Source organism: Gossypium hirsutum, chromosome A05, assembly GCF_007990345.1.
Source record: "Gossypium hirsutum isolate 1008001.06 chromosome A05, Gossypium_hirsutum_v2.1, whole genome shotgun sequence".
NCBI lineage: Eukaryota > Viridiplantae > Streptophyta > Magnoliopsida > Malvales > Malvaceae > Gossypium > Gossypium hirsutum.
The window spans coordinates 88,928,965-89,073,143 of record NC_053428.1 but is presented as its reverse complement, the minus strand read 5'-3'; the positions used below and the strand labels follow the sequence as shown (position 1 = coordinate 89,073,143).

At 35.5% G+C, this 144,179-nt stretch overlaps 1 protein-coding gene and 1 non-coding gene across 2 annotated transcripts; both read left to right on the top strand.

Moving 5' to 3' along the window:
* The first annotated feature begins 30,213 nt into the window (after window positions 1-30,213).
* Window positions 30,214-88,988, top strand: LOC107960494 (PTI1-like tyrosine-protein kinase At3g15890). The gene is made up of 5 exons (XM_041112014.1): window positions 30,214-30,319; window positions 31,040-31,399; window positions 33,383-33,480; window positions 87,616-87,872; window positions 88,304-88,988. Exons 1-5 carry the CDS (start codon window positions 30,214-30,216, stop codon window positions 88,986-88,988), a joined length of 1,506 nt encoding a protein of 501 aa, XP_040967948.1.
* Window positions 88,989-101,575: 12,587 nt separating this feature from the next.
* On the top strand, window positions 101,576-101,682 carry LOC121229904 (small nucleolar RNA R71). Its single transcript, XR_005927857.1, has one exon. It is a non-coding gene; the product is annotated as a small nucleolar RNA R71 (small nucleolar RNA).
* The last annotated feature ends 42,497 nt before the right edge of the window (window positions 101,683-144,179 follow it).

The window sequence follows — 144,179 nt, the reverse complement described above, 5'->3', positions numbered from 1 at the left end:
TCTCTCAGCACTATTAATATTAATGTAATCCACCATTAATATGCAGTATCCTTTAGAAGTAACACAACACCTTTAACACATTCCACTGGCATATAAAATAGTTCATCAAAAACTCAAATTGTATTCTCAAGCCAAAACTCAGCTCTTTTAGGATAATCATCAACTGTAGCTCTAAACTCTCCAACCCCATACTTTCGAATTTTATCAACAAGTGGTCTACTCATATGTAAAGGTTCCAAACCTTGAGGAGCTACGAGAACCGGTTGGGGAACAGAAGGGGCAGAGGTTGTTGAGTAGCTGGGTACGTTTGAACAAACTCCGTGAACCATTCATTCATCATTTGGAAGAAGGCTTCTTTAGCCTCTGCTCCCTGGCTACCCGATACGAGTCTAGATCCAGATGGCGATGTCCCTTGAGTGGGAGCTGGCACATTACTTTCAACCTCATCAACTACAACTCGATTGGGATCCATTTACCATATGCAAACACATTTTAAAATGTCAAAAGTCATCATACTATCATAGTTTATATATGGCATGTATAGCTAAACTCTCACGTACGCTACGTTAGTCCTAGAATCAACTAAACCGTAACTCTTATACCAACAAATGTAACACCCCTTACTCGTATTCAACACTGAAATAGGGTTGCGGAGTATTACCAAACTTACAACTTAAACAATCATCCAATTCAAATCAAAAATCATCAACCAAATGGAATTCTAATCAAACAAAATCACCTTGTCTCTATTACAAGCCTACAAGGCCCTAAACATAATTTGGAAGTGCTTTGGGACTAAACTGATAGCTTAAGAAATTTTTACGTAACTTAGAAAATTTTCAAAACTACAGGGGTCACACGCCCATGTGCCCCGACCGTGTCTCTCACAGGCCAACAGACACGCCCATGTCTCAAGCCGTATGGACATTCGAAATGGGATCACATGGCTGTATCCCAGCCCGTGTCCAACCCCGTGTAACTCTCTAACTACCTCACACTACCAAACCACACGCCCGTATATCTAGTCCGTGTATTACTCAAAATGTCCACACATGCCTGTGTGCCAGGCCGTGTGCTAAGCCGTGTGAAGACTGGAGGGTATACTGACTTGTGCCACACGGCCATTCACATGCCCGTGTGTTAGGCTGTGTGGCACATACTAACTTGGTTTCTAAATCCACACCAAGGGACACACGGAAATGCAACATAACCGTGTGTCACACACGGCTAAGAAACACGCCTGTGGCTCTACCCGTGTGGACAAAAATAGGCTATTTACCAAACCAATTTGCTACCCAAATTTGCATGTACCTACTCAACCCAAATGGTACAAATTCATAGGATAAATGAACATCCAACTTAACCACAATCAAGGCTAAATCATATAATTTCCAATACTAGCAACCAACATGCTTATAAAATCATGTTTTACATATTCAACACATACCAAAAAACACATATACAAATCAACTAACTAACATTTCCCAAACATACATCATTTTGCACCAATTCACAATCACAATTCATTTCTAATATCAACCATTTAACAACCATATTACCTATCACAAGCAATTATGAACTCATTAACAAATAGTATTAACACATGTATATATATACATATCACCATCTTAGACAAAATAAGCCAACTCTCATGGCTAAACAGATAACCAAACTTAATATCTACAAGCCAACACAAATGGCCAAAATATATATACCAAAAAGACCAAGTCTCTATACATGCCATATACTTAAAATACCAAAGTTCATAGGTACCAAGTGATAGGTGGATAGTGTGAAGCGATCTCCGACAATCCCTGAATCCGAGCTAGCTTGATAACACTATAAAACACGATAAAACAAACAAAGTAAGCTATAAAGCTTGGTTAGCTCGTATAAAATAAACTCAATTCAATCTTAAGAATATAATTCAAAAATTTGAATATATCAACATTAGCATACATTAACTAGCAAACCTTTATATACACAATTATGACATTAATCACATTCTTCACACGTGATATCCCAAATTACGGCCTAAACGGAATAGTGGTTTCAAGACCACAAATCTGAGATAGAAATAATTATTTTATAATTATTTTGAGGTCTATGATATGATTGCATGATTGTGTGAAAATTTCGTGAAGAAATTCTATGCATAAAGTGCTTAATTTGAAGTTAGGGACTAAATTGAATAAGTTGCAAAACTTGCATTCTAGAAGTTTCTAGTATGAAATTGCTTTAAAATATTAATTAGGAGGTCTTAAATAGAATTTAACCAATTTCTAAGTTTATGGACAAAAATTGGACATGGATGAAATTTTTGAAAGTTTAGTAAGGAAGGGCATTTTGGTCATTTGGATATTAAATGAAATAAAATGGGAAAAATAACAAAGAAATGATCATCTTCTCCATATGTTGCTGTCAAATTTTGCTCTCCACCATAGCTAGGGTTTCAACACTTTTAAGCCTTGATTGTAAGTTATTTCTATGCTCGTATTTAATGATTTTTATGTTTTTAGAATCCCAGTAGCTCGATTTAGCTTATGCTAGCAATAATTCAACCTAGGGTTCATATTTGGAAAAATACCCATAGGTGAAATTTGTGTATTTTGATGTTTTATGATAGAATATGAGGTTTTAAATTATGCTAGACAACTTGTACTGCTCGGTTTTAAGTGAAAACGAGTAAAATGGCGTAATTGGTAAAAATACCTAATATTCATAAGTAGATGTTAGAGTGTGAATTTGATGTTGCCATAGAAGGGAAAAATGATCAGCATGTCATCAAACATAAGAAAATCGGATGAGGTTTAATTTACGAGCCTTAGGGCAAAAGTCCAAATATGTGAAAGTTTAGGGGCAAAATGGTAATTTTGCCAAAGTTCGTATTAGGGGCTGTTTTGATGAATGAATGTATTAAATAAATTAATTTGGCATTATAGATCAAGAGAAACAAGATTCAAGTCGTGATCGAGGGAAAAATAAAGTTTACGAGGAATAGGCTCGATTGAACCTTAGGAATATAATCGGATATTTGGGCATTCGAACTCGTTGAGTTGAGTCTAAGTTCACTTATGGATGCGAACGTTCGAACTCGTTGAGTTGAGTCCGAGCTCGTGAGATGTAACTAGGCATCCGAGCACGTTGAGTTGAGTCTGAGTTCACTTATGGATGCGAATGTCCGAACTTATTAAGTTGAGTTCGAGTTCATGAGATGTAAATAGGCATCCGAGCTCGTTGAGTTGAGTCCGAGTTCGCTTATGGGTGGGTTACATGGTAGCTTGGCTACATATGTGGCACTTATCTGCAAACTTTCCAAGTATCTGAGTTATATTTCGATGTGTTCAATGGGTAAAATTCTAGTGAAATGGAAGAATACTCAAGATGCAAGTGACATATTGGTAAGTGTTGTGGAATGGGTACTTTGGACAGGTATGTACTTAACTGTCGGGTTGAGACTTGATACGACAATAATAATGTAGTAAGACGATGAATGATGAATAGAAATGTGATATATGTTTTGGTGATATTATGCTAATGTTGGTTGGTATAATTGCTTTGTTAAGTTATTTGTTATTTGCATGTGAACTTACAAAGCATTTATGCTTACTCCTTCCCTTCCATTCCTTGTAGTTTTGACAAGTCGGTTTGGAGATCAGGATGGTCGGAGGCACGCTCACACTATTAACGGACCATCTCGATATGGTGGCTTGCATATTTTGGGAATATGACATGTATAGCATTATAATCCTTTTGTGTATATAATCTTATGATATAGCTCATGGATGGGATGTAAATGTTTGAGAATGATTAGCTATTGCAGTGGCTAATCGAGATTATATTTGATAACACGTATGCTTTATGTGCTAACTAATCTATGGAAATCTATAAAATGGTGAAATTGGCTATAAAACAGAATCACACAGCAGCAGTGATGTGAGTTTGAAAAATCACTAAAAATAGTAGAAATAGAATTAGATAATGAATAAAATATTTAATTGAATCTTAATGAATCTATTTTCATGTGGAAGAAACAAAATAGGTAAAAAAGTTGTATTTTATGAGACATTTACATTTTGGTGAAACAGGGTCAGAGCGATTTCTTGATCCCCTGTTCTGACTTTATAAATTCACTATATATTGTGTAAAAATAATTAGGACTCACATTTTATATGTATGGATTCCGTATTGAGTCTAGTTGTATGAGAAAGAAATGGTATAGTCATTGAAACTCTATACAGGGAGATATCTAATTCGTAATACACAAGGGTCAGAGTAGCCAAACCTTGAAACAGGGGATACTTTAACTAATAAACTGTACTAATTGGCCCAACAAAAAATTCTAGAAAAAAATTAGTAAGTATATATATGAGTCTAGTTTCAAGGAAAAATTAACGGAATTGGATTTTGAGTTTCGTAACTCGAGATATGAATTTTTTAGCGACATTGATGTAGTTAGCCAGCTTGTCTAGAAATTCTAAAATGAATTGTTTGAGCTGTTTAATTAATGAATTAAGTCCGTTAACATCTCGTGCTCGACTCCGGAGACGGTCTTGGGTACGGGGGCGTTACATTTGGTGGTATCAGAGCTATGGTTTAGTCGGTTCTCGGACTAACCTAGCATGTGTAAGAGTCTAGCTATACATGCCACGGATCCGTGATAGTGTGATGCCTCCCGACGCGTATGAGCACCGTCTTGTTTAGACAGAGGTACTCTCCAACTGAGCTGCACTGACCATGTTCAATGTGATGCGAAGGTGTTTGAATAAAATTACGATTATGATGAGTCTCGATTGAAAAAAGTATGAATAAAAGTTTATGATATATAGATGTGATAACACGTGAGATGAAAGTTCATGTTGTGATAAATATCCATACTTGCTTAATGCTCATGTGATGTAGTGCACTTGGCTTACTTGATAAGATGAACGGGATAACGAGAAATTCGTAGAGGTATGAGTAAAGGTTCCTAATATCATGATATGAATGAGAATGTCATTGCCTTGATTGAACGTTGAATGTTGATGAATGTCAATGATATTTTTTATGAGATAAATTATTATAATGAAATGAATTTATCTATGTTTGTTTAACCCTTATATGATGTCATGAGTATGATTTGTTCGAGTAGATGAATGGATAAGTCAAGCTATCTAGAAAACATAGGATGCATGTATAAGTATACTTGTCTAAATGGGATAACTAGAAAATTTGTGTAAACCAACATGAATGATGCATTGCCTGAATGAATGATATAATTTTGATGATGTTGTTATATGATGGAAATTGTGTCATATGTATATGTATGAGAAAGTCGAGTCAGAGGCCCTACAACCCCTCCCCCTTACCGAAGTGGAGCTTATAATGGAATTTCATGAGATTTGTACTGAATCAATTTCCGGCTGAGAAACCAAAGAGTTCAGTGCTAGAATAATTATAAATATGATTAGAGATTGAAGAATGAGTTGGTAAGTAAAGTCAAAGCTAGAAAAGTATCAGATTGGCATAAGGATTATTGGAGTTATGCACTGTTCCAGTTAGAGAAGAAATTTATATTGATAAATTGAATTACTAAGGTACAAGGTCGAGAAAAGTGCAAATCAAAATTTATTCAAAACTAGTCTTCTTTAGTGAAAAGTAATATGAAATTTGTGATGGCAGAAATAGTTGGGGAAATGATATCTGAAATGTGTAATATCTGAGTGTGACAGTTACGGCTGGATAGATTTTAATAGTTTCTTCTGAGATGTTCTATGTATTTATGCGTTCTCAGAAAAAAAATTTCTATGGCTGTTGATCTTTTGAAGAAATTCTTGTTATATGGGAATGTTTTCTAATCCTGGTGTTAGATGGATGCATTGGTAGTCCGACTGGTTTATAATTTGTATTACTGTATTTCCTCGGGCATTTTATTACATTTCGTCTGATAAGAATTGATGAGAGGATATGTATGATATTATGATACTGTTTCTTCTACTTAATGCTCCATTTGATATATATGTATGGGAAGATACATTGTTCTTGTTATATTTGATTCCAGTGGGATTAAATGATGTTTTCTTCTGGACTTCTTTTCTTTGAGGAATTTTCGAGATCTTCTATATTTTCCTATGAGTTTGGTTTTCAATTTTTCGGCATAGTATCGTATCTTGGGTTTCTTTATTTTGGATTTCTTTATTCTGGGTTTCTCTATCTTGAATTTCTTTATTCGGTTTTCTTGTTATCTTTATTCCGTAATTTGTCAATTATGACTCATGTTCGAAGTGCGTACTTTAGCTCGTGATAATCATGTCAAGTATGACTATACTTCTAATTTGATTTGGGTAATATGGTGATTTTAGTATTGGGATTTTTCTAATTTTCGTGTAAGGTTTGACAATAGTAAAGGCATAAGTGATAAAAGTTCGAGTTTCAATCGGTATGGTGGACTACTTCGCTCAAGTAAGTCAATTATAGTTAATGTTTTCAATTGAGATATTTTGGTTACTTGAGCTAATGCAATTGAGATGGTTTTGATTAACGTAAGGAATGAATAGTAAAGGATGGCATGATGAATTGTTTTGTAACTAGAAGAAAGGATTACTTGAAATGTCATTCACTGGTGATTAAGATCGACTCGAGTGTTCAATCTGTATGAATTGTAATGTGATTCAAGACAATAAGGTAATGTAATAGTTTAGAGCATTCGATGCCATGGAAAATTAGAGTTGTTAATGGGGTTAAAGCCGAGCATCAGGATCTACCAGAGTTATCTCTGCCAGTATTGATATTAGGATGAAAATGAGAAAGGATTATTTTCGAGGCTATATTAGAATTATTTCCGTAGCGGAAAGAGGAAAATGTGATAGTGAGTAGTAAACTAAAAGAGTACAGTAAGGATCAACTTCTGATGTTGAATTTCAGATTGGATCTGATTCATGGTATTATTATTCCGAGGCTTATACAGAAAGAATCGTATGAAGCTTATAGTGAAAATTTGCCTATTCATTCAGAGAGTAATGACATGTACTGTAATTTGATTCAGATGTTATTGGATTGTGATTTATCGATGATGAAAATTTGTATGATTATTTTGGAAGAGTGCAGGTCCCTTTGATTGTTGGATTTCTGGGAATTCTAGTCTCCATTAACCAAATTAAGATCTGGTTTTATGTCAAGATGACAAGGGAAACTGAGAATAGTTGAAAATTTAAGAACAATTGAGAGATGAGTCCGTAAGCTTTCAGAATATATGAGAAATTAAAGAGATATATTGGAGGCACTACCTGAGTGAAAGTTCTTCAGCACCGAATATGAAATTGAGGAATCTAAGTGAAGACCATTTTTCCGGTAAGATTTTCGGGGACAAAAATCCCTAAAGGGGGGAGAGTTGTGATATCCCGAATTACGGCCTAAACGGAATAGTGGTTTTCAGACCACAAATCTAAGACAAAAATAATTATTTTATAATTATTTTGAGGTCTATGATATGATTGCATGATTGTGTAAAAATTTCGTGAAGAAATTCTATGCATAAAGTGTTTAATTTGAAGTTAGGGACTAAATTGAATAAGTTGTAAAACTTGCATTCTAGAAGTTTCTAGTATGAAATTGCTTTGAAATATTAATTAGGATGTCTTAAATAGCAATTTGACCAATTTCTAAGTTTATGGACAAAAATTGGACATGGATGGAATTTTTGAAAGTTTAGTAAGGAAGGGCATTTTGGTCATTTGGATATTAAATGAAATAAAATGGGAAAAATAACAAAAAAATGATCATCTTCTCCATAAGTTGCTGTAAAATTTTGCTCTCCACCATAGCTAGGGTTTCAACACTTTTAAGCCTTGATTGTAAGTGATTTTTATGCCCGTTTTTAATGATTTTTATGTTTTTGGAATTCCAGTAGCTCGATTTAGCTTATGCTAGCAATAATTCAACCTAGGGTTCATATTTGGAAAAATACCCATAGGTGAAATTTGTGTATTTTGGTGTTTTATGATAGAATATGAGATTATAAATTATGCTAGACAACTTGTACTGCTCGGTTTTAAGTGAAAACGAGTAAAATGGCATAATCGGTAAAAATACCTATATTCATAAGTAGATGTTAGAGTGTGAATTTGATGTTGCCATAGAAGGGAAAAATGATCAGCATGTCATAAAACATAAGAAAATAGGATGAGGTTTAATTTACGAGCCTTGGGACAAAAGTGCAAATATGTGAAAGTTTAGAGGCAAAATGGTAATTTTGCCAAAGTTCGTATTAGGGGCTGTTTTGATGAATGAATGTATTAAATAAATTAATTTGGCATTATAGATCAAGAGAAACAAGATTCAAGCCGTGATCGAGGGAAAAATAAAGTTTACGAGGAATAGGCTCGATTGCTAAAATTTTGTATCGAGGTAAGTTCATGTGTAAATAAGGTAACATAATTTTTATTTTAAGTGATTTAATGTTATTTATATGACATGATACTTATTATCATGAAATATGATGTTTTGTGAATTACTATTTGGTGATATGCAAATTATGTGAACAATTTAATAAGTATGAGATGTTAGCAACTATTGATTTCTATATTCCGAAGAAGGCGATCGAAATGTGTAATTGAAAAGAATCTCATTGAACCTTAGGAATATATTTGGATATTTGGGCATCAGTCTGAGTTCACTTATGGATGCGAACGTCCGAACTCGTTGACTTGAGTCCGAGTTCGTGAGATGTAACTAGGCATCCGAGCTCGTTGAGTTGAGTCCGAGTTCACTTATGGATGCGAACGTCCGAACTCGTTGAGTTGAGTCTGAGTTCATGAGATGTAACTAGGCATCCGAGCTCGTTGAGTTGAGTCCGAGTTCGCTTATGGGTGGGTTACATGGTATCTTGGCTACATATGTGGCACTTATGTGCAAACTTTCCAAGTATCCGAGTTATATTTCGATGTGTTCAACGGGTAAAATTCTAGTGAAATGGAAGAATACTCAAGATGCAAGTGACGTATTGGTAAGTGTTGTGGAATGGGCACTTTGGACAGGTATGTACTTAACCGTCGGGTTGAGACTTGATACGACAACAATAATGTAGTAAGACGATGAATGATGAATAGAAATGTGATATATGTTTTGGTGATATTATGCTAATGTTGTTGGTATAATTGCTTTGTTAAGTTATTTGTTATTTGCATGTGAACTTACTAAGCATTTATGCTTACTCCTTCCCTTCCATTCCTTGTAGTTTTGACAAGTTGGTTTGGAGATTAGGACGGTCGGAGGCACGCTCACACTATCAACGGACCATCTCGGTATGGTGGCTTGCATATTTTGGGAATATGGCATGTATAGCATATAATCCTTTTGTGTACATAATATTATGATATAGCTCATGGATGGCATGTAAATGTTTGAGAATGATTAGCTATTGCAGTGGCTAATCGAGATTATATTTGATAACACGTATGCTTTATGTGCTAACTAATCTATGGAAATCCATAAAATGGTGAAATTGGCTATAAAACAGAATCACACAGTAGCAGTGACGTGAATTTGAAAAATCACTAAAAATAGTAGAAATAGAATTAGATAATGAATAAAATATTAAATTTAATATTAATGAATCTATTTTCATGTGGAAGAAACAAAATAGGTAAAAAAGTTGTATTTTATGAGATATTTATGTTTCGGTGAAACAGAGTCAGAGCAATTTCTGGATCCCCTTTTTTGAATTTATAAATTCACCATAAATTGTGTAAAACTAATTAGGACTCACATTTTATATGTATGGATTCATTGTTGAGTTTAGTTTTAGGAGAAAGAAACGGTATAGTCATTGAAACTCTGTACAGGGAGATATCTGATTCGTAATACACAGGGATCAGAGTAGCCGAACCTTGAAACAGGGGATACTTTAACTAATAAACTTTACTAATTGGCCCAACCAAAAATTATAGAAAAAAATTATTAAGTATACATATGAGTCTAGTTTCATGGAAAATTTACAGAATTGGATTTCGAGTTTCGTAACTCGAGATATGAAATTTTTAGCGATTGTGACGCAGTTAGCCAGCTTGTCTTGAAATTCTAAAATAAATTGTTTGAGCTGTTTAATTAATGAATTAAGTCCATTAACATCTCGTGCTCGACTCCGGCGACGGTCTCGGGTATGGGGGCGTTACATCACAAGTTTCATCGAACCAAAGCTTATACATGTCATGTACATACCTGTACCATCTCATATCATTCTCATACTTAGTTAGATCTTTCGTTTACCCGTTGAACCATTCGAAATAGAAGTCGGATACTCAACAATCTTGCACACAAAGTACCTATACCATGGCCCGAAGCAAATCAAGGTAGCTTATATCCGAAATACTTATATAGTGGCCCAAGCCAAATTAGCTGATATTCATAGCTTGAAGCTAAATCGGTATAACTCGCACCCAAAGTGCTAATATCATGGCTCGAAGCCAACTCAATATATCTCCTAATGACATGTCACTAGTATCCTAAACTATTCCTAAGGTTTAACCGGGATTTTGAGTGTCGAATCATCGTTGAATCACTATCAAACATATCCATAGTCTTGTATTCACAATTTATGTAATACCAAAGCATATGAAATACATTTGTATTAAAACTTATAATATACAGACTTACCTCGGATGTAAAAACGACTAAATTTGTTGATTAATTGAGAACTTTGTTTTTCCCTCGATCTAGAACTGAGTTCACTTTTCTTGATCCATACGTAATCAAAATTAACTTATTTAATCATCTCTCTATTCAATTTAGTCCAAAATTCACTTTAAAGCATTTTTACACATTTGCCCCTAATATTTTCATCTTTTATAATTTAGTCCTTATTTCATTAAAACACAATTTCATGGAATTTAACCACAACCCATACTAGCTGAATTACAAATAAGTCCCTAGCAGCCCATATTTCTCATTTATTTCACATTTTAACCTCTAAGTTTCCACATTTCACGATTTAATCCCTAATTTGCATTTTTACCAAAAAGCATTTTATAAAACTTGTATAATTCACAACCAACATTCATAATCTATTATCAAACATCAAAATACACATGTATTCATCAATGGAATCATTCAAAAATCTTCAAATTTTTCAAATTAGTCCCTGGGCTAGCTAGACCTAGCTGCAACTATGTCAAAAATGTAGAAATCATTAAAAATGGAACAAAATACATACCTAATTAAAGGAAAATAGCTTGCCAAAAATTCAAGCCCTAAAATGGCTTTTCTTCTTGATAGAATCGACTAAGGAAGATGATAATGAACTAATTTTTTGTTTTCTTTTATTTAATTAACCTTTAATAACTAAAATTACAAAAATAACCTTAATTAACATTAATTATTTCAAATTTACAAAGCCACTATCATCCAATATTATAATAATGGTATAATTACAACTTAATCACCTTAACTTTAAGGTTCTATAGCTATTAGACACTTTTAACTAATAGAACAGCACTATTGCACTTTACGCGATTTAGTCATTTTTACTGAATTGAGCATTCAAACGTTAAAATTTCTAAACAAAACTTTCACAAAATCATATATTCATGTTGTAGACATTAAAATAATAATAAAATAAATATTTTGACCTCAAATTTTTGGTCTTGAAATCACTATTCTAATTTGACTAAAAACGGGTTGTTACAAGGTGCTTTTGGATGATTGTATAGCATCATTATACGTTTGAGGTTCAGCCTCTAGCATAGAGGTTAGAAAATTCAATCCAAAATATTTTTCTACCCTTGCGCATTTAATCCTTATTGGCTCTATCTCAGTTTTAGCCCCGTCAAGACTATTTTCATCTATAGTTTCTAAAGTTTTTTTTACTAAACTTGAATAAACTTTTCTAGCTTTATAAGGGAAGATATTTTCAAAGAATGAAGCATTCTTTGATTCCAATATGGTATTATTGTGTCAGGATTTTTCGATTCATACACAAGAAACCTATATGCATTGCTATGATTTGCATAGCTAATAAAAATACAATCCACCATTTTAGGACCTATTTTCATTTGCTTTGGTAACAGAGCCATTACCTTTGCAAGACACTCCCACACTTTCAAGTAGTTGTAGGAAGGTTTTCTACCTTTCCATAACTCATACGTTGTCCCTTTTTGCAACACCCCCTTATCGGTGTCCAATGCTAAGACGGATACGGGGCATTACCGAATTAAAGTGTAAACGTACACACAAAACCGAGCCATAAAATTTCTTTAAATACAAATTTGTACATACATATGCAAATTATCACTTTTAAGGGCCTACAAAGCCCAAAACATACATAGGGGGTGGTTTGGGACAAATCGTGAACTTTAGAAAATTTTTCATAAAACAGGGTCACATGCCCGTGTAGACATAAGGACATGCCCATGTGCCCTTGAAGGTCCCATGTCTCCAAGCCGTGTAACTCTCTGTTTATGATGTCAACATCAATTTAAGATCATACGGCCAAGTCACACACCCGTGTGCTAGGTCGTGTGGTGAATTAAATTTTCGCATTTAAGGTGCAGACTTCACACGGCCTAGGCACACGCCCATGTCTTAAAGTCATGTTCCCCACACGGCTGAGACACACGGCCTGTCTCTTCCCGTGTGTTTACTACCATGCATACTGACTTGTAAAACTAGGGTGTAGGGGACACATGGCCAGACCACATGCCAATGGGGCTGACCGTGTCACACATGGCCTAGATACATGCCCGTGCGTTTACCTGTGTAGACAACTTTGAGGCTATTTTCCAAGCCCTCTTGTCACCCTCAAAAAATCATACACGCACTCATATGTCAATGGTGATCATCATGGCATAAATAGGCTACTTAGGCTTCCATAGCTTTAACTCATGCATGATAAATTTATGTCAAGTATACATAATTGGGACTCCATGACTTGCTAGGTTCATTCAATCCATTTCTTTACCTTTATTCATATTATAACCATGTCAATTGACATCCTTTATCCATCAAGCATAAATTCCACATTTTATCATCCATTGTTAACAACCAATTTGGCACACACCACAAGAATAGTAACACATTTCATGCATGTATCAATATTTAGGGATTTCAACCCAATAATCAACATGAGCCATATTTCATGGCCATATACAAAATGAAATAATGTACCAACATGGGCCATCATTTTGGTTAACAAATATGACACATATAATGTAACGCCCCAAAAATCTCAAAATCCAAAAATCACGATTTCCCAAATTTTCTTTATTTTCAATTTTGATAAAAATTGTGTTTAATATCCTTATCCAAGCGATAATTTTAGTAGGTCTTAGCTAAGGTTGAGTTCGAATTAAAGGGTAGAAGAAATTATAATTTAATTATTAAAAGAATTAGGGCTGAAAAATAGGTGGGGTTTTGAATAAATGAAGAAACAATTGGACACAAAAGGAGCCTGTGGTAGAGTGGCTAAGTGACGCCACATAAGGTGTAGTGAGGTGGCGTTAGTAGCTAGAAAGGGGGTCCAAGGTTCAAATCCTAGCTCAGTATTTTTAGAGTTTAATTTTTTCCTTATAGAAGGATAGAAGTGGGGTGAAGATGGACTCCGAGGGGAGTGTTCAGAAGAGAAAATTAAGGAAAGCATCAAGAGGTTATCAGGGAGAAAAACGAGGAGATGAAAAGTGAGGAGTAAGTGGAGCTGAATTGGGAACTTGGGCTTGAAGAATTCGGCTATAGGGCTATAAATAGGTGCTAAATGGGAGGGTTGAAAAGCTAATGACGAATTTCCCTTCACTTTGTGCCAGAAACCCTTTTCTCTAAAAAGCCAAAAACCCTTTTTTTTTCTTTTCTTTCTTTGTGCCGAATTCTTATCCCTCCTCTACTCAATATTTTCTTTGATTTAGCTGATTATTCTTTCTCTCTTCTTTGGTGCCGAGTAATGAATTGTTTCCATTCAAATCTCTAAGAGGCGAATACCCTTGGTGCTGCCACTACTCTTCCACCCAGTCGATTCTAATGTAAGTGTTTGCTCTCCCAATCAATTTTTGATAAGTATCGAGTATTCGGTCCCTCACTTCTTTCTAATCAACTTTGGTAAGGAATTAGTGTCAGATCTCGATTTTGGATTCCTACCGATTTGCTCTTCAGATTTGAGATATACGCGTGTTTAGTGATCAAAGTAAAATCTAGTAAAGGCTTGGCGTTCAGGTAAGGTTAAGGTGAGATTCCAGCTTTTGGTAAAGTAATCGATAAGTACGTGTGATTAATATTTGAGTGATATAGATTGTAGGTTTGGGCTAAGGAGATCGCATCACGCTTGCTTACCAGGTGTGTACATACACTGCACACACATTATGTATCGGCAAAAGCCGAAATGCCGAAAAGCTGAAATGCCGAAAAGCTGAAACTTTGGCTACGGTAGTCTTGTGAGTGCGCGAACACTCATAAGGGGGAGATTGATAGGTTACCTGAGGCCCACGGGCGATTCCGTGGACTTGGGTTGTGATTTGGCCATATAGGCCAGAATGGGCTAAATGGGCCCGATAGGCTATTGGGCCCATAATAGGCAAAAACTGAATGTTGATGCTATGTGATAGGAACTTGTATGTGAGTATGAATATGAATGTGATTGGGTCTAACGGGCCATATAAATGTGATTTGGGCGTAATGGGCCATATACAGGTGATTTGGGCCTAATGGGCCATATGAATATGATTAGGCTTAGTGGGCTAGATACAGGTATGTGAAATTGTTTGGGCTTTGTAAGGGGTTATAGGCTTAGTATATGATATCCATATAAGACTTAATTAATATATTGCGACCGTGGACAGGTCAAAGGGGTTAAAGTATAGCAACAGGTATATGCATGTCTAGGATTGGATCTAGGGAAAGCTTGGTACTTAAGCGGTCTTAATGACCCACCTTCTCTTCTCTGGAATCCTACCTGGTGCATAGTATTCACTAATCTTAGCTCCCGGGACTTGTTAACGAGCCAAGGTACGTGAAAACCATAATTAAAGAAAGATTACCGAAATGCCCCTAAGGGCAAAAAATGACCAATTACCCCTAGGTGCTGAATGTAAGTTTTATGGATGTGACATGCATACATATGATATTCTGCTTAGGTTGCATATGGGTGGGAATTTATGGAACGGAGGAAGTATATGAGGATCGCATGGTTACTTGACAATCGTGGATCCACCAATGGCTTTTAAAGCCTAATATGTAAATGAAGGTAGTTCCGCAACCGGGCTACCATGGTGTGTGGGTTGGGTGGGTCGATATTTATATCCCCACATGATGTGACGGGGGACGGAGCTGGTGTGTAGCGAATGGATAATTTGAATGGGATTGCATTGCATGATTGATGAATGATGTTTTTTTATTTTGAGTGCTTGTTTTTGCCTAGGGTTGTACACACTGAGTTTACGAAAACTCACCCCCTCTTTTATTTTATTTTCAGGTGATGCTCAGTAGAAGGTTCGATGTTTGGAAGGACTCTGGGTGGCCATCTAGCAAGATGTTTTGGACTTAGGTTTTTTTTTAGCATTTAAGTTTTTATTTCTTTTTAATTATGTTTCAGACCAGATTGTAATAAGGTTTTCATTATGTTATTATTACTTGAATTATTGTTATTAATTTTCACTGTAATTACAAGAAGTTGAACATGGGTTTTCTAAATTATAGTGTGTTTCTACGTTTCTGCAATTAAATTCTTAAATATTAAGTTTTCTTAAATCAAATGTTTTAAACAAGGTTTTCGCAACTGAAAGGTTTTTTTTCCTAAAAGTTAATCAGGGATTCTTTCAATTTGAGAAGGGTTTTCAATGGAAACACGGTTTTCTCTAAAACACTTCAATGTGACACACCAGATTCGGTCATAGCGTCTAGGCTAGGTTTGGGGCGTTACATATAACAAAATACTAAGTACCCTATACATGCCATACTCAAATGTATCAAGTCAAATATACCCCAAAACATTTGTTGACAGTGTGACTTGAGCTCCGACATCCACGATCCCCGAGCTGGCTTGGCGATGCTGAAAGAAAAAGGAAAAGAAAAAGGGGTAAGCATAAAGCTTAGTAAGTTGTATGTAAATAATAAACAACATAAGTCATAAGATTCATGGATTAAACATGCTATCAATTACCACCAAATTATCATGCTACACATAATGAACATAGTGAGGATTGACAATCAATGTCCTTGAACATCCTACTTTTCTTCTCTTTCAAAGTCATGCTTAATTTCCCATCATGAATCTATTTCAATACTCATGAGATTTACGTACATACCTGAACCATTCATTCTTACTCATGATACTCCACTCTTTAACCATAATCTTGAATGGCCCGTTCAACCACCCGGAATGCTAAAGGACGTCCAGAATCATCATGCATCAAATAGAGTGCCAAAGCCATGTCCCAGACATGGTCTGTAACATTTTGAATTAGGGCCTAGTCGAAATAGTGATTTCGAGACCACAAATCTGACATAAGAAAGTTTATTTTTAATATATTTTTATGGTCTACAATTTCACGGGACGATTTCGTAAAAATTTCGTTTGAAAATTTCGATGTTTGGGTACTCAATTTGGTCAAAAGGACTAAATTGTAAAAAGTGAAAAACTTGAGTTCTACATGTTAGTGGTGTAAAATTGTTATGAAATTTTAAATTGGAGGTCCTTAAATTGTAATTAGACCATTGGTTAATTTTTGGACAAAACTGGACATGAAATGGGTGAAATAGAATATTTTTAAGTTAGGGGCATTTTGAATCTAATAATTAAAAGAATTAAAAAGGGAAAAAAAGCCAAAATTTCTCATCTTCTTCCCTATCCAGCCGAATCTACCATGGAAGCCATGGCTAGGGTTTGGTTCAAGCTTCCAAGCTCATTTATAAGTGAACCCGAGCCTCGTTTTTAATGTTCTTTACATTTTTAAAGTCTCGGTAACTCGATTTACCTATTTCTACCATTATTTTGAGCTAGGGTTCAAGTTTAACAATTTACCCATGAGTGTTACACTGGTATTTTGAGGTTTAATGGTAGATTATGCATGTTTATGGTTAAAGGAATGACCTTTACTAAGTGATTTTCAATGAAAACGTTCGAAAGGACCATTTTGTAAAAGTTACAAAATTGATCATAAAAGGGTGATTTAGTGGAAATTAGGGGCTGCTATAGTTATGAAAATGATTTGGCTAGGCTTAAAATGCAAGGAAATTGAATAAAAAATCACTTTACGAGCTTAGGGGCAAAAGTGTAATTTTGACAAAGTTTAGGGGCAAAAACATAATTTTCCCAAAATATGATTTTTGGATCATTTAAATAATGTGACTAATAATTTGAGTAAATGTGATCTTATAGATAAAGGAAAACGAGGATTGGACCTAGATCGGGTGAAAAATGGAAAATCGACGGTTAGGTTCTTTTTTGCTATTTTGGTACCGAGGTAAGTTCCTATGATTTCATAAGCATGTTATTCATGTTATTGTGTGTTTATTGGACATTGGAAAATTGATGTAACAAGAGATTACATTGAAACGAGCAAGTTTGTATGTAAATAATTCATTATTATGTTATTATGAAATTAATGCTTTGATATGGTATAAAATGTATACTTGTGTATGTATGAGTTGTTAGGCTTGGTTATGTGACTGATAATACTTGATGAGTTACGAGGTGATGAAAACCCCAATTGGACCTTTGGAAATACTTAGGATATGGGTATTGAAACACCATTGTGATGTGTGCTAGTGTAAGACCATATCTAGGATATGGCATCAGCATCAGTGTGAGGACCTATGTAAGACCATGTCTGGGACATGGCATTGGCACCCTATCATGTGAGCAAGATTTCCCGAACATCCATTGGTGTTCCAAGTGGTTCAACAGGTAGTTCAAAGCTTGTGATGGAAACGAGAAAGTAAGTGTATGAACTGGTTAGAAAGGTACAACTATGAACTTGAAGCTCAAGTGCTTTTACTATCATGAAAATGATGAATGCACCTCTGGGAAGGACACAAATAAGTAAGTTATGTATATGAGAATGAAATGGTGATGACCTTGTGAGTTTGGGTCTATGATTATGATGTACAAATATGCATTAGTACCACGAAGGTGAAATGGTTTGTAAAAGCATTATAAGTATAATTACTATTAGATTGCACTGAAACAGTTTGGACAGCAGCAGTAGTCTGACTTTGAAAATCCACCAAAAATCATGAAAGTCAAATTAAATATGGAATTAAATCTTATTGAGTCTAGTTTCAGATAAAGGAAACAGTATAAGCAAAGGAATCTCATATTATGAGATATTTGAAATTTTGTGAGATTGAGTTAGAATGAATTTGGAATCCCCTATTTTGACTTGGGAAAATAACTAGAAATTGTAAAAAAATATTTACGAGTTATAATTTATATGTTAAAATCCTTAATGAGTCTATTTTCAATAGAAATAGACGGGAACTTCACTCGAGTTCTGTGCTATGAGATAATTAGTGATGAGGGGTAGAAACTGTCAGATAGCGAAATAGGGGAGACTTTAAGGAATAAACTATACTTATCAGCTAGACCAAAAATTCTAAAAATTTTATGGTAAAAAGGTATGTGAGTCTAGTTTTAGGGAAAATTAGCAGATCTAAATTTGGAGTTTTGTAGCTCCAGATATAAATAAATTGGTAACTATGACTCGAGAAAATAGCATGACCAAAATATAAGCAAAAGTGTAATTATAGTTGTATTACTTTGAGAAGCATGCTGGCATATTGCTTATTATTTTTCATTCGAGCTTACTAAGCGTAAAGCTTACTCCTTCATTTCCATTTCTTTTAGTGATGTCAGGTCGGCTTGGGGTTGGAGACCGTTAGAGGTAGCACCACACTATCATCGGAGTGTTAGCATGTATAAGTTAAGCGTACACAAGTGAGTGACATGTATAGGGATTTGGTTTTTATGTTAGATGTTATTATGATTAGCCAAATATATTGGCTTATATTGATTCATTGTCTATAGCCATGAGATGTGGCTTATAATGGTTATGGCTTGTAAGCTTATTTATCCATGCTTTGTGTTAATACTTCATGATGTGATTATGCGAATTAATAGGAATAGGTAGTGTATGGCACATGTACATGATGAATGCTTTAGGACCATTCGGGGTGGTCATGGCTATGAAATAAATGCGTAAATTGCCATTAAGTTGTTAATGATTGAATGTGGACATTTGAAGAATAAGTAGAGATTAATTACTGGGTAATATGTTATGGTTGGTTGTTAAAAACGTGCCTTAGTGAGGCATGCTAAATCATTAATTGATGCTATAATATGTGTCTTTAAAGTGGTTAATTTTATGAAAGATTAAGGCAACAAAAAGGCTTGGAAAATAGCCTAAGTGTTGGCCACATGGGCAGAGACATAGCTGTGTGAGGGACACAGTCTGGCCATGCGAGCATGTAGTATGGCTGTCTGACCTTACTTTGATAATGACGTCATAGTCAGAGAGTTACACAGCCTGATGACGCGGGCGTGTCAAGAGCACACGGGTGTGTCCCCTGGTTCACACGGGCGTGTGACTCTTTATTTGGGAAATTTTCCCAAACCTCTTTAAAGTTTTCAATTTAGTCTCGACCCTTTTTTGATGTATGTTTTAGGCCCTGTAGGCTCGTTCAAGGGACATCATTTATGTGTTTGAAAATTTTTAATTGTACGAAATTTTATGGCCCAATTTTATGAAATGGTGTACGTTTATGTTCGGTAACGCCTCAAACCCTGTGCCGACATCTGACAAGAGTAAAGGGTGTTACATTTAATGGTATCAGAGCTATGGTTTAGTAGGTTCTCGGACTAACCTAGTATGAATGAGAGTCTAGCTATACTTGCCACCAATCCGTGATAGTGTGATGTCTCTTGATTGAAATGAGAACCATCTTGTTTGGACAGAGTACTCTCCAACCGAGCTACACCAACCATGTTAAATGTTGTGCAAAGGCATTCAGGTAAAGTACAATCATGATAAGTCTGAGCTCAGAGAGTATAAGTGACAGTTTATGATATGTATGTGATAACATGTGAGACGAAAGTTATGTTGTGATGAATACTTATGCTTAGTTGATGTTCATATGATGATGTACACTTGGCTTACTTGATTAAGTAAATGTGATAAATGGAAATTCACAAAGGTATGAATAAAGGGTTCAAAATGGAATGATATTGGTAATATGTTACTGTCCTAATTGGATGTTGAATTTCGATGGATTAAAATGATTTCTTGAAAAAAAAGGGTATAATAATGTAAAATGGGATTCAGCCTGGACGTGTAATCTTGAGTTAAACTCTCTCGAGTAAATGTGATGGAATGGATTTATCTTGGACGGGTAATCCATTGATCTCAATATGGAATGGATTTAGCCCCGATGGGTAATCCATTGATTTCAGTATATAAAGGATTTAGCCCGGACGGATAATCCTGAGTTGAACTTTCTTTCGAGTAAATATGATAGAATGGATTTATCTCAGATGGGTAATCTATTGTTTTATATTGTAAAGGATTTAGCCAGGGACGGGTAATCTATCGATCTTTGTATATAAAGGATTTAGCCTGGATGGGTAATCCTAATTGACTAGATTTAGCCTGGATTGGCCATCCAGATTGGCTCTAAAGGAAATACTCTGTTATATTGAGGATTTAGCCTAGACTGGCAATCCGACAAAGCTTTATGGTACATGGTATAATGAGAAATTAGCCTAGACTAGCAACTCTATTGTATAAATTGTGACTCGAGAGAGTGTACCCAAAAGGTACTACTGGACATGAATTGACGGATGAGTAACGTATATAACCTGAGTATATTTCTTGGAAATCCATCGAAATTGTAATGTTCCAACGAGAGGCATCCTTGAAATGTAGAAAAGTGAAATGAGATAAAAAGATTATAATGTAATGAGCTTAACTATATTTAATCGATGATTCCACGATGTATAAGATTGAATTGCATGAACGACTGCATGCGATAGGTAACTTATTGAAAGTATTGATGGAATGAATATCCATGTAAGCTTGTTTGGGAAATTATAATGAGTACACTCATATAGCTTAAGTAAATGAGCTAAATTGATTGAATTGAGTCATATGGTTGTGATGGTATGTATATGATGATATGTAAAAGAAAAGTTTAGATTGTGACATATTTATCCATGTTTTGTTTGGCCCTCATATGAAATCATGTACATGACATGCTTGATTCAATGATATGATAGTGATAATATGACTATAAGGATAAAAGTTGTATGTATGAACATGTGTATGAGAGACGAATTAGGGATCTTACGACCCCACCCCCTTACCAGAGTGATGTTTTGTAAAGGATTTTATGAGATTTGTGCTAAAATAAGCTCACGAGTATGAGACCAAAAGAGTTCAACAATAGAATGATTGTAAATATGGTCAGAGTTTGAGAATGAGTTGATAAGTAAAGACAGAACTAGAAAGGTATTAGGTTGATTTAAAGATTATTCGGTTTACGAAATATCTTAATGAGAGAAGAAATTAACTTTGGTAAACGGACTAATTTAGACATGACGTCGAAAGAATATAGTAATCGGAAATCATTCCGAACTTACTTTCTTCAGTGAAAGGAATAATACGAGATTAGTGATGGCATAAATAGTTGAAGGAATAATATTTGAAAGGTAAGACATTGAGTGTAACAGTTATGGCTGAACAAATTTTGACAGTCTCTTTTGAGGTATTATATATGTGTAATAGTTCTTGAGATTGTTCCTATGGCCTTTACTCTTCTGATGAAACCTTTGTTTTATGGAAATGTTTTCTAATCATGATGTATAGACGAAAATATTGGAAGTTCGACTGGTATATATAATCAGTATTGCCCCATTTCCTTCTGACATTCTATTGCGTTTCATCTATTAAAACTTTATGAAAAAGTACACATGATGATATAACTCTATTTTTTCTAATTGATGTTCTATTCGATATGTATACATATGGGAAGGTATATCATTCTTGTTGTATTTACTTCCAGTGGGTTGGAAGGATGTATTCTTCCGGACTCCTTAATATAGATTTTTCTTGCCATATTTATTCCGTAAATTATTAATCATGGTTCGTACCTAAAGTGTATTCTTTTGCTTAAGAAGACTATGTCAATTGCGACTATGTTTCCAGTTTGATTATAACAACATGATGATTCCAGTATCTGGATTTCTTTTCTCGAGTAAGTTAATTAAAGTTAATGCCATCAGTCGGGATATTCTTGTTATTCTGAGTTAATGTATTTGAAGTCGTCTTTTGATTAGCAAGATAAGTGAAATTTGAATGATTACCTGTTGAGTGGTTTTATCGACTGGAAGAGAAGATTTCTTGAAATGTCATTTATTGATGATTAGGACTGGCTTGGTTGTTCAATCGGTAATCGGTTATTGTTTGGAGGATTAAATGAGATATTTATGTTCGGGAATAAGATTTAATTTCCTTACGGGTAAAGGACGAACAATTTGAATGAAAAGTATATAGTTCTTAGAAAGCTTTGATATAATTTAAGGTTGTTTTGAACGATAGAAATTTCCGTCTTACGGAAGTTGAAAAGTCTATTACTTGTTAGAAAGGTTTGGTCGGATGAGAATATTTTTAACCGAAGCCTTTGAACCGGTTTAGTCTGCATTGGGCGAAGGCTCCTTGACCTTCAGTGATGTATTATGAGACTATAAGGCAATATGATAGCTTAAAGTATCTGATGTTAAAGACAGATCTAAATTATGATAGCGTAGATGACTTGAATTAGTTATTGTATGATCTTTGAGCAAAGAAAAATGTAGTTACAAGTGCTTAGGTAGAAAATCCAGAGCTTATACAGTTAATTTGTGAGAAAACTCACAGGAGTGATGTATTGGTACTCGAGTTTGGAACTCGACATTTCTGATCCTTGTGTTTCGATACATGAATTGTTATCAGGATTTTTATTGTCTTTGAAGAGAAAGATATTTTGTGGCTTGTTGTTAAACATTTGATGAAATCTTCAAATCAATTCGGTATGTGTTGAATTCTTTCTTAACGGATCAATGGAATCATGTATCACTGAGATTGTCAGATTTCTTGGAAAGCTAGTCCTGGTTAATTGGATTGAGATCCGGATCTTATATCATGAGTTACTGGGAAAGCTAGGTAAGACCCTGGATCTTAATGAAGGCTAAAGTAGAAGTTCTTTAGAAATGATTATGAGATAGTAGAAGTTATGAGAAACTTAACCACTATTCTGGTAAGATTTTCGAGGACGAAAATCCCTAAAGGGGGAGAATTGTAACATCCCGAATTAGGGCCTAGTCAAAATAGTGGTTTTGGGACCACAAATTCGATGTAAGAAAGGTTTTTTAATATATTTTTATGGTTTACAATTTCACAGGATGATTTCGTGAAAATTTCGTTTGAAAATTTCGATGTTTGGGCACTCAATTTGGTCAAAAGGACTAAATTGTAAAAAGTGAAAAACTTGAGTTCTACATGTTAGAGGTGTAAAATTGTTATGAAATTTTAAATTGGAGGTCCTTAAATTGTAATTAGACCATTGGTTAATTTTTGGACAAAACTGGACATGAAATGGGTGAAATAGAATATTTTTAAGTTAGGGGCATTTTGAATCTAATAATTAAAAGAATTAAAAAGGGAAAAAAAGCCAAAATTTCTCATCTTCTTCCCTATCCAGCCGAATCTACCATGGAAGCCATGGCTACGGTTTGGTTCAAGCTTCCAAGCTCATTTATAAGTGAACCCGAGCCTCGTTTTTAATGTTCTTTACATTTTTGAAGTCCCCGTAATTCGATGAAAACGTCCGAAAGGTTCGTTTTGTAAAGGTTACAAAATTGATCATAAAAGGGTGATTTAGTGGAAATTGATCATAAAAGGCTTAAAATGCAAGGAAATTGAATAAAAAAATTTACTTTACGAGCCTAGGGTAAAAGTGTAATTTTGACTAAGTTTGGGGCCAAAAATATAATTTTTCCAAAATATAATTTTTGGATCACATTAAATAATGTGACTAATAATTAGACTAAATGTGATATTATAGATCTAGGAAAACAAGGATTGGACCTAGATCAGGTGAAAAATAGAAAATCGACAGTTAGGTTCCTTTTTGCTATTTTGGTGCCGAGGTAAGTCCCTACGATTTAAGAAGCATGTTATTCATGTTATTGTGTGTTTATTGGGCATGAAAAAATTGATGGAACAAGAGATTCCATTGAAACGAGTAAGTTTGTATGTAAATAATTCATTATTATGTTATTATGAAATTAATGCTTTTATATGGTATAAAATGTATACTTGCGTATGTATGAGTTGTTAGGCTTGGTTATGTGACTGATAATAACTGACGAGTTACGAGGTGATGAAAACCCCAATTGGACCTTTGGAAATACTTAGGATATGGGTATCGAAATACCATTGTGATGTGTGCTAGTGTAAGACCATATCTAGGATATGGCATCAGCATCAGTGTGAGGACCTATGTAAGACCATGTCTGGGACATGGCATTGGCACCCTATCATGTGAGCGAGATTTCCCAAACATCCATTGGTGTTCCAAGTGGTTCAACAGGTAGTTCAAAGCTTGTGATGGAAACGAGAAAGTAAGTGTATGAACTGGTTAGAAAGGTACAAATATGAACTTGAAGCTCAAGTGCTATTACTATCATGAAAATGATGAATGCACCTCTAGGAAGGACACAAATAAGTAAGTTATGTATATGAGAATGAAATGGTGATGCCCTTGTGATTTTGGGTCTATGATTATGATGTACAAATATGCATTAGTACCATGAAGGTGAAATGGTTTGTAAAAGCATTATAAGTATAATTACCATTATATTGCACTGAAACAATTTGGACAGCAGCAGTAGTCCAAATTTGAAAATCCACCAAAAATCATAGAAGTCAAATTAAATGCTGAATAAAATATGGAACTAAAGCTTATTGAATCTAGTTTCAGATAAAGGAAACAGTATAAGCAAAAGAATCTCATATTATGAGATATTTGAAATTTTGTGAGATAGAGTCAGAATGAATTTGGAATCCCCTATTTTGACTTAGGAAAATCACTAGAAATTGTAAAAAAATAGTTATGGGTTATAATTTAGATGCTTAAAATCGTTAATGAGTCTATTTTCAATCGAAATAGACGTTGGAGTTTCGTAGCTCCAGATACAAATAAATTAGTAACTATGGCTCGAGAAAATAGCATGACCAAAATATAAGCAAAAATGTAATTATAGTTGTATTACTTCGAGAAGCATGTTGGCATATTGCTTATTATTTTTCATGCGATCTTACTAAGCGTAAAGATTACTCCCTCCTTTCAATTTCTTTTAGTGTTGTCAGGTCGGCTTGGGGTTGGAGATCATTGGAGGTAGCATCACACTATCAAGATATCACCTTCGGAGTGTTAGCATGTATAAGTTAAGCGTACACAAGTGAGTGGCGTGTATAGGGATTTGGTTTTTATTTTAGATGTTGTTATGGTTAGCCAAATATATTGGCTTATATTGATTCATTGTCTATAGCCATGAGATGTGGCTTATAATGGTTATGGCTTGTAAGCTTATTTATCCATGCTATGTGTTAATACCTTGTGATGTGATTATACGAATTACTATGAATGGGTAGTGTATGGCACATGTACATGATGAATGCCTTAGGACCATTCGGGGTCGTTATGGCTATGAAATAAATGCGTAAATTGCCATTAAGTTGTTAATGATTGAATGTGGACATTTAAAGAATAAGTAGAGATTAGTTACTGGTAATATGTTATGGTTGGTTGTTAAAAATGTGCCTTAGTGAGGCATGCTAAATCATTAATTGATGCTATAATATGTGTCTTTAAAGTGATTAAGTTTATGAAAGATTAAGGCAACGTGTACGAGGATTTCAAAAATATAAAGAACATTAAAAATAGGGCTAGGATACACTTACTTTTAAGCTTGAAAATGAAAGAAACCCTAGCTATGGCTTCTTGTGATATTCGGCCAAGGAGAATGAAGATGAACACAATTTTTAACTATTTTTCCCTTTTTAATTCTTTTCTTAACCAATGGTCCAAAATTGCCAAATAAGGACTTTAAAATTTCAAATCTCATTACATTTAGGCCCCTTAATAACTAAAACACATGTTTTTCACTTATTGCAATTTAGTCCTAATAACTCAATTGAACACCTTATCGGTAAAATTTCTCATCGATATTTTCACATAGTTATTTAATCACAAGTAGACCTTAAAACTTTATTGATCTGAGTATTTCTACCTCGAATTTGTGGTTTCAAAACTACTATTCTATTTAGACCCTAATTTTGGATGTTACACTTTTCTTGCGGGGAACCTAATTTAAAAGGTAATTAGCTGATACAATAACTTCCCCCTACATGTTTTCTGATAACCCATAGCTTCCTAGCAATGCGTTTATCATTTCCTTTACAGTTCAACTTTTTCTGCTCGGCTCCCCATTTGATTGATGAGAGTATGGTGGTGTTACTTCTTAAATAATACCATGTTGCGCACAATATTCACCGAACGGTTCAACATATTCACCACCACGATCACTTCTCACCATCTTAATCTTTTTATTAAGTTGGTTTTCAACTTCTTACTTATAGAGAATAAATTTTTCTATAGCTTCATCTTTACTCTAAAGCAAATACATGTAGAAATATTTTGTGCTATTAATAATGAAGGTAATAAAATATTTATTCCCTTCTCTAGTTTGAACAAGCTTTAAGTCACAAACATCGTTATATATTAGATCAAGTGGTTTTGTGCTTCTTTCAATAGTTTGAAATGAAGACCTTGTTAACTTTGACTCAACACAAGTTTCACATTTATGTTTATAATCAATGTGAAATGAAGGAATGTGATCCAAATTAATTAATCTACGTAAAGTATCATAATTAACATGTTCGAGTCTGCCATGCCATAAATCAAATGGCTCAATCATATAAACAGAGGATGAAGCGACATTTTTATTCATTGTCTTTCTTTTACAAAGATTGCATTAAGTTTCCACATATTATTTAATACATATCCCCTTCCCACAAAAATTCCCCCATAGACAAAACTAGGTTCTAGGATTCAAACACCATCTTAAAGCCGTGTACACTAAGGAATGTCCCAGAAATAAGGTTCTTGCATATGTCGAGCACATACAACACATTTTGAAGCTCAAGTTCTTTGTCAGAAGTCATCTTCAAGACTACAGTACCCTTCCCCTTGATCTTTGAATTTGTAGCATTGCCCATATAGAGTTTCTCCCGATTTTCTCAAGGTTCCAACTCAGAAAAGGAGTCTTCATCACAGTAGATATGATGTGTGGCACCTGTATCAAACCACCCTTCTCTTGGATTTTAATCAACCATGTTGACTTCAGAAATAACAGCACATAAGTCCATATCTTCCACAGCATTGATGGGAGTTTTCGTTTTCTGTTAAGAAACAAAATCAAATTAGAAAATTATCAACTTTTGTTAGATAAAAAGAATCTAATAAAACCCGAAACAAAAGTTTATACGATCTAATAAAAAATACAATAAAACAATTCACTAAGTAAGTAACACTAAATCAGAGGTGGTGCACACTCAACATGCTTAAATACTAAGTCTTTCAAAGAACCAATCCTAGACATGCATTCTCATATTGTCTTTTTAATTCACCGTTGATAAATTTCTTTTTAATTCACAATTTAAAGCCACAACTAGGCCAAAAAATAAACAGAAAATTTCCTTTTGATTTTGTTAAACGGCGAAATTAAAATTCTGAAACAAAATCAAAATCAATTTTGTTAAACGACAAGATTAAATCCCAAAATAAAATTATGTAATTAAATCAAAATAAAGTCTGTTAAATGCCAGGAATAAATCTCGAAACAAAATTATTTGATTAAGTCTTCGTTTAGAAACAAATCAGTATCGAATAAAATCTTGTTAAATGGCGGGAATAAATCCCGAAATAGATTTTATTTAATTTAATTCTAATTTGGAAACAAAATTAAAATCGAATAAAATCTTGTTAAATGGCGGGAATAAATCTCGAAATAGATTTTGTTTAATTATAATTTCTAGTTTTGGAAATAAAATCAAAATGTAATAAAATCTGTTGAATGACGGGAATAAATAGTGAAACAAAATTATTTGATTAAGTCTTCGTTTGGAAACAAATCAATATTGAATAAAATCTTGTTAAACGGTGAGAATAAATGCCAAAATAGTTTTAATTTAATTTAATTCTAATTTGGAAACAAAATTAAAATCGAATAAAATCTTGTTAACCAGCAAGAATAAATCTCGAAACAAATTTTATTTAATTTTAATTTTTTTGTTTTGGCAACAAAATCAAAATGTAATAAAATCTGTTGAACTGTAGGAATAAATCCAGAAACAATTTGTTTTAACTTTAATTTCTCGTTAGGAAATAAAATAAAAAAAGGAATAAATTCCGTTGAACGATGGGACTAAATCCTGAAACATAATTTATTTTAATTTTAATACTTGTTTTGGAAATAAAATCAAAATTGGAATGAAATCCACTGAACAGCGAGAATAAATCCCGAAACAGATTTTATTCACTAAAAAAATTATTTCAATTTTTTTCCGCCTTGGTGTCTCATTTGATTTTTTTTTCAAAAATTTATTTTAATTTTTTTTTTCAAAATAGATTTGATTAATTGAGATGGCACTAAGTGTGTGGAATTATTATAGCTTCGGCTAACCTTAAAAGCACTAATTGTACGGATGATTAAAGCATTGGTGATCTTCAGAAATTTTAAAATATCCGAATATGAGGTGAGAATGAAAACGAATGAATACGAGAATGTTTAGGTATACCTATGTGGTAGATGGTATAATGCATAAAAAGTTTATTGAATTTGGTATAAACATATGGATGATGTTGGCATGGACTTGATGAATGAGTTGAGAATATATTACTTATGTGTCGATGTTTCATATTTTATGTACTGTTGATGTTTTTGGTACGAGCTTACTAAGCTTTTGCAAGCTTACTTTTATGTAATTTTGCATTATTTTATAGATATCGGCGCTACTGCAAGCTCGAGGTTCGTCAAGGATCGTCACCACACTATCAAATCACATTTTGGTACTTTTGAAAATGTATATTTTTAAAGTATGGCATGTATAGGCTAGTGGTTGTGGGATCATGTTTTGTGATGTATATACTTAGCCATGTGATTTGGCTAGTTGGTGTTTAAAGCCATAATTGATAATGGCTTATGGTATGTGATGTTAATATACAATTGTGGTATGTTATAGTAGGTAATTTTTGGTAAGTTTAGTTTGAGATTGAATGATGTATGGAAGGAAATGTTTTGGTATGATCTTATCTTATGTTGGCATGAATTGGTAAGGTTTATAAGTAGGAAAATGGTTGATATTGTTATGATATAAATGATGAATGTTTTGACATAAAATTGGCTGAAATGGTGATGCATATATGCTTGTTTCTTTGCTGGTAGGCTAACCCAAATTTGGGGTGGCAAATTGGCTATTCAAATGACCTATTTTTGTCTACACGGGCAGAGACACGACCGTATATCTCAGCTGTGTTCGACACATGGCTATGTTGCATGGACGTGTGTCCCCTGGGGTAGCATACAATTGTAAGTTAGGCCCGAACACGACCAAAGCATACGGGCGTGCAGCTAGCCGTGTGGTCCAATTTAGACTCAACCACGGCCAAGGCACAAGGGTGTGTCTTGTAGCCATGTGAGCAAGTCAGTAGCTGTCCCCTGTTTTGCCACGGCTTAGACACATGGGCGTGTCTAAGACCGTGTGAGGCACATGGCCTATTCACACGAGCGTGTGACCTTTTAAAAGTTGAAAATTTTTATAAGTTCTGAAACTTTCATAAATTATCGAATTGATCCTAAAAGCATGTTTTAAACTTCGTACGATCTTTTTAAGTTCACGTTGAATATGAATGATCTATGTTTACAGAAATGGAAGGATATTTGATATTTGATGGTTCTAGTCCGCGTTATGAGTCCAGTAATGCCTTTTAACCTATTCTGGTGAAGGTTACGGGTTAAGGGTGTTACGTTTAATTGGTATCAGAGTTATGGTTTAGTTAGTTCTCAGACTACCATAGTGTTTGTGAGTCTATCTATACATGCCATATTTGTGAACTACGATAGTGTGATGAATCCTGACATTGAAATGTGCTTTTATATAGCAAATGGATCCCGAAAGAGCCGTAGAAGACGATGTGGAAAGTAACGCGCCTGCTCCCGCGCAAGGGATGGTGCAAGCTGATTCCCGATCGGCTACGAGTAGCTGTGATGGTGAGGCTAAACAAGACTTCTATCAGATGATGAATGATTGGTTCATACATTATATTAGAACCAATTCAGCTGTACAACAACCTCCACCCCCGGTTAATCCTCCTCAAGCTCCTATTATGCCACCTGTGAATCAGGTTCAGTTAATTAAACCACCAGCCGATAAGATTAGAAAATATGGTGCTGAAGAGTTCTGACCTACATCGAGCGATGATGCTGAAAAAGCTGAGTTCTGGTTAGAGAATAAGATAAGAGTGTTTGATTAATTGTCTTTGAGTCTAGAAGAATGCATTAAATGTGTTGTTTCCCTTTTGAGAGATACAGCGTACCATTAGTGGAAGACTTTGACATATGTGGTTCCGAGTGAATGGGTTACTTGGGGTTTCTTTCAAATTGAATTTTAGAAGAAATATATCAGTTAGAGATTCATTGATCAGAAATGCAAAGAGTTTCTTGAGCTTAAACAAGGCCGTATGTCTATCACAGAATACGAGCGGGAATTTGTGAGGATGAGTCAGTATGCTCGAGAATGTGTATCTTCAGAAGTAATAATGTGCAAATGATTTGAAGATGGTTTGAACGAGGATATTCGTTTGTTAGGCGAGATTTTGGAAATCATAGAATTCGTTGTACTAGTGGAACGAGCATGTAAAGCTGAAGATCTTGGGAAAGAGAAAAGAAAAGCTGATTTTGAAGCTAAAGAGGTACGAAAAAGATCATCAGGTAAATCATTTCAATCTGGATCAAAGAAGTTTAGAGATGATAGCAGTCGTTCAAAGACTAGTGTGGGATATTCAAACAGAGATCGTGTTAGATCACAATTGAATTTCAAATCTACAGCTACGTCTGTTGCCAGTGTTGATAATGCAAAGAATGAAAAGCCTGAGTGTGATCAATGTGGAAGAGGACATTTCGGAGAATGTTGGGGAAAAAGTAATAACCGAGCTTGTAATAGTTATGGTTCAAGAAATCATTTTATAAAAGATTGCCTAGATTTAGCTAAAAAAGATAATGTCATGAATCTGAGGCAGAGTGGTATTGCTTCTCGTAGTAGACCTCCCAGAAATTCGAGAAATATAAGCGGTATTCAAAGAGGAACAAATGACACAACTATTAGATCTGAGGCTCGTGCACCTGCCAAAGCCTATGCTATCCGAGCTCGTGAGGAAGCTTCATCTCCAGATGTAATTACGGGTACATTTACTCTCTATGATACTTATGTGATTGCTTTGATAGATCCTGGATCAACACATTCGTATATATGCATGAACTTAGTGAACAATAAGACTTTGCCTGTAGAGTCTACTAAATTTGTAATTAGAGTTTCAAACCCCTTAGCCAAATGTGTTCTAGTTGATAAAGTATGTAAGAATTGTTCGTTAATGTTTCGAGTTTCAGTTAATCTGATGTTGTTACCTTTTGATGAATTTGATGTAATTCTGGGTATGGATTGGTTAACTTTGCATGATGCTGTGGTGAACTGCAAATGGAAAACTATGGATTTGAGATGCAAGAATAACGAAATAGTCAGAATTGAATCTAGTGATTTGAATGGATTGCATGCTGTAATATCTTCGATGAAAACTTTAAGTATTGTGAGAAAGGGTTTTGAAGCTTATTTTGCATATGCGATTGATTTGAGAGTGTCAGAAAAGAAAGTTGAATCAGTACCGGTTGTGTGTGAGTTCCCTAATGTATTTCCTAATGAACTTTAGGGATTACCTCCAGTTTGAGATGTAGAATTTGGTATTGAATTAGTACCTGGTACTACTCCAATTGTAATAGCTCCGTACAGAATGGCTCTGACCGAATTAAAAGAATTAAAGTCTCAGTTGCAAGAGTTGACTGATAGAGGATTTACCAGACTGAGTTTCTCACCTTGGGGTGCTCCGGTTCTATTTGTGAGAAAGAAAGATGGTACGAAGAGAATATGTGTCAATTATTGTCAGTTGAATAAAGTGACTATCAAGAATAAATATCCTCTACCTCGAGTTGATGATTTGTTTGATCAGTTGAAAGGAGCTACTGTGTTTTTGAAAATAGATTTGAGATCAAACTATTATCAGTTGCGAGTGAAAGAATTAGATATTCTGAAAACTGCTTTCAGAACGAGGTATGGCCACTATGAATTCTTAGTTATGCCTTTCGGATTGACTAAAGCACCTACTATCTTTATGGATTTGATGAATAGAATTTTCAGTCCGTATTTAGATCAATTTGTTGTTGTATTTATTGATGATATATTAATTTATTCACGTGATTAATCTGAACATGCCGAGGATTTGAGATTAGTGCTATAGATTTTTCAAGATAAGCAGTTGTATGCGAAATTTAGTAAATGTGAGTTCTGGTTACGAGAAGTTGGTTTCCTGGGTCATATTGTATTAGCATCTAGTATCCGAGTTGATCCAAGCAAAATTTCAGCTATTCTGGATTGGAAACCTCCAAGGAATGTCTCTGAAGTCCATAGTTTTCTAGGACTTGCTGGTTATTATAGAAGATTCGTGAAATGTTTTTCGATGATTGCGACTCAGTTGACAAAACTGCTACAGGATGATGTCAAGTTTGAGTGGTCTGAAAAGTGTCAAAACAACTTTGATCAGTTGAAAACCTTGTTGACTGAAGCTCCAGTATTGGTACAACCTGAATTGGGTAAAGAATTTGTAATCTACAGTGATGCTTCATTGATTGGTTTGGGATATGTTTTGATGCAAGAAGGCAAAGTCATTGCTTATGCTTCGAGACAGTTGAAATCGTATGAAAAGAACTATCCGATGCACGATCTTGAATTAGCTACGATTGTGTTTGCTCTAAAGATTTGGCGCCATTACTTGTTCGGTGAGAAGTGTCACATATACTCTGATCATAAGAGTTTGAAGTATTTGATGACTTAGAAAGATCTAAATCTGTGACAGAGAAGATGGTTAGAATTGCTAAAAGACTATGAAATTGTGATTGATTATCGTCCGAGAAAAGCAAATGTTGTTGCTGATTCCTTGAGTCAAAAATCGTTGCTTGCTTTACATGCGATGAATACTCATTTGGTTTTATCAAATAATGTTTCAGTTTTAGCTGAATTAAAAGCAAGACCTTTGTTCTTACAGCAGATTATTGAAGCTCAAAAGATTGATAATGAGATTTTAGCTAAACAAGCTCAGTGCGATGTAAAGTCTGATTCAGAATTCAGAGTTGACAAAGATGACTGTTTGAGATTTCGAGATTGAATTTGTGTTCCGAAAAATCCAAAATTAATTCAAATGATTCTGTGAAAAACTCACAGTAGTCGTTTATCTGTGCATCCGGGTAGTACGAAAATGTATAATGATCTAAAACAGCACTATTGGTGGTTCGGAATGAAAAGAGATATCTCTGAATTTGTTTCTAACTGTTTGATCTATCACAAGTTAAAGCGAAACATCAGGTACCACCGGGATTGTTACAACCAATTATGGCACCAGAGTGGAAATGGGATCGAGTGACCATGGACTTTGTTTCAGGATTGCCCTATCTCTGAGAAAGAAAGATGCAATTTGGATTGTGTTTGATCATTTGACGAAATCAGCTCATTTTATTCCGGTTCAATCTGATTACTCACTTGATAAATTAGTTGAGTTATATATTTTTGATATTGTGAGATTGCATGGTATGCCATTATCTATAGTGTCAGACAGAGATCCAAGATTCACATCACGATTCTGGAAGAAGTTGCAAGATGCTCTGGGTACTAAATTGCATTTTAGTACTACTTTTCATCCGCAAACTGATGGTCAATCTAAAAAATTATTCAGATACTCAAGGATATGTTGAGATGTTGCATTCTTGAGTTTCAAGGTACGTCGGAACAATATCTGCCCTTGATTGAATTCGGTTATAATAACAGTTTTCAGTCAAGCATTAAAATGGCACCCTACAAAGCTTTATATGGTCGCAAATGTCAAACATCTTTGTATTGGATTGAGCTCAGTGAAAATAAGTTTCACGGGGTTGATTTGATAAAAGAAACTGAACCAAATGTGAAAGTGATCCGAGATAGTTTGAAAGTAGCTTCCAATCGTCAGAAATCATATGCGGATTTGAAAAGAAAAGACATTGAGCTTAAGATCAGTGAAAAAGTGTTTTTGAAGGTATTTCTGTAGAAGAAAGTGCTTCAGTTTAGTAGAAAAGGCAAATTGAGTCCGAGGTTCATCGGGCCATATGAGATTATCGAGCGTATTGGGTCGGTAGCCTATAGATTGTTATTGCCACCAGAGTTAGAAAAGATTCATAATATGTTTCACATGTCAATGCTTCGACAATACAGATCTGATCCTTCACATGTGATTCCTCCGTCTGAGATAAAGATTCAGTCTGATATGACTTACGAAGAAAAGATAATCCGTATTTTAGCTCGCGAGGTTAAAGAGCTGTGAAATAAGAAAATTTCGTTAGTTAAAGTGATGTGGCATCGACACAATATTGAAGAGGCCACGTGGGAGCCTAAGATTCTATGAGACAGCAATATCCGAATCTATTTAACGGTAAGATTTTCGAGGACGAAAATCGCTAAGAGGGGAGAATTGTAACGGTCTAGTTTAGACCCTAGTCGAAATAGTGGTTTCGGGACCACAAATCTGAGTCAAAAAAATGTTTAAATATTATTTTTCATGCTTATTATATGTGAATTAGAATGTGTGAAAGTTTCGTATCAAAATTTGGTTATTTGTGTGGTCAATTTAATAAAAGGACCTAATCGCGTAAAATGTAAAAGTTGCCAGCAGTTTGTTAAAAGTGCCTATTTGACTTGGCTTATTAAATGAGAGGTCCTTATGTTGTTATTTGACCATTGAACTTATGAGTGGACATTAATCGCCTTGTTATTAATGTTTTAAATGAAATAAATGAAATGTGTGGATTGATATGAGAGTTATGAAACGTCTAGGCTTTTGTACAAGCAAATTATGTGTATTTTGTGATTTTGTGAATGAGGGACTAAAGTGTTGAAATGTGAAAATGCGAGGGCTAGTTTGCAAAATACCTAAATATGTTTCATGGATTGTTTTGAATGATTTAGTGAATAAAAGGGTTAATTTTGAATACATATAGATCAAGAAAAGAGGAATTCAGACTTAGACTGAGGGAAGTCAAAGGTTGTAGAGTAAACAGTTCAAGTTGACAATTCACATTACGAGGTAAGTTTGTACGTAAAACATGATGTTATAAGTATATTTTGCTGTTTTTATTATACGTAGATTGTATATATATTTTATTTGGATGAACAAGTTGATAAACCAACGGTATTTGGCACTAAGTGTGCGATTTAAACTAGCTTCGGCTATATGAGGCACTAAGTGTGTGATACCGAAATAGATTCTATTAATTGAGATGGCACTAAGTATGTGGAATTATTATAGCTTCAGCTAACCTTAAAAGCACTAAGTGTGCGGATGATTAAAGCATTGGTGATCTTCAGAAAATTTTAAAACATTCGAATATGAGGTGAGAATGAAAACGAATGAATACGGGAATGTTCAGGTAAGTATAATATCTATGTGGTAGATGGTATAATGCATAAAAATTTTATTGAATTTGGTATAAACATACGGATGATGTTGGCGTGGACTTGATGGATGAGTTGAGAATATATTACTTATGTGTTGATGTTTCATATTTTATGTACTGTTGATGTTTTTGGTACGAGCTTGCTAAGATTTTGCAAGCTTACTTTGTGTATGTTTGCATTATTTTATAGATATCGGCACTACAGCAAGCTCGGGGATCGTTAAGGATCGTCACCACACTATCGAATCTCATTTTGGTACTTTTGAAAATGTATATTTTTAAAATATGGCATGTATAGGCTAGTGGTTGTGGGATCATGTTTTGTGATGTATATACTTAGCCATGTGATTTGGCTAGTTGGTGTTTAAAGCCATAATTGGTAATGGCTTATGGTATGTGATGTTAATATGCAATTGTGGTATGTTATAGTAGGTAAGTTTTGGTAAGTTTAGTTTGAGATTGAATAATGTATGGAAGGAAATGTTTTGGTATGATCTTATCTTATGTTGGCATAAAATTTGTTGAATTGGTGATGCATGTATGCTTGTTTCTTTACTTGTAGGTTGACCCAAATTTGGGGAGGCAAATTGGTTATTCAAATGACCTATTTTTGTCCACACAGGCAGAGACATGGGCGTATGTCTCAGCCGTGTGCGACACACAGCTATGTTGCACGGTCATGTGTCCGCTGGGGTACCCTACAATTGTAAGTCAGAGCCTAACACGGCCAAAGCACATAGGCGTGTTGCTAGCTGTGTGGCCCAAGTCAGACTCGACCATGGCCAAGGCACATGGGCGTGTCTTGTAGCCATGTGAGCAAGTCAATAGCTGTGCCTTGTTTTGCCACGGCCTAGACACACGGGCGTATCTAAGACTATGTGAAGCACACGGCCTGTTCACACGGGCGTGTGACCTTTTAAAAGTTGAAAATTTTTATAAGTTCTGAAACTTTCATATGTTATTGAATTAATCCTGAAAGCATGTTTTAAACTTCGTACGATCATTTTAAGTTCATGTTGAATATGAATCATCTATGTTTATTGAAATGGAAGGATATTTGATATTTGTTGGTTCTAATCTGTGTTATGAGTCCGGTAATGCCTCTTAACCTATTCCGACGATGGTTACGGGTTAGGGGTGTTACACGTGTGCTTAGGTCGTGTCCTTTACATGGCTGTGACACACGACTGTGTCTCCGCCCATGTGCTTACTACTAGGCATTCTGTTTTACAACAATTAAGATGTAGGGGACACACGACTAGATTACATGCCCATGAGGCGGACTGTGTGTCACACACGACCTAGACACACGCTTGTTTGTCTACCCGTGTGGATAGAAACAATGCTATTTACCAAGCCATTTGCCGCCCTTATTCGCACATGCACTCATATCAATTCAAAGGCACAAAACATATCATACTTAGCCCATTAAAACATATTGACATCACATTCACAAGAGGGCATTAACACATGAATAAACTTGTAATCAACATAAACCATCATTCATGGCTATATACAATTAGAACAATAATCCATTATAGGCCAACACATTTGGCCATATCAATAATAACACATATAACCAAAATACCAAGTCCTTATACATGCAATAGACTCAAACTACTTGAATTCATTAATACCCGTAGTGATAGCTTGATAGTGTGATAGGATCTCCGGCGATCTCCAACCCGAGCTAGCTTATTAACCCTATAAGACACGGGAAGGGAAGGGGTGTAATATATAATATAGCTTAGTAAGTTAGCATGTAAATAATAAACAACCTCAACCATACAATTTACATAATATAAAGTCATACAAATGTCATTTAAGTCTCACAGTATAACTTATTCATTAATAACTTACCAAGTTTTTATCATAACTCAACAATAGAAACACAAATTATTATAATTTACCAAAATCTCATGGTTATAATTCTTATTCAGTCACAACTTTTTCTTTATCAACTTATAAGCATAATTTAACATATTCGGACATTAGCCCAACAACCAAAACCCTTTCGTTATAACATACTACAACAATTAACAAATCATTTCAAGCCACATAATAAACATGCTTATTAAATATGAGTATTTACATTTTGAGCATATACTTTAACATCTTTCAATTGTTCAAATCTCATAACATCCCATAATCATTTTAATAGGAAATTATGCCAATCCTTCCTCTTTCACATATTCGATGAATCACAATTCATGTGAATAAAACATGTTATATCATAACTCAATTTTGGCCCAAAAGCCAATCACTCAATTGCCAACCAAATTTACCATGTATTTCGTCTATCACAAATATAGACCAATAATCTCAAGACTTTCACAAAAATATTCTCATGGAATTCATGAACTCACCATATCTTAAAATCAATGCATATAACTTGTGTACATACATGTTCAGAATTTGTAACACTTACATGCTCTTTCTCTTCTTTCACATACCCATTTACTTTCCCGTTGAACCACTTGGAATACTAAAGGATACGTGGGAAATCTCATACACATAGTAAGATGCCAATGCCATATCCCAGATATGGTCTTACATGGGATCATAGATCGAAGCCGATAGCCCAGCTGTAACACCCCTTACCCGTATCAGATGCTGGGACAGGGTTTGAAGCGTTACCGGACTTAACATTCACAAACATGCAAAACCAGGCCATAAAATTTCATTTAAATTAAAAAAATTCAATCACATGCATAATGTCCCTTACACGAGCGTCCGAGGCTCTAAACATGAATTAAAGGTGGTTTGGGACTAAATCGAGAACTTTAAAAAGTTTTAGGGAAACTTAGAAAAATTTTCCAAAAATAGGGTCACACGCCCGTGTGTCTCCAACACGCCCATGTCCTCAGGTTGTGTAACTCTCTGTTTATAACATTAGCAAAACAAATTGAACCACACGGCCAAGCCACACGCCCATGTTCTAGGCCGCGTCCTCTACACGATTGAGACACATGGCTGTGTCTCTGCCCATGTGACTAGTACTTCGGCTATTTTCCAAACCTTCATGTTTCCCATAAACCCTTACAACCTTATACACATCAAACTCACAACTCATGGCATCATTTTAGTGATTAAACACCCTTTATAAGACACATTCAATAGTAGCTTGTCATTATACATATGTTCCACCTACTCATGATAAACTAGTCTAGCCCCATTATTACACATTCATTTGACCTTGTCATCTCATTAATCACTTATACCATTACACTATGGTTACTAACTTATACATCAAACATCCATGTTCAAGGCACTACCATCTTATTACTATATTACACGTTTAATTCATGGTCATGACCACCTCGATTGGTCATAAAACATTATTCAACACACATGACATATTACCCACCATGCATGGCAAACAAACATATTCATATCATCACATCATATGCATTAAAATGTGACATGATTAGCTAGACTTACAAACCATAATCAATATGAGCCACCTATCATGGCCATATACAATAGCTCGATAGGGCCAATACATTTAGCCAAATCATAATAACACATGTCATAGAACTAGGTCCCTATACATGTCACTCACTTGATATTTCTAACTTATGTATAAATACTCCAAAGGTATTGGCTTGATAGTGTGATGCTGCCTCCAATGATCACCAACCCCGAGCTGACCTGAGAACACTAAGGAATGGAAAGGATGGAGTAAGCTTTACTCTTAGTAAGCTCGCATGAAAAATAATAAACAATGTATTAACATGTTATTTTCAAATTATTTCTATTTATTCAAAATCCAATCAAGCTATTTTCTCGAGTTGCAGTGATTAAATTATTTATATCCAGAGCTATAGAACTCCAAATTAAGATACGTTAATTTTTTCTGAAACTAGATTCACATATATTCTTACCATAAAATTTTTATATTTTTTTGTCTAGCCAATAAGTACAGCTTATTATTCAAAGTCTCCCCTATTTCGCTATTTGACAGTTCCGACCCCTCTTCACTTAAAATTAATTATCTCTTCGTACAAGATTTGATAATGTTCACATTTGTTTCTTTTAAAATTATACTCATTAAGTATTTTTAGCATGTAAATTATAACCCATAATTATTTTTGTACAATTTTTAATGATTTTCCTAAATCAAAACAGGGGATTCTGAAATCATTCTGACTTTGTCTCACAAAAATTCAAATATCTCATAATATGAAATTCTTTTACTTACATCGTTTCCTTTGTCTGAAAATAGACTCAATAAGATTTTATTTCATAACTTATTCAACTTATTGTTCGATTTACACAATTTTTTGTGATTTTTCAAACTGCTGGTGTCTGAAATTATTTTATTACTAAATTTCACTCTTTCATGTTTTCTTTGTAGTAACTTTCACTATAACACTTACTCCATATCAATCTTACCAAAGTTCTATCACATATTAAGCAAGTCACTCATAAGTTTACACACACAAACCTTCACTTATTCATCACATAGTCATGTTCATATGTATTTTCACTTAGTAAATTCCCCGTTGAACTCATCGGAATAATAACAGATACCCGGTGGCCTATACATATTACCACCCTTGTGACCAAAGCTCTCTGGTATGCATAGTAGCCTGCACTTAGTACTACACATGTGACCTAACAATCTGGTACATGTAGTAGCTTGCACTTAGTACTACACACGTGACCTAACCATCTGATACACGTAGTAGCCTGCACTTAGTACTACCCACGTGATCGAAGCTATCGGGTACACATACTACCCTGCACTTAGTACTACACATGCGACCTAACAATCTGGTACACGTAGTATCCTGCACTTAGTACTACACACGTGACCTAAAACCATCTTAAACACATAGTAGCCTACACATAGTACTACACATGTGTTCTCACAACGGATCATTCGTATCTTTTCTATTCTGAAGGTCCAACCAGGAAATTCTTCACTTTTCAACATTTTACTAATTCATTCTTAGTCAATCTCGATTTGTAATTTACTTCAAATGATCATTCTATAGGTAGCTACATCTCATATAATAACAAAAGATAATAACATTAAAAAAAAGAATCGATATATTATTTACATACAAACTTACTCGTTCCAAAGAAATATCATGTTTCATCAAATTTCCATTATATTCAATCATCCAATCACATGTTACCAACATTTGAGCTATGGATTACTTCATGCTTACATCACATTCCCACACACAATATCATTAACATATAAATCAATACAACCATAGGAAAATAGATTTCAAGTGTAACAACAATAACATGAATATCATGCTTATTTAATCACATGAACTTACTTGTTGAAATCTCATCGAGTAAAACCATGTAGCAATTTACACAACTGATGTTGTAACAGCCCTATTTAGGGCCTAGTCAAAATAGTCGTCTCGGGACCACAAATCTAGAGTCAAATAAATTATTTTATTATTATTTTGGAGTCATTTCATGTTTAATATAGTGCATGAAAAATTTGGTGGAGAAATTTTAACATTTGTGAACCCAATTGCGAAAAGTGACTAAATCGCATAAAATACAAAAGTCCTAAATTGATAGCTAAAGGTGCCAAATAGCTAGAGAAGGAAAATTTGGGGTCTTTAAAGGGAAATTAGACCCTATTATGATAGCATAGCCGGCCATGAGAAAAAGATGAGACAATTTTCAAGGTTAGGTGGAATTGAGACTAAAAAGGAAATAAAATAAAGAAAGATGATATCATCCCTTTTCCATCTTCTTTCTCAACCAATTTTCAGCAATTTTTTGGGGGTTTTGAACTTTAAAATTTGCAGCAAATTATCATTCTTAGAAGCAAGTGATTTCCATGTCCTTTGTTGATGATTTTTGTATTTTTGAGACCCTTGAAGCATGAGCTTTCAAATGAGGGGTATATCTTGCAAAACGGTTGAAGGTCTAGGGTTTTACCATAAGAGAATTTAGGGTGTTTTCTGAAATTTTATGGAAAAATATGAGTCTTAGTTCTGTAATAGACAACTTTTGTGAAAGGTGTTACCATGAAAACACCTAAAGGGACTATTTTGCACAAGTTCTAAAATAGTTAATAAATGTGTGAAATAGAAAGAATTTGGAGTTTCTAGAAGAGTAAAAAGAGTTCATCTAGGATTAATATGCAAAGAAATTCAATTAAAATCGATTTTCGAGCATAGGGGTAAAATGGTTATTTTGCTAAAGTTTGGGGGCAAAATAGTCATTTTACCGAAGATGTTAATTTTTAATTGCTTAATTTTATTTAGTGATTAAATGAGTGTGTTTTTCTATTTTAGATCAAGAATTGTCAAATCTTAACCTAGACCAGGGAAAGCCAAGCAAATCGACTAAACCGATTAGTAATGTACGTTTTGTAATCCGAGGTAAGTTGTATGTAAATAATACAACTATATTGTTACCATATGTGTTTGAATTATTATTAAATTGATATAGCATGAATTCCTTGATTGTGGAATTGAGAATGTATATCAAAATTGAGATAGTAAGATTCCCGTTGGAACCTTACGAAGTAAGTCCGATATTCATGCCATGGTAGTTGGGTTACTTGCGTGAGCTAGCGTAAGACATGTCTGGGACATGCATCGGCCACATTATGAGAGCCAGTGTAAGACCATGTTTGGGACATGGCATCGGCATTAAGATGAGTGCTAGTGTAAGACATGTCTGGAACATGCATCGGCCTCGAGAAGTAAGCCAGTGTAAGACATGTTTGGGACATGCATCGGCTATGAGATGATAGTCAGTGTAAGACCATGTCTGGGATATGGCATCAAATTGAGATGTGAGCCAGTGTAAGACCGTGTCTGGGACATGGCATTGACACTTTACCCATGTTTGAGGTTTAATGAATATCCGGTAGTATTCTGAATGGTTCAACGGTGAAAGTTATATTCCTAAGCTAATAAAGAAAGTATAACCATGTTGTAAGTGGCACAGGCACCTAATTTGTATGTCTGAGATATGAGCTTATTGTATAACATGTGACTTGTATAGATGGTAATGAGTAAGTTATGTCTATGCCTACCTTGGTATTATGAGCATGTTGGTTATTGATATATTGTTGTTGTATATTTACTTATATGCAACTTACTAATCTTTTATGCTTACTCCATTTTCTTTCCATTTCCTTATAATGCCGCCTAACTACCTCAAGTATCACAAAAGTCAGAGATATCGATCACACTATCAACCGGAGTATTTGGTATAGTTGGATTTATATTTTTGAATATGGCATGTATAGGACTTAGACTTTATTATTTTGTGTCTTTGAGATTTGGCCAAATGTGTTAGCTTAGGTTGGAAACCCTTCATTTTGTATTAAGCATTGAATGATGGCTAACATCCATTTTGAGTTCATAAAAGATGCATTTTCATGGTTGAATGAATGTCTAATGTGGCTGATTTGGTCATATGAATTGTGCTTGTTTTGGTATTGGTTGGTATTTGTATGAACTAGGTATGTAAGGGTGGCAATGAGGCTTGGTAGATAGCCTTATATTGTCCATATGGGTAGACACACGGGCGTGTGTCTAGGTCATGTGTGACACACGGTCTGCCCTATGGGTGTGTAGTCTGGTCGTGTGTCCCCTGTATGTAAAACTTTCAAGTCAGTACGCATGGTAATAAATACACGGGCAGAGACACGGCCGTGTGTCTCAGCCGTGTGAAGGACATGGCCTAGCACACGAGCGTGTGCCTTGGCCGTGTGACATCTTGAGCATGCTGACGTCAGAAACAAAATGTCCATGTTTTTGCACACAGGCTAGGACATTGGAATGTTGTGGTTGTGTGAAGGACACGGGCCATTGACATGGGCGTGTGTCTGGCCGTATGAAAACCCCTGTAACTGTGAATTAGAAATCAATTCTACACAGGTGTGGGACACGGGCGTGTCCCAAAGCGCTTAGGCCGTATGAGCCACACGGGTCGTTAGCATGACCATGCCGAAATGGTCACACGGGCGTGTTACCCTTCCACACGGGCGTGTGCCCTGTTTTAGAGGCAATTTTTTTTAAGGTTGGTTTAAGGACCCAGAATGGTTCCGAATAGTTATCAACGATTGATTTAGGACTCGTAGGCCCATAATAAGAAAATTAAGGTAGAAATTGAAAATGTTTTAATTTGGACCGAGTTTTGGTAATTTGAGATTGGTGGTATACATGAGATCAAGTTAGGTAATGCCTTGTACCCCGCCCCGACATGGGTTAGAGGTATAGGGTGTTACACATGTAATAGTAATTTAACATCCATCACATTTTCCACATCATATTCATCATCCATAAATTCTTCTAATATATTAAATCATACATTTTATGACATAATAATAGATAATTACAATTCAAGCATGATATTGCATTATTATTACCATATGAACTTACCTCAGGACCAAAATAGTATAAGGAATCTAACCGTCGATTTTTCCTTTTTCACCCGATCTAGGTCCAATCCTAATTTTCCTTGATCTATAATATCATATTTAGACTAATAATTAGCCACATTATTTAATGTGATCCAAAAACCATATTTTGGAAAAATTACGTTTTTGCCCCTAAACTTTGTTGAAATTACACTTTTACCCCTAGGCTCGTAAAGTGATTTTTATTCACTTTTCTCACTCTATAGACCTAGCCGAACCATTTCATAACTATATCAAACTACAATTCTCATCAAAGCACCCTTGTATACCACTTTTACAACTTTTAGAAAATGGTCCTTCTAGACGTTTTCATCGAAAATCGCTTAGTAAAAGTCGTTTATTTAACACCCAACACTCATTTTCTACCATTAGACATCAAAATGCATGCATTTCATACATGGGTCAATTTTTAAACATGAACCCTAGCTCAAATTAATGGTAAAAATAGATAGATCTTGTTACGGGGATTGCAAAAACGTAAAAATCATTAAAAACGAGGCTAGAACAGACTTACAATCGAGCTTGGAAGCTTGAAAAACCCTATCCATGGTTTCTCTATGCAAGTTTCGGCCAAGAGGTTGAAGATGGAAAAAATTGACTTTTAATTTTGTTTTTAATTCATTTTAATAACTAAATGACCAAAATGCCCTTAATGTAAAACTTTGGAAACATGCCTAACCATGTCCATTTTTGTCCACGTAACTTAACCAATGGTCTAATTACCATATAAGGACCTCCAATTTAAAATTTCCTAACAATTGGACACCTCTAGCGCCTAGAACTCAACTTTTGCACTTTTTACGATTTAGTCCTTTTGACTAAATTGAGTGCCCAAACGTCAAAATTTTCGAACAAAATTTTCATGAAATCATTTTGTGAAATTTTAGACCATAAAAATATAATAAAAATAAAATTTTCCTCATCGGATCTGTGGCCCCGAAACCACTATTCTGACTAGGCCCAAAATCGGGATGTTACACCAGCTATGGTCTTACACGATGTCTCATATGTAACAGTCCGATTTAGACCCTAGTCAGAATAGTGATTTTGGGACCACAAATTCGAGTCTAAAAAAGTTTTTGATATTATTTTCTGTACTTATTATATGTGAATTGATATGTGTGGAAATCTGGTATGAAAATTCGAATGTTTGTGTGCTTCATTTTGAAAAAGGACCTAATCGCGTAAAATGTAAAAGTTGCATGCTATTTGTTAAAAGTACTTATTTGATTTGGCTTTATGATTGTGAGGTCCTTATGAGCTTATTTGACCATTGAATGAATTAAATAACATAAAAGGGCATTAGTTGGTGGAATTTTAATGAATTATAATAAGGTTAAATTGGTAAAAAGCATATTAATGTTATATTGGTTAAAACCAAAGTTAAAAATCATCTTATTTCTATCATCCTTGGCCGAAAATACAAGGAAAATAAAAGAGAAAAGAATAGCTAGGGTTTGGCACTTGCAAGCTTTGATCTAGGTATGTTTTTGTTTTGGTTTTTGATAATTTCTACGTTTTTGTAATCGTTGCTTTGTATACTATTGAGCCCATGCCTCAATTTTTGATTTTTATGATGATCTTGAAATGTGCCATGGATGAATTAATAAGCTTTATGTTGTTATAAGATGAAATATGAAAGTTTGATGTTGGGTTTGTATGTTCTGTCTTTGGATTTTTTTATGATTTTGAGTAAAATGGGCTAAATTGTGAAATTTGTAAAATGAGGAATTGAAATGTCAAATAAATGAAATGTGTGGACTTGAATAAGATTTATGAATATTCGGCCAAGCATGAGTATATGCAAATTATGTGTATTTTGTGATTTTGCCATTTAGGGACTAAAGTGTCGAAATGTGAAAATGTGAGGGCTAGTTTGAAAAATACCCTAAATGTATGTTTGTGGTTTGAATTGAATGACTTGGTGAATAAAAGGGTTAATTTTGAAAACATAGAGATTAATGAAAGAGGAATTCAGATTTAGACCGAGGAAAGTGGAAGGTTATAGAGTAAACAATCCGAGTCGGCAATTCCGAATATGAGGTAAGTTCTTACGTGATACATGATGTTACAAGAATATTTTTGATGCTTCGATTATACATAAATTGTGTATATATTTGATTATGGTTGAACACGATGATAAATCAACTGCAATTGGCACTGAAGTGTGTGATTCAAACTAGCTTCGGCTGTAAATAGCACTAAGTGTGAGAAATGGTATAGCTTCGGTTGTATGAGGCACTAAGTGTACGATACTGAAATAGCTTTGGTTAATTGAGATGGCATTAAGTGTGCGGAATCGTTCTAGCTTCGGCTAAATCTTAAAGCACTAAGTGTGCGGATGCTTAAAGCATGAATAATCCTTGGAAAGTCTTAAAATATTTGGACGAAAGGTGAGAATGAAAATTAATAAATACGGGAAGGTTCAGGTATGTACGATACCTATATGGTAGATGATATTATGTATATAAAGTTCGTGGATTGGTATAAACATATGAATTGTGTTGGCGTAGAATTGATAGATGAATTGAGAACTAATAAGTGTTTACGTGTTGATGTTTTATATATTATAAGTTGTTGATGATATTTAGTATGAGCTTACTAAGCTTTCGAAAGCTTACTTTATGTGTTTGCATTGTTTTATAGATATCAAAGCTACTGTGAGCTCGAGGATCGATGAAGATCGTCACCACACTATAAAATCTCATTTTGGTACCTTTTGAAATTGTATATAGTAAAGTATGGCATGTATAGGCTAGAAGTACTTTGGATAGGTTTTGTAATGTTTATACTTAGCCATGTGATATGGCTTGAAATGGTTGTGTTTATGTTTTTGATTTTGGTATATGAAATGTGATACAAGGTGATCTATTTGATGTGTTCATGAATGACTAAGAGAAATGGTAAGTTTGGCAAGTTTTGGTATGAGATTTGGTCATGAGTTTAGAGATTATGAAACCATATGTTTGATATGGTTTGGTCTTAAGTTTTGGCACAATTGGTTGAGTTTATGAGCATGTAAGTGGTTGATAAATTTATGGCATGAAAGATGTATGGTTTGGTATAAAAATTGGCTAAATTTTTTGTGTATATATGCTTGGTTTGGTGCTTGTAAGTTTGACCCAATTGGGGTGGCAAGTTGGCTATTCAAATGGCCTATTTTTGTCCACACTGGCAGAGACACGGGTATGTGTCTCAGCTGTGTGTGACACATGGTCATGTTACACAGCCATGTGCCCCCTGGGGTACCCTACGAATTAAAGTCAATATACCCTCAATTTTTGACATGGCCTAGACACACGGACATGTCTATTGGTCATGTGTGTCACACGGGCTGGCACACGGGCATGTCGTCACCCGTGTGGCCAAGTCAATAGCCTCTTTAATTTTGACATGGCCTGGCACACTGGTGTGTCTTGTGGCCGTCTGGACAAGTCAGTATGTATGCTCTGTTTCACCACGGCTTAGACATACAGGCGTGTCTAATGCCATGTGTGGCACACGGCCTGTTCACACGGGCGTGTGACCTTTGAAAAGTTGAAAATTTTTTAAGTTCTAAAACTTTCATATGTTATCGATTTGGTCCCGACTGCATGATTTAGACTTTGTATGCTCGTTTTAAATTCATATTGAATATGAATGACTTATATTATTGAAATGAGATAGTGTTTGATATATGATTGTTTTGAATTGAGTTACAAGTCCAGAAACGTCTCTTAACCTATTTCGACGATGGTTACGGGTTAGGGGTGTTACATTTTATTGGTATCAGAGCTATGGTTTAGTCTGTTCTAGGACTACTATAGCGTATGTGAGTCTAGCTATACATGTCATATTTATGAATTGCAATAGTGTGATGAATCCTGACATTGAAATGTGCTTTTATATAGCAAATAGATCCTGAACGAGCCATAGCGGATGATGTTGAAAGCAATGCGCTTGCTCCCTGTAACACCACTCGCCCAATCTAATACCGGGACATGGTTCGAGGTGTTACCTGACTTAACTCAATCAACTATACAAAATCGGGCGGTAAAATTTTGATAAATTTTAAAGCTTTTACTTTCATAAGCAATTAGTTCCTTGAAAGGGCTTACGAGGCCCAAAACATACATTCGAGACGATTTAGAGTTAATTGAGAATTTAAGAAAAACTTGGTGAAATTCATGCTTTAGGGTTCCACACACCCGTGTGACTCGGGACACGCCCACGTCCTCAGCCCGTGTGCGACACTGACTTTAGGGCACGGCCATGATAGACGCCCGTGTGGCCTACTCGTGGGTAATACTGACTTATAGACAAGGCTATGGTACACGCCCGTGTGACCTAACCATGAACAATACTGATTTTAAAGTTTAAGTGTAGAGGGACACACGGCCATAACACACACCCATTGGGGTGAGCCGTGTATCACACACGCCCGTGTGTCTTGCCCGTGTGCACAAACTAGGCTATCTTCCAAGCCATTTTGTTACCCAATTTGCACAACCTACACAAGATCTTTTCAATATGCTAATTCCATCCCAAAAGATATCAATTCATCCATAGAAGGAACATCATATACATTTTCCAAAATGAATAATAGCCATTATCTAGGCTTAATACAAAATGAAGGGCTTTTATCTTAAGCCAATATACGTAAACAATTCTCAATAATACAACTCCCTAGTCTAGCCCTATACATGCCATAATCAAAAATATAAATCCAACTATACCGAGTATTACGGCTGATAGTGTGATCGAATCTCTGACTTCAAGGGATCCTCGAGCAAAATGGCAGTATTGAAAGAAAAAGGGAAGGAAAGAGAGTAAGCATAAAACTTAGTAAGTTGCATATAAATATGTATACAACAACAAATTCACCATTTATCAATTATTCTCATAGCTCAAAGGTAAGTATAAACTGGACTTACTCATTACCATCAACTCAATTATATTTTCTAATCGAGCACATTACTCATGCCTACCAAATAGGTACCTGTAACACTTACAACATTATCATACTTTCCTTATTAAATCTCTTTTTTAAATCTTAAATTTGAACCTTTTGGAATACTACCGGATTTTGTATAAGCCTCAAACATGGGTTAAGTTGTCGCTGCCATGTCCCAGACATGGTCTTACGCTGGCTATCACCATCGAGGCCGATGCCATGTCCCAGACATGGTCTTACACTAGCTCTCGTGTATACGTGCTGATGCATGTCCCAGACATGTCTTACACTAGCACGAAACTTAACCAATGCATGTCCCAGACACGTCTTACACTAGCTATCATCATCGAGGCCGATGCATGTCCCAAACATGTCTTACACTAGCACTCATCTCTACGCCGATGCAATGTCCCAGACATGGTCTTACGCCGGCTATCATAATGTGGCTGAAGCATGTCCCAAGCACGTCAACAAGTTAAAGCTAAACATCAAGTGTCATCTGGTTTGTTACAACCAATTTTGGTCCCATGATGGGATAGGCTGACAATGGACTTTGTTTCGGTTTGCCCCTTATCTCAGAGAAAGAAAGATGCAATCTGGGTTGTAGTTGATCGATTGACGAAATCTACTCATTTTATTCTGGTTTGATTCCATTACTCGTTTGATAAATTAGCTGAGTTATACATTTCTGATATCGTGAGATTGCATGGTGTGCCATTGTCTATAGTGTCAGATAGAGATCCGAGATTCACATCATGATTCTGGAAGAAGTTGTAAGACGTTCTGGGTATGAAATTACATTTTAGTACTTCTTTTCACCCGCAAACGGACGGTCAATCCAAGTAGATTATTCAGATACTCAAGGATATGTTGAGATGTTGCATTCTTGAGTTTGAAGGTACGTAGGAACAGTATCTGCCTTTGATTGAATTCGCTTACAATAATAGCTTTCAATCAAGTATTAAATGGCGCCATATGAAGCTTTATATGGTCGCAAATTTTGTACACCTTTATATTGGACTAAACTCAGCAAAAATAAGATTCACGGAATTGATTTGATAAAAGAAACTGAACAGAAAGTAAAAGTGATTCGAGATAGCTTAAAAGTAGCTTCTAATCATCAGAAATCTTATGCGGATCTGAAAAGAAAAGATATTGAGTTTGAGATTAGCGACAAAGTGTTCTTGAAGGTGTCTTCGTGGAAGAAAATACATCGGTTCGATAGAAAAGGAAAATTGAGTCTGAGGTTCATTAGGCCGTATGATATTACTGAGCATATTGGGTCGGTAGCATATAGATTGTTTCTTCCACCAGAGTTAAAAAAGATTCATGATATGTTTCACATATCAATGCTTCGACGATACAGATCCGATATCCGATCCTTCGCATGTGATTCCTCTGTCTGAGATTGAAATTCAGTCAGATATGACTTATGAAGAAGAACCGATCTGTATCTTAGCTCACGAAGTTAAAGAACTACGAAATAAGAAAATTTCATTACTAAAAGTGTTGTGACATCGACACGCTATTGAAGAGGCCATGTCGGAGCCTAAAGATGTTATGAGACAACAATATCCGAATCTATTGAACGGTAAGATTTTCGGGGACGAAAATCCCTAAGGGGGAGAATTGTAACAGTCCGGTTTAGACCTTAGTCGGAATAGTGGTTTTGGGACCACAAATCAGTGTCAAAAAATATTTTGATATTATTTTCTGTACTTATTATATGTGAATTGATATGTGTGGAAATCTCGTATGAAAATTCAAATGTTTGTGTGCTTAATTTTGAAAAAGGACCTAATCCTGTAAAATGTAAAACCTACATGCTATTTGTTAAAAGTGCTTATTTGATTTGGCTTTATTATTGTGAGGTCCTTATGAGCTTATTTGACCATTGAATGAATTAAAGGACATAAAAGGGCATTAGTTGGTGGAATTTTAATGAATTATAATAAGGTTAAATTGGTAAAAAGCATATTAATGTTATATTAGTTAAAACCAAAGTTAAAAATCGTCTTATTTCTATCATCCTTGGCCGAAAATACAAGAAAAAGAAAAAAGAAAAGAATAGCTAGGGTTCGGCACTTGAAACATTTGATCTAGGTATGTTTTTGTTTTGGTTTTTGATAATTTCTACGTTTTTGTAATCGTTGCTTCATATACTACCGAGCCCATGCCTCAATTTTGGATTTTTATGATGATCTTGAAATGTGCCATGGATGAATTTATGAGCTTTATGTTGTTATAGATGAAATATGAAAGTTTGATGTTGGGTTTGTATGTTCTGTCCTTGGATTTTTGATGATTTTGAGTAAAATGGGCTAATTTGTGAAATTTGTAAATTGAGGAACTAAAATGAGAAATAAATAAAATGTTTGGACTTGAATAAGAACAATGAATATTCAGCCAAGCATGAGCATATGAAAATTATGTGTATTTTGTGATTTTGTGAATTAAGGACTAAAGTGTCAAACTGTGACAATGTGAGGGCTAGTTTGCAAAATGCCTTAAATGTATGTTTGTGGATTGAATTGAATGACTTGGTGAATAAAAGGGTTAATTTTGAATACATATAGACCAAGAAAAGAGAAATTCAGATTTAGATCGAGGAAAGTCAAAGGTTATAGAGTAAACAACTCGAGTCAGCAATTTTAAATACGAGGTAAGTTGTACGTGATACATGTTGTTACAAGTATATTTTTGATGCTTTGCTTATACATAAATTGTGTATATATTTGATTACAGTTGAATACGATGATAAATCAACTGCAATTGGCACTAAGTGTGCGATTCAAAATAGCTTAGGCTATAAATAGCACTAAGTGTGCGATACCGAGATAGCTTCGGTTAATTGAGATGGCACTAAGTGTGCGGAATCGTTCTAACTTCGGCTAAACCTTAAAGCACTAAGTGTGCAGATGCTTAAAGCATGAATAATCTTTGGAAAGTCTTAAAATATCTGGAGGAGAGGTGAGAATGAAAATGAATAAATAAGGGAAGGTTCAAGTATGTACGATAACTATGTGGTAGATGATATTATGTATATGAAGTTCATGGATTGGTATAAGCATATGAATTATGTTGGCATAGAATTGATAGATGAATTGAGAACTGATAAGTGTTTATGTGTTGATGTTTTATATTCTATAAGCTGTTGATGATATTTAGTATGAGCTTATTAAGCTTTTGAAAGCTTACTTTCTGTGTTTGCATTTTTTTATAGATATCGAAGCTGCTGTGAGCTCGGGGATTGTCGAGGATCGTCTCCACACTATCGAATCTCATTTTGGTACCTTTTGAAATTGTATTTAGTAAAGTATGACATGTATAGGCTAGAAGTACTTTGGATAGGTTTTGTCATGTTTATATTTAGCCATGTGGTATGGCTTGATATGGTTGTGTTTATGTTTTTTATTTTGGTATATGAAACGTGAAGCAAGATGATCTATTTGATGTGTTCATGAATGGCTAAGAGAAATGGTAAGTTTGGCAAGTTTTGGTATGAGATTTGGTCATGAGTTTAGAGATTATGAAACCATATGTTTGATATGATTTGGTCTTATGTTTTGGCACAATTGAGTTGAGTTTATGAGCATGTAAATGGCTGATAATGTTATGGCATGAATGATGTATGGTTTGGTACAGAAATTGGCTGAATTTGTTGCATATATATGCTTGGTTTGGTGCTTGTAAGTTTGACCCAATTGGGATGGCATGCTGGCTATTCAAATGGCCTATTTTTATCCACATGGGCAGAGACACAGGCGTGTGTCTTAGCCTTATGTGACACACGGTCACGTTACATGGCCGTGTGTCCCCTGGGGTACCCTACAAATTAAAGTCAGTGTACCCTCTAGTTTGGACACCGCCTAGACACACGGGCGTGTCTATGGGTCGTGTGTGTCACACGGGCTGGCACACGGACGTGTGGTCGACCGTGTGGCCAAGTCAAGAGCCTCCTTAATTTTCACACGGCCTAGCACACGGGTGTGTCTTGTGGGCGTGTGGACAAGTCAGTATTTATGCTCTGTTTCGCCACGGCTTAGACACACGTGCGTGTCTAATGCCGTGTGAGGCACACGGCCTGTTCATACGGGCTTGTGACCTTTGAAAGGTTGACAATTTTTCTAAGTTCTGAAACTTTCATATGTTATCGATTTGGTCCCGAATGCATGATATAGACTTTGTATGCTCGTTTGAAACTTTCATATGTTATCGATATGTTCCCGAATGCATGTTGGCTATCGATTTGAAACTTTCATATTGAATATGAATGACTTATATTATTGAAATGAGATATTATTTGATATATGACTGTTCTAAATTGAGTTTCAAGTTGGTAACGCCTCTTAACCTATTCCGGCGATGGTTACGAGTTAGGGGTGTTACATCATATCGATGACATGTCCTAGACATGGTCTTACACGAAATCACATATCGACACCAATGCCATGTCCCAGACATGCTCTTACATGGGATCACATATCGATGCCAATGCCATGTCCCAGACATGGTCTTACATGGGATCAAATCTCGATGCCAATTACATATTCCGGACATGGTCTTACATGGGATTACACATAACCCTAATGTCATGACATTTGTATCCTATCTATTCTTAAGGTTCAACCGAGATTTCGAGGTATCAATTCTTCGTCGAATCGTCATCGAGTCATAATTAATCAAATCCATAGAGATAAATATACCTTTCATGCAATATTAAAACATTAGGTACATAATAACATAATGTTGAATTATTTATACACGAACTTACCTCGGGTGTGACAACGGTGAAAAAGACCTATTTGTCCAACATTTATTTTTCCTCCGATCTACACTCTAACTTCATTTTTCTTGATCTATAATATCAAATTTAGCTCACTTATTAGTCACATTATTTAATGTGACCCAAAAATTACATTATGGAAAAATTACATTTTTACCCCTAAAATTTTACATATTTACACTTTTGTCCCTAGGCTCGTAAAATGAAATTTATTCAATTTCTTTAACCGAAACCTAGCTGAATCATTTTTATAACTATAACAGCCCACAATTTCCATTAAAACACACTTTTACTACATATTTTATAACTTTTATAATTTAGTCCTTTTTAGTATTTTCACCGAAAATCACTTAGTAAAAGTTGTTTCTCTAACCATAAACATGCATAATCTACCATTAAACATCAAAACTCAAATAAATGGTAGAAATAGGTAGATCTTGTTATGAGGATTTCAAAAACGTAAAAATCATTAAAAACGGGGCTAGAACGACTTACAATAGAGCTTGGAAGCTTGGAAAACCCTAGCCATGGTTTCTTCATGTAAAATTCGGCCAAGGAAGAGGATGGACAAGAAATTTTGGCTTTTATTTTGTATTGTAAGTCATTTAATTACTAAATGACCAAAATGCCCCTAACTTAAAAATATTCTATTTCACCTATTTCATGTCCATTTTTGTCCAACAAATTATCCAATGGTCTAATTACCATTTAATGACATCCATTTAATGACATCCAACTCAAGTTTTGCACTTTTTACAATTTAGTCCTTTTGACTAAATTGAGTGCCTAAACGTCAAAATTTTCGAACGAAATTTTCACAAAAGAAATCCATAGAATTGTAGACCATAAAAATATAATAAAAATGAATTTTACTATGTCAGATTTGTGGTCCCGAAACCACTATTCTGACTAGGCCCAAAATTAGGCTGTTACAATGAGAAAATAAATTTTTGTTATAATTATTATATCATTTATTAACCATTTACCATTTTAACCTTAAAATTAATTCAAATTTTCATTTATGCCAAACCATTAACATCCACTAACATAGAAATGGTATATTTATCACTTAAGGACCTTTACTTTAATGTTCTATAGCTATTTGACAATTTTTACTAATAGAACACAAGTTTTACGCTTTACGCGATTTAGTCCTTTTTACCGAATTAAGCATTCAAACATTAAAATTTCTTTACAAAAATTTCACACAATAATTCTATCATGCTGTAAACTTTAATAAAATAGTAAAATAAATATTTTAACCTCGAATTTGTGGTCCCAAAACCACTGTTCTAATTTGACTCAAAAATGGGCTGTTACAATTAATGCATGTTTTAGGTTGATAAAACGATAAGGTTTGGAAGGTATTTATGATAAAATGTACAATTGTGCATATATATATGCTTATATGACTGGTTAAGTTGTATTCTTTGAATTTGGTTATGATGATGTCAAATGGCATATTGGTTAGTTATTATTAGGGTGTGTTATATCATGGTTTGGATTAGCTTATGAAACATTTTAGGCAAGATATAATGTACTTAAACTTGTGTTTTAGTAATGGGCATAGATTTGGAAAATGAACATTTTAGGCTAGATATCATTTGAAAAATGAGCATTTTGATGTTACACAGTTTGTCACAAGGTTGGTATACACAACCGTGTGCCACTAGTAATTTAGGTGGAAGATGTTTGAAACAGCTTCAGTCTCTGACATGGCCTACCCACACGGCCATGTGAATGTTTGCAAAGTTTTACAATTAGGTCCACATATCCACAGTTACTTACATGGCCTCGCGATACAGCCTTGTGACCATGCATTACATAACATCAACCTTGTACACCATTGGAGTACACGATTGTGTGGTTCATCTCTACATATCCTTAGCCTATCACACGGCCTAGCCATACGACCGTATGACCCTTGTTTTGTTTTTTTACAAAACTTTTCTTAAATGTTTTGAATGAGTCCCTACTTAGTTCTGAATTGTTTTTAAATCAATCATAAGCTCGATTTAAGCATGGTCTTGCATATATAACATGTTTAACTAAATGTTTTAATAAGTTTTGAATTGAAATAGCATGATTCTATTCTGTTATTTACTGTAGCAACCTATAACCCTAATATGGTGATGGAGACGAGTGAGAGGTGTTACAAAACCTAATAGAAATGGTAAAAGACTACTAGAATAGTATTTATGAAAGCCAATAAAGTATATGGATGGTAACCCAACAAGAAACAATTATAGGAGATAATGTGCTAGTGGTGACTGGTGTATAGGAAAACGAAAGAAGGTTTATCCAAGTACCGCAAATAAGGACCAGTGATTAATAATCTCTAGAGGGTGTTCTGGGAAACCTTATATGCTAATCATTGATTAAAATTACGTTTGTTAGTTGATAAAGAAAAGAGGGAGTAGTTAGAGTCCATTGACATATAAGGTTACCAAAAAGAGAAATATCGAGTGACAAGTGTGTCTATCAAGACTATTCCTCTTTAGGGGGAAACTATTGTGAAATTATCAACCAAATAGCTAGTTTTGTAAGGAATAGGCACATAAGAGAAATCGTGAGCTCAGATGGTCACTTAGATGATAGTCTACTAGGAATCGTAGGCCAAAGTAGTCTACAACAAACAAATAGGTTTCACCCTAAAAACAAAGATACCATATTTAGGGTGGAGCATATCAGAGTAATCCAAACAAGTATTCAACTAGAGCGTAGGTAAAAATAGAAAAAAATGAACCAAGTTATGATCGCAAATGCACATGGTCATTTCTAGTAGACCTTATGAGTAGATAGGCCTCATGTAATATCCCGAATTAGGGCCTAATCGGAATAGTGGTTTCGTGACCATAAATTCGAGATAGAAATAATTATTTTATAATTATTTTTAGGTTTATGATATGATTGCATGATTGTGTGAAAATTTCGTGATGAAATTCTATGCCTAAAGTGCTTAAATTGAAAGTAGGGACTAAATCGAATAAGTTGCAAAACTTGCATTCTAGAAGTTTTTAGTATGAAATTGTTTTGGAATATTAATGAGGAGGTCTTAAATAGCAATTTGACCAATTTTAAGTTCATGGACAAATTTAGGACATGGAAGGAATTTTTGGAAAGTTTAGTAGTAAGGGTATTTTGGTCATTTAGTTATTAAAATGAATTAAAAACAAAATTAAAAGCCAATTTTTGTCCATCTTCTTCATTAGGCCAAATTTCAAGGGTTCTCCATAGCTAGGGTTTGTTTCAAGCTTCCAAGCTCCATAGTAAGTGATTCCAAGCCCCGTTTTTAATGATTTTTACGATTTTGAGATCCCGGTAACTCGATAAAGCTTATGTTAGCAATAATTTAACCTAGGGTTTATATTTGGAAAAATACCCATAGGTGAAATTTGTGTATTTTGATGTTTTATGATAGAATATGAAGTTTTAAATTATGTTAGACAACTTGTACTACTCGATTTTAAGCAAAAACGAGTACAAAGGCTTAATCGGTAAAAATACCTAATAGTCACAAGTACATGTTAGAGTGAGAATTTGATGTTTCCATAGAAGAGAAAAGTGATCAGCATGTTGTAAAACATAAGAATAAGGAATAAATTTTAATCCCGAGCCTAGGGGCAAAAATGTAAATATGCAAAAGTTTAGGGGTAAAGTTGTAATTTTGCCAAAATTTGAGTTAAGGATTAATTTGATAATGTGAGTATTAAATAAGCTAAATGTGTTATTTTAGATCAAGAAAGACGTGGAATCGACCTCAATCGAGGAAAAGAAAAGATTGTGGACTAAATTGCAAAATCTTTGTATTTTGGTACCAAGGTAAGTTCATGTGTAAATAATGTATCATAATGGTTATTTTTAAGTTATTGATGTTAATTATATGTTATGCTAAATTTTATTATGAAATGTATGCTTTGTGGTTAATTTCAAATAATATGTAAATTATGTGAACTACTTGTTAAATATAATTGTTACCGAGTATTGATTTCGGCATTCTACGGAAGACGGCAAGGATAAGTGTTCGAGGAAAAATCCCGTTTGAACCTTAGGAATAGATTAGGATACAAGTGACATGTCACTAGGATGATTGAGCATCCGAACTCGTTGAGTTGAGTCCGAGTTCACTTATGGATGCGAATGTCCGAACTCGTTGAGTTGAGTCCGAGTTCGTGAGATGTAACTAGGCATCCGAACTCGTTGAGTTGAGTCCGAGTTCACTTATGGATGCGAACGCCTGAGCTCGTTGAGTTGAGTCCGAGTTCGCTTATGGGCGGGTTACATGATTGCTTGATTGCATATATGGCACTTATGTGCAAGTTATCCATGTATCCGAATTATATTCCGATGTGTTCAACGGGTAAAGTTCTACTCAATGGAGGAATATTCGAGATGTAAAGAGAAGTATTGGTGAGTGATGTGAAATGGTTATTGTGGACAGGTATGTATTTAACCCTCGGGTTGAGTATTGATACAACCACGATAAGGTAATAAGAAGATGAAAAATGATTAAAAATGTGATATGTGTTTTAGTGATACATGTTAATGTTGATTGGTATGACTGTTTGTTATGTTACTTATTATTTGCATATGAACTTACTAAGCATTTATGCTTACTCCCTCATTCTTACACATTGTAGTTTTCGACAAGCCAGCTCAGGAGTCGGGATAGGTCGAAGGCTCAGTCACACTATCCGGAAGACTTTTGGTAATGGCTTGTAAATTTAAGTATGGCATGTATAGCAATATACTTTTTTGTGTAAATGATCTTATGGTATGGTGATGGAATGGTTGAGGAAATGCTTGATAATGATAAATTATGAAAATATTTAGTTTAGATTATATTTGATGTTAAGGAAAATTATTAAGATACTTAGTGCATAAAAACTCATAAAAGGGATGAAATTTGCCATAAACAGAATACTGCAGCAACACTGATGCGAGTTTAAAAATTTACTAAAAATCATAGAAATTGAACTTGGTGATGGAATACATATCAAATTGAATCTTATTATGTCTAGTTTCATATGAAACAAATGAAACGGGTAAAGGAATTATATGCTACAAGATATTTGAATTTTAGTGAAACAGGGTCATAGCAGTTTCTGAATCCCCTGTTCCAACTTTAGAAATTCACCATAAATTGTAAAGATATAATTAGGTAGTGTATTTTATATTCTCAGAATTATTATTGAGTCTAGTTTCATTAGAAACAAACCTCATAGTCATATGGATATTTTTACAGAGAGAAATGTGGTTCGTAGTAAACAGAGGTCAGACCAGTCAAGTCCTGAAACAGGGGTAACTTTAACTAATAAACTATACTAATTTGCCCAACCAAAAATTCTACAAAAAAATTGTTAGATAGGTATATGAGTCTAGATTTAGGGAAAATTTACGGATCTTGATTTCGAGTTTCGTAACTCGAGATATGATTTTTCTTGTGACTGTGATGCAAGTAGCTTAAAAGCTGTGAATGTAGAAATAAATAATCCAAAGTTCTAAATATGTTAAATTAACCTTAGTAACACCTCATACTCGACTCCGGTGACGGTCTCGGGCGTGGGGGCGATACATTTAGTGGTATCAGAGCAGGTTTAGTCGGTTCTCGGACTACGTGTTGTATGTACGAATTTTGCTATACATGCCATATGTATGAATTGTGATAGTGTGACGAGTTATGACCTTTTTAAATGATTTTTATATAGTAAATGGATCCCGATCCAGCTGTGGCAGATGAAGTAGAGAGTAATGCGCCAGCTCCAGCTGAAGGGGCAGCGCCGACTGAAAACCCACCTCCTACTGTTGGTCAGGGAGGAGGAGAAAGGGATCGGGAAGCCTTTCTCCAAATGATGAGTGCATGGTACTCTGAGTTCGTTCGTACGAACCCAAATGTACGACCTCCCCCACCTCCCCCAATTCCTCAACCTGTACCCCAATGCCTCAAGGTATGGATATGATAAAATTTCACAGAACCCCCATTGACAGAATTTGTAAACAAGGGGCTGAAGAATTTAGAGCAAATATTGATGATGATACAGAGAAAGCAGAGTTCTGGCTTGAAAATTCTATCCGGGTATTTGATGAATTATCTTGTACACCTGAAGAATGTTTGAAATGTGCTACATCTTTGTTGAGAGATTCAGCCTATAATTGGTGGAAGACTTTGATTTCGGTGGTACCGAAAGAGAGGGTAACCTGGGAATTCTTTCAAGAAGAGTTTTGGAAGAAATATATTAGTGAAAGGTTTATTGATCAGAAATGTAAAGAGTTTCTTGAGCTGAAGCAAGGTAATATGAAAGTCTCAGAATATGAAAGAGAGTTTGTTCGATTGAGTAAGTATGCCAGGGAATATGTTCCTACAGAAGCCAAGATGTGCCGACGATTTGAAGACGGGCTCAACGAAGACATTAAAGTATTTTTCGGGATCCTTGAACTAAAAGAAATGGTAGTATTGGTTGATCGAGCTTGCAAGGCTGAAGAACTACTTAAAGAAAAGAAAAAGGTAGAGGCTGAGACTAGAAATTGGAAGAAAAGACCGATGAGTAGTTCATTTTCACAGCAACCTAGAAAGTCAAGGAATATGAATCCTCGTTCCCAAGCTTCAGCTGGACAATCATATGGGAATTATAAGAAGCAAAATGTGGGTCCTAAATCTCAGAATACTTCTGCAGCCAGTGTAGGGAACTCGAGATTTGTTAAACCCGAGTGCCAGCGATGTGGTAGAAATCATTTTGGTCCGTGCAGAGCAAATGAATGTTTTCGATGTGGTTCTCCGGATCATTTTATTAGAGACTGCCCAGAGAGAGCTGAGAAAGAAAAATTTCAGAATGTAAAAGCTAGTGGCGCAGACTCGAGGGGAAGGTATCCGAGAAAAGTTGGAAATGAAACAAGCAGTAAGAATGTAGCCAGGGATGCACCGGTTAGACCTGAAGGAAGGGCTCCGGCTAGAACTTATGCTATTAAAGCGCGTGAAGATGCTTCCTCACCTGATGTGATTACCGGTACATTTTCTCTCTATAATGTTAATGTTATTGCTTTGATTGATCCCGGTTCTACTCATTCATATGTGTGCATGAAATTGGTGTCTAGTATGAATATACTTGTTGAGAACACAGAATTTATGATTAGAGTGTCGAATCCGTTAGGCAAATGTGTGACTGTTGATAAAGTATGTAAGAAATGTCCTTTAATGATTCGGGATCATTACTTTCCGGTCGACTTGATGTTGTTACCGTTTGATGAGTTTGATGTTATTTTGGGTATGGATTGGTTGACATTGCATGATGCTAAAATAAATTGCAAAGAAAAGGTTATAGAATTAAAGTGTGAAAATGGTGAAACTCTGCGGGTTGAATCAGATAAATCAGAGGCATTCCCTAGTGTGATTTCTTCAATGTCGGCTCAAAGATATCTGAGAAAGGGTTATGAAGCTTATTTGGCGTATGTAATTAATACAAAAGAAGTTGAAAAGAAAGTTGAATCAGTGCCGGTTGTGTGTGAATTTGCAGACGTATTTCCAGAAGAATTGTCGGGTTTGCCTCCAGTCAGGGAAGTAGAATTTGGTATTGATTTGATACCGGGAATAGCTCCGATTTCAATTGCTCCGTATAGAATGGCACCAGCAGAGTTGAAGGAATTAAAGTCGCAGTTGCAAGAGTTGACTGATAAAGGTTTTGTGAGACCGAGTTTTTCACCTTGGGGTGCTCCCGTGTTATTTGTGAAAAAGAAGGATGGTTCTATGAGGTTGTGTGTTGATTATCGGCAGTTACACAAGGTGACAATCAAAAACAAGTATCCGTTGCCAAGAATTGATGATTTGTTTGATCAGCTAAAAGGAGCGACATGGTTTTCAAAGATTGACTTGAGATCTGGGTATTACCAACTGCGGGTAAAGTAGTCGGATGTGCCTAAAACTGCTTTTAGAACAAGGTACGGTCATTATGAATTTTTAGTTATGCCATTCGGGTTGACAAATGCTCCTGCTGTGTTTATGGATTTAATGAATTGCATATTTCGGCCATACTTGGACAGATTTGTTGTGGTGTTTATAGATGATATTTTAATTTATTCAAAAGATGAAACAGAGCATGCTGAGCATTTGAGGATAGTTTTGCAAACTTTGAGAGATAAGCAGCTGTATGCTAAGTTTAGTAAAAGTGAATTTTGGCTCTGGGAAGTTGGATTTTTGGGTCATATTGTTTCAGGTGATGGTATACGGGTTGATCCTAGTAAAATTTCAGCCATTGTTGATTGGAAACCACCGAAAAACGTAACTGAAGTTAGAAGTTTCTTGGGGCTAGCTGGGTATTATCGGCGGTTTGTAAATGGATTTTCTATAATTGCTGCTCCTATGACTAGACTACTCCGAAAGGATGATAAATTTGAATGGACGGAAGAATGTCAACAGAGTTTTGAAGAATTGAAAAAGTTATTAACTGAAGCACCAGTGTTGGTACAACCCGAATTAGGTAAAGAATTTGTGGTGTATAGTGATGCTTCTCTAAATGGTTTGGGTGTGTACTCATGCAAGAAGGAAAAGTGGTGGCTTATGCTTCGAGGCAGTTAAAACCTCATGAGAGGAATTACCTACTCACGATTTGGAATTGGCTGCAGTGGTGTTTGCTTTGAAGATTTGGCGACATTATTTGTATGGTGAAAAGTTCCGAGTATATACCGATCACAAAAGTCTTAAATACTTGATGTCACAAAAAGACTTGAATTTGAGACAGCGAAGATGGTTGGAGTTATTGAAATATTATGAGCTTGTTATTAATTATCATCCGGGAAAAGCGAATGTGGTTGCCGATGCTTTAAGTAGAAAGTTGTTGTTTGCTTTGAGAGTTATGAACACTCAGTTGAAAATGTCAGATGACGGTTCGATTCTAGCAGAGTTAAAAGCAAGACCGATGTTTTTACAAGAGATTTCTGAAACTCAGAAAAATGATCAAGATTTGCTAGCCAAAAGAAAACAGTGTGAAGCTGATACGGGATCAGATTTCAGAATTGGTTCTGATGGGTGCTTAATGTTTAAAGATCGGATTTGTGTACCGAAGAATGAGGAATTGATTCAAAAGATCCTACAGGAAGCACATAGTGGTTATTTCTCGATTCATCCGGGTAGTACGAAAATGTATAATGACTTGAAGAAAATGTATTGGTGGAATGGAATGAAAAGAGATATATCAGAGTTTGTGTCCAAATGCTTAATTTGTCAACAGGTGAAAGCTGAACACCAAGTACCTTCAGGATTACTCCAGCCTATTATGGTTCCTGAATGGAAATGGGATCGGATTACTATGGATTTTGTTTCAGGATTGCCATTGACTCCGGGAAAGAAAGATGCCATCTGGGTAATAGTTGACAGATTAACTAAGTCGGCTCATTTTATCCCGGTACGTACGGATTATTCTCTTAACAAGTTGGCTGAACTGTATATTAGAGAAATTGTTAGATTACATGGAATACCATTATCGATTATTTCAGATAGAGATCCAAGGTTTACCTCGCGGTTTTGGCAAAAGTTGCAAGATGCGTTAGGTACGAAGTTAAATTTCAGTACTGCTTTTCATCCACAAACTGATGGACAATCAGAAAGAATAATTCAGATTCTTGAAGATATGCTTAGATGTTGTGTATTGGAATTTCAAGGAAGTTGGGAAAGATACTTACCGTTGGTGGAATTTGCTTACAATAATAGTTATCAGACGAGCTTGAAAATGGCACCTTATGAAGCATTATATGGTCGTAAGTGTCGAACGCCATTGTATTGGACTGAACTCAAGGAAAATCAGATTTATGGAGTTGATCTAATAAAAGAAACTGAAGAAAAAGTGAAGATAATTCGAGATTGTTTGAAAGCTGCTTCAGATAGACAGAAATCTTATGCAGACCTAAAGCGAAAGGACATTGAATTTCAAGTTGGTGATAAAGTATTTTTAAAGGTGACTCCGTGGAAGAAAGTCCTTAGATTTGGACGGAAGGGCAAATTAAGTCCGCGTTTTGTTGGGCCGTATGAAGTAATTGAAAAAGTTGGACCGGTAGCATATCGGCTAGCATTACCACCTGAATTAGAGAAGATTCATGATGTGTTCCACGTATCTATGTTACGTCGGTATCGTTCAGATCCTTCACATGTAGTTTCACCGACAGAAATTGAACTACAACCAGATATGACCTACGAAGAAGAACCGATTAAGATTTTAGCTCGAGAGGTCAAACAACTAAGGAATAAAAATGTTGCACTTGTGAAGGTGTTGTGGCAAAGGCATGGAGTAGAAGAAGCTACATGGGAATCCGAAGAAACTATGAGAAATCAATACCCACATCTGTTTACCGGTAAGATTTTCGAGGACGAAAATCCTTAAAGGGGGGAGAGAGTTGTAATATCCCGAATTAGGGCCTAATCGGAATAGTGGTTTCGTGACCATAAATTCGACATAGGAATAATTATTTTATAATTATTTTTAGGTTTATGATATGATTGCATGATTGTGTGAAAATTTCGTGATGAAATTCTATGCCTAAAGTGCTTAAATTGAAAGTAGGGACTAAATCGAATAAGTTGCAAAACTTGCATTCTAGAAGTTTTTAGTATGAAATTGTTTTGGAATATTAATGAGGAGGTCTTAAATAGCAATTTGACCAATTTTAAGTTCATGGACAAAATTAGGACATGGAAGGAATTTTTGGAAAGTTTAGTAGTAAGGGTATTTTGGTCATTTAGTTATTAAAATGAATTAAAAACAAAATTAAAAGCCAATTTTTGTCCATCTTCTTCATTAGGCCAAATTTCAAGGGTTCTCCATAGCTAGGGTTTGTTTCAAGCTTCCAAGCTCCATAGTAAGTGATTCCACGCCCCGTTTTTAATGATTTTTACGATTTTGAGATCCCGGTAACTCGATAAAGCTTATGTTAGCAATAATTTAACCTAGGGTTTATATTTGGAAAAATACCCATAGGTGAAATTTGTGTATTTTGATGTTTTATGATAGAATATGAAGTTTTAAATTATGTTAGACAACTTGTACTACTCGATTTTAAGCAAAAACGAGTAAAAGGGCTTAATCGGTAAAAATACCTAATAGTCACAAGTACATGTTAGAGTGAGAATTTGATGTTTCCATAGAAGAGAAAAGTGATCAGCATGTTGTAAAACATAAGAATAAGGAATAAATTTTAATCCCGAGCCTAGGGGCAAAAATGTAAATATGCAAAAGTTTAGGGGTAAAGTTGTAATTTTGCCAAAATTTGAGTTAAGGATTAATTTGATAATGTGAGTATTAAATAAGCTAAATGTGTTATTTTAGATCAAGAAAGACGTGGAATCGACCTCAATCGAGGAAAAGAAAAGATTGTGGACTAAATTGCAAAATCTTTGTATTTTGGTACCAAGGTAAGTTCATGTGTAAATAATGTATCATAATGGTTATTTTTAAGTTATTGATGTTAATTATATGTTATGCTGAATTTTATTATGAAATGCATGCTTTGTGGTTAATTTCAAATAATATGTAAATTATGTGAACTACTTGTTAAATATAATTGTTACCGAGTATTGATTTCGGCATTCTACGGAAGACGGCAAGGATAAGTGTTCGAGGAAAAATCCCGTTTGAACCTTAGGAATAGATTAGGATACAAGTGACATGTCAATAGGATGATTGAGCAGCCGAACTCGTTGAGTTGAGTCCGAGTTCACTTATGGATGCGAATGTCCGAACTCGTTGAGTTGAGTCCGAGTTCGTGAGATGTAACTAGGCATCCGAACTCGTTGAGTTGAGTCCGAGTTCACTTATGGATGCGAACGCCTGAGCTCGTTGAGTTGAGTCCGAGTTCGCTTATGGGCGGGCTACATGATTGCTTGATTGCATATATGGCACTTATGTGCAAGTTATCCATGTATCCGAATTATATTCCGATGTGTTCAACGGGTAAAGTTCTACTCAATGGAGGAATATTCGAGATGTAAAGAGAAGTATTGGTGAGTGATGTGAAATGGTTATTTTGGACAGGTATGTATTTAACCCTCGGGTTGAGTATTGATACAACCACGATAAGGTAATAAGATGATGAAAAATGATTAAAAATGTGATATGTGTTTTAGTGATACATGCTAATGTTGATTGGTATGACTGTTTGTTATGTTACTTATTATTTGCATATGAACTTACTAAGCATTTATGCTTACTCCCTCCTTCTTACTCATTGTAGTTTTGGACAAGCCAGCTCAGGAGTCGGGATAGGTCGAAGGCTCAGTCACACTATCCGGAAGACTTTTGGTAATGGCTTGTAAATTTAAGTATGGCATGTATAGCAATATACTTTTTTTGTGTAAATGATCTTATGGTATGGTGATGGAATGGTTGAGGAAATGCTTGATAATGATAAATTATGAAAATATTTAGTTTAGATTATATTTGATGTTAAGGAAAATTATTAAGATACTTAGTGCATAAAAACTCATAAAAGGGATGAAATTTGCCATAAACAGAATACTGCAGCAACACTGATGCGAGTTTAAAAATTTACTAAAAATCATAGAAAATGAACTTGGTGATGGAATACATATCAAATTGAATCTTACTATGTCTAGTTTCACATGAAACAAATGAAACGGGTAAAGGAATTATATGTTACAAGATATTTGAATTTTAGTGAAACAGGGTCATAGCAGTTTCTGAATCCCCTGTTCCAACTTTAGAAATTCACCATAAATTGTAAAGATATAATTAGGTAGTGTATTTTATATTCTTAGAATCCTTATTGAGTCTAGTTTCATTAGAAACAAACCTCATAGTCATATGGATATTTTTACAGAGAGAAATGTGGTTCGTAGTAAACAGAAATCAGACCGGTCAAGTCCTGAAACAGGGGTAACTTTAACTAATAAACTATACTAATTTGCCCAACCAAAAATTCTACAAAAACAATTGTTAGATAGGTATATGAGTCTAGATTTAGGGAAAATTTACGGATCTTGATTTCGAGTTTCGTAACTCGAGATATGATTTTTCTTGTGACTGTGATGCAAGTAGCTTAAAAGCTGTGAATGTAGAAATAAATAATCCAAAGTTCTAAATATGTTAAATTAACCTTAGTAACACCTCATACTCGACTCCGGTGACGGTCTCGGGCGTGGGGGCTTTACACCTCATGAGTAGGGTACTAGTGTATTCTTCGAAGCTAGGGCATTCATGATCCATAATAAAACAAATGGCTTGTTTTTTATAAAAAGTGAGTAGGGTAAAGTGAGAACCCATCAAGATAACATAGCATTTAAAAGCCACCAAAACCCCTTTTGTTAGGATATAAGCTCAACTAGGAACTAATGTTATTAGCGTAGAATCGATAATAAAGAAAAGTAAAAGGTGTATGAGAGCCTGCCAGATCAGGCACAATGTGAAAGTTGAGTAAAACGTGGAGTTAAAGAATTTTATTTTCTTCTAAGTTAATACCCTAACTAAGAAGGGGAGATTTCAGCATGATAGTAGCAAAGAAACTCACTAAGTTCATTTGAAATTAAAAATGTTTTGGCCTATGATTGCAGGGCTTATTGGATAAGCAACACGAGAAGGGGCCTAGCTAAAAAGTGTTGGATAAAGAATCAACATTAGTAGGGTGTCATGCACATAGAAAGGTGATAACTCTTAAAAAGAGTTACATTTCATGCCTTTAGACCTAGCTACTTGTTCGTATTTAAGTACATTTTGTTACATTTTAGGAAATTTTAGTTATCATTTTTAATATTTCATTAGGACTTGGACTATGTTGGTGTAACACCCCAATCCCGTATCTGTCGCCGGAATAGATAAAGGGGCATTACCAGTCTTGAAACTCATATCAGAACAGTAAATTTTTTTTTTGAACATTCCTTTAGATAAGTACTAAAGACAGTCAGGGATACAATTTAAACTTCTATAAGTACACATTCAAAAGATGCCATTTTCGCATGGCTTATATACATTAACCAAAATATCCTCTCACTACTAGTCTATTCTATACATGCCATAAGATAATCCAAAACGTAGCAGTACCAAACAGTGGATAGTGATAGTGTGACTAGTTGCTGATGATCCCTGAGCCTGTAGCTTCCAAATGAGATCTATAAAACAGAGGAAACAAAGTACACGGAGTAAGCATTATAATGCTTAGTAAGTTTTAAGCAGTGTCAACAGATAACAATCAAATTATAACATAGTTGTTCGTATTTTTATTTCACTCTTCCTTCGGGCATACCATCCCTTTACCGAATATGCACATCTCATCATATATAATAGGCAGATAAATTCTCACTTGATAGTGACTCTTATGATCATAGGTACATTACATATTTTTTTTTTGACTTTCCACATTGACCAAATGCACAATAATCATAGAACAGTCTTATTGCTTTACTCACATGTGCATCACATAATGACCTTGTGATTTAGTCTAAATCAAACTTAAATATAATCTCAAAATACATACCTGACCAACTTAACGCGTTGAACGTATTTATTACCAATTGTTACTGTGAAGTTATATAATCTTACGCTTTACTTGAATCTTCAGCAAAACCTTTAGTTCGGGGCTTACCTGGACAAAATCTCCACACGTAGTCATCGGGTCTTTAGAGCTCGGATATAGTACGAGCACGAAGCCTACGGACATTAATCAGTGATAATATTCTCGCATAAAGCCTGCGGGGTTTTAACCCGGATATAGTACTGACACAAATGCCCTTCGGGACTTATCACATTTATACACTTTCACATCCATCACGTTGGCCACTCGGCCCTATCACATATATATACTTTCACATTCATCACATCGGCCATTAGGCCTTATCACATATATACACTTTCACATTCATCGCATCGGCTATTAGGCCTTATCACATATATACACTTTCACATTCATCGCATCGGCCATTAGGCCTTATCACATATATACACTTTCACATTCATCACATCGGCTATTAGGCCTTATCACATATATACACTTTCACATTCATCACATCGGCCATTAGGCCTTATCACATATATACACTTTCACATTCATCACATCGGCTATTAGGCCTTATCACATATATACACTTTCACATTCATCACATCGGCCATTAGGCCTTATCACATATATATACACTTTCACATTCATCACATTGGCCATTCGGCCTTATCACATATATACACTTTCACATTCATCACATCGGCCATTAGGTCTTATCACATATATACACTTTCACATTTATTCAAATATACTTCACATACCACATATACTATCATGTACAGACTTGGTCTTGGCCGAATCTACATCCATCACTTTCCAATGAATAATTCAATTTTATGCCATACTATCATTTCATATTCGAATACTCATAAACTTACAATATCACGATTTAGAATTCAAGTATGGGTTTAATCAATAGCTTATGAGCAACTAAAACAAGTTTTATCCATGTTTACAACAAAATCACATATTCACTACGAGCTATTTTCCTGAGCAATGGTCACTAAATTATTTATAACCGGAGCTAAAAGACTCAAAATCACTTGCCGTTAATTTTCCCTGAATATAGACTCGTATATCTTTCATCCATAAATTTTTCAGAATTTTAGGTTTGGCCAATCAATACCAGATTTTTCTTAAAGTTTCCCCTGTTTCACTGTTTGACTAATCTGACCAGTCTTCACTACGAATCAAAATTCTCATTGTACAGAATTCAAAGTATGTTCTATTTGATTTCATTTGAAACTAGACTCATTAAGGAGTCTAAGCATATAAATTTTATCTTGTAACCATTTTTGTACAAATTATAGTGATTTTCTTAAAACAGAACAGGGGATTACGGAGTCATTCTGACACCGTCTCACACAACTTTAAATATCTCTTTATAGGAAATTCCTTTGCTTACACGGTCTCTTTTATAAGAAACTAGACTAATTAAGCTTTGATTGTATATTTTATTCAGCCTATAATTCCACACCAAACATTTATAGTGATTTTCTAAAATCACGTTACTGCGGCTGTCCTGAGCAAATTATTACAATTTGCTCTTAAATTTCCAAGTCCAAACACTTAGGAACTTACCATTTGAGTTTAAGACATATCATGGCCACATCATATCTTATTAAATCAACTCATTATATCCTATTATAGTTGAATTTACTCAACATTTAGTCACTTAAAACTTACCTCGGATGTGGTCGAACGATTTCGGCGGCTATTCGATCACTTTTTCCCTTCCCTTATCCAACTTTGGTCCTTTAAGCTCTTGAGCTAATTCAAACAAATTTAACTTATTAAAGTCTCATTATGCTAGCTTATGGCCGAATATGACAAGGAGTTTGACAGGTCATATGGCCACCTATAGCTCAAACACAAAATGGTCATACGCATTTTTAATCACATTGAGCAATTTAATACAATTAATCTAACATTTCCTCATGTGCACCTTTATGACCGAATACATGCAACACCAAGCTATCTATTCATTCATGTATGCATCTTATTTAAGCATGTATATCCACAATTGAATTCATCATATAAATATCTATGATTTCACTCAAATAATCTCATTACAACACATGGTGCTCCAACCATTATTTAAATTCAAAGCTCGGCTAGTACATAATACCATGATTTTGTCCTAATTTGGAGAGCCAATAATTTAAGTATTACAGCAGCATATTAATTAGCTAAGTACCATAAATTTGTCCTAATTTGGACAGCCAATAATTTACAGCATTACAGCAGCAAATTAATTAGTAATAAACTATCTTAAGTTCAATTTTAACTCCCTCATGCAGCAACCAGACAGCATTCAAGTTAACTTCCAACATTCGGTCAAAGCATTTAAATAAAAGAATATGCATGCTAAATTTCCAGCATTTGGACAACATTTCAACTTGAAATTTTCCAGCCTTTCGCCTTCAATATTTCGAATATTCAAAAGCAAAAAAGAAGAGTACAACTAATCAATTAAAATTTTGAACATAATTCAAGGTATATGTTCAACTAAATATTCATGTTAACTCATAATCAATAAGATATTAAGTAGAAAATAAAAACATTATTAGCATGCATGCTATCTACATACAACAACCATTCGACTTCCATCTATTATCAACCCTCAATACACAAAACATCGAAACCAACATCAAAGAAATATAAACATCCATGACCAAATGTCATCTTCATCCATTTACAAAAATTTTGCCATGAGCTGACTTCTATACTTGGTGACCACTCCAAATATACAAGGATTTTCAATGAAAGAGCATTAAACATACCTTAATCTATACATTCACCATAGCCGAATGCCCTAGCTTCATTTCCATTTTCTTTTCTTTATGGTTTTCGGCAAAAATGCAAGAAAGGATGGATGTAACTTTGTTTTTATCACCATCTTCTATTATATTTCATTTTAATAAGCCAATTACTAAATTAATCTTTGTAATTTAATATCAAAACCTTTTAAATGGTGGTCCATTACCGTCCACTTACCTATGTAGTGGCCAAATATCATTTAATAATTATATTTCTTCTTTCTTTCTCAACATTTGGCAAGCACAAGGCAAGGATGTATGGCTTCCCCTTTTTTTATTTTAAAGTTTAAACCATTAACTATTATAATATAATATATAATGCATATATGGCTATTCAACCATCATCATGGCCGGCCACTTACATAAAAATGGGGAATTTGAAATGCAAATCCCCATATTTTAAGCCATGCAATATTTGACCACTACACTTCAACCTACCACAATTTTAATATTTTTCACATAAGTCCTTTTTAACTAAATTCACATAAAAATAATCAAATTAATGCATGAAACTTTCACACATGCATTTACTCACATTATAAACACGGAATATATCTTTTAATTTCTTATAGGACTCGGTTTCGTGGTCCCGAAACCACTTTCCGACTAGGGTCAGTTTAGGGCTGTCACAGTTGGAATTAGTGCATTTAGTCGCTTGTGGTGGAGTTTTGTGTGTGTTGGTATGCCAAGAATAGGTTTTAGAATGAGGAAATACAAGAGTGAAGTTTTGTTAGGGTAAAAGTCCAAAAAGTTTGCCAGCACGGATGCCGTGGCAATGCTGGGAATAGTCATTGAAGAATGATGTCTTGACATCCATTTGCCAGATCTCGTAATTGAGAGTCGCCGTAATGGATTACAGTATGCGGATTGACTTGAGCATGGAAACCAGAGAAAAGATTTCATTGTAATTAATACCTTCATTCTAAGTATAATTTTTTACAACATGTTTGGCCTTATAGGTTTCCACTTTTCCATCATAATTTCTTTTCATCTTGTAGATCAATTTACACTCTATGGGTTTTATCCCTTCCGATAAGTCTACAAGTTCCCACACTGAGCTGGAATCCATAGAATCGAGAGGAATGGTTACCTTTTTTTGAAATTGTCTTGCAATCATTCCATACATTCTTCCACTGAATTTTCTCTTGAAATTTTTTTATGGTTTTAACCTACTAATTGTTTTACATCTTGTGCATTTGCTTATGAATGGATTAATAGATTTACAAGGTAAGAAAAAGATGAACTTAGTAAAATTGATTCATAAGAAAGCGAGAATGCACATATAAGAGAAGAATAAGTCAAATGCCACTAAATTTGATTGAGGTTGCATGAAGATCACCTCTAAACTTAGAGTTTGGATTTGGATTCACTTGTGTCTAGGACAATTTCCTTTTGAAAAGAATAGCAAGTTGAAACCAAGAAGGATAGTCCATTCTAAGTCATTGAGAAAATTAATGACAAAACTTACAAGATTGACTTGCCCAATGAGTATAGTGTTAATGCATCATATAATCCTTATGACTTAACTCCTTTCGGTGTTTTAGATTCGAGGATGAATCCTTTTGAGGGAGGCGAATGATGCATGCACAAAAGGCACAAATGACTCAAAGGATTGGCCAAGTTTTCTACAATGACCAGTCATAAGGTCGAGACCGAAACAACTCAACTCACAATTGAACATCTATATACAAGACCTTGTTTTCAAAAAGTTTCAAGACACTCAACTCAAGGAATTATTTTATTGGAAGACCATCATCCAAGTAGAGTATGGTTGATGAATTAGATTGTGTATTTTATTATTTCAACAAGGAGATGTTTCAAATATAATTTTTTAATTAATTAAAATATATAAGTAAGTTAGTTTATTGTCGGAAAGTTGCGTCAAGTAGGAACCACAATTGATGCATTGTAAAAAGAGACTTGCTTCAGTAATTTAAATTTGCTAGCTTTTAAGGGTAATTTAGTAATTTTGGTGTTTGTTGTCGTGCAAGAAATGTTGGAGAATTTTGTAACAAATTTGACTGACATGTTTAGTAAAAGACATTACACGTGGCCACAACTTGAACTCTAAGCAAATATATTTATTTTATTAATTTTTAATCATAGGATTAATAAATAATGACTTGATAGTCAAGTAAGTGGTTGATATTATTTAATAAAAATCTTTGCACAATCCATGTACTTATTTGATAATTAGTTTGACTAAGTTAAAAGAGGTTTAATATAGTTGACTAGGTCCCAATAGGTTTATTAACTATTAGGGTTCATGTAGGACTTAGAAATTCTTATAAATACAAAGGTATGTAAGACTACCTTGGAATGTAATTTGCTTAATTTTTATTAATAAAACACTCTAAGGGAGATTTTATTAAAAAACTAGTTTATTGTTTTTTTTTTACTGAAATTTTTATTTAATTCTTCAAGATTGTGGAGAAGGTTCACAAAGAATTCAACTTGTGTAGGTTTCAATTGCAAGGGTTGCTTAAAGGCGAATATAGTTCTTTGCTGGTGCAAGTTCACCACATGAAACTAGATTATCAATGCAACTATCTACAATCAACACTATTCATCTTTCTTTTTCTTTTCATCAATCCATCTATCAACCTTATTTCTTTTCTTTAGTTCTTTAATTCTAGAGTTTATTAGTTAAGTTATCATCCATTTTGTTTAATTTTCTATGTTTTTTGAAGGTCTTCAAAATTCCCTTTGTCACAAGTTAACTTCATGCCCAAGAAAGCCTTGTTGCTTGCTTTGTTTTCAAGTACCTTTTTACCTTCTTCTTAACTTTCTTATTTGATTCTTAAGTCCTAAATTTTCAATTTATCTATCATCTAATTCTTACTAAAAATTTTCATATTTGAATCCAAGAACTTTGTTCTAGAAGATACTTTTGCAAGAAGTGACTCGGGTTGCAAGCAAGAGTCATAAACTTTGAGTTGACTTTTTGGGCTCTTAAAATTCAATCTCATGATTTTGCATCAAGCTAAGTTTCCAATTTCTCATTTAAGTTTCTAGTTTCCATCATCACCCCTTTAAAACGATGAATGTATTCTCTACAAGGCTCACCTCTATTATGTATAATAGAATATAGGTTTATTGGGTTTTTAATAATCACGTTATTAGCCAAGAAATGGCCCATCAACTACAGCTCAACTACTTAAAGGTGTGTATTGAACTCGACGATAAAGATTGATACTAAGTTCTAACATAGTTTATCAGAGTAATCGAGGATACTCTACATAAGTGCGTTAGTGACACTATGTCATCCATATATTTATTATTAAAATAAATTAAAATAGATTATACTTTCTATTGTTTTCTATTTATAGGATCTGAAGGTGGGTGGCATACATTTGACTTTGAGGCCAAAACGTTATTTGAGAAGAGTATACACTCTACATCATCCATCTTCGTGCGTTGTAAGTTTTGCAATTGTTTTTAATGGCTTTCACTTGGTTTTCAAAAGGTGTGGGAAGTGTTGGTGGAAAGGTTTGAAGATTATTGATGAGAGGCTTTTGTTAGTAGCTAAGATGGGAAGAGATTGATTCTTCATTACTCTAGGTGTTTGGTGTTGCGAGTTATCTAGAGTTGATCAAAATTCTTTCAGAAGTTGCGTAATTTGTAAGGTTAACTTAGGGTTTTGTTCATGTTGTTGCTCCAATTATTCTCATATTATTCTCTTTTGTTCTTAGAGCTCAGATATTTGTTGAAAATTAGAGTTTGGATTAGGTGTGATCTAATCATTTAGCATTTGGTATGGCCATAGTCTTTGTGTTGAAGGAAAAATTCTTTGGGAAGTTGTCCAAACATTTTCGTTGCAAACATTACTTCTTAGATCATAAAGGTTTAATGGATATTAAGGTAAATTGGAGGTCAAAGGGTAATTGGTGGTAGTCGGAAGATTCTTTGATTCAAAGGTTGGTAGTTGGGGAAAGTTTCACTAAGATTTTCTATAAGAAACTAGAAGGTATCTAATCTCATATTTGATTCGCACTAACCACACCAACTATCGATGTGGTTTGAAAAAATGAGAAGATAGATAGAGAAAAACGATGGAACCTAATTTTTAATAGGTGGTTCACACATGCCAAAAGTTTGATAGATTTCTTAGAGTTCTACCTTTCTCCTAGTAAGTAGAAGCCTATATATAAATACTCCTAGCTAGGTCTCTCCCTTTCGGCATCCATAAGCTGAGTCATGTAGTCTTTTTAACACATGTATTGGTGTGTATCCCTTGAGCCACGTAACACCTCATCAAGCCTTCATAGTCTATGTGGCGACAAGTTGATGAGCCTTGCAAGTGGTAGATGAGGCACATCAAGGCTTCTATCATCAGTGAGGTAATGGCCCCTAGCGAGGTGGACACCTAACATGGTCATTAGTAGAGAAAGGTGAGGCATATAACACACTTACAAAAATTTTAAATAAAAAAATCCCAATTATTTGAAGAAATTATTTTATTACAATTGGTAAACTGTTGAATTTTACTCTTACATGATATTTAGTTAGGGATTGTTAGAATTGAGTGATCTGAATCCTTATTAACATAAAATACAGTGATAAAAAATAAAAGTAAAATCTATATAGAACTGCAATTCTTTTATTTTATTTTACAATAAGGTTTTTTAACCTTATTACACTTTATCTATTTGATATTGATTAGAATAAGGTGTTTCAACCTTACTACACTCCTATTAGAATATGGTTGTACAAGCCTATAAATAGATATAGCCTACTCCTCTTGTAATCATTCGAATTCGACATAGTGAATTATCTTTGTAACACCCCACACCCATGCCCTACGTCGGGACAGAATACGAGGATTAGTAAACTTAAACACATTCATTCAAACATTTATGAGTCACCAAGACTTGATTAAAGTCAAAACTTCTTATCAGGGGCCTATAAAGCCCAAAGCATCTCTTGGAAATCTTTCGAGCCCAATTCGGGTCCGTTAATCAACACTAGGAAAATGACCTTTGAAACAAGGCACATGCCCGTGTGGATGGGCAACACGTCCGTGTGGAACTTGAACATGGTCGTGCTGATGGCTCATGTGGCACACACGGCCTAAGCACCTAGGGACACGCCCGTGTGAATTAAATTCTAAATTCGAGCCTACGGAGGTTTTCACATAGCCATGACACGCTCGTGTCCTAGCCCGTGTCTAAAAACCTTGACATTCTATTTTTGATGTTAGATCTAATTAGGGGCACACGGACAAGGCACACGCCCATGTGCTAGGCCATGCCCTTCATATGGCTAAGACACACGGCCGTGTCTCTACCCATTTGTTTACTACCATGCATACTGACTTGTAAAATTTATATGCAGGGGACACACAGCTGGACAACACGCCCATGGGATTGGCCGTGTGTCACACACGGCCTAAACACACATCTGTGCGGATAATATAAGGCTATTTACCAGGCCTTATGCCACCCTGAAACAAAATTTAATACTAATCAACATATCAAGGTCTAATTTAATATGAGTTCTCAACCAACAATTATAGCTAAGGCCTATATACATTTCACAAATTTAACCATGTCAAAAATTTCACATTCGCAAAAGACTATCTTACATTCAATAATGACTTACAATATTAGCCATTTTCATGGCCTTATATAAAATGAGTCAAACGCTAAAAAAAGCCAACACCTTTGGCCCCAAAAAAATGTGACACAAAAATAAAATCAAATATTCCTATCCATGCCATAATCAAAATGATAAAACTAGTTACACCAAGTGCTTCAAGGATAGTGTGACTGGCTTCTCTGATGTAGGCGACGATCCTCGAACTACTTTGGCGGCACTAAAAGGATATGGAAAGGAAAAAGGGTAAGCATAGGAGCTTAGAAAGTGCATATATGTAAATAAGTGTAATTAGAAACACATTCGTCAAACAATGGCTTATCATACTTAAATGATATATCATTTTAACCTCACTGTCTTACGTACACTTGCTACATCTCATCACATACTAAGGTCTTTATTCGAGAGTTTAGTATACATACCTGTAGTTACCCATGAAATAACTGTAATAGCCCAAAATTGTGTTTAGTTAGAACAGAGGTTTCGGGACCACAAAATCCAAGATAGAAATAATTATTTTATGATTATTTTGAGGTCTATGATATGATTGCATGATTGAGTGAAAATTTCGTGAAGAAATTCTATGCATAAAGTGCTCAATTTGAAGTTAGGGACTAAATTGAATAAGTTGCAAAACTTACATTCTAGAAGTTTCTAGTATGAAATTTCTTTGAAATATTAATTAGGATGTCTTAAATAGAAATTTTACCAATTTCTAAGTGATGGAAAAAAATTGGACATAGATGGAATTTTTGAAAGTTTAGTAAGGGCATTTTGGTTATTTGGTAATTAAAAGAAATAAAAAGGGAAAATAAAGCCAAAATTGACTCATCTTTCTCATGGAGGCCGAAATTAGCATGGGGGAAGCCATGGCTAGGGTTTTCAAGCTTTCCAAGCTCAATAGTTAGTCCGTTATAACCCCGTTTTTCAAGTTCTTTACATTTTTGGAATCCCGGTAAATTGATTAAACTTATTCTAGCAATAATTTAAGCTAGGGCTCATATTTGGAAAAATACCCATAGGTGAAATGTGTTTATTTTGTTGTTTTATAATAGAATATGAGGTTTTAAATTATGTTAGACAACTTGTGCTACTCGGTTTTGAGAGAAAACGAGTAAAAGGGCTTAATCGGTAAAAATACCTAATAGTCATAAGTATATATTAGAGTGAGAATTTGATGTTGCCATAGAAGAGGAAAGTGATCAGCATGTCATAAAACATAAGAATAAGGGATGAAGTTTAATTCCCGAGCCTAGGGGCAAAAGTATAAATATGCAAAAGTTTAGGGGCAAAATTGTAATTTTTCCAAAGTTTGAGTTAAGGACTGTTTTGAATAGTACATTAATTAAATAAGTAACATATGATGTTTTAGATCCCGGAAAACGAGATTTGAACCTAGAATGAGAGAAAAATCGAAAATTGGGAAAGTTGGTAAAATGGCCGTTTTAGTATCGAGGTAAGTTCATATGTATAATAAGCATTAATTTATGAATGTTTCAATGTAAAATTGATATATTCATTATGATTTCCGAGGTGTTGAAAGTATGTAAGTTGGTATGATAATAATACAGCAATAATGCTGTAATTTATATTTGAAAGTTAAATTTAGTGAATTAATTGAATTATATTAAATTAAATGATTATGGTGCCAAGTTTATGAATTGATTTAAAAATATGTCTATGGTACATGAAGTGCATTGAATTATCATACATAAATGTGATTTCTATGATTATGGATATTATGGGAAATTGTAAGTTCATATGATTTTTAATAAGGCAATGTGTAATTTAATGTTATTGCCTTGATATTAAATGAGATGTAAGTTTATATGTAAGTAATACATCAATATTACTTTTATTATGATATTTTATAATAATATTGGAAATATGTTTGTGGATAATTACTTGATTGGTGAAATTGTTAGGAAAGAGAGAGAAATCCCGGTTGAACCTTTGGAACGATTGGATGATACAGATAGTATGTAGCTAGGTCACATGTATGGTGCTGAGTGCACATCATGTGTACAAGAGAGCTACAAGACATTATGATGTAGCTAGGTCGCATGGGTGATACTATGTGTACACCATGTAGACAAGAGAGCTACGGGATATACGTAGCTAGGTCACATGCGTGGTTCCAAGTGAAGGACACCATGTAGACAAGAGAGCTACGAGATAAATTGGCTAGGTCGCATGGGTGGTACTGAGTGTTCACCATGTGTACAAGAGACCCGAACTATATGATGGGTGGAGCTATGTGCTGAAACCACCAAGTATCGAGGATTGATCCGAAGTGTTCAACAGGAGACTCTCTATGTATTGCTTTGTGAGTTTTGTGATGAATAAGTGCAGGAACTTGATTATGTGAATGATGTCTTCATTAAGTGACTAGGATGTGGTGAGGTTATAAACAAGTAAGTTATACATGAGGATGATTTTATGGTGACCTTGTGATGTATGAAATATGGTGAAAATGATTTGTGATATGTATGTTAAAATGAGGTTAATACAAAGAAAGTGTGAAAGAGTGAATTAGCAATAAAACTGTTTTGGACAGTAGCAGTGACGTGATTTTGAAACATCACCAAAAATAGTATAAATTGAATAAGAGACTTAATAAGATATCAAATTAAATCTTAATGAGTCTATTTTCATATAAAAGAAACAGATCAAGAAAAGGAGTTCTATATTTTTAGATATTTATGTTGTTGTGAGACTGGTTTAGAATGATTACGTGATCCCCTGTTCTGACTTTGGAAAATCACAAAAATTTGGATAAAAATAATTAGAGGCTTAAACTTATATTTTTAAAATACTAAATGAGTATATTTTCAAGATAAATTAACAAGAACATTATCCGAGTTCTGTAATGTGAGATAATTAATTTTTAGTGAAGAAAGGTCAGAACTGTTAGAAAGTGAAACAGGGGAAATTTTAATGAATAAACTGTACTAATTGGATAAACCAAAAATTATGAAAATTTTATGGTGGAAAGATATGTGAGTCTAGTTTTAGGAGAAATTTATGGATCTTAATTTGGAGCTCTGTAGCTCGAATTATAAATAAGTAAGTGACTATGACTCGTGTGGATAGTTTGATGTGAGCATTTATTAGTAAATTGTGAAATCGTACTTACAAGAATGCTATATAAATTAAGGATGTGGAATGGAGAGGAGGAGGAGGAAAATAAATATATGTGGAATACATGGAAACTATGGTATATGAAATATTGATATAATGAAATAAATGATATGTGTTTATAAGAAAACAGAAAGAGAATGATATGTATCATGACATGTATATATATATATGACTAGTCTCAATGTAATGCTTGTTGGGTATGGAGTTGAATTGAAATGTTTTAGGCAAACATGTTATTTTGTGTATCTGAATTGTGGTATTTTATAAATATATGATCTAGTTTTAAATATGAATGCTTGATGGTTAAGCTGAAGATATTTTGTAAGATGATAATCTTGGTATAAATGTATAAGTGGTAGTATAATAAACAAGGTAAAATGAGTATGAGAGACACATGTATGATGACATACAAATGCTATGTTTGTTGTTTAATTGAGAATATTTAATCATTAAAGGAATACCATGTTATATGCTTTTGATTTTGTATAAGTGTGTAAGAGATTAAGGTTGACCAAAGCTTGGAAAATAGCCTAGGTATTTTCCACACAGGCAGAGACACGGCCATGTGTCTCAGCCGTGTATGGAACACAACTTTGGGACACGGGCGTGTGGATCCTTAAAGCATGAAATTTCCAAGATTTTCGTAAGTTCTCGATTTAGTCCCGAACCCTTTCTAAAGTATGTTTTAGGCTTCGTAGACTCAAATAAGGGACTATGTATAAGTGAATGAACGTTTTGAAATATGAATGAAATTTTATGGCCCGTATTTTAGTTTAATGTTTGTATGTTTGTCCTGTAACGCCTTGTACCTTATCCCGACCTTAGGTACGGGTAAGGGGTGTTACAATAACTCAAGTTCATTCTCTCTATTGACATACCGCATTGGAAGTATCGCCAATCCATTCATCGAGTTACCCCTTTGAACACTTGGAAATACCAATGAATACACGGATAGTTTACTCTCCTACCTCGTACTTTGTAATACTTGCATATTTGAGCTACTCACGGGCCTTTTCACCAAGTCAATACCCGAACCCCATAGCTCATCACGTAATGCCCGCTCATTGAGCTACCCATGGATCTACACACAAAGTCAGTACCCGGACCCACATTACATATTTCACTTGTCTCATGAACTCAGACTCAAGTCATAAGTTTAGACCACTCAATTTCTCATTACTTACCTTTTTTAACCTATTCTATTTCCTAGGTTCGACGAGATCTTGTATCTAACCTGATGTTGTCGCACTTGTTCATAATGTAGGTTACTCTTATATCACATTATTTATACTTTCATGGTATCAAGTAGATTATGATACATGGTAAAAATAAAACATTTAAAAGTAAGCTTCAATAACATATTATTTACATATGTACTTACCTTGGTACAAAATGATAGGAACGAGCCTAATCCTCGTAAATTTTGTTCTTCCCTCAATCAAGACCCGAATCACGTTTCTCTTGATTTAAAATGTAAAAAATTAGCTTTTTTAATACACAAATCATTCAATTCAACTAAGACTCATTCTTTGGTAAAATGATCGTTTTGCTCTTAAACTTTGCAAAAATTATGATTTTACCCCTAGGCTCAAAATTTGATTTTTATCAAATTTTCTTATTAGACAAGCCTAACCGACCATTTATTTCTCTAATTACAACCTCAAAGTCTCAATATTTCACAATATTACAATCTACTTTACAAACTTTACAAAATGGTCCTATTAGGGTTTTCATGAGAAGTCCTTTCACACAAGTTGTTCGCTCAACAACCAAGACTCATTTTCTTCCATAAAAACTCAGCAAACATACAAATCCTTTCATGGTAAGTCCCTATACTATCAATCATTTCACAAAATAGCCCCCTTAGTAGCTAGATTAAGCTTTAGGGGTCCCAAAAGTACAAAAATTATCAAGAATAACCCTCAAATTGACTTACTTGCAAGAGGCTAGCTTGGCTGGAATTTTAAGGCTTCAAAACCCTTATTTTTGCTGGGAATTTCGATGAAGAAGAAGAGGTGAAATGGGTGATATCATCTTTTGTTGATTTTATTTCTTTTTAGTCAAACAAGTCACCAAAATTTTTACCTAACATTGACTAGCCTAATTCTTTGTCCCTATGGCTGGCCATGTTGCATTTTAAGGGTCTATTTTCCCTTTAAATTCTTTAAATTTTGGCTCTCTAGCTATTTGGTATGTCTATCAAGTGAAATTGAACTTTTACCCTTTATGCGATTTAGTCCTTTTTTCGCAATTAAGCTCTCAAATGCTAAAATTTATTCACCAAAATTTTTATGCACCTTTATGATCATGTCGTCACATAGAAAATAATATTAAAATAATTTATCCAGCTTCAGAATAGTGATTTTGAAACCATTGTTCCGACTAGGCCCAAAATTGGGCTGTTACAATCTTCTCCTCTACCTGTGGTTTTTTTCCCGAAAGGGTTTCCACGTAAAAATCCGTGTGTTCTTTATTTTTATTTCTCTTTTCTTTAAGATACATTGTCATTATCGACATTTTATTTTTCATAAATTGGTATTAGAGCTTCCTAGTTGTTCACCTCGATCACAGTAATGGCGTCTTTGAAGCATGAAATTCTGCTGTTGAATCACAACACCAGAATTACGTTGTGGCAAATAAAGATTTAGGTAGTTCTTGCATAGATGGACTTAGATGATGCCCTACTAGGGATAGACAAGATGCTTTTGATAATGACGGAGGAAAAGAATAGGAGTAAAGATCCAAAGGCATTAACACAGTTTCATCTGCATTTGTTTAACGAGATTTTGCAGGATGTGATGAAGGAGAAAACTGTTGTTGCATTATAGAAGAGGCCGGGACAAATATGTATGTCGAAAACTCTAAGTAAGCTACATATGAAGCAGCGTCTTTATGCTCATCATTTTTAGTAAGGTGCATCTGTGCATGAACACTTAACAGTGTTTAAAAAAATTCTCTCAAACTTAGAGGCCATGAAGGTTCAATATGATAAGAATGATTTAGGGTTGATTCTACTTTGTTCGTTGCCCCGGTCTTATTCAACCTTTAGATACATGATTTTATATAGCAGCAAGTCTCTCACATTTGATGAGGTTTATGATTCTTTGACCTCGTATGATAAGATGGAGCATCTTCTAGTTAAACCCGAGGGTCTCATTGTTCATGGGAGACAAGATCAAAATGCTGATAATGATTGTGGAAGGACACAAGAACAAAATCCTCAGGGTAAATCTAAGGGTAGATTAAAGTCTTCAAACATAGGTAAAACTTGTAAATTATACAAGAAGAAATGGCACATTAAATTTGAGTGTTATAAGCAAAAAAATCTGGTGAAGCTAATGTCGTAGAAGACTATAGCGATGGTGAATTTCTAGTCGCTTCTATCAATAATTCTAAAGTGAGCAAGGAGTGGATCCTTGATTCGGGTTGCACCTTCCACATGAGTCCTAATTGAGATTGGTTTACAACTTATGAAATAGTGTCTAAAGGTGTTGTTTTGATGGGAAATAATGCTTTGTGTAAAATCGTAAGTGTTGGAACGGTTAAAGTTAAGATGTTTGACGGAGTTGTAAGAACACTTAGTGACGTGCAACATGTTCCAAAATTGAAGAAAATTTTGATTTCGTTGAGTACTTTTCATTCAAAAAGGTACAAATACACAACTAAAATTAGGGTTTTGAAAATTCTCAAAGGTTCCTTCGTTTTGATGAAAGGGCAGAAAAAGACTGCCAAGTTATATATTTTACATGGTTCTATAATTATTGGTGATACAGTTGTCACTTCCTCTTCCTTATTAGATAACGATGTTACTAGACTTTGGCATATGATCCTAGGGCATATGAGTGAGAATGGCATGATAAAATTGAGCAAAATAGGACTTCTTGATAGGAAAGGAATTTGCAAACTGAAGTTTTGTGAGCATTGTATTTTTTGGGAAGAAAAAGAGAGTTCAATTCACCAGAGGAATTCATAACACAAAGGGAATGTTTAAGTATATTCATTCTGATCTTTGGGAGCGATTTAGAGTTCCTTCGAGAGGTGGAGCTAAATATATGCTAATACTTATTGATGATTTTTCCAGAAAAGTATGACCATTTTTCCTAAAGTAGAAAAGTAATGTGTTTTCTACATTCAAGTCTTGAAAAACTATGATTGAAAAACAAATGAGAAAACAAATAAAATACCTTTGCACAGACAATGGCTTAGAGTTCTATTCTGATAAGTTTAATGAACTATGCAAGTCAGAAGGGATCGTGAGACACTTGACAGTTCGTTATAATCCACAACAAAACGACATTGCAGAATGAATGAACAAAATGATCATAAAGAATGTTTGATGTATGTTATCAAATGCAACTTACCAAAGTCATTTTCGACCGAAACAGCCTTTACTGCACACATTTTTATCAACCAATCTCCATTCGTTGCCGTTGAGAGAGACTCCACAAGAGGTATGGTCTGGTAATCTTGTTGATTATTCTAATTTAAAGATCTTTGGTTGTCCTGCGTATACTCATGTTGATAATGGAAATTGGAACTGGGATCCATTAAATGTGTTTTTCATGGTTATAAAGTTGGTGTAAAAAGGTATAATTTATGGTGTCCTGAAAATAGAAAAGTTGTGATTAGCAAAGATGTTGTTTTTGATGAAACTATTATGCTACCTAAATTATCTCTTGAAGAATCTTCTCATAAAGTTAAGTAGAGCATCAAATTAATCGAGAATCTGCAACAGAGTCGACTCCTCAAGTCAGTACAGAAATTCAGAATAGAATTGCTTCTTCACCATAATACTTTATCGCCAAAAATAGAACTAGAAATGTGACTGAAGATATAGATACAAACCAAGATTCATCTAATTATTCTGAGGCGGTTAGCTTTGAAGACTCAGAAAAGTGGATGTTTTCTATGCAAGAGGAGATGGAATCACTCCACAAAAACAAAACACGAGATCTTGTAAAACTTATTAAAGGCAAAAAGGTTGTTCATTATAAATGGGTGTTTAAAAAGAAAGAAGGGACCTGAGGAGTTGAAGAACCCAGATATAAAGCAAGGCTTGTTGCAAAGGGTTACAGTCAAATTCTAAGAGTGGGATTCATAGATGTGTTCTCCCTAGTTGTGAAGCATAGTTCGATTCAAGCTTTGCTTGGTATTATGGTCATGCATGATTTGGAGCTTGAGCAATTAGATATAAAAACTGTACTTTTGCATGGAGAACTTGAGGAGGATATTTACATGCAACAACTAGAGATTTTTATAGTCTTAGAAAAAGAGGAATATATTTGCTTGCTAAAAAAGTCCCTTTACAGTTTGAAACAGTCACCAAGAAAGTGGTACAAAAGGTTTGATTCCTTTATGACTTCTCATGATTTCAAAGGAAGTAGCTTTGACAGTTGTGTTAACTTTAAGAAAAATGGTGATGGTTCTTTTATGTATCTACTCCTCTATGTTGATGATATGTTGATAGCAACGAAAGATAAATGAGAGATAAGAAAGGTCAAAGCCCAGCTTAGTAAAGAATTTGAGATGAAATATTTGGGACCAGCAAAGAAAATACTTGGTATGGAGATTCTCAAAGATAGAAAAACAAGTAAATTGTATCTAAATCAGAAGAGGTACATTTAGAAAGTTCTTTGCACGATAAATATACAAAGTGCTAAGCCTGTTAGTACTCCTTTAGCATCCCATTTCAGACTTTCATCGGCTTTGTCTCCACAATCAGTGTAACACCCTTAACCCATAGTCGTCGCTGAAACAGGGTTACGTAGTATTACCAAAGTTTACAGAACAATAACAGATAATTCATGTCATTTACTGTTCATATCCGAAACTAATCATATCGTCCCTTGAATAAACCCTCAAGGCTCAATTTAAGCACTAGAAACAAGTAAGGACTAAATTAAAATCTCAGAGAATTTTTCACAAAATTTCAAAATTTTTCTTATATATAAGGGTCACATGCCCGTGTGAGTAGCCGTGTGGCTCACATGGCCAAGTGACATGCCCATGTCTCAGGCCCTGTAGGCATTCAATGGGAGGTACACCGCCATGTCCCAGCCCGTGTCCATACCTGTGTAACTCTCTGACTTGAGTCACACAGCCAGCCACACGTCCAAGTGCTAGGCCATGTGGTCAATTTAATTTTCAAAAATTAGGTGCAGGATTCATAAGGCCAAGACACACACTCGTGTTTTAGGCCATGTGTCACACATGGCTGAGACACACGCCCTTGTCTCTGCCCGTGTGCCCCATTCTAAGCATTCTGATTCTCAATTTTAATATGCAGGGGACACATGGCCAAACCACATGCCCTTGTGCCAGGCTGTGTGTCACACACGGTCAAGACACACGCCCATGTGGAAAAAATAAAATCATTTCTTAGCTTTATTTCTCACCCAGAATCTACCAACAACCTACACTAATACTTGAAAACATATACCAACCAATTCAAGCATTATAATCAAGCCAACACTAACATCTAATATGATATATGTTCACATGCATTCATGTTTATAATCTTACCTTTTATAGACATACTTGTTTAACATAACTCAATCAAACCATACTAAACACATATGTAATTACCATGATGTAACCTTATAAATATACCAAATCAAACCATAACTAGCCATTCCAATGGCTGGATTACAAACAACCATTTACAAACCAACAATTGGCCATGTTAACCTATACATGCCATTATACCAAAATAAGTTTACTAATTATACCAAAACGAACTGGTGGATAGTGTGATGATACTCTGAACTATCTTTAACCTTTGCAAGCTTTTGAGCACTATAAAACAGAGAAAAAAAACCTAGTAAGCATTTAATGCTTAGTAAGTTCGTATAACAAGAATTAAACTTATCAATGACTTTCATTAAAATAAGCATTCAATAATATGCTTTCCAACAATTTGGCAATTTGCCTAATCACATATACTCAATTAAGCAAGTTAGTCACATAATTCACATGTACATCAAATAAACATGGATGAGCTCATCATGCTATAAACTTTGAAGTATATCAGAAGCATTCAAGACATAATTCTTTCAATCTCAAAATTTTCTCATGTTAGGAGTTTTATCCGTTGAATCATTGAAATTTAAATGGATGCTCAGGTAGTATGCGTGAGGTGTACAAATCAACGATTCGTCAATTCATGTTCAGGGGTACCCGATAGGGCATATAACCAGGAAGCACATTCTCAAGCCACATATCAGGATGCTCAAATAAGCCATGTAATAGGACGCTTATCCGGGCTAAATAGGAAACTCATAAGAGTTTTAATCAGGAATCTCATAGAGCTTAACGGGTAACACAGAAGAGTTTTTATCAGGTAATACCAAATAGCCATTTAACAGGGAGTTCAAGTGAGCCATGTCAGGAAGCTCATAAGAGCCTATATCAGGACGCTCATGTAGAGCTACGTTTGTATCCGCATTAAATGCTGGATCACAACCAGTGATGGTCTTTAGGTTATCTATGGATGTATTTGATCCTGGGATTATTTATTTTTGTTAATTTTATAATTTCTACCAGCAAGCCTAAAGGTCTCGGTTCTTGTAATGTGTGGTACAGATAGCTGTCAAGAAATTAAAATCCATGACTTCAAAAGCTGAAATGGAGTTTGCAGTGGAAGTTGAAGTTCTTGGAAGGGTTAGGCACAAGAATCTGTTGGGTCTGAGGGGTTACTGTGTTGGAACTGACCAAAGGCTCATAGTTTATGATTATATGCCAAATCTTAGCTTGCTGTCTCATCTGCACGGCCAATTTCCAGGTGAGGTTCAATTAGATTGGAAAAAAAGAATGAAGATCGCAATTGGTTCTGCAGAAGGCATATCGTAAGTTTTGCTTTTGTTAAGTATATAACGCATTTACTTAGTCAAAGCATAAAAATTTTCATGTTTATATATATATATATATTTTGTTTCTTTATCATCTACCAACAAACTTGATACCTTCGATCTGATGTATAAGGACTCTAACTAAAGCCTGTGAAGCTTAGACTCGCGTATTGTTAAGCTGATTGGCTTAAATTAGAGTCAGTATGAAGTTGGATTGCTCTTTACCACTATATAAAGAATTAAACACTCATCTTTTCATATTCAGTCATTTTCTTTCTGATTTTTGACTCAATATTGAATTCAGTATTTAGTAGAATAAAGAAAATAATGCGCGTTGCAGAGTTTCAATTTGTTGACAAAGTAACGGGAGGAAATTTTAACTCTAAAACGTTTTTTGACTTCAAATGTTATGATGCTATATATATATATTACTTGCACCATGAGGTGACACCACACATCATTCACAGAGACATCAAGGCAAGCAATGTCCTACTGGATTCAGACTTTGAACCGCTGGTTGCGGATTTTGGATTTGCAAAGCTAAACCCAGAAGGCGTAAGCCACATGACAACCCGTGTTAAGGGTACTTTAGGATACCTTGCGCCGGAATACGCCATGTGGGGAAAGGTTTCCAATGGTTGCGATGTTTACAGTTTTGGTATTCTTTTGCTTGAGCTTCTCACTGGAAGAAAGCCTATAGAGAAGTTGCCTGGTGGTGTAAAGAGGACTATAACTGAGTGGGCTGAGCCACTTGTAGCTAGAGGGCAGTTTAAAGACCTTGCTGATCCGAAGCTTCGAGGAAATTTTGATGAAAACCAATTAAAACAAGCAATTAGTGTTGCTTGTCTATGCGTGCAAAGTGAACCTGAGAAGCGGCCAAACATGAAAGAAGTGGTTTATAAGCTTAAAGGGTACGGCAGCGAAGGCAAGGTTCTTCAGGCGAGAATGGACAGCGTTAAGTATAAGGAAGGATTACTAGCACTTGATCAAACAAGTGACGAGGATGATGGTGATCCTGAGCAAAGCTATGGCGTGTTTGGTCCCATGGAGGTGCAAGAAATGCAGGATCCCTACAATCAACACGGAGACACTGCCAAACATGTTTGAGAATAAGTTTAATTGCTACATGAAAAAGACTTGGTATACCTTTATTACAATATTTTTGTAGCGTATTTTGTTACAACAAGGAATAGAACATGGTAGAAATGCTAAATTATCAAGGAAAAGGGATTAAAATATCATGATTGTTAATGTAATTTTGATTTAACAAATTTACTTTTACGAAATTTAATTTAGAGAATGAATTTAGTAAACAATTTAACTCACATAACTATTAATTTAAGTTGAATTTATCTTTCACTTTAGAAAAACATTTGGTACACATAATATATAAATAAAACATAAAAAATAAAGTATCAAAAGTCAACACTCTAAGGGCCAGTTCTTCATTACTTTTGAAAAGTGCTTTTGAAAAGTGCTGTGGAAAAGGCTTTTGAGAAGTACTTTTGAGAAGTGCTTTAGAAAAATTTAAGTGTTTGATATTGCTGTCAAAAAGTACTTTTGAAAAGTAAAATGTCCATTTTAGACATTATATTATAAAGTAACAAATATGTATTTAAATAATGTTCAAATTAGTTAATATTATGATATTTTAGTAAAAATATAAAAAAATAATTTATTATAACTTATTGTTAATATTTTAATATATAATATTAATTTTAAATATTTCTAAGTAATTAATATTAATTATTTATTAAATTTAATTAGAATATATAAACTATATTTAAATATTTAAATATAATAATTAAATATTTGTAATTAGATATTGACAAAATTATATTATTTTAAAAAATATTTTTTTTATTTTTAATTAATGCTTTTAACACATTTGTAAAAATCATATTAAATAACCAAAAAAGAGAACACAAAATAATAGCATCAAACACATTTTAAGTCAAAAAGTAAGGTTAAAAAGGTAAAATAACAGTCAAAAGTGCTTTTTGGCTGAAAAAGCTAAAATTTACTGCTTTTTCATCTCTAAAAAAGCTCATCCCAAAAGTTAAAAAAGTTGCCCCAATGATATGTGTTCTTCATTGCTTTTAAGAGAAAAGTACTTTTTTTAGAAAAAGTTCATCCCAAAAGCAATGGAGAACACATCCTAAAACAAGCACACTTAATGTGCAATTATAAGAACCTATAAATAGGCTTCAATAACTTATCTCATCTCAATAATGCGATAGACGTCTTCAAATTTAAAATAAAATATCCCACTAATCTTTTTTCTTTTTAATTTCAAAATGCTTTTCTATTTCCATAAAATCTAATAAACTGTATGTCTTTTTAAAAATAAAATAAAATGCAAGTCAATTTTGAACTCTTACAATCTCTTCATAATTGTCACTCAGGATAAGAATTAAACCTCCTTAGATCTAGTTACATTTGTACATAAAAAGTCTCACATTTACTATATGCCTAATTAAATCATTAATTGAATATATTAATCATATGCATGTCAAAATTATCAACACTTAAAAATATTTTGACTATATGTTGATTTAGCAAAGAACTAATAGAAGCATAGAAAATTATGATTGAAAGGGATGATTTAATTCATTAACAAGACAACCTTTATATACAAGTTTCAAGTAACAACCTCAATCAAAATTTAAATTCCTACTCCTACTAACAAACTAACAAATCTCCCTAAGACTTAGTCTTGTTAAAAAAAACTGTGCAGCCCTTGAGACACTAACATCTCCTCCTAACTCAAGTGCTGCAGACACCAAGTTTATTCTTAAGCAACTCAAATCGACTAACATGAAAAATTTAGTAAAAATATCTCTCGTCTAATTCTCTGATTTGCAATAAACCAGTTTCTTCAATATTCACATTCTATGAATTCCTTCTCGACTAGTGTAGCTTCAAGAGTTGCTTCCAATTGTTTCCTAGCATGCAATTTCATCTAAATCAAAATTCCATAATTTAAAATCATCACAAGCTGCTCTAGAAAAGTCATGAGAGTGGCTAGAGCATTTTTCCAAGGTCTCATGTTGTCACTATACTTGCAATTAATACCATTTATGGTTTGATTAACAAATCTTCTTGCAGCTAGTAATTCCCTTCTCAATTTTTGCATTTTGCACTGAAAGCTTGATCACCTCACCAACTAAATTCTTAAACTCAACAGCATCTATAGATGTCAATTCTTTTGCATATGAAGCTTCTTCAGTCAACTTTTGATTTTGGAAACATAACCCTCTATTCTCTTTTGAAAGTTGCACTTGATCCAATTTTAGTGTTTCACTCTCGATCTCCTGAGATAGAATCTTTTTCATAGCTTATATGCATGTTCTTCAGATATTTTATGTGTAAAAGATAATAGTTTATCATCAGAGAGAGATGTCAACTACTGCTCCAAGAGAGTTACCTTTGCATGCAACTCCCCGTTCTCAGAACACTTAATTTACAGTTGTTATTGCAAGATCCGATTATCTGTTGATTTTATCTCAAGCTCAAAAATATTTTCCTTACATTGTGTCATCAATTTCATAATTGTTTGCTGCATTGATGTCATTCCTTCCTGACACTTGGATGCCACTTGTGTAACACCCCGGTTTAGACCCTAGTCAGAAGAGTGGTTTTGGGACCACAAATCCAAGTTAGAAAAATATTCTAATATTATTTTTCGTGCTTACAGTATGTGAATTGATATGTGTGAAAATTCCATGAATTAATTTTATCGTTTGAGTGTCCAATTTGACAAAAGGACTTAATCACGTAAAATGAAAAATGGCATGCTATATGTTAAATGTGCCTATTTATTACGGCTTATTAAATGTGAGGTCCTTATGTTGTAAATGGACCCTCGGATTAATCCATGGACAAAGTTAGACATAAGTTAGTGGATTAATGCATGGAAAAAGTTAGACATGAGTTTGTGGATTATTAATGTTATAATAAAAGGGTAAAATTGGTAATTGATAATTATGTTATTATAATTAAAATAAAAGCTAAAATTTAGCTCATTTTATTTCTTCTTAACTGAAAATACAAAAGAAAAAGAAAGATAAAGACTAAGCTAGGGTTCGACACTCATTTTTCTCAATTAAAGTATAAATTTTGTTTGGTTTTTGATGATTTCTAAGTTTTTGTGATCGTTGCTTTGAGTACTAGCTAGCCCATACCCTAATTTCTGAATTTGGTGATGATTTTGAAAGTTTCCATTGATGAATGCTTGAGTTTTTGAATGTTTGATGATGAATAATGAAAGCTTGGTGCTTGATATACATGTTTTGTAAAGTGATTTTGAGTAAAAATGCATAGTAGGGATTAATTTGTGAAAATGTGGGGCTAAATGTGTGAATAAATAAAGTTTTGGGCTACTAGAGACCTTAAGAAGATTCGGCTAAGGCATGGTTTTGATGAAATTTTGTATATTTGGTGATTTGTGTAATAAGGACTAAAATGTCAAAATGTGTAACTTTAAATGCTAAAGTGCAAAAATGCCCAAATATGTGTTTGTGGATAAAATTGAATGAATTGGTGATTAAATGAGTTAATTTTGAATACATATAGATCAAGAAAGAAAGAATTAGGATTTAGATCGAGAAAAATCAAGGGTTATTGAGTAATCACTGATGCACTAAGTGTACGAGTTCTTGGAATATTGAAAGATTTTCGAATGAAACAATACGTTAAACAAAGAGGTGATAATGAAATAAATAAATACGAGAAAGTACAGGTACATACGATACCTATGTGGTAGTTGATACTATGTGTATGAAGCTTGATGAAATGATATATATATGATAAATGGTTATGAGTTAGAATTGAATAATGATATGAGAACTACTAAGTGTCTATTAGTTGATGATTTAGATAATATGAACTATTGAGTATTTTTGGTACAAACTTACTAAGCTATGAAGCTTACTGTGTGTCATTTGTCTATGTTTTATAGATCATCGAAGCTAAGTTGGATTCGGGGATTGTCAGGAAATGTCATCATACTATCGATCATCTTGTTGGTACTTTTGAAGCTTGTATATATGGTATATGGCATGTATAGGCTAGTGATATTTTAGTATGTTTTGAGTCTTGATATTAGCCATGGGATTTGGCTTGTAAATGCGATATGTATAATCATCTAATTTGGCTTGAATTATATGTTTGGTAAGTGTTATATGTGATGTATATAATGCTTTATGAATTGGTTTGGTTTGAGATGATGATATGATGAGCTTTGTGATATGAAATGTGATGATTTTGTCATAATGATTTGGTATAATTTGAATATGGAATTGATTAGTTAAAAAATGGTTGAATTATATGATATGTTATGTGTATGTTTTGATGGGTTTTGGTTGCATATAAATGACTTGAAATGGTAACAAATAGGTTGATTTGTATACATGATTGTAAGGTGACAAATTGGCGTTCCAAATGAACTATTTTTGTCCACACAGACAGAGACACGGGCGTGTCTCTAGGCCGTACGCGACACACGGCTATGTTACATGGCCATGTGTCCCCTATGGTAGCCCAACGAATTTATGTCAATCTCGAGCACGAGATAGACACAGGGGCGTGTGGTTGGATGTGTGAGTCAAGTCAGTAACCCATCCAGTTTTCCCACTGCCAAGGCACACGGGCGTGTCTCCGGCCGTGCAGTGTAAGTCAGTATGTATGTCCTATTTTCACATGGTCTATGACACAGGCTTGTCTGGTGGCCATGTGCTTGTTCACACGAGTGTGTGACCCTGTAATTAAAGAAAATTTTTTAAGTTTCCTAAAGTTTGTAAACGTTATCGATTTAGCCCACAACCACTTCTAAGCACGTTTTAAGGTCTCGTAGGCCTGTGTAAGGGACATTGTGAATGATTTATATGACCTTTGATTATGATTGCTTAAATGTATGAGAATGAAGTATATTGATTGGTAATGCCTTGTAACGCTATTCTGGTATCGGATATCGGTTAGGGGTGTTACATTTTAATTGGAATCAGAGTTACTGTTTAGTCAATTCTAGGACTAACGTAGTGAGTGAGAGTCTAGCATGTATATATGAATTGCGATAGTGTGATGATTCCTAACTGTTAAAACATGTTTTTATATAGAGAATGGATCCCGTACGAGCCATAGCTGGAGATGTGGAAAGCAACGCACTCGTTCCCACTCAAGCGGTAGCGCCGACCGATTCTAGGCCTATTACTAGTAGTCATGGAGGAGAGGCTAATCAAGCCTTCTTCCAGATGATGACTGAGTGGTTCACAGAATTTGTACAAATGAATTTGGCTGCTCAACAACCTCCACCCCCGCCTGTTCCTCAACAAGTTCCAGTTGTGCCACAAGTGTTAGATCCAATCCGATTGAGTAAGCCACCAGTTGATAAAATTCGTAAACACGGCGTTGAAGAGTTTGAGGCTATAGTTGATAATGATGCAGAGAGAGAAGAATTCTGGCTCGAGAACATGATCAGAGTATTTGATGAATTATCGTGTAATCCAGAAGAATGTATCAAATATGTTGTATCGTTGTTAAGGGATAATACATATCATCAGTGGAAAACGTTGACATCTGTGGTTCTTAGATAATGAATTACCTGGCAATTCTTTCAATCCGAGTTCCATAAAAAATATATAAGCTAACGATTTCTCGACCAGAAACATAAAGAGTTTTTAGAATTGAAGCAGGGCCGAATGGCTGTGACTGAATATGAAAGAGAATTTGTACGGTTGAGCAAATATGCTTGAGAATATGTGTCTACTGAAGAGATCATGTGTAAAACATTTGTTGATGGGTTGAATGAAGATATAAAGCTGTTAGTTGGGATACTAGAATTGAAAGAATTTGTAGTACTGATTGAGAGGGCTTGTAAAGCCAAAGATCTCAGCAAAGAAAAGAGAAAAGCTGATTCAGAGGCAAAAGATTCGAGGAAGAGATTAATGATTCAGAGGCAAGAGATTTGAAGAAGAGATTGATGAATAAATCTTATCATTCCTCACCAAAGAAATTTAGAGACTATTTTAATCGATTGACAGCTTCAATAGGATATCAGAATAGAGATCACGGGAAATAATACACCAACCCTAAAGCTCAAGCCACATCAGTATCGAGTGTTGGTAATGTAAAAGAAGCTCAACTTGAGTGTTATTAGTGTGGAAGACGGTATTTTGGAGATTGCTGGTTGAAAAATAATAATAGAGCTTGTTACAATTGTGGTTTACAAGATCACTTTTTTAAAGATTGCCCAGGGTTAGTTGAAAAAGATAATGATCAGAACACGAGACTGAGTAACACTAATGTTAGAGGGAGACCATCCCGTAATGTTGGAAATGTGAGTGGTGGTAGAGGTGCGACACGAGACATGGCTACAAGATCGGATGTTAGACCACCTGCACGAGCCTATGCTATTCGCGCTCGCGAAGAAGCATCACCTCCAGATGTTATTACTAGTACTTTTACTCTCTATGATACTAAAGTTATTGCATTGGTAGATCCAGGATCAACTCATTCATATGTATGTGTGAACTTAGTATCCAATAAGACTTTGCCTATAGAATCTACTGAATTTGTAATTAAAGTATCGAACCCCTTAGGCAAGTGCATAATGGTTGATAAAGTGTGTAAGAACTGTCCATTAATGATTCAGGATATTTGTTTTCTGACTGATCTAATGTTATTACTGTTTGATGAACTTGATATAATCTTGGGTATGGATTGGCTAACGTTGCATGATGCTATTGTGAATTGCACAAGAAAGTTCTTCTAGCTTATATATTGTCTGTAGTATTTTGTCTATCCTTTGCCCCAACATGGCTCCTACAGCATAATCGTTGGCATTACACATGAGTTCAAAAGGTAGTGTTAATTCCGGAGCTACTACAATTTATATTGCTATAAGTTTTTTCTTTAACACTTCAAAGGCTACGAAACAATGTTCATCAATATTGAAAGGTCAATTTTGCTCCAACAAAGTGCACAAAGGTTTAGATATCTTCGAAAAATCCTTAATGAATCTTCTATAAAAACCTGCATGACCTAAAAAAATTCTAATACCCTTGACACAAGTAGGGGTGGCAATTTTTCTATCACTTCAATTTTTGCTCTATCTACTTCAATTCCTCTTTGTGATATCCTATTCCCTAGGACAATTCCTTCAGAACCACGAAGTGGCATTTCTCCCAATTTAAAACAAGATTTGTTTTCTTGCAGTGGCACAAAACCAATTCCAAAATTTTCAAACAATCTTCAAAATCATTCCCAAGCACAAAAAAAATTGTCCATGAAGACTTCAAGAAACTTTTCCACCATGTCAAAGAATATGACCACCATACAACGTTGAAAAGTTGTCGGGGGCATTACATACCCGAATGACATTCCTTTGAACACAAAAGTACCATATGGACAGGTGAAAGTTATCTTCTCTTAGTCATTGGGGGCTATGATAATCTAATTATATCCTTAATAACCATTCAAAAAATAGTAGAAAGCTTTCCCAGCTAATCTATCCAACACCTGATCAATGAATTGTAGGGGAAATGGCCCTTCCTAGTTGCCTTGTTAAGCTTGCAGTAATCTATATATACTCTCCATCCCGTGACAGTGCGAGTAGGTGTGAGCTCATTGTTGTCATTACTTACCACAATGAAACCTCCTTTCCTAGGTACACATTGCACAGGACTCACCCATGAGATGTCTGAAATCGGGTAAATGATGCTAGCGTCAAGGTACTTAATAATCTATTTCTTGACAACTTTTTTCCTAATCTGATTCAATCTTCTTTGTTGTTCAATGGAATTGTTAGGACAATCCTCCAAAAAAATCTTATGCATGCAATATGCAGGGCTAATTCCCTTTATATTAGCTAGTGTCTATCCCAATGCCTTTCTAAATCACCAAAGAACTTCTAACAACCTTGCCTCTTACTCGGGTGTCAGTTCCACAGAAATTACTACCAGAAAAGTTTTGTTTTCACCCAGATATTCATAATTCAAATGTTGTGGCAAATGGTTTAACTCCAGTAGAGGAGGTTCCTTTATAGAAGAATTAGGAGGATTGGAAGTTCAATTTGATAGTTCCAAGGGTTCAAACCTCTTCCTTGGTCTATCTATTATATGATTGGCTTTTATAAATTCACTAAATTCCTTAAAGCTTACTATACCACTTTACTCCAGTGAGTCTTTGTCATTGTCGAAATTGTTGTGGCAATATCTGGTGAATTCCTCCACTTCTGTTTCTATCAACCTATAACACCCTTTACCCGTATTCAATGCTAAAATAGGGTTATGAAGCATTACCGGACTTACAACATATTTATACATACTTTTCACATACATTTAATCAATTCATACAATCATCATTCAATCTCTCCTACTAAGCCTTAAACATGCTTTGGGAGTGGTTCAAGACTAAATCGATAACTTGTGAAACTTTTACGAAACTTAGAGAATTTTCCTCAAAACAGGGGACACATGTCCATGTGGCCAGGCCGTGTGTCTCACACGGCCACCAGACATGCCCATGTCAAAGGCCGTGTGGACATTCGAAATGGGAGCACATGGTCGTGTCCCAGCCCGTGTCCAATCCCGTGTAACTTTCTGACTACGGTCACACGACCAACACACATACCCGTGTGTGAGACAATGTAGAGCATACTAACTTGATTTATAAAACCACAATAGGGGACACATGGCCGTGTACTTGACCGTGTATAACACACGGCCGAGACACACGCCCGTGTTTCTGCCCGTGTGGACAAAAATAGGCTATTTACCAAGCCAATTTGCCACCCAAATTTCATGCACCTACACCACAATTCAAAAGCACCAACTCAAGGCATAATATGCATTAAATCAATCTCATACCAAACATATTCCATACCTTTTCATTACCCATCAATACAAATCACAAAATACCAAAATATACCATCTAATTTCATGCCAACCTTTGTCTTTACAAAACATCAAAAGACTAATTACAAATATGCATTAATATACTCAATTCCACAAATCATCACCTAATGTCATTCAAAATTACCTAATATCCATGAACATCATGAATCCATTTCAATTACTCAACATAGGTCAATTACCAACTCAAAACATAAGCCATTAGCAGACTTATATACATCATCAAATTCACCATTCTAAGCCAATTCACATGACAATATAAATTCAAACCAAAACATAAATTTTTACAATGCCAAATCATATGGCCAAATTCATTAACAAAACACAACCAAAATGAAAAAAAAATCCCTATACATGCCATATACTTAAAATACCAAGTTCATCAGTACCGAAATATATGTGGATAGTGTGAAGAGATCTCCGACGATTCCCGAATCTAAGCTAGCTTTGTAATCACTATAAAACATAGAAAATTAAACGATGTAAGCTATAAAGCTTAGTAAGGTTGTATGACATAAATTCAATATAATCATAGCACATAATTCAACCATTGATCATAAGAATAAGAATTCACATCAACTAACAAACCTTTCAATAACTCTTTCACTAAACTATATACTTACTTCACCATTTCTTTGATTCAAAGCTAATATGGTTTATGCACATACCTGTACCATCTCGTACTAATCTCATACACATTCTCGTCTTTCATTTACCCGTTGAACCATTTAGAATAGAAGTTGAATACTTAAGGGTCTCACACGATAAATACCTATACCATGGCCCGAAGCCAAATCAAGGTAACTTATCTGAAATACTGATATCATGGCCTGAAGCCAAATCAGCTGATATGCATGGCGTGAAGCCAAATCAATATAACTCGCACCTGAAGTGTTATATCATGGCCTGAAGCCAACTCAATATATCCCCTAATGACATGTCACTAGCATCCTAAACTATTCCTAAGGTTCAACCAGGATTTCGAATGTTGAATCATCATCGATTCACTATCGTTCATATCCACAGTATCATATTCAAAATTTATGCAATGTTGAAGCATATGAAATACATTTGTATTGAAATTTATCACATAAGAACTTACCTCAAATGTGAAAACGACGAAATAAGTCGATTAGTCGATAACTTTCGTTTTTCCCCGATCTAGATCCGAATTTCACTTTTCTTGATCTAAATAAATTCAAAATTAACTTATTTAATCGTCTATTTATTGAATTCAATCCAAAACACACATTTAAGCACATTTACACATTTGCCCATAATGTTTCACCATTTTTACAATTTAGTCCTTATTTCATAAAAACACAATTTAACACAATTTAATCATAATCCATGCTAGCTGAATTACTATTATGCCCCTAAAAATCTATATTTTTCATTTATTTCACATTTTAACCACTAACTTTACACATTTCTCAATTTAATCCCTATTTTGCATTTTCACTAAAAATCACTTAACAAAACTTGTATATCTATCACAAGCATTCATAATCTATCAAGAAACTTCAAAATACACATGTATTCATCAATGGAATCATTCAAAATCTTTAAAAATTTTACAAAATAGTCTCTAGGCTAGCTAGTACTACTTGCAACGATCATAAAAACATAGAAATCACTAAAAACCAAATCAAAATTACTTACCAATTTAGCTTTTAAAGTGACCAAACCCTAGAATGCTTCTATGGATTCTTCTTCTTCTAATTTTTGGTGGATGAAAACATAGAAAAAGATGATCATTTTGTGGTTTTGTTATTTTACTTATTTAATTAACTTAATTACTAAATTAACCTTTAATATAAATCATTTAAATCATCCATTTAATGTCCAATTTTTTCCAATTACTATCAAAATGGTCTAATTACTACTTAAGGACCTTAACTTTAAGGTTCTATAGCTATTAGAAACCTTTAGCTATTAGAAATCAAGTTTTTCACTTTACGCGATTTAGTCCTTTTTATCTAAGAGACCAACTAAATGATAAAATTTCTTAATGAAATTTTCACACAATCATATATTCATGCTGTGCACATTAAAATAATAATAAAATAAATATTTTGACTTCAGATTTATGGTTCCAAAACCATTTTTCTGATTTGACCAAAAATTGGCTGTTACACAACCCAATGCCATGACATTCATCATTAACATCAACACATTTCAAAGCATTAAACACATTGAAGGTAACCTGCTGATCATTTACCCTCATAGTCAACTCACCTTTCTGTACATCAATTAAAGTCCTACCAGTAGCAAGAAAAGGTCTTCCGAGAATAATTGGCACATCTTGCTCAGCTTCACATTCAAAAATAAAGAAATCCAAAGGAAAGATAAATTTATCTACTATTACTAGCACATCTTCAATTTTACCTTCTGAATGTGTGTAGGATCGGTCAGCCAGTTGCAACATAACCGTAGTAGGTCTTACTTTTCCAATTTCTAGGTTTCTTAAAATAGACATAGGTATTAGATTTATACTTGCTCCTAGATCACATCATGATTTCTAGTTGAACATAGGATAGTGAAACTCATTGGGTCCTTCAACTTCGGGGGTAATTTATTTGTCAACATTGTTGTGCACCCTTCAATGAAGGCGACAGTCTCAAATTCTCTCAATCTGTACTTCTTTGACAATATATCTTTCATAAACTTTACGTAGTTGGGCATTTTCTCCAAAGCTTCAACCAGTGGTATGTTGATATGGAGTTGCTTCAAAACCTCCAAAAATCTTTGAACTGGATATCTTGCTTGTGAAATCGTTGAGGAAAATATAAAGGTGGTCGTCTTTCAAGTTACTGATATTGTTTTGCCGTGGCATTCTTATTTACAACATACTCTGATTCTGTCATAACATTTGGCAACTTAACCTTTAAATGTTCAATATGTTTTTCAGATGACTTTAGGATCTTTACCTCGTTGTTATTCAAATTATCCTCTTTAGCTGTGGCATCTTGAGCAATATCATCAAGCTGACTTCTACTTCTAAGAGTGATGGCCTTGTATTGCTCCTTCCCTTGTGATCTCGAATTCTCGATATCACTTGCCAATGCTCCTTCTAGTCTCGAATTTAAAGCATTCACTATTTGCCCAATTTAATTCTCATGAGCTTAGAGAGACGCAGCCTGAGTCTAAATTACATCATCATTCTTGTCCATATATTCCTTTAATAATGCTTCAACAGATGATGATGATGAAATCGATGCCTGACCTTGCTGGACATTTTACCTCGGCATAGGTTGAGTATAACCAGGCGGTACGTTGATGGCATTCTATCTTGTCATATTTCTAAAATTTGTCATACCTTGGTAATTCCAACTAAAGTTCAGAAGTTGCTTCCACCCAGGATTATATGTGTTGGAATATGGGTTATTGTTTCGGTTGAAATTACCTATGTAGCACACAAATTCTAGACTTGATGGACATTCATCAAACACATGATCTTCACTACAATAAGCAAATGATAGTTTGATTGATTTTATCTCATGGAAGGTAGTAGGTAATTTAATTGTTTTAATCATATTAGCCAAAGAAGACATCTGGGCTATCAGCAAAGTGACTGCGTCCAACTCCATAGTACCAATAACTCTCTTCCCTCTCAGTTCTTGCCGTAGGATATTGATAATCATTGTTGGCAATCCTTTCCAAAATCTGATATGCTTCTTTATAAGATCTATCCAAAAAAGTACCATTGCAGAAGCAGCAATTACCATCCTCGTATATGTATTCTACCAATTATAGAATATCTTCATCTGAGTCCAACATTGAAATCCATGCATTGGACATTTCCACGTTAAGTCTTTAAATTGTTTCCAAGCTTCATATAGTGTTTCATCCTCTAATTTTTGAAAAGATGTGATGTCATTTCTAAGCTTGGCATTCATATTTAGAGGATTATACCATGGAAATTTTTTTTGGCAAAGATCATTCCATGACGCCACTATTCCCGATGGTAAAGCATTTAGTCATGCTCTCGCATGATCTCTTAAAAAATATGGAAACAACTTAAGTCATAGAGCGTCTTTAGGAACACCCTGTTGTTTAAATGAGTCACAAACCTCTAAAAAAAGTTGTAAATGCAATTTTGGATCTTCAATGGTAGTTCACTAAACTTTCCTACTGTTTGCAACATCTGAAACATTCTCGATTTTAGCTCAAACTACTGAGCCTGTATTTGTGGCCTAATTATCCTTAGATTCATGTCATGTAAGATTGGCACAACCTGCTCTCGAATTGGTCTATCTTGATCATCTATCACCATAAAAACATGAGGATTGGCACCCTGACCATCCAAATTATCATTCATACTAGGTATATATAACAACCCGATTTAGACTCTAGTCAGAATAGTTGTTTTGGGACCACAAATCCGAGTTAAAAAATATTATATTATTTTTTGTGCTTATAATATGTGAATTGATATCTATGAAAGTGGCTAGCTATTTGTTAAAAGTACTTAAGTGATATGTCTTATTAAAGGAGAGGTCTTTATGTTGTAATTTGTCCATTGATAGTGAGAATGGACATAAATGGGCATTAAAATAACGGTTTTAAAATGGTTTGTTAAATGGGTAAAATGGTAAAATGTACATTGATGTTAATTAAATTAAAACAAATGCAAAATTCATCCATTTTCGTTTATTCTTTTCCAAAAATACAAGGAAAAAGAAAAGAAAAAGAGTCCTAGGGTTCGATTAAGGAAACTGATGATTTAGGTATGTGTTTTAATTTGTTTTTGATAATTTCTACATTTTTGTGATCGTTTCTTAGTAATCTTTCAAGCCCATACTTCAATTTCTAAATTTGATTATGATTTTAAGATGTGCCATTGTTTATAATGTGAGTTTTATGAAGTTTGATGATAGAAAATGAAAGATATGTGTTAGATTACTATGTTTTGTATTAGGATTTTTGATGGATTTGAGTATTTTGGACTAAATTGGGAAAATGAGAAATTGAGGGGTTAAAATGTGAAATAAATTAAATATGTGGGCTTATATGAACTAAAGAAAAATTTTGCTAGGCATGTGTGAAAGGAAATTATGCATATTTTGTGATTTTATGAAATAGGGACTAAAATGTTAAAATGTGAAAATGTGAAAATGTGAGGGCTAATTTGTAAAATTCCCTAAATATGTGTTTGTGGATTGATTCGAATAAATGTGAGACTGAATAAGTCAAATTTGAATGTGTTTAGATCAAGAACCAAAGAAAACAAAATTAGATCGAGGAAAGTCGAAAGTCGTTGAATAGTCGTTTATTTTCGTTCATTTCGGTACGAGGTAAGTCTATATACAAATAAATGTGTTTGAATTAATTTATTCATGTTTATATGATATTTAATTGTGATGAATAGTTGTAGAAGTTGAATATGTGGAATTGAGAAAGTTTCGATTATATGACGACGTCCGAAAGCCCTGTACGAACCATAGGAATAGTTAGGATACATATGTCATGACATAGGATTCTGGTATGTGATTTCGTGTAAGACCACGTCTAGGACATTGACATCTATTTGATATTTACGTGTAAGACCATTTCTGGGACATCGGCATCGTATTTGATTTCGTGTAAGGCCTTGTCTGGGATAGTGGCATTGATATTTGATTACATGTAAGACCACATCTGGGACGTTGGCATTGTACGAGCTTTTCGAGCTATCCGCATATCTTATTTAATTCTGTATGGTTCAACGGGCATTCTGAGAAATAGGTGATTGAATGAATGAATAACCGATTCAGGTACGTGGAGATGTGTTCAACATTTGTTAATGACAAGTAAGTATATGTGCAAGTGATGATATGTGATATAAGTATGCTAAAATATGGTATATGTGCAAATGAATTGGGAATATGTGAAATTTATATGAACTATGTGGTTTGTGATAGTATTTGGCTATGGAGTATATGTATTTTATGATGCTTATATGCTTAAAATGATAAATTATTTGTATATGGCTTACTAAGCTTTTGAAAGCTTACTTTGTGTGTGTTCGCATTGTGTTTTAGATATCGAAGCTACTGGAAGCTTGAGGATCGTCGAGGATCATCACCGCACTATCAAATATTATTTTGGTACCTTTTGAAGGTGTATATATCATTGTATGGCATGTATAGGCTAGAATTAATATGGTATGTTTTGAGATGGGTATATCATGCCATGAGATATGGCTTGATTATGGTTGAACTTATGGTTTGATTTTGGTATTTGATATGTGATGCAAAAATGGTAAATTCGGTCTATATATATGGCCTAGTGAAATGGTCTTTTTGGTAAGTTAGTTTTGTGGTTGAAATGGTTATAAATGTGATATGAATCATCTGTTCAAGGTATGAATTAGTTACATGGAACTAGTATGTTTGAGTTGGAATTATGTATGGAAATTATTAATGATATTGAAGTATGAGTGATGCTTGTTTTGGAAATGTTTTGGTTGCATTTTGGGTTATGAAATGTGGTATTAAAAGCTTATGTATGTAAGGTGGAAAAATGGCTTTTCAAGTAGCATATTTTTGTCCACACGGGCAGAGACACAGCTGTGTATCTCAGCGATGTGTGACACACGGTCATGTTACATGGCCATGTGTCCCCTGGGGTAGTCCTACAATTTAATGTTAGTCTTAAGCATGGCCTAGACACACGGGCGTGTCTGGTGGCCGTGTGAGGCACACAGCCTTGGCACATGGGTGTGTGTGGCCATTTCAAAGGGTATACAGGTTAAACATACCGTGTGACCCAAGTCAGTTTCGACCACAGCCAAGATACACGGGCATGTCTCCAGCCGTGTGGACAAGTCAATATGTAAGCACTGTTTTGCCACGGCCTAGACACATGGGCATGTCTAATGCTGTGTGAGGCACACGGTCTGTTCACACGGGTATGTGACCTGTGATTCCATGAAATTTTTCTAAGTGCCTAGAAACTTTTATGCGAGATCGGTTTAGTCCCGAACCTTCTCCAAAGTATGTTTAAGGTCTCGTTGACCTAAGAAAGGGACTTTATGTTGATATTTGACTATGATCTGATGATGTATGAGTTTTGATTGTGAAATGATTGTGAAATATTCTGATATGTCTGGTAATTCCTTATAACCTTAGTCTGGCGGTAGATATGGGTTAGGGAGGTTAAGTATCACCCTACGAACAAGAGGATTAACATCTTGACCATTCAAATTATCATGGAGGGCAGGATCATTCTCATTCCTAGCCTTTTTTCGTAGTTCTTTTCACCTTTTTCTTAAAGTTCTTTCGATCTCTGGGTTAAAAGGATATTCTATGTTGATAGGAATGCCTCTTTTCATGTACTGATGGAAAACCTATAGAAATTAAATTAAACTAAGCTAAATAAACTAGTGAAGCAAAATAACCAAACCAAAATACACCAAATTGTCGATCCCTAGCAATGGCACCAAAAAATTTTCATGTGTGAATGTGATATGTGAATTTTGCAAGTATACACATCAAATCAAGTAATAAAGTGATAAGTGAGATCATCTGCATAGGGATCGGACTAGGTTTAAAAATGGTCAAATTATGATAATGATTAATATGGTAAAACCAAGTTAAGTACGCAGTGGTAAATTAACATAAAAAGGGTAAATGCAAAATGTGTACTGATGAATATTGGAAAATGTAAAGGCAAAACAAGAGTAAAAATACAATGGTAGTTACAAAAAATACTTACATGAATAAAATGCAAATGAATAAATAAATAACTAGGAATGCTATGACAATGATACTATGGCAAAGGATAGAATTTCTACATTGTTGATTGGAAGGTTGGGATTATTAAGACTCTGCCCTTACTTTAAGTAATGCCTTAGCAACATCATACTTAACCTATTTCTCAAAAGAGACCTAAAGTGGCCTTCTTCTTTCGAGAGCAAGATCTCAAGTTGCCTGGCTTGTACCTATAGGCCTTAGCACGACACCCTGCATGTAACAGCCCGATTTAGACCCTATTCAGAACAGTGTTTTTGGGACCATGAATCCAAGTCAAAAAAATATTTTAAAATTATATTTTGTGTTTATTATGTGTGAATTTATGTGTGAAATTTTCATGATTTAATTTTGTCGTTTGGGTGCCCGATTAAATAAAAAAGATTAATCGCGTAAAATGAAAATTTGATGGTTAATTGTAAAAGGGTTGAATTGATGTTGTCTTTCTTACACGAGATATTTATGTTGCAATTTGACCATATGGATTAGTCATGGATGGTTATGACCTTAGTATATAATGGTTTTATATTAATTGTTAAAGGTTAAAAATGTAAAATGTGTAATAATATATGTAATAATAAAACATAAAAATTAAAATGAGCTTTCATAATAATTTGTTCTCGCTAAAACATAAAAGACAAGAAATGAAATAAAGAGTTTGAGGTTTGACCCTTTGTTAAGCTCAATCAAGGTATGTAACTAGCTCGGTTTTTGATAATTTTTACATTTTTGAGATCGTTGCAGTGTAATGTACAAAGCCCATGCTTGAATTTTTTATTTTGATGAATATTTTGAGTATGCCATTGATGAATATTTGAGCTTTGTAATGTTAGTTGATGAAATATGAAAGATATGTTTTGGATTAACATGTTTTGTATTGGAATTTTTGATGATTTTGAGTAATTAAAACTAAATTGAAAAAATAATAAATTAAGGAACTAAAATGTGAAATAAATGAAATCTGTGGACTTTTATAAGGAAGATGAATATTCGGCCTAAGCATGGTATACTGTAATTTTGCATATTTTGTGTTTTGTGCAATTTGGACTAAATTGTAAAACGTGTAAAATGTCAGGGGTAAAATGGTAATTTTCTCATTTATGTGTTTTTCGACTAAAATGAGTGAAAATATATTTGAATGAGTTTAAATTGAATATGTTTAGACCAAGAACCAAAGAAATTTAATTTGGATTGTGGGCAAACCAAAGTTGTCGATTAGCCATCCTGTTTCGAATTTCATCGTCTGAGGTAAGTTTATAAGTAAATATATGCTATAAATTTTGAATATATATGAATGTAAAATGCTGATTTAAATTTTATTAGCTTGTATATATAATAGCCGAATGTGTATATACTTGGGAACTATGTTTAGAAGTTCGATTCGACCGAGTTACGATGTCCCAAAGCCTCGTACGAACCTTAGGAATAGATAGGATACATATGTCATGACATAGGATTTCTGATATGTGTTCTCATGTAAGACTACATTTAGGACGTTGGCCTTGACATATGTGGTTGCATATATGACCATGTTTGGGACATTGGCATCGTATTTTATTCGTGTAAGACCTAGTCTGGGACAGTGGCAATGATATGAGATAGCATGTAAGACCACGTCTGGGATGTTGGCATTATACTATATATGTGATTATCCGAGAATCCTATTCAATTTCGAATGGTTCAATGGGAAATGATAAGTTGTGATCGAATGTGTAAAATGAGCTAAAATGATCAGGTATGAGTTAATTGATTACCTATTTGAAAATAAGGTGAGTTGGCTATTTGATATGCGATGCAAATTGTACAAGTTGCTAATGTAAACATATGTTCATTTGTGATGTATATTTGGCCATATGCTATGAATATGTATGTGTTGTTATACTTTGATTCATGAGTATATGTATACGAGTGTAAATGTACTTGGTTATATAATGACACTTTGGCCTTGAGATGGAAAGATGCTTTGTTAATATATATATGTGTACATTCGATCATGAATAAGTTCATATTTGAAAGTATATGTTATACATGAAATTGTAAGCTTAAGATTAAATGTGATTATGATAGTATAATTTGGTTCAGTTTAAATGAGTTCATTATGTCATTGAGTTGTTTATTTGCTTATGATTTACTAAGCTATGATAACTTATTGTGTGTGTTCATGTTTGCCTCTACTTTATAGATTTTGGAGATTAGTTACGAGCTCAGGGATCGTTAGTAAAGTCTATCACTCTATCGAATGTTTTGGTACATTATAAGTTTAAACTTATTATTATGGCATGTATAAGCTAGGTTATATATGGTTAAGTTTGAAGTTGTGTATATATTAAGCCATGCGAAAATGGCTAATATGCTATGAGAGTATATGAAACTTTAGTCGAGTTTATATGTGTTATATGTATTGATGATGGTTGGTGAATTTCGGATGTGGTTTGATTGAATCGGCCATCGTATATACATTAGTATGAATTATGATTATTATGTTACTCTTGGTTAAAATGATTCGGTTTAATTTGGTTGATGAGTATTTTGCTAAATGATGAATTTAGGTAATGAATGCAATTGATTGAAGATTCGGCAGTAGTATATATATATGTTTTGGTGTTTAGTCATGTGTTTCGGTAATAGAGTAAATGGTGGATGCTTATTGATTTATAATATATAATATATTAGTTAAGTAAATTGCTTGTCATAAATAAATGTTGTGCTTGGTATTGTTTTTAGTTTAAAGTAATGATATGTATGGCTTTTGATCATTCATTATGGTAAGCTTGTCAAATTGATATGTTTTACTTTAGTTAAATATTATGGCTTAGTTCAAACTTGGTAAACATGGTTGATGGATAGGTATATATATATATATTTTGGTTGTGGCTTAAAATTTTCTTAATTGGAATGCATGATTCGGTAAAGAGGTAATGTTAAGTATAATGTATAATCAGCTATGATACTAAATTATTTTAGAAGTGTTTTTACGGCATATATATATATATTTTTTTTTTTGTGATAGATTAGTATGATTCTTGTGTATATATATATTTGATGTGACAGCCCTAAAGTGACCCTAGTCGGAAAGCGGTTTCGGGACAGCTAAACCGAGTCACCAAATTATTTGAATATGATATTTATTGTCTAAAATAAATGTGTGAAAATTTTAAGCTTCGATTTAGTAAATTGCATGTGAATTTAGTCAATAGGACTTATGTGTGACATTTTTGAAATGTGATAGATCAAAACATCAGGACCTATTAGTGCATGTTGAAAAAGGGGGGACTTGCATGTCAATTTCCCCCCCCCATCTAGTAGTGGCCGGCCATGACATTAGGATGGACAAAGGGTGATGGGCAAAACATGTCATAGACATGTTGTGTTGGTGCATCATGGGAGGAAACAATAAAATAAAGAGCATGGGCAATAAAATATTAGTGTTAGTAGGATGAGAAACAAAAAAAAAAAGAAAGGATATGTGTGATTGTCCCCCCATTGCCGTGAGTTGAAGGAAAGAAAAAAAAAAGTGTTCATTCTTTGGTTCATCCTTGGCCAAAAATTTTAAGGAGGAAGGAAGAAGAAAGGTTGAAGAGGTTCGGCCATGCATGTAACTAGGCTAAGGTATGTTTGATGATGTTCCATGAGATGCATGCATGTTTTAGTTGTTAGCTTGAGTTCTACCTAGCCCATGGTCTAAATCTTGCTATGTGATGGAAATGACACTCGGCCATGGATGCATCATTCTTGCTTGGTGTTGATGTTGTGTTGGTGAGATATCAAGTTATTTTTGTGACCAAGTTGAGATTTGAATTTTTGGAATGAGTAAGGTTTTCGGCTATGGTAAATATAAGGGTGATGGATGTTATGTCATGCTAAATCTAGATGAACAATGTTAGTGCTTATATCTCGATATTCATGAGTTTCTTTCTTGGTTTTACCTCAAACCCATGAAGTATTTTAATTGGTGTTGTTAGAGGGTTCGGTCATGGGATTATAAGCTTGTTAGTTTTGATGATGAAATTTATGCCTTGCAAGGGTAAATGGTGTCTTGATGCATTCGGCCATGGTAGAAAGTAGATGTGAAATGGTAGTAAGATAAAATGCAAAATGTTAGTATTTGATTTCTAGTGTATAAATGCGTATTAGCCGAGTTTTGAATTTGAAACGAAACGGTATATAACCAATACAAGTAACCATACTTGTGGGAAGTATTAAGCATATAATTGGCCTCAACATATACATGCATACTCGGCCACATGAGAAGATTAGTGTTGCATGCATTCGGTTAGAGGCAAGCATATTGATGCCTTTATCTTGGTTAGGACAATCGGCTAAAAGGGAGTGTGGGTTAATATGTTGAGTTGATGCATGATTTCACATGTATGTGTGTGACACCCCTAATTTGACCCTAGTCGGGAAGTAGTTTCGGGACCGCTAAACCGAGTTGCAGAAATAATTGAATATAATATTTTATGTCTAAAATATGTGATCATGCATGTGTGAAATTTGAATGCTTTGATTTTTGTCAATTTGAATGTGTTTCTAAATAAAAAGGACTTATGTGAGAAGCTTTGAATATATGTGCGGCTTATTTTAAGTGATTAATTATTGAATGATGCAAAAAAGTGGGTTTGCATGCCAATTTGCCACTTTTAATGCTAGTGGCCGGCCAAGCTTATAAGTATGGGCATTATATGCATGGGCTAATATTATTATATTTATTAGTGGTGAGAAATATGTAATAAAAAAATGTATTAGATGAATTAAAGATGAATAAAAGAGTATGGGTAATAAAAATAATGTGTTAGTGGGAGGAGAAACCAAAGTTGGTTTATTCCTCCATTGCCGTAGCTAGGAAAGGGTGGAGAAGAAATTTCCTTTTGTTGTTAAAATTTTCAGCTAAGGAGATTGCTAGATCAAGGTATGTACAATGCTACTCTTGGAAATTCATGCATAAATTGAATGGTTAGTTTGAATTCTACCTATTTCATGGCTCAAATTTTTGTTATTCTGGAAGATTGAAATTCGGCCAAGGAGCTTGAAATTCTTAGTAGTTGTTTTGATGTCATTAGCATGGAAATTTATGTTGGATGTGTTGAATTTGCTAGTTGTTTTGGCTTGGAAGTTAAGGTTTAGTGTTTGATTATGTGATTGCCGAATGTGTGGATAGTTGAAGGAAAATTTGTTAAAATGCTTAGTAAATGGATATTTGGTTAATATTGTGTATATTAATTACTTAAAATATAAACTTTAAATGAGTACTAAAGGTTGTATATAAATTCGGCCTTGGGAGAAATGTTAGTATAAAAATGCTTGAAAGTTAAATAGGTGATTGCTTTAATGACCAAATGTGCCAAAGAATAATGCATGATCTAGTTGACCAATATGTGTTAAGGGAACATGAATAAATATATTTCGATGAGCTATACATTCGGTTATAGTATGAAATGCAATGTTAATACATAGTTGCTAGTATGTATATGTGTGCTGGCCGAATTTGAACTTGAATAATGATTTGAGCACGATGTATTGTATTGAGAATAGGCTTAAGTGAAATTGTGATGAAATTGATTGGTGATATACATGGTTAAATAATATGTAATGCATTAGTTAGTAAAATGTATGCCATTTATGTGTGGTATTAAGTATATAATCGGCCTAAACATAGACATGCATATTCGGCCATGGGAAGAAGATTGGTGTTGCATGTATTCGGTTAGAGGCAAGCATATTGATGCTTTTGTCTTGGCTTAGAAAATTCGGCCAAGGGGGAATATTAGCTAAAATGTTGAGTTTGATTCATGATTCCATATATATATGTGACTCTAATGCCTAAAGTATATATGGGCTAAGTACCTTGAGGTTTTCTTTTGATGTTCGAATGAATTGTATTAAATTGCTTGATGTGATTAAAAATGCATATGACCATTGTGTAGTTGAGCTAGAAGGTGGCCATATGACCAATCAAACTCCTTGTCATATTCGGCCATAAGCTAGCATAATGAGACTTTAATAAGTTAAATTTGTTTAAATTAGCTCAAGAGCTTAGAGGACCACAGTTGGATAAGGGAAAGGAAAAGTGATCGAATAGCCGTCGAAATTGTTCGACCACATCCGAGGTAAGTTTTAAGTGATTAAACATTGAGTAAATTCAATTATAATAGGACATGATGAGTTGATTTAATAAGATATGATGTGGCCATGATATGTTCTAAGCTCAAATGGTAAGTTCTTAAGTGTTTGAGCTTGGGAATTCAAGGGTAATTTGAAATAGTCTGCTTAGGACAGCAGCAGTAACGTGACTTTAGAAAATCATAATAAATTTATGGATTTGAATTAGAGGCTGAATGAGACATGAAATTAAAGCTTAATGAGTCTAGTTTCTTATAAAAGAAACCGTGTAAGCAAAAGAATTTCCGATAATGAGATACTTAAAGTTGTGTGAGACAGCGCAGAATGACACTGTAATCCTCTGTTCTGTTTTTAGAAAATCATTATAAATTGTACAAAAATGGTTATAAGATAAAATTTATATGCTTAGACTCCTTAATGAGTCTAGCTTCAAATGAAACCAAATACAACACATTTTGAATTCAGTAAAATGAGAAATTTGATTCGTAGTGAAGAGTGGTCAGATTAGTTGAACAGTGAAACAGGGGAAATTTTAAGAAAAATCTGGTATTGATTGGCCAAACCTAAAATTCTGGAAATTTTATGGATGGAAGATATACGAGTCTATATTCAGGAAAAATTAACGGAAAGTGATTCGGAGTTTTGTAGCTCCAGTTATAAATAATTTAGTGACTATTGCTCAGGAAAAACAGCTTGTGCTGAATTTGAGATTATGTTGTGAACCTTGATAAACTTGTTTTAGTTTCTCATAAGCTATTGATTAAACCCATACTTGAATTCTAAATCGTGATATTGTAAGTTTATGAGTATTCGAATATGAAATGATAGTAAGGCCTAATGGCTGATGTGATGAATGTGAAAGTGTATATATGTGATAAGGCCTAATAGCCGATGTGATGAATGTGAAAGTGTTTATATGTGATAAGGCCTAATGGCCGATGTGATGAATGTGAAAGTGTATATATATGTGATAAGGCCTAATGGCCGATGTGATGAATGTGAAAGTGTATATATATGTGATAAGGCCTAATGGCCGATGTGATGAATGTGAAAGTGTATATGTGTGATAAGGCCTAATCGCCGATGTGATGAATGTGAAAGTGTATATGTGTGATAAGGCCTAATAGCCGATGTGATGAATGTGAAAGTGTATATATGTGATAAGGCCTAATAGCCGATGTGATGAATGTGAAAGTGTATATATGTTATAAGGCCTAATGGCCGATGTGATGAATGTGAAAGTGTATATATGTGATAAGGCCTAATGGCCGATGTGATGAATGTGAAAGTGTATATATGTGACAGGGCCGAGTGGCCAACGTGATGGATGTGAAAGTGCATAAATGTGATAAGTCCCGAAGGGCATTTGTGTCAGTACTATATCGGGGTTAAAACCCCGCAGGCTTTATGCGAGAATATTATCACTGATTAATGTCCGTAAGCTTCGTGCTCGTACTATATCCGAGCTCTAAAGACCCGATGACTACGTGTGGGAATTTTGTCCGGGTAAGACCCGATAACTTCGTGTGGAGATTATGTCCGGGTAAGACTTCGTAATAAGAATTGCCTATAAATATATTCAATGCGAAAGGTTAAACAGGTATGTACTCCAAGTTTATATGTGAGCTTGATTTGCACTAAATCATAAGGTAGTTATGTGATGCATACGTGAGCAATCTATGAGACTATTCCTATGATTATGTGACATCGGATCAGTGTGAGAGGTGATGTGAAATCATACGATATATCTATGTCACATGAGCTCACTTTTATGTGAAAGTTTATCTGCCTATTGTATATGATGAGATGTGCATATTCGGTAAAGGGATGGTATGCCCGAAGGAAGAGTGAAATAAAAATACGAACAACTATATTATAATTTGATTGTTATCTGTTGACACTGCTTAAAACTTACTAAGCATTGTAATGCTTACTCCGTTTACTCTGTTTCCTCTGTTTTATAGATCTCATTGCGAAGCTACAGGCTCGGGGATCGTCAGCAACTAGTCACACTATCACTATCCACTGTTTGGTACTGCTATGTTTTGGATTATCTTATGGCATGTATAAAATAGACTAGTGGCGGAAGAATATTTTGGTTAATGTATATAGCCATGCGAAAATGGCTTATATATGTTTGAGCATAATGTTATAATAATTTGGTATGGAATGGTTAATCACTATCATAATTTGTGCTATTTATGCTAAAAGGGCTAGTTGAATCATGGAAACTATGAAATAGGTAAAGTCTACCTTAAAGGCAGATGCTGGCAGCAGCAGTGATGTAGATTTGGAAAATAACTAAAAATAGTAGGATTGGAATTAAATAATGAATAAATTATTTAAATGAACCTTGATGAATCTATTTTCATAGGAAAGTAACGAAACGATCATATGGATAGTATGTTAAGAGATATTCAGGTTCTCGTGAGACAGGGCCAGAACGGTTTCTGGATTCCCTGTTCCGACTTTGGAAATTCATTATAAACTAACCAGAGATAATTAGGAGTCATGCCATATATGTATAGATTTCTCTCTGAGTCTAATTTCTATAGAAACAAACAGTATTAGTATTGAAGCTCTGTGCAGGGAGATATCCAAGTCGTAATGCGCAAAGATCAATGTAGTCGATCCCTGTAACATGGGAGACTTTGACTAATAAACTGTACTAATTGGCCCGACCAAAAATTCTAGAAAAAAATATGTAGATGGGCATATGAGTCTAGTTTCAGGGAAAAATTACGAAACTGATTTTTGAGTGGTGAAACTCAAGATATGATTTTTAAGGTGACAGTGTCGCAGTTAGCCAACTGCCTGGAAAATTTTAAAATGGACTGCGATAGTAAGCGAATTTAGTCTGTGAACCCCTCGTGTCCGACTCCGGCAACGGTCTCGGGTACGGGGGGTTACAATGTGACTTTAATGTCTAATGTATAAATATGGGCTAAGTGCCTTGTGTTCCTCTTTTCGATGCTCAAATGATTAAATCAATTTATTTGTTTAATTAAGCTCAAGAGCAAAGAGGACCAGAGTTGGATAAAGGAAAGGAAAAAGTGATCGAATAGCCGCCGAAATCGTTCAACAACATCCGAGGTAAGTTTTAAGTGATTAAACGTTGAGTAAATTCAATTATAATAGGACATGATGAGTTGATTTAATAAGATATGATGTGGCCATGATATGTTCTAAGCTCAAATGGTAAGTTCTTAAGTGTTTGAGCTTGGGAATTTAAGGGTAATTTGAAATAGTCTGCTTAGGACAGCAGCAGTAACGTGACTTTAGAAAATCACCATAAATTTATTGATTTGAATTAGAGGCTGAATGAGACATGAAATTAAAGATTAATGAGTCTAGTTTCTTATAAAATAAACCGTGTAAGCAAAGGAATTTCCGATAATGAGATACTTAAAGTTGTGTGAGACAGCGCAGAATGACACTGTAATCCTCTGTTCTGTTTTTAGAAAATCATTATAAATTGTACAAAAATGGTTATAAGATAAAATATATATGCTTAGACTCCTTAGTGAGTCTAGTTTCAAATGAAATCAAATACAACACATTTTGAATTCTGTAAAATGAGAAATTTAATTCGTAGTGAAGAGTGGTCAGATTAGTCAAACAGTGAAACAGGGGAAACTTTAAGAAAAATCTGGTATTGATTGGCCAAACCTAAAATTCTGGAAATTTTATGGATGGAAGATATACGAGTCTATATTCAGGAAAAATTAACGGAAAGTGATTTGGAGTTTTGTAGCTCCAGTTATAAATAATTTAGTGACTATTGCTCAGGAAAAACAGCTTGTGCTGAATTTGATATTGTGTTGTAAACCTTGATAAACTTGTTTTAGTTGCTAATAAGCTATTGATTAAACCCATACGTGAATTCTAAATTGTGATATTGGAAAATGATAGATGTAGATTCAGCCAAGACAGTGTGTATACGTGAAAGTATATGTGGTATGTGAAGTATATTTGGATAATTGTGATGTGAATACATGACAATCTATATTTTGATTTAGGATTCTATGTGATGGATGTGAACATGCATATATGAGATAAGGCCTAATGGCCGATGTGATGAATGTGAAAGTGTATATATGTGATAAGGCCTAATGGCCGATGTGATGAATGTGAAAGTGTATATATGTGACAGGGCCGAGTGGCCAACGTGATGGATGTGAAAGTGTATAAATGTGATAAGTCCCGAAGGGCATTTGTGTCAGTACTATATCTGGGTTAAAACCCCGTAGGCTTGATGCGAGAATATTATCACTGATTAATGTCCGTAAGCTTCGTGCTCGTACTATATCCGAGCTCTAAAGACCGATGACTACGTGTGGGGATTTCGTCCGGGTAAGACCCGATGACTTCGTGTGGAGATTATGTCCGGGTAAGACGTCGTAATAAGAATTGCTTATAAATATATTCAATGCGAAAGGTTAAACAGGTATGTACTCCAAGTTTATATGTGAGCTTGATTTGCACTAAATCATAAGGTAGTTATGTGATGCATACGAGAGCAATCTATGAGACTATTCCTATGATTATGTGACATCGGATCAGTGTGAGAGGTTATGTGAATTCATACGATATATCTATGTCACATGAGCTCACTTTTATATGAAAGTTTATCTGCCTATTGTATATGATGAGATGTGCATATTCGGAAAAGGGATGGTATGCCCGAAGGAAGAGTGAAATAAAATATACGAACAACTATGTTATAATTTGATTGTTATCTGTTGACACTGCTTAAAACTTACTAAGCATTGTAATGCTTACTCCGTTTACTTTGTTTCCTCTGTTTTATAGATCTCATTTGGAAGCTACAGGCTCGGGGATCATCAGCAACTAGTCACACTATCACTATCCATTGTTTGGTACTGCTACGTTTTGGATTATCTTATGGCATGTATAGAATAGACTAGTGGTGGAAGAATATTTTTGGTTAATGTATATAAGCCATGCGAAAATGGCATCTTTTGAATGTTTACTTAGTGAAGTTTAAATTTTTACCTCTGGTTGTGCTTAGTACTTATTTAAACGAACGATCTTTATTTCAAGAAAAAGTTCAAAATTTTACTGTTCTGACATGAGTTACAAGTCTGGTAATGCCCCTTACCTATTCTGGCGACGGTTACGGGATAGGGGTGTTACATTTTATTGGTATCAGAGCTACGGTTTAGTCGATTCTAGGACTAACGTAGCACGCGTGAGTCTATTTATACATGCCATAAAGTGATAAAATGATAGTGTGATGATTTTTGGCTATTAAAATGTGTTTGCTGTATTGCAATGAATCTTGATCCCGATCGAGCTGTAGCAAGCTTCTGACTATGAGAATTTGTGATATAACTTCACTTAGATATGCCTAAATTATTAAGTTGATCAGGTACGTATCATGTACTCGTATTTGAATTTCGATTTGGATTGAATTATAAGGGTATAAGTGATGCAATTTTGAAAGAGTGTTATGACTATAAATGTGATTTTTGTATGTGGCTATGGAACTGGAAGTTGAATGGTTGATAAGCATGTTGTGTTTGCATTCAAGTAATGTAAATGATATACTAATGTGTATTGCTATATGTGTATATGTACATGAGAATTGAGAGTGATATATCCGGGCTAAGTCCCGAGGAGCATTCGTGCTAGTGATATATCCGGGCTAAGTCCGAAGAGCATTCGTGCTAGTGATGTATCCGGGCTAAGTCTCGAAGAGCATTCGTGCTAGTGATGTATTCGGGCTAAGTCTCGAAGAGCATTCGTGCTAGTGATGTATCCGGGCTAAGTTCCGAAGAGCATTCGTGCTAGTAATGTATCCGTGCTAAACCTCGAAGAGCATTCGTGCTGGTGTTATATCCGGGCTAGGTCCCGAAGAGTAATCATGCTGGTGACGTGTATTCGGGCCTTCGTGCCTAGTAGGCTTCGTGCCGGTAATTTGAGCAAAGTTTAAGTGCTCATTACTATACGAATTCAAATTTAAATGAGATGATATGTTTAAAAGTGTACATACATGATGTTTATAGACTTGGTTAAGTCATATCAATGTGTATTAACGAATGAATAAGAGCACTATGTATGTGAATGATTAGAGGCACTGTGTGTGTGCGAATTCCTTTAACCGAGCACTATGAGTGCGAGATCGGTCAGTGGGCACTAAGTGTGTGAAGTGGAATTCACGTAAGACCTCGTTTGGGACGAAGGCATTAATTTGAGATAGTGTGTAAGACCATGTCTGGGACATGGCATCGGCTCGATATGTGAGAATATGTAAGACCATAGCTAGGATATGGCATTGTAAGAGCTATATGTGCTATTGCTAAATGGACACTATTTTGTTAATCTTGTTCAAGAAATTATTTTGATTAAGTTTCGACATTCGAAAGTTTGAAAGAATTTTTGATGAATGTTGATAATTTTGGATATACGAGTTATGCGCTAGAATAAATCTCATGCCAGTGTATTATATTAGGCTTCATGCCTATTCGACTGTATACGGGTAACGTTAACTATGATTGAATGTGCTAAATGAACTAAATGTTCAGGTACGTGGAAGTTGACTTTTCTTTTGGAAATGAGTTAAGTTGAATATTGAGATGTGATAAAGTTATAAAGGATATTTATTGGGATGTTTGAGTATATGTGTACTTTCGGTCAGGTTACAGCTTATACATGAATGAAAATGTGGGTTACAAGTATGTAGGTTGATGATGTGAATTATACATGTTAATATGTGCTTAATATGTGTTTGAAATGCATTTGTGAATTAAATTAAGTGATTATTGCTTATGAAATCAAGAAAATGAGATATATGTGCATACTTGTAGAAATGTTTATGTATTTGTTTTAAGATAAGAAAATGATTTTATAGGTCGATGCGAAATCAGTAATGAATTACAATTGCTATCGATGAGCTAATGTTTATATGGATATAATTCAATAAGAGGACGTTATCCTAAACTATGCATCGGTAGAAATTTTCGAGGACGAAAATCCCTAAAGGGGGGAAGAGTTGTGACAGCCCTAAAGTGACCCTAGTCGGAAAGGGGTTTCGAGACTGCTAAACTGAGTCACCAAATTATTTGAATATGATATTTATTGTCTAAAATAAATGTGTGAAAATTTTAAGCTTCGATTTAGTAAATTGCATGTGAATTTAGTCAATAGGACTTATGTGTGACATTTTTGAAATGTGATAGATCAAAACATAAGGACCTATTAGTGCATGTTGAAAAAGGGGGGACTTGCATGTCAATTTTCCCCCCCATCTAGTAGTGGCCGGCCATGACATTAGGATGGACAAAGGGTGATGGGCAAAACATGTCATAGACATGTTGTGTTGGTGCATCATGGGAGGAAACAATAAAATAAAGAGCATGGGCAATAAAATATTAGTGTTAGTAGGATGAGAAACAAAATAAAAAAAAGAAAGGATATGTGTGATTGTCCCCCCATTGCCGTGAGTTGAAGGAAAGAAAAAAAAAAAGTGTTCATCCTTTAGTTCATACTTGGCCGAAAATTTTAAGGAGGAAGGAAGAAGAAAGGTTGAAGAGGTTCGGCCATGCATGTAACTAGGCTAAGGTATGTTTGATGATGTTCCATGAGATGAATGCATGTTTTAGTTGTTAGCTTGAGTTCTACCTAGCCCATGGTCTAAATCTTGCTATGTGATGGAAATGACACTCGGCCATGGATGCATCATTCTTGCTTGGTGTTGATGTTGTGTTGGTGAGATATCAAGTTATTTTTGTGACCAAGTTGAGATTTGAATTTTTGGAATGAGTAAGGTTTTCGGCTATGGTAAATATAAGGGTGATGGATGTTGTGTCATGCTAAATCTAGATGAACAATGTTAGTGCTTCTATCTCGATATTCATGAGTTTCTTTCTTGGTTTTACCTCAAACCCATGAAGTATTTTAATTGGTGTTGTTAGAGGGTTCGGTCATGGGATTATAAGCTTGTTAGTTTTGATGATGAAATTTATGCCTTGCAAGGGTAAATGGTGTCTTGATGCATTCGGCCATGGTAGAAAGTAGATGTGAAATGGTAGTAAGATAAAATGCAAAATGTTAGTATTTGATTTCTAGTGTATAAATGCGTATTAGCCGAGTTTTGAATTTGAAACGAAACGGTATATAACCAATACAAGTAACCATACTTGTGGGAAGTATTAAGCATATAATTGGCCTCAACATATACATGCATACTCGGCCACATGAGAAGATTAGTGTTGCATGCATTCGGTTAGAGGCAAGCATATTGATGCCTTTATCTTGGTTAGGACAATCGGCTAAAAGGGAGTGTGGGTTAATATGTTGAGTTGATGCATGATTTCACATGTATGTGACTTTAATGTCTAATGTATAAATATGGGCTAAGTGCCTTGTGTTCCTCTTTTCGATGCTCAAATGATTAAATTAATTTATTTGTTTAATTAAGCTCAAGAGCAAAGAGGACCAAAGTTGGATAAAGGAAAGGAAAAAGAGATCGAATAGCCGCCGAAATCGTTCAACAACATCCGAGGTAAGTTTTAAGTGATTAAACGTTGAGTAAATTCAATTATAATAGGACATGATGAGTTGATTAAATAAGATATGATGTGGCCATGATATGTTCTAAGCTCAAATGGTAAGTTCTTAAGTGTTTGTGCTTGGGAATTTAAGGGTAATTTGAAATAGTCTGCTTAGGACAGCAGCAGTAACGTGACTTTAGAAAATCACCATAAATTTATGGATTTGAATTTGAGGCTGAATGAGACATGAAATTAAATATTAATGAGTCTAGTTTCTTATAAAAGAAACCGTGTAAGCAAAGGAATTTCCGATAATGAGATACTTAGAGTTGTGTGAGACAGCGCAGAATGACACTGTAATCCTCTGTTCTGTTTTTAGAAATCATTATAAATTGTACAAAAATGGTTATAAGATAAAATTTATATGCTTAGACTCCTTAATGAGTCTAGTTTCAAATGAAATCAAATACAACACATTTTGAATTCTGTAAAATGATAAATTTGATTCGTAGTGAAGAGTGAGCAGATTAGTCAAATAGTGAAATAGGGGAAACTTTAAGAAAAATATGGTATTTATTGGCCAAACCTAAAATTCTGGAAATTTTATGGATGGAAGATATACGAGTCTATATTCAGGAAAAATTAACAGAAAGTGATTTGGAGTTTTGTAGCTCCAGTTATAAATAATTTAGTGACTATTGCTCAGGAAAAACAGCTTGTGCTGAATTTGAGATTGTGTTGTAAACCTTGATAAACTTGTTTTAGTTGCTCATAAGCTATTGATTAAACCCATACGTGAATTCTAAATTGTGATATTGGAAAATGATAGATGTAGATTCAGCCAAGACAGTGTGTATACGTGAAAGTATATGTGGTATGTGAAGTATATTTGGATAATTGTGATGTGAATACATGACAATCTATATTTTGATTTAGGATTCTATGTGATGGATGTGAACATGCATATATGAGATAAGGCCTAATGGCCGATGTGATGAATGTGAAAGTGTATATATGTGATAAGGCCTAATGGCCGATGTGATGAATGTGAAAGTGTATATATGTGACAGGGCCGAGTGGCCAACGTGATGGATGTGAAAGTGTATAAATGTGATAAGTCCCGAAGGGCATTTGTGTCAGTACTATATCCGGGTTAAAACCCCACAGGCTTTATGCGAGGATATTATCACTGATTAATGTCTGTAAGCTTCATGCTCGTACTATATCCGAGCTCTAAAGACCCGATGACTACGTGTGGGGATTTTGTCCGGGTAAGACCCGATAACTTCGTGTGGAGATTATGTCTGGGTAAGACGTCGTAATAAGAATTGCTTATAATTATATTCAATGCGAAAGGTTAAGCAGGTATGTACTCCAAGTTTATATGTGAGCTTGATTTGCACTAAATCATAAGGTAGTTATGTGATGCATACCAGAGCAATCTATGAGACTATTCCTATGATTATGTGACATCGGATCAGTGTGAGAGGTTATGTGAAATCATACGATATATCTATGTCACATGAGCTCACTTTTATATGAAAGTTTATCTGCCTATTGTATATGATGAGATGTGCATATTCGGAAAAGGGATGGTATGCCCGAAGGAAGAGTGAAATAAAATATACGAACAACTATGTTATAATTTGATTGTTATCTGTTGACACTGCTTAAAACTTACTAAGCATTGTAATGCTTACTCCGTTTACTCTGTTTCCTCTGTTTTATAGATCTCATTTGGAAGCTACAGGCTCGGGGATCATCAGCAACTAGTCACACTATCACTATCCATTGTTTGGTACTGCTACGTTTTGGATTATCTTATGGCATGTATAGAATAGACTAGTGGCGGAAGAATATTTTTGGTTAATGTATATAAGCCATGCGAAAATGGCATCTTTTGAATGTTTACTTAGTGAAGTTTAAATTTTACCTCTGGTTGTGCTTAGTACTTATTTAAACGAACGATCTTTATTTCAAGAAAAAGTTCAAAATTTTACTGTTCTGACATGAGTTACAAGTCCGGTAATGCCCCTTACCTATTCTGGCGACGGTTAGGGGATAGGGTTGTTACATTTGATGATTGGAAATAATGACCAATTTAATAGTGAATAGAAATGTTCAGTTAATGCTTATAATCGGATAGTTATAAGTAAAAAAGTGTATTCATCAATGGTATGAGCATGTGCACTTGGTTATGTAAGTGTTAATTATGTATTATATTTAGCTTGCGAATGGGATGTACTTTGGGTTGTAATTTGTGCTCATTTAATGGTGTAGAGTGGTATGCTAAAATGTGCATTATATATATCACATTAGAGTTATGTTCAACCATAAAGTAATGGTATTAAGGTTGCATATGTGTTTGAACATTAATTGGTGTGTGATAGTATGTTTGATTTTTAACATGCGCACATGTAGAGTTATTTAAATGGTATGTTTGATATTTATTAAATTAAATAGATACATTTGCATGTATTTGGTATATGTGTTGGAATGTCTTAATGTTTGTACATGGAATTTGTCATGGAAATATCTATGTTATAATTTGATTATTTGAATGTTATAAAGGAGATGTACACATGATTTGTACAATTGAGTAGATATATTACCTTAAACATGAATAGTAATGAATAACTCTCTTAAGCTGTGAATTTTTCGGTAATACCTCGTAACCCTAGTTCAGCGACGGATACGGGTTAGGAGTGTTACATTTGATTTGAATTAGAGCTACGGTTTAGTCAATTCTAGGACTAACGTAGCGCGTGTGAGTCTAGCTATACATGCCATATTATATACTGCGATAGTGTGATGACTTTTGACATTTGAAAATTTGTTTTCGTATAGTAAATGGATCTCGATAGAGCCATAGCTAATGATGTCGAGAGTATAGCGCCTGCTCCCGCGCAAGGGACAACGCCGGTTGATTCTCGACCAACTTCGAGTAACCAAGAGGGAGAGGCTAGACAAGCCTTTTACCAAACGACGAACGACTGGTTTACTCAGTATATTCGGACTAATCCGACTGCACAACAACCTCCACGCCCAACTAATCCTTCTCTGATTCCTGCTATACCTCAAATGAGTGATCCATTCAGATTACATAAGCCTCCTATTAATAAAATCAGAAAACACGACCTGAAGAATTCAGAGCTGAATTCTGGCTTGATAATACTATTCATGTGTTTGATGAGCTATCTTGTACTCCGGGTGAATTTTGAAATGTGCCATATCTTTCTTATGAGACACTGCATAACACTGGTGGAATACACTGGTATAGGTGGTTCCGAAAGAACAAGTGACTTGGGAGTTCTTTCAGACTGAGTTCTATAAAAAATATATCAGCTAGAGATTTATCGAAAAGAAATGCAAAGAATTTCTGGAATTGAAATAGGGTCTCGCATGACTGTGACAGAATATGAATGAAAATTCATGTGACTTAGTTGATATGCCTGAGAGTGTGTTTCGACTGAGGCCATAATGTGTAAAAGATTCGAAGACGGGTTGAACGAAGACATTAAATTGCTAGTTGGCATACTTGAAATAAAAAAGTTCATAGTACTGGTTGAGTAAGCGTGCAAAGCCTAAGAGCTCGAGAAAGAGAAAAGAAAAGCTGACTTTGAAGCTAGAGATTTGCGTAAAAGATCATCGAGTAAAATATTTCAGTCAGCATCAAAGAGATTCCGGGATGATTCTAGCCGTTCAAAGGTTGCTGTGGGTTATACTAGACGTGATCGAGATAGACCGCCTGTGAGCTTGGGAGCTACCTCAGTAGCTAGTGTTGATAATGTTAGATCTAATCAACCCGAGTGTAAACATTATGGTAAAAGACATCCTGGTAGCTGTAAATTGCATGATCGGGCATATTTTAAATGTGGATCGACGGATCATTTCGTACATGAATGCCCTAAATTAGCTGAACAAGATACCATACAAAATACGAGATCGGGTAATTCTGCAGCTCGAGGTAGACCACCCAAAAATACGGGTAACGTGAGTAGCAGTCAGAGAGGGACTAAAGATACAACAGTTAGATCCGAGGCTCATGCACCTGCTAGAGCCTATGCTATATGCGCACGCGAGGAGGCTTCATCCCCAGATGTTATTAGTGGTACATTTACTCTCTATGATACTAGTGTAATTGCATTGATTGATCCTGGTTCGACTCATTCTTATGTATATGAGACTTTAGTATTCAGTAAGTGTAACACCCCAAACCTGGCCCAGGCATTACGGCCGAATTCAGCGTGTCACATGGGTAAAGTTACTAAAAAAGTTATGTTTTATCCAAAAATCTTTCTTACGGTTTGAAGAATGTTTTGTTTTAAGTTAAAGTGAACGGAAGCTGCGCACCAGGTAGGAAGCCAGAAAAGAGGAGGTGAGTCTGTTGGACTGCTTAAGTACCAAGCTCTTCACGGATCCAATCCTAGACATGCACACATCCATTGCCACACTTTAAGCCTGTTACTAGTCCACGAATAATTAATTAAGTTTAAGTCTATTTAAAATATTCATTTCCTTTAAAAACGTTTACATTGCAGAAGCTTTGCTCGGTTATCGTGATATTTTGAAAATAAGAAACTTTTATAAAATGCGCCCTAAAGCTAACCAATTTAATAACCCAAAATAAATAAAATAATAAAAAGAGCAGCCTTATTAAAACTTAAACCAGAAACAAAATAATCAAAATAATAATTGCGAAACTTAAAAAAAACATAAATTAATCTTCGTGGCCACTATGAATCCCGCCCTGCTCCAAATCCACCAACTAGGGCTCACCTGCAAGGATGGAAGGGAAAGGGGTGAGTTTGGAAAACTCAGTGTGTAAGGAAAACCCATTCAAAGCCCAAGTCAGCTCAAGCCCATTGGGCCTAAGCCCATTCAGAAAACAGTATGTATTGGGCCGAAGCCCTTTTCAGAATAAACTGGACCTTAGCCCCATTTTCAGATATTAGTATGGCCAAGAGCCCCATTCCAGAATAGATCAGACATATTCGTGTATGCAAGCCCAACCCAGCCTATAACCAAGCGCTACACTCCACCCGTACCAGCTCTACACTCCATGTGGGGAATAGCTCAACCCACCCAGCCCTACACTCCACAGTTGCAGCATTGCTGCTCAGTTATCAGTGAGTTAAGGCAAAGCCTCCAGTACGTGGACAAGCCACTTTCAGTACATCCTCCATCAGTATCCCAGTCCCATGCATCAGATAATAATAATAACATGGCATGCAGTAAATAATAGCAGTCAAACATGCATTCAGGTCAACCTTAACCCTAGGGGTACATCAGTGATTTTACTCCTAGGGGTAAATCTGTAAAGTGTCCACCTATAAAGGTATTTCAGTAATTTTATCTGTTTTAAAGGGTTTTCATGTATATTCCCACCTTTCACGTACTAACAGAAGCACTTACCGAGGGTTCTTATCAAATTGGGCCCGTTGGCCCATTATCCCAATTTTGGCCCACAAAGCCCAAAATATCGAAGGCACAGAAATCATGCACTCTGCAGTCTAAACATTGTAGTTTACGAAAAACATTAATCGATTTACCTCACGAGCATTCGCACGCTCACAAGTCCACAAAATACTAGTTTTTCGGCATTTCGACCTTTCAACTTTTGCCGATCTAGACTATGAAAGGGTGTCAGTTACACACCTGTTTGGACGATATGCTGACAAGATTCACACACACGAACTGCCTACAATTGGATTACTAACACGTTAATCTAACTATAAAAAACGAACTACGTATTAACCCCCTTACCATATTCGGCCAAAAGCACCTTAGGCACTAGCCATCCTACCTTTGCCGAAATTAGCGCCTAGGTTTAGATCCAGTCGTTCCACTTGTCCAAGCCTTCGATCAGCAGCCTCTAGATCACACTATTATCAAAATAAAACAATTATAACATCCCTTAGGGCTACAAGCCCAAATCGACAGCCTCTCTAACCTTTAGGGACTTCGGCTTTTTCTAACTTGAAAGAAATAAGACTAGATCTGAAGTAATGAGCACTTACCACTTATTCCTCTTTGATTTCTACGCAGATCTGATGTAGATCTATCCTCTAAATGATGGCAGAACCCGAATCCAGGAGATGTAAAGTTTCACCTATAAGCCCCTAAGTCTTATGGTATTTCGGCTTTTTAAGTGGTGAAGAAGACGATGATTCGAGGCTATAACCTTGGAATAATGCTGCCGACCGGTACCAAGGGTTTAGAGAAGATGAATGTTGATCAAGAGGAACAAAAATACCGAAGGATTTTGGCTTTGGAGAAATCGACACAAGTAGTGAGTTTCGGGATTCAGCTTTTATGGCAATCGGCTATGAAGGTTTTGTGGAGGATGGGATCGACAGAGAAGGTGAGTAGGGTGATCAGAAGGTTTCGGCTAACAGAAGAAGCATAAGAAAAGAAAGAAAATGGAGAAAAAGAGAGGGAGAAAATTCGGCATCAAGAAGAGGAACTTGCGTTTTCAGCTTTTGTGAGAACTCAGAATGAATGAATGAAAACTTTTAGGTGGCTAACCCTAATCCTCCTAGACAGAAAAATAAAAGAACCTAACCCTAATATCAACTAAAGCAATTGGCCCAACCTCCCTCAGGCCCTTACCGAAATTCTCTTGAGTGATCATATGCCTAGCACATGTCCAAAATTAAAAAGTAACTACATGCCTACCTTGCGACTCAAACCTTGGACCTTCAATTCCTTCCCATGCGCCATATTTTTTGGAATCTAGTGGCGCCACCTTGCCACTTTACCAAAGCCTTATTTGTGTCATGACTTACGAAGTTCTTCTTAAAGCCCACTTAACCTAGTCTCCTATTCACTTAAAATCCAACCTTGATATTTTACCATGTTTAACCTAGGCTTGGGCCTTCTAAAGACCTACTAACACATTTAAACACAATTCCAATATTCAGAACACCAAAATTCCAAAATTTACCAGAAATCACAGAAACCCAAAAAAAATCCTGAAAATCAGGGCGTTACAACTCTGCCCCCCTTAAAGAAATTTCGGCCTCGAAATTTACCTAATCTAAATAGTTGAGGATATTATTGACGCATAGTCTCTTCTGACTCCCAAGTAGCCTCTTCCCTTCCATGATTACGCCACTGTACTTTTACCAATGGAACCGACTTCCTTCTTAAAACTTTAACCTCTTGATCTAAAATTTGTGCGGGTTCTTCTTCAAAGGTCCAATCAGTCTATACTTCAAGCTCCTCCACTGGCACGACATGTGAAGGATATGATCAATATCGTCTCAACATAGACACACGAAAGACGGCATGGATTCTGTCTAACTCCGGTGGTAATTCTAACTGATACGCTACTGGCCCTACCCGTTTAAGAACCCGATATGGCCCTAAAAACCGCGGACTCAATTTTCCTTTCTTGCCGAACCTCAAGATCTTCTTCCAAGGTGAAACCTTCAAGAAAAACAAATCCCCAACAGCGAACTCAATCTCTTTGCGCTTTAGATCCGCATACGACTTCTGTCTATCAGATGCCTCCTTTAATCGATCTCTTATCAACTTAACCTTACTTTCAGTATCTTCCACTAACTCCGGTCCAAGCACTTGTCGTTCACCCAACTCTGTCCAACACGTAGGCGTACGACATCTCCGCCCATAAAGTGCCTCATAAGGAGCCATCTGAATACTTGCTTGGTAGCTGTTGTTGTATACGAACTCCGCCAATGGCAAGTAGTCCTCCCAACTACCACGAAAATCGATGATACAACCTTTTAACATATCCTCCAAAATTTGAATAACCCTTTCCGACTGTCCATCTGTCTGAGGGTGAAAGGAAGTACTGAAATCCAATCGTGTACCCAATGCCTCCTGCAACTTCTTCCAGAACCGAGATGTAAACCTAGGGTCTCGATCAGAAATAATCGACACTGGCACTCCATGCAGTCGCACTATCTCTGCCACATACAACCTGGCCAATTTTTACAGTGAGTAATCAGTACGAACTGGTATGAAATATGCAGATTTTGTTAACCTATCCACAACTACCCACACAGAATCTTTCTTGGTGGGTGTCAAAGGTAGCCCACTCACAAAGTCCATAGTTACTCTCTCCCACTTCCATAGTGGAATTTTCACTGGTTGCAGTAATCCAGAAGGCAATTGGTGCTTGGCCTTAACTTGCTGGCACGTCAGACATTTCCCAACAAATTTAGTCACCTCCCGCTTCAGTCCAGGCCACCAGTACACCTCTCGTAGATCTCGATATAACTTATTCCCTCTAGGATACATGGCACAGGGTCCACCATGAGCCTCCTTTAAAATTAACCGCCTCAATTCAGGGTCTTTCGGAATACAAACTCTTTCATGAAAGCACATAACTCCGTTAGTGTTCAGTCTAAAATCTTCATTCTCACCATTCTCAACTTGCCGAAATCGAAGAACTAACGAATCATCCTTCAACTGTTTTTCTTTAATCTGCTCAGTCCAAGTAGGCCTCACTTGCAATTGTGCGAACAGACTTCCATCGTCGAATAGACTCAAACGTGCAAACAACGCTCTCAAATCGGTAACAACCCTTCGACTCAACGCATCAGCCACCACGTTAGCCTTACCTGAGTGGTACTCAATCGAAAAGTCGTAATCCTTAAGCAACTCTACCCATCTTCGTTGCCTAAGGTTTAACTCCTTCTAAGTCAACAGATACTTTAGGCTCTTATGGTTTGTGTATATAATACACTTTTCTCCATATAAGTAATGTCTCCAGATTTTCAACGTGAAGATCACTGCTGCTAGCTCTAAATCGTGCGTAGGGTAGTTCGCTTCATGAGGCTTAAGCTGTCGTGAAGCATAAGCGACCACCTTACCCTCTTGCATCAGTACACATCCTAACCCCACATGCAACGCATCGCTGTACACAGTGAAGTCCTTCCCAGACTCTGGTTGAATCAATACTGGCGCTTCAGTCAATACCTTTTTCAAATGGTCAAAAGCTTTTTCCTGTTTCTCAGTCCAGACAAATTCTACCCCTTTCCTTGACAGTTTCGTCAATGGTGCAGTAATCAGAGAAAATCCCTCTACGAACCTTCGATAATAGCCTGCCAAACCCAGAAAACTCTAAATTTCTGATACTGACTTCGGTGGTTTCCATCCTAGAACTGCCTCAATTTTCTGAGGATCCACTCTAATTCCTTCAGCAAAAACCACATGACCTAGAAAAGCCACTTCTCGCAACCAGAATTCACACTTACTAAACTTCACATACAGTTGCTTCTCTCTCAGCACTTCCAGCACAATACGTAGATGCTCCTTATATTTCTCCTCGGTTTCTGAATATACCAGAATATCATCGATGAAAACTACCACGAATCGGTCCAAGTAAGGTTGGAATACCCGATTCATCAAATCCATGAAAGCGGCAGGTGCATTCGTCAACCCAAATGGCATAACCAGGAACTCGTAATGACCATATCGAGTTCTGAATGTTGTCTTATGAATATCCACTTCCTTTACCCTTAGCTGATGGTATCCAGATCGAAGATCAATCTTGGAAAATACCAAAGCTCCTCTAAGTTGGTCAAATAAGTCATCAATTCTTGGTAGTGGGTATTTGTTCTTTATCGTCAGTTTGTTCAACTGGCGATAATCGATGCACATGCGCATCGTCCCGTCCTTTTTCTTCACAAATAAGACTGGTGCTCCCCATGGAGACACACTAGGTCTAATGAAGCCTCTATCCAACAACTCTTGGATTTGAGCTTTTAGTTCCGCTAACACCTTCAGTGCCACCTATAGGGTGCAATGGATACTGGAGCTGTTCCAGGCAGTAAATCGATTCCAAACTTAACCTCTCGATTCGGAGGTAATCCAGGAAGCTCTTCTGGGAAAACATCCCGGAATTCCCTAATAGTTCTGACGGTCTCCACAGTTAGATCCTCAGTTTCAACTTGGCTTACAAAAGCCAAATATGCCTCACATCCCTTACGCATCAGTTTCTCAGCCCTCAAAGCCGATACTACATTGGACAAGTAATCTCTTCATTCTCCAATAATCATTACCTCTTTACCATCAACAGTCCTTAACACCATCCTCTTAGCTGCACAATCCAGCGTTGCCCTATGCTTGGTCAACCAATCCATCCCTAGGATCAAATCGAATTCTCCGAATGGTAACTCCATCAAGTCTCCACAGAAAATCCTACCTTGAGTCTCTAAAGGCACCTCCCTAAAGAGTTTCTCTACTTTAACCGAGTGACCTAAAGGACTTATCACAGTTACCCCACACACAGTCTCCTCAAATTGAACACCTAATGCCCCAGAAATGTCACATGCAATATACAAATGAGTTAACCCCACATCTATCAGAGCAGTATAAGGTACACCAGAGATAAAAAACGTACCAATTATGACATTAGGTGCGTCACCCTCCTCACGGCGACAAGCAGCATATACCAAAGCTGGATGACGAGCCTCAGCATTAACAGTACCCCTGCCAGGTGCCCCATGTCCACGACCATTGCCACCGCGACCTTGGCCACGACCTCTTAGCGGCGGTGGTCTACCTCGTGCTGGTTGGATAGGTTGCACAGCCCCTTGTTCAGCCACTTGAGTCTGAGCTGGCCTCCTAGGACAATCCCTGATCCTATGTTCCTTTGATCCACAACGAAGACAAGCCCCAAAACGCTTTCAGTATTCCCCCAGATGCATTTTACCACAATCTCCACAAGCTTGTGGTCTAACTGTGTTCACCGGAACTACTCAAACTGGTTCCTCCATCCTTGCTCTCTTAACATTTCGGTTTGCAGCACTAGCTGGACCAGCATCCCTCTTGAACCGGTTTCGATCCCTGTCGTGGTTCTTTCATTCGACTTGCTTCACCTCTTCGGCTATCTTAGCCTTCTCTACCAGTGCAGTAGAATCGTGCTCCTTCTGCGGAGCTATGAGCACCCTTAGCTCATCCTTGAGGCCATCCTCAAAATGAACACTGTGCTCATAGTTGGTGGAGACAATGCCGCTAGCGTACCGGCTCAATCGCAGGAACTCTGCCTCATATTCAGCAACGGTCTTACTACCCTGAGTCAGGTTCAGGAATTCCTTTCTTCGTCCATCCACACAGCTAGCTTCGACATATTTCACCTTGAAGGATTGCTTGAACAACTCCCAAGTTACCCTTTCAGCTGGGGTACTCTCTCTCACAGTGATCCACCACTGATATGCCTCATTTCGCAGTAATGACACCGCCCCTTTTAACTTATGCTCCACTGAGTAGTCCAGGTCATCCATAATCCACTCCGTGGCTTCCAGCCAGTACTCAGCCACATTTGGGGCTACTCCAGATATACCCCTAAAAACCTCAGCTCTGTTGGCCCGGAGTCGCTCAGAAATGGACCCCTTATTAATGGGCCCGACATTAGCTCCGGCCACCCTTTCCAAAACTCTCAACATGGCCTGGGACAGAGCGTCGTTCCCCGCGGCCTGATCATAAGGCCCATTTTCATCCATCGGTGGTGGTCGTGCCACTCCAGCTGGTATGTGTTCCGAAGACGAAGATCCAGCTTGAGTACTACCTCGGCCTCGACCACGGCCTCTTCCCCGAGTAGCTCTCGTACTCATATCGATTTATCTGATTACGAATTTTATGTCATTAGTTTACTGTTTCCACTGTTTATTACATAATATCTTATGAACAGATAAAGTTTCAGAGTTGTTCTCGCGCGACCACAGTTTAGCTACTATCTCAGTACCCTAGGGCTTAATTTACCCTACAGTCTCAGTTTTGTAGCCTTAATGCTATATTATCTATAGTACTATCTCTAAGGCTCAGTACTATCTAAAGTACAGTTCAGTATATAAAACAGAAAGATACTTACAGACTTGGTGCCGGGGATTCAGTGTGCCACCTCATCAGATTTCAGACAAACTCAAAAGATTTAGGCCTTTTTTAAATCCATTTCTCACACTTTTGGTTTAAAGAAAACAGGTTTCGAAATTATCTCCTTTCAACAAAAAATTTGTTTTCAAAAATCAGATTTTTCAAAAATACCCTCTTTAGGCTCAAAGTTTTGAAATCCTTTTTGGACCCGATCCACAGCCAAGTTATTGCAATCGGGCTCTGATACCACTAAATGTAACACCCCAAACTCGGCCCAGACGTTACGGCCGAATTCAGCATGTCACATGGGGAAAGTTACTAAAGAAGTTATGTTTTATCCAAAAATCTTTATTAGGGTTTGAAGAATGTTTTTTTTTAAGTTAAAGTGAACGGAAGCTGTGCACCAGGTAGGAAGCCAGAAAAGAGGAGGTGAGTCTGTTGGACTGCTTAAGTTCCAAGCTCTTCACGGATCCAATCCTAGACATACACACATCCATTGCCACACTTTAAGCCTGTTACTAGTCCACGAATAATTAATTAAGTTTAAGTCTATTTAAAATATTCGTTTCTTTTGAAAACGTTTACATTGCAAAAGCTTTGCTCGATTATCGTGATATTTTGAAAATAGAAAACTTTTATAAAACGTGCCCTAAAGCTAACCAATTTAATAACCCAAAATAAATAAAATAATAAAAAGAGCGGCCTTATTACAACTTAAACCAGAAACAAAATAATCCAAATAATAATTGCGAAACTTAAGAAAAATAGAAATTAATCTTCGTGGCCACTATGAATCCCGCCCAGCTCCAAGTCCACCAACTAGGGTTCACTTGCAAGGATGGAAGGGAAAATGGTGAGTTTGGAAAACTCAGTGTGTAAGGAAAACCCATTCAAAGCCCAAGTCAGCTCAATCCCATTGGGCCTAAGCCCATTCAGATAACAGTATGTATTGGACCAAAGCCCTTTTCAAAATAAACTAGACCTTAGCCCTATTTTTAGATATCAGTATGGCCCAGAGGCCCATTCCAGAACAAATCAGACATATTCGTGTATGCAAGCCCAACCCAGCCTATAACCAACCGCTACACTCCACCCGTACCAGCCCTACACTCCATGTGGGGACTAGCTCAACCCACCCAGCCCTACACTCCACAGTTGCAGCATTGTTGCTCAGTTATCAGTAAGTTGAGGCAAAGCCTCCCGTATGTGGACAAGCCACTTTCAGTACTTCCTCTATCAATATCCCAGTCCCATGCATCAGATAATAATAAAAACATGGCATACAGTAAATAATAGCAGTCAAACATGCATTCAGGTCAACCTTAACCCTAGGGGTACATCAGTGATTTTACTTCTAGGGGTAAATCTGTAAAGTGTCCACCTATAAAGGTATTTCAGTAATTTTATTAGTTTTAAAGGGTTTTCATGCATATTCCCACCTTTTACGTACTAACAGAAACACTTACCGATGGTTCTTATCGAATTAGGCCCGTTGGCCCATTATCCCAATTTTGGCCCATAAAGCCCAAAATATCGAAGGCACAGAAATCATGCACTCTGCAGTCTAAACATTGTAGTTTACAAAAAATGTTAATCGATTTACCTCACGAGCATTCGCATGCTCACAAGTCCACAAAGTATCGATTTTTCGGCATTTCGGCTTTTCGGCTGTTGCCGATCTAGACTATGAAAGGGTGTCAGTTACACAGCTGTTTGGACGATATGCTCACGAGATCCATACACACGAACTGCCTACAATTGGATTACTAACACGTTAATCTAACTATCAAAAATGAACTACGTATTAACCCCCTTACCATATTCGGCCAAAAGCACCTTAGGTATTAGCGATCCTACCTTTGCCGAAATTAGCGCCTAGGTTTAGATCCAGTCGTTCCACTTGTCCAAGCCTTCGATCAGCAGCCTCTAGATCACACTATTATCAAAATAAAACAATTATAACATCCCTTAGAGCTACAAGCCCAAATCGACAGCCTCCCTAACCTTTAGGGACTTCGGCTTTTTCTAACTTGAAAGAAATAAGACTAGATCTGAAGCAATGAGCACTTACCACTTATTCCTCTTTGATTTCTACGCAGGTCTGATGTAGATCTATCCTCTAAACGATGGTAGAACCCGAATCCAGGAGATCTGAAGTTTCGACTATAAGCCCCTAAGTCTTATGGTATTTTGACTTTTTAAGTGGTGAAGAAGATGATGATTCGAGGCTATAACCTTGGAATAATGCTGCGACTGGAACTAAGGTTTAGAGAAGATGAATGTTGATCAAGAGGAACAAAAATACCGAAGGATTTTGGCTTTGGAGAAATCGACACAAGTAGTGAGTTTCGGGATTCAGCTTTTATGGCAATCGGCTATGGAGGTTTTGCGGAGGATGGGATCGACAGAGAAGGTAAGTGGGTAAAATGTATCACAAATGAGCCTCTAGTAAAGTGCTAAGTGACTCCACTAGGGAGCTAAAAGGTGGCGTGTAAGTGATTGGGGGAAGACCTTGTTCGATTCCCTGTGATGGAAAAGGTGATGTTAATTTTTATGCTTTGAGCCGGCAGGAGTTGTAGCCGAATGGAACTCTGTAGGAGAGAGTTTGAATCAGTCAAATGCATGGATTAAGGAGGGATAAGGGGAGAGATTTTAGGGATTTGAGAGGGAGATAGAGTTATACGATTTGAGGGGATTAGAGAAGGGATTTCGGCAGAGGGGTATGAGGTTAGAATTTTCGGCATTAGGGACTAGGTTGTGCCATTTTCTTCTTTTGGTTTAGTATTTTTCTCTCTTTTTCTTTTCCAGCTGAATATATCACATTTCCCTTCATCTTTTCTCCCTTTTCTTTCTCAAAAACCACCTTACTACTCCCCTCCATTCGTCTATTGTTTCTTTCCCTTACCTCCACTTCTACCGAAAAATAGCAAAAGTTGAAACTTGTGAAGCTAGGTGGTGTCGAAATCTTGTTGACCAGCAAGTCTCTATTTTCCTTTACTTTTTGGTGGCCAATCCCTTTTATTTTCTAAGCTTTACACGGATTCAAGAAAAGAGACTGTGGTAAGTGTTCGTACTCTAAAGCGATTTTAATAGTAATTGTTGACAAAAGCTGAAACCCCTATAGTTTAGAGAGGTGGCCGAATGTGGGTATAGGCCTTATTCGGTTTCTTCTTTTAATCTTTTGTGGTTTTTATAGTGGAGGAGCAGCAAGGTGTAGGGTCGACTTGGATTAGCTTGGATCATCGGAGTGACTAAATCTAGTCATCAATTTCGGAAAAGGTATGGGTTCCAAGGCCATTATGGATGGTGGCCGAATGTGTAAAGTAATGATAATAGGTAGTCTTCGATTTGGTCTAACTATTAACGTGTTCTAATCTATAAGCGATTGATTATAGGAGAAATCGCGTAGGAGATCTCGTCAAGGAATATCGCAAATCAGGTGTGTAACGAACCCTCTTTCGTAGCTTAAATCGATAAATGCCGAAAAGCCAAAATGCCAAAATTCTGGCATTTTGAGGACTTGTGAGCAAGCGAACGCTCATTGGTTAGTTAGATTCACTAAGTTGATGATCGGTAACGTTGAAAAAGGTAAGAGCATGTTTTTGGCATCACGGTAAGTTGGGCCTCGAGGGGCTGAAATCGGGCCCAATGGGCTACCGAGCCCGTTTGGGTAGATTTGGTAGAAAATGGAATTTTGTCAGATCGTGCGTCAATACGGCTAAGTCCATTATGGGAATGGGCTAAATGGGCCTAGATGACTAATTCGACTATGTAGGGCCCATTAGGGGTTTTTGGCCCAATAGCTCGGTTTCACTAAGAATGGGCCAGAATCACTGTTTAAGCACATGAATTGGTAGTAATTAATAATGAACATGGAAAACCCTAATATTTGGTAAAATTACGATATTACCCTTATAATATGAAAATGTCTATTTTGCCCCTAGGTAAAATGACCATTATACCCCTAGGGTTTAATTATGAATTTGATACATGGGATTCTGATATACATGATATGTATGATATGCATATGATATGTATGATATGCACATGATGTATTCATAATGCATTGGGATGGGTTTATATGGATGGAGGAAGTCCAAAAAGGGCTTTTGCCCCAGTTTACCGAAAAGGGCTTTTGCCCCAGTTTATCAAAAGGGCTTTGCCCCAGTTATTAAAAGAGGCTAGGCCTCCAGTTATATGATAAAGTAGCTATGCTGCCAGTGGAGAGTTTGGTTGGGTGGGTTGAGTTATTCCCCACATGGAGAGCTTAGTTGGTACGAGTGGAGAGTAGCGGATGGTGGGTTGAGTAGTCTCCCTAAATGGGCTTGCATTCTTTCATTGACATTGCATGTGATATTGAAATGGGCCTATGGGCCATACCATTTACAGTAAAGGCTTCAGCCCAATAATATGAAATATGAAAAGGCTTCGGCCCAGGATATACTGAGATTGAATTTGGGCTTAGGCCCAGCAGGCTGAAATTGTTTGGGGTCTGAAAGGGGCTTGTTGGACACTGATTTTCCAAACTCACCCCCTTTCCTTAACCTTGCAGGTGGGCCTTGATATGGGGACTTGGAGCCGGAGGGGATTCAGAGTGGCCACGGTGATCGCTTTTGGGCTTTTAAAATAAATGACTGGTTTTTTTAGGTTACTTTATTTATTATTTATTTATGGATTGTAATAAGGCCATTTTCACTTTATTTTTCTGGGTTTATTTTATTTATTTTTCTTTTTATAACTTTAAACTGGTTGATAATAATTCAAATGAGCTAGACTTAGGACGCGTTTTTAAAATGATACTTGTTTTTAAAATAACACGACGTCACGATTTATCGATTTATCAAAGAAATTTCAACTCGTTGTAACCAAGTGTGGCAATGGTTGTGGGCATGTCTAGGATTGGATCCAATCGAAGAGCTTGGTACTTAAGCAGCCTTCATGGCTCATCTCCTCTGTTACGGATTCCTACCTGGTGCCCAGCTTCCATTCACTTTGTTAGCTCAACAAAAGTCAGTTTATAAAACACTAAAATGAAACATGGATTTTTAACTTCAACGTGGCACGTCAGATTCGGCCATCACGTCTGGGCCGAGTTTGGGGTGTTACATTTAGTGGTATCAGAGCCAGGTTGTAACAACTCGGCTGTGGATTGGGTCCGAAAATCTTTTCAAAAACTTAGGCCTAAAACGGGTATTTTTGGAAATGGTTTTGAAAAGTTCTTTTCAAAGATATTTTTACAAGGTATACATGAAAAAATGGTTTAAGTTTTTCTGGTTTTTTTTAAAACGGGTCTAAAATCGAGAATTTCAAAACAAAGGTATTCTTTTTTCAAATTTTAAGAAATTCTATTTTCTGTGACTAAATACATGGTTTATGGTTTGTGGTTTGGAGAAAGAAGTGGCACACTGAATCCCCGGCACCAAGTCTGTAAGTATACTCTCTTTTACGTTATATGATATTGATATGATGTATGAATAGAACTGAGACCCTACTATGATACTTTAGATAGGGTAGAACTGTAAAACGGTAGGAGTGAGAACTGTAGCTAGGCTACGACGTTGCGAAAACAATCCTTGAACTACTATATTTCCACAAGACATCTCATAATAAACAATTGAACATTATACTAATATCATAAAATTCGTAATCAGATAATTCGATATGAGTACAAGAGGAACTCGTGGACGAGGCTGCGGACGTGGTCGCGGAAGGATGCAAGCTGAATCTTCATCCTCAGGGCATAGGCCAGCTGAGGAGGCATCCGTGCCACAGGCAGCTGAGACTGGGTCTTATGATCGGGCTACGAGAGATGATGCTTTGTCCCAAGCAATGTTAAGGGTTTTAGAATGAGTTGTTGGAGCTAGCACTGGGACAGTAAATAGGGGATCCATCTCGGAGTGACTCTGGGCTAACGGAGCAGAAGTTTTTAGGGGCGTATCTGGAGTAGCCCCAAATGTGGCCAAATATTGGCTAGAGGCAACAGAGCGGATTATGGACAATTTGGATTGCTCTGTGGAGCAAAAGTTGAAGGGGGTTGTGTCGTTGCTACAAGACGAGGCATACAGGTGGTGGACCACTGTGAGGGAGAGTACCCCGATTGAACGAGTAACCTGGGAATTGTTCAAGACTGCTTTTAAGGGGAGGTATGTTGGAGCTAGTTATGTGGATGCCCGTCAAAAGGAATTTTTGAATCTGACTCAAGGTATTAAGACTGTTGCGGAGTATGAGGAGGAATTCCTGAGGCTGAGTCGATATGCCAGTGGGATACTTGCGACTAAATATGAGCGCAGTGTTTGATTTGAGGATGGCCTCTGCGATGAGCTTAGGATACTGATAGCTCTACAGAGGGAGCGTGATTTCCCTGCATTGGTGGAAAAGGCTAAGATAGCCGAGGAAGTAAAGAGAACTGAACGGCAGAATCGTGAGAAGGATTGACCCAGACTTAGGAGGGATTCTGGACCCTCGAGTGCTGCAAGTAGGTATGTTAAAAGGGCTAGAATGGAGGGACCGGTTTGAGCAGTTCCAGTGAATACTTTTAGACCGCAGGCTTGTAGGGACTGTGGTAGGGTGCATATGGGGGAGTGCTGGAAACGTATTGGAGCATGTTTTCGATGTAGGTCAAAGGAACATAAGTTCAGAGAATGTCCTCGGAGAGCAGCTCAAGAACTAGCTGCGGAACAAAGGGATGTTCAACCACAGCGAGGAGGACCACCACCATAGAGAGGTCGTGGAAAAGGTAGAGGTGGCAATGGAAATGGACGAGGACGTGGGGCACCTGGCAGGGGTACTGGGCATACTGAAGCTCGAAGTCGGCGTTGGTTTATGCTGCACGACGCCGTGAGGAGGGTGACGCTCCTGATGTTATAACCGGTACGTCTTCATTCATAGCAGGCCTTACCCTACTTTGATTGATATGGGTTCCACTCACTTGTATGTTACTTGTGATGTATCTGGGGCTTTGGGAGTGCTTCCCGAGGAGACGGTGAGTGGGGTATCGGTGATAAGCCCTTTAGGACACTCGGTTAAGGTAGATAAACTCTTTAGGGTGGTGCCTTTAGAGACACAAGATAAGATATTTGTAGGAGATTTGATGGAGCTGCCATTTGGGGATTTTGATCTTATCTTGGGAATTGACTAGCTAGCTAAGCATAGGGCGACGTTGGATTGTGCTGTTAAGAGAATGGTACTAAGAACTATCGAAGATGAGCAGATAATGGTCATAGGGGAACGAAGGAATTATTTGTCCAATGTCGAGAAGTTGATTCAGAAAGGTTGTGAGGCGTACTTGGCATTTGTAAGTCAAGTTGAATGTGAGGGGATAACTGTGGAGTTGGTTAGGACCATTAAAGAGTTTCAAGATGTATTTCCAGAGGAACTTCCTGGATTACCTCCGAATAGAGAAGTCGAGTTTGGAATCGACTTGTTACCTAGAACGGCTCCTGTGTCCATTGCGCCTTATAGGATGGCACCAAAAGAGTTGGTAGAATTGAAAGCTCAGATTTAGGAACTGTTGGATAGAGCGTTTGTAAGACCAAGTGTTTCCCCGTGGGGCACACCAGGTTTGTTCGTAAAGAAGAAAGATGGGACCATGCAAATGTGTATTGACTATCGACAGTTGAATAAACTGACAATCAAGAACAAGTATCCTCTGCCAAGAATTGATGATTTTTTTGACCAATTAAGAGGAGCCTCTGTATTTTCTAAAATCGACCTTCGATCAGGATATCATCAGTTGAGAGTTAAAGAAGTGGATATTCATAAGACGGCATTCAGGACTCGATATGGTCATTACGAGTTTCTGGTTATGCCCTTTGGTTTGACTAATGCACCGACAGAATTCATGGATTTAATGAATCGGGTGTTTCAGCCGTACTTGGATCGGTTCGTGGTCGTATTTATCGATGATATCTTGGTGTATTCAGAAACAGAAGAGAAGCATGATTAGCATCTTTGTGTTGTGCTGCAAGTGCTAAGGGAAAAACAACTTTATGTAAAGTTTAGTAAGTGCGAGTTTTGGCTGAAGGAAGTCACTTTCTTGGGGCATGTTGTGTCTGCTGAGGGAATCAAGGTAGACCCTCGAAAGATTAAGGCAATTTTGGAATGGAAGCCACCGAGGTCAGTAACAGAATTCTGAAGTTTTCTGGGGTTGGCAGGTTATTATCGGAGATTTGTGGAAGGATTTTCTGTGTTTGCAGCACCGTTAACGAAACTTATAAGGAAGGGAGCACCTTTTGTTTGGGCGAATAAGCAGCAAGAGGCTTTGAGAAACTGAAGAAGGTTTTAACAAAAGCGCCAGTGTTGATTCAGCCAGAGTCTGGTAAGGATTTCACTGTGTACAGCGATGTGTCACATGTAGGTTTGGGCTGCGTGTTGATGCAAGAGGGTAAAGTGGTCGCTTTTGCTTCACGACAGCTTAAGCCTCACGAGGTAAACTACCCTACGCATGACTTGGAGTTGGCAGCAGTGATTTTTGCGCTTAAAATATGGAGGCACTACTTGTATGGGGAGAGATGCATTATTTATATGGATCACAAGAGTCTTAAGTACTTGTTAACTCAAAAGGAGCTGAATCTTAGACAACGAAGGTGGATAGAGTTGTTAAAGGACTATGACTATTCGATTGAGTACCGTCCAGGTACGGCAAATGTCGTGGCTGATGCGTTAAGTTAAAGGACTGTGGCGAAATTGAAGGCAATTTTTGCTCGTTTAAGTTTGTATGACGATGGAAGCTTATTGGCAGAGTTACAAGTGAGACCGACTTGGGTGGAGCAGATTAAGAAGCAATAATTGGAGGATGAGTTGTTGGTTTCTCGGTTTTAGCAAGTTGAGAAGGGGGAGAATCTAAATTTTAGGTTAAATAATGATGGGGTTCTTTGTTTTCGAGGAAGAATTTGTATGTCGAGGGACTCTGACTTGAGATCAATGATTTTAAAAAAGGCACATAATGGACCTTGTGCTATGCATCCAGGAGGAAGTAAGTTGTATCGAGACTTGCGGGAGCTATATTGGGGAAATGTTTGACGTGTCAACAAGTAAAGGCCGAGCATCAACTGCCTTCAGGATTGTTACAGCTAGTAAAGATACCACTTTGGAAGTGGGAAAGGTAACTATGGATTTTGTAAGTAGGTTGCCATTGACACCTTCCAAGAAGGATTCAGTTTGGGTAATTGTGGATAGGCTCACGAAATCTGCCCATTTTATACCTGTTCGAACCGACTACTCACTTCAGAAGCTGGCCAAGTTGTATGTGGCAGAGATAGTGCGGTTGCATGGGGTGCCAGTATCGATAATTTCTGACTAAGACCCAAGGTTTACATCTTGGTTTTGGCAAAAATTGCATGAGACGTTGGGAACGCGATTGGATTTCAGTACGGCCTTTCATCCTCAGACAGATGGGCAGTCAAAGAGAGTCATTCAAATTTTAGAAGACATGTTGAGAGGTTGTGTTTTTGAATTTAGGGGCAGTTGGGAGGACTATTTTCCATTGGCGGAGTTCGCGTATCACAATAGTTACCAAGCAAGTATTGTAACACCCCGAACCCGAGACCGTCACCGGAGTCGAACACGAGGTGTTAACAGACTTTTAAAAATTTTCCAGACACTGCCAATCTGCATAATAGTCGCTTTAAAAATCATATCTTGAGTTTCACAACTCGAAAATCAGTTTCGTGATTTTTCCTTGAAACTAGACTCATATGCCCATCAACATATTTTTTTCTAGAATTTTTGGTTCGGCCAATTAGTACAGTTTATTCGTCAAAGTCTCCCATGTTACAGGGCCGACTACCTTGACCTTTGCGCATTACGACTTGGATATCTCCTTGTACAGGGCTCCAATACTGATGCCGTTTGTTTCTATAGAAACTAGACTCAGAGAGGAATCTATACATATATGGTATGACTCCTAATTATCTCTGGTTAATTTATGGTGAATTTTCAAAGTCGAAACAGAGGATCCAGAAACCGTTCTGGCCTTGTTTCACGAGAACTTTAATATCTCATAATATACTGTTCATATGATTGTTTCGTTACTTTCATATGAAAATAGATTCATCAAGGTTCGATTAAATAATTTATTCACTATTTAATTCCATTCCTACAAATTTTTGTGATTTTTCAAATCCACACCACTGCTGCTGTCAGCATCTGTTTTCAAGGTAAACTTTACCTACTTCGTGGTTACCATGGACCAAGTAGGGTTTTGTCATACATAGGTCCACATATGATCATATTTAGCCATTCCAATGGCTGATCATTTGCCCAACACTTCCATTCCAAACCATAGTCACATCATGAAACCATATATACATGCATAAACACAAATGGTCTAATGCCATACTCCACTTCTACAAGCCATTTTCGCATGGCTGTACACACATACATCACAAAAAGTGCTTAAAACAACAATGGGTAGTCCTATACATGCCATATCCAGAGTTCAACTAAAAGAGTACCAAAAGAGCTTTGATAGTGTGGATGACTTCGACTTCGATGATCCCGAATCCGATAGCTAACGAACAAAATCTATAAAACAGAGAGCCAAAGCAACGGGGTAAGCATTTTAAAGCTTAGTAAGTTTCAAGTAATGAAATCGGCTTTGACTAAAGTATAACATTCACATAGCTAAATGAATCACTTTATTAATACACATTCTCATAATCATGCTTACTTCACACTTCATCAACATATATACACACACAAGGTATCAACCCATATAAAAGCCCAAAAATTCGTTAGTCGATTGAACGAATACTACTTAAAACGAATCGACTTTTCCGAAGCACATGCAAACATACCTTATCGTTTGGGTTTGTTGAGCGTATTAATTGAATTTATTACAGCACAAAATGCTCACATTCATACCCAAGTTTCTTCGGAATTTAGCCGGATATTACCACAAGCACAATTGCCTTCGGGTCTTAGCCCGGATATATCAACTCGCACAAAGGCCTGCGGGTCTTAGCCCAGATATATCAACTTGCACAAATGCCTTCGGGTCTTAGCCCGGATATATCAACTCGCACAAATGCCTGCGGGTCTTAGCCCGGATATATCAACTTGCACAATTGCCTTCGGGTCTTAGCCCGGATATATTCAAATGCTCATGCACACATATATCAATAATCATAACACATCCATATCTTATTTTCGTTACTAAGGCTCAAACACAAAACATTTATTAAACCTTTCCAATTTCGGCTCAATAGCCACACACAAAGAGCATGATTTCATTTGGCTTTATAACATAGTCTCTATGCACATTCGGCTATCCATCATAGTATGACTAATCATTTCAATATAATTCAAGTAGGGTCATTACTCGAAGACTTACCTCGGATATTTTGAATAGTTGTGGATAGACTACTCGATCGCTTTTTCTTTTCCTTTATCAGATTTTGACCCTCTTGCCTCTTGAGCTTGATTCAATAAATAGATTTTTTTAAATAACTTATCAATTTAGCGATTCGATTTAATACATGTATACCATGCAATTAAGTACAAATGATGTTATTAACTAGATATTAAACATCATACATATGTTCTACTCATGTACTAAAGAACATAATACTAGCTTAATACCATGCATAATCACATTTATTTAGCATAATTTAGTTTCATAAAAATACACATATCATCCCAACTACTTAGACTTAACCTTTCATACCCTTATATCTAATGTCATAAGAATAGCCGAATGTCCAAATTAACCAAGCTTAAAGATTTAACCTTCAACACTCTAATATTCCACAACCTATTCTTCAAGGCGTCAAATATAAAGTAATTAACATTTATACTCTTATGCCGAATTAGCTAACACTTATAATCCATAGCCGAATGTCATTAAACCTAAACCACCATGAAAATTTTACTTATCACCTCTTACCTTATTATCAAATTGAACTAATTATGCTTAAGAAAATAATATCAAAACCGAAACCTATGCATAACATTACTTAATATTCAAAATTATACCTAAAAAAATCATATACATAACCGAACCTTTTAATAATTAAGCCTCTAATTATTTATTTCAATTACCCAAACGAAATTTTCTCACATTTAACACTTATATACCCATCAATTGTTGAAGACAAACAAAATCTCATTTCCTCCCTTGACAACCTCAACCGAAAGCTCAAACCAACATCTAAAATTCCAAGTTTTCAAATGGGC

Excerpts from the sequence above, each read along its gene's own strand:
- LOC107960494 (XM_041112014.1), top strand. The coding sequence starts at position 30,214 with ATGGATCCCGAAAGAGCCGTAGAAGACGATGTGGAAAGTAACGCGCCT. Across the intron at positions 31,400-33,382 it reads AAATTCGAGAAATATAAGCG|TTTTAGCTGAATTAAAAGCA; the intron begins GTATTCAAAGAG and ends ATAATGTTTCAG. Across the intron at positions 87,873-88,303 it reads GCAATTGGTTCTGCAGAAGG|TATATATTACTTGCACCATG; the intron begins CATATCGTAAGT and ends TGATGCTATATA.